The sequence below is a fragment of the Salminus brasiliensis genome, chromosome 12 (genome assembly GCF_030463535.1).
Source record: "Salminus brasiliensis chromosome 12, fSalBra1.hap2, whole genome shotgun sequence".
In the NCBI taxonomy this organism is placed as follows: Eukaryota; Metazoa; Chordata; class Actinopteri; order Characiformes; family Bryconidae; genus Salminus; species Salminus brasiliensis.
In genome coordinates, this window is record NC_132889.1 from 27,803,597 (window position 1) to 27,947,775 (window position 144,179).

Sequence of the window (144,179 nt, forward strand, 5' to 3'; positions counted from 1 at the left end):
GCTGGTATTTTGGTCCATTCCTCCATGCAGATCTCCTCTAGAGCAGTGATGTTTTGGGGCTGTTGCTGGGCAACACAGACTTTCAACTTCCTCCACAAATGTTCTATGGGGTTGAGGTCTGGAGACTGGCTAGGCCACTCCAGGACCTTGAAATGCTTTTTACAGAGCCACTCCTTCGTTGCCTGAGCGGTGTGTTTGGGATCATTGTCATGCTGGAAAACCCAGTCACGTTCGATCTTCAATGCTCTCACTGATGGAAGAGGTTTTGGCTTGAAATCTCACAATACATGGTCCTGTTCATTCTTCCCTTACTACGGATCAGTCGTCCTGTCCCCTTTGCAGAAAAACAGCCCCAAAGCATGATGTTTCCACCCCCATGCTTCACAGGTATGGTATTCTTGGGATGCAACTCATGCTGATGCTGAACTCATCTTCTTCCTCCAAACGTGACGAGTTGAGTTTTTACCAAAAAGTTCTATTTTGGTTTCATTGTACCACATAATATTCTCCCAATCCTCTTCTGGATCATCCATTTGCTCTCTGGCAAACTTCAGATGGGCCTGAACATGTACTGGCTTAAGCAGGGGGACACGCCTGGCACTGCAGGATTGAGTCCCTCTTGGTGTAGTTTGTTACTGAAAGTGTGTTACTCCTCCCAGCCTGGTGCAGGTCTACAATTTTCTTCCTGGTGTCCTTCAACAGCTCTTTGGTCTTGGTCATGGTTAAGTTTGGAGTCTGACTGTTTGAGGCTGTGGACAGGTGTCTTTTATACAGGTAACGAGTGGAGGACAGAAGAGCTTCTTAAAGAAGAAGTTACAGGTCTGTGAGAGCCAGAAATCTTGCTTGTTTGTGGGTGACCAAATACTTATTTTTCACCATAATTTACAAATAAATACTTTAAAAATCCTACAATGTGATTTCCTGGATTTTGTCTCATAGTTGCAGTGTACCTATGATGAGAATTACAGACCTTTCTCATCTTTCTAAGCAGGGGAACTTGCACAATCAGTGGCTGACTAAATACTTTTTTATGCCCCTCTCTCTCTCTCTCTCTCTCTCTCTCTCACTATATATATAAAATACACAGCACCCTCCACAATTATTGGCACCCCTGGTTAAGATGTATTAATTGCTGTTTTTATTGCAGAAACATAATCTCACACTGAAAATTGTAGAAAAATGTAACCTTTAACTTAAATGAAAAGAAAAATTAATAATTTGACTTAGAAGTAATTCTTTTTGCATAAAATCACCTGTTCCATAATTATTAGCACCCCTAACAATTCTTAGAAATTAAATGTAATTGAAGCATTTTCTGTCATTTCTGCTGTAGTTTATAAAGTTGATCAGAGTATCTAGGGACCGTTAATTAGTAATGCATTACTTCCTAGGGATATAAATATGACAAAACAAACTGGAACAGTGTCAAACAAGGAATATGGCACATATAAATCTGACTAGAGCAGGCCGCCCTCACAAACTGAGTGACCGTGGCCACTTTTGTGGCCGAGACCACAAAAACACCTGTGACTACTCAGAATGAGTTTTAATTAATGCTTCATTGTGGGGATGGTGTGTTTGTGGTGATGTGCAGTGTTTGGTGTCTTCCACGTGCCTTTTGGCAAACTGTAGTCGAAATTTAATTCTCTTTGCCACTGTCCTATAAAGGTTTGACTGGTAAAGAACCTAGACAGAAGTCAATGTATGCTTAGTCTCTCCCATCTCAACTGCTGAAGCTTTTAACTCCTTCAGAGTAGTCTTGGTGGCCTTTCTCTCTAGTCTCCTTCTTGCGTGGTACTGCTATATTTTTATTTCATTGACATTACTTTGTAGGAATCTGTTTTCATTTTGACATAATTGACATAGTTTGTGTTGTAAATTTTTGTTTAAAAAAAAAGCCAGAGTATATTAACAATAATTTCATTTCTAAAAGCAATTTAAGTGGAAAAAACAACAGCTCTTCGCATGTGCAGAGGAAGTAGAGAACAATTTCTTCTGAGGTTGTTGTTATTATTATCATTATTATTATTATTATTGGTATTATTATTATTATTACTATTATTATTAGTAGTAGTAGTATGACAATAATAATAGCAACAGTATTTATTAGTGTAAATGGGATATAGAAGCTGACAGTTTTTTTTTATTATGCTATTATGCTATTTAAGTGACCCTTGAATTGCATATAATAGACTGATAAGAAAGTACAATATTATGAATTTATATGCTTTTTTCATTTGTAAAAAAGTGATGGGTTTGGTCTTTTTTATTTAGTGTTTGTGTTTCTATATGTCATATTTGCATGTCATACACTAATCTTGCAATTTTGGTTTTGAAAGTTTGTTTTTCTTTTGTTAGTTTGAAGGGATCTCCTCTGGTACCATAAAAGAGAATTATTTATTTGAATTCTACTGAGAACTATGTTAAATGTATAAAGAATAAAAAAGCACTGTAGGTTGTCTGTGGGCGGCAGTAAGGAGTGTGTGGATAGTTCCTGTGGATCATTAAAAAATGTATGAAAAGTATGACAAAGCAGTGGACATTAATGCTAGAGGAGGACATACAAAATGCTGATGAATATGATGTGTCTTGTGTATTCATATTTATTTTCTTGAAAGGATAAACAATTGATATAAAAACCATATAAGCTGTTTTTTTAGCTGCTATATGTTTCTCTTTTTACCAGCAATAAATTAAACAAAGCTCTTAGGAGTGAGAGCTGCTGACCTGGCATCATCAATGTGCAAAAAATAACAGAACCATACACATTGTATTGTGTATCAACATTTTGGCTTGGTCAGGATAAACGCACATTACTAATTAATTAGAGTTACTTGCCCTGACAGCCCTGTTTTGTTTCAATGAAATTAAGTTTTTTATTTATTTACATACATTTGTTTTTGACAACATTTGAGCTTTTGTCCAACACACACAGTTCCCTTTGTGTCTTACAGATATGCTGCCCATTTGTTTCTTTTTGTTAGCTTTCATTTGGTTTGGAAAGTGGTAAAAAGCTTTCATAATTCTCTTGGGTAATTTAATTTGCTCTAATGACAGCTTTGCAGTATATGATCCCTTGTAAATGCTTCCAGCATAGTTTGGGACTAGCATTACAACATTACAGACATCTGTGTACTGCTATTATCATAGCAGAGCTTATACTCAGTCTGTAGCACTTGTATAACATCTTCCCCCTCCACTCTTTTCTGCCTGTGCCTTAAGACTATGCAGCAGCTGTTGTCCAGACTGTGACTTGCTTGAGAGACGATATGAGACTAGTAGCCCTGCAGTCTCCAAGAATCCTCTATGCGTGTTAATTCTGCATGGTTCACCACAAATTCAAGAGTACACAAAGAAGCTGCAGATAATTTGACTATGATGGACACCAGTACAGCATACTGTCAGATGGAGCAGACACTGCTTAGGCACCCACATGACATCAATACAGACCAGTATTAAAGTCCAAGCATAATCTGCTGCAGTCTCTGATAACAGCAACAAAGACAAACCTGTTACGTAGGGTCGTGAAACACTCTTCCATCAGCATTGGAACTGTACTTACTGGTTCCAGCCAAACTCTACATGCCATGGGTTCGTTCCACACTAGAAAGTACATATCATATTCAAGATCTTAGTTACAAAATAATTTTGAAGAAGATAACTTTCTTGTTATTCAATTCATGAAACGAAGTAAAGACAGCTGTCAAGCCAAGTTATACATGGAACATGTCCAAGAAAAGACGCCATTCCAAATTAAATACTATAGGTTACGTAGGACTTTTCTAAATGTGGGGCAGCTACTGAAATATGCCCTTTTTAAAAATGCCTTTTTGGAAGATTTTCTCCTCAAATCTTTTGGGGAGTATTCAACATGGTTTAGGAAATGGTCTCCTGAAGGACATGGAGCACAATTAGCACTTGCTGTCATACCATCATGTCCATCTCTTTAGTCTCTCAGGGCCATGGCTGCATTGGCAGCAGGATGTTGTAAATATCACACTGTGGTGCTCTCTAGACAAAAGGAATCCTTTACTCTGTGCTCCTTCAGCTTCTCACTTCTGCCAGGAGCAAGACCTTTTTTTTATAGTCAGTCCCAATTAGCCACAATTCTCACAATTAGAACGGATAAGCCAGTTCTTTTTACTGTCAGTTTCCACATATTTACTGTTTAACTGCAGACATCACCTGTTGAGTTATTGTCCATCCCGGATCAGCATGGTTCTGATTAGGGCTGTTGTCAACTACTTATTACTCCAGGCAAACAAAATGGAGCAGCTCTCTGTTTTTATGGTTCTATAGTTATACATAAAACAAAAAGTGATTTTTATATTGCATTGATTAAAGAACCCTTTATAGCACTTATTTTTAGTGTACATTTATTTACTATAATTGACCTACACACATAAAGTATTTCTAACACATTTAGCCTTGTAAAACAAGGCCATCTTATTTTGTTAACATGTTCCTTGAACATCAGCACACACACATTGTAAATAATGAATCGCTTGTTGCAGATGAATGAGAATGTGCTTTGTCATGACATGCATAAATCCACAGCACTGTGCTGTATCTGGCAGATTTAGTATTGAATTAAATCTACAGTCTGTATTAAGTTTTTTTTTAACTCATTCCTCACTAACTCACTGCCTAATTATATTGTAACACAAGGCATTAACATCTGAAATCTAAAATTTTATATCTATTTTTGAGATTTACCTTGAGCATCATATTTAATGGCATATTGTCAGTTTGGTATCCGTCTTCTTAGCTGGCCACAAATGAATGCTACCATTTTACCTAAAATAATACTTTGTCTTCAAGTAAAAGATGTTAATGTTCATGACCAATGAACTTGTACTAGGTAGCTTACCCCCTAAGCCCTGAAAAGCAGCAGAAATTTGTGTCTTTTAAGGGCCATGATCTCAAGGTGAGAATTAGCAATGCACACCACCGAACTAAAATGAAAGAGGTTCATTTTAGCTTAGCAAAAGATGAAGTAGACCCTCTACATTTTAAATCACCTGCGACAGGTGCGGCTCAAGTAAGCTAACACACCTGGATAACAGCAGGTGCCCTAATCCATACAACCTTGCTGTGACGCGTCAGTAGTTTTGAATTAATGCTCTCTGCATCACTACATCTGCCACAACACCAGTGCTACCAGAATGTATACTTGGAGTCATCCTACTGATGGCTATAGTCTACTTATTGGGACTGAGAGCACATCTGAGAACAGTTATGAATTCAAGTAGACTTTTCAGTAAGCAATACAGTGTGTGCTTTTGGCTCATCATTAGATAAAGCACTGAACCTGTCTTTAGTGATTAGTGGTCTCAGACAACACTGTCCACCTCCTGTTGTTTTGTCTGGCTGGACTCTGTTTTAAAGCACATTGGACCAATGCTTCAGTGGGTTATGTCTAGTGTGGGCTATAATGACAGGATTAGTGTGGTGTAGTATCTGTAATTTTGAAAAGTGTCTCTTAGTTTAGCCACTGTCTGAGTTGACAGTCCGGAATGAAAGACACCTTAACAGGTGCAGAAGATTTAATATCACTATAGAGATTTATGTGAGTTAGTCGATTCAATTTTTCTACCTGTCACTGATATTAAATATAATAATCAAATGTGACATTTATTACATGTATGTATGTATAAAATACAGAAATACTGTAAACAGAATGTTTTCATAAATATTTTAATAGACATGTTTGTCATAGAGCTTTTTTAAGCAAATATATACACAAGTTACTTTTACAGTGTTCAGGAGCAGCATTCTTTGTAAATGACAAGCAGATTACAAAATATATAGGCTATAAAACATTTATCTTTAAAACATTTCAGCAAATATGAAACTAACATGGCATTACCATAATCTAGCTCTGATTGTGCCATTGCATTATGCTTCTGTATAAGTGGACATAGACAAGTTACCTCCATCACTTCTGAAGAGGATTTACTCCAGTACTACTGACACATCTTGTGCATTAAAAGACTTTGAATATTATCAGTTGTGTTCAACATCAATTTGATTTCCCCTAAACTCCATACTAAGACAAGAAGAGAGTTGGTGACATACAAAGATGTTTAACCTTAAATAACTTTAAATAAGGCACTGCCTTCACTGAGCCAAAGGTACTTCTTCTCTGCATTCTAATAGTGCGGTGGGTTTTGGGCTGCTAGTCAGACTTAACCCAAGACTGGGTCCACCTCTGGCCTTGAGCAGTTGGTCTGGTCCCCAGTGTAGGCAGTAGGGGCAAGGACAGGCTGGAGGATGTTGCATTGTGTGCACTGAGGGATAAAGTGGAAGGGCCCCAAACCTGGGGTAAGGAGAGTGTGGAAGGCGCAGACTGTCGAGTGGTCTCACTGAGGCAGAGCTGTAGGGACTGGACAGACCAGAGAGGGGGGGCATGCTTCCTATACCAAGGTGAGAGTAAAGCTGGAGGGGTATATGAGGCAGCAGGGGATATGGGAGTCCTGCGGCTGCCTGGCTTACCATGAAGGCACACAGATTCGGGTCCAGTGGGTGTGGCCAGCTCAGACTGTGGCGCTGACGCTTATCCTTCATCCGTCTGTTCTGGAACCACACCTGCAATTACATGCAGGAAACAGGGTCCCAGTGAGACAAGTGGAGAAGTGCCAATACAGTTTGAGTGTTGCTAATTTTATGCTCTGGTTAATTTGTAAATGTCAGATCTTAAATTCAGCAGTTACAGGACACTTTATTCAGATGTTACACTGAAAACTGTTAATCCATGTTGTATGAGAGTAAGAAATTGACTTCTTTGACAACATACTGACCCTTGCTGTTTAGATAACATGAGTGTGTGTTTTAAGTGCCTCGTGTAAGGTTTAGAGTGTTGCTTTAATGACCTTTATGGTGGTCTCAGGGAGGTTGAGCGCCGCCGCAAGTTCACACCGTCTAGCTCGTGACACGTAGCTCTCCTTGCAGTACTCCTGCTCTAGACGGGACAGCTGCTCGCGCGTGAACGCGGTCCTATGCCGCCGGCTCTGCTCCACTCCAGCCAGCAAGGCCATGCGCGGGCACGAGTCCTCCTCCCCATTATCACTGTCAGCATGAGTAACAGTAGAGACTGGAGACTCCCTGCCCTCCGCTACTGTAAAGCAAACAAAGCTCAAATTTAGTGGTGAAGGTATTAAAATGGTATAGTCTAGCTATATCAGATGGCCTGAGGTGCTTTTTGGTACGCATGGTATGTTGGCGTTATAAACGCTGAGTGTAACGTTTATATGAACATACAGTAATCCAATATACAACACCATAGTATTATAATACACAAATCGCATATTAATTAACCATTTTTCAAAGATCTTTGGCATCCACCTTGGTTAGTTTTAAGTTTTACGGATAGAACGGAGAAGAAAATATCCACATAGTTTACTTACGCATCTTTCCTGGCAAACTCCCCAACTGAACTTTGACCTCTGAGCAGTACAAGAAATGATATCAGTCCTAGTATGTCCAAAACGGAGGCTTTAATATAAAAGTCCCTAAGCAAGCAGGCTCGTTGCTTTTTCCTCCGCTGAAAGCACCTTTGTAGACCCAAGCCAAGTTCGTTTATAGGGGAAACGATGAGTTGTTTTTGTAGCCTCTGCCCACCCCCACTCCACCCCCCTCCCTGTATGTGCTCTCTCTCGACTCGTCCCGTCTTCCACTAATGAGAGGCGCGCGCTATCCGCCGCGGCGCCGCCTGGGCGCGCGGACACAGGGAGGTGTTAAAGTGCCTTTGGTCTGCGACCCGCCTTTGTACTTTTTTGTTATGGAGAATTAGGATCGACCTCCCTTTTACTTACCGAGAGAGGGGGAGAAAGAAAGGACAGGCCTGGTAGCATCGAGCTGTTTGATGGTAGTATTTTTGGAAGTCGATCGTTAGGATCATTATGTGCGCAGGCCATTTCACAGTTTCAGGAAAAAGTTCTCCGAATCTGCACGACTTAAATGTGCGAATCGATTACACACGAATAAAAGTACATTCAGACCGCTATGTATTTCCAGTGTACCTCAGAGAAGTACAATTACCACGTGCCCCAGTGTTTTTGTTATTCAGCTTCGGTAGGATGCATAAAAGTGTGTGTCCATGAGAAAGAGGGTGGGAGAAAATAAAGAAGGAGAGGGGACGCGTGGGTTGGCTGTGTGTCCCCTCAGCTCTATTAGACTATCTGTGTTCCCCTTTTGAGTTCTGAGTTTATGCATTAGTGTTTTAGTTTGCATCTGGATTTTGGCCAAACATTTTAAAACGATATACTGCAGATAATTATTTTTTATTACAATGTTATTGAACGCTGTTTTCGGCACAGTGTGACTCGGATATGTATCCAGCAAACACTAGTTAAATTAACATAACCAAGTATATTTGATGTGCAGTTTGTAACTTGTAGTTTTTGGAAGTCATTGATGAAGGTGAAGTAGCATAACACGTTTAGTTACGCAAGTAAATGCCCAGTGAGTGCCTTCTGTCTACCTAGTGTTCATTTTGCTGAGTACTTGTCCATGGTACACCAATGTGACTGCCTTTTTATGCTCCATAATTACCTATTTCTATAAATCAAATAATTGTTTGTTTTGCTAGACATGATCATAAATAGAATTAGTGTGACATAATATTGATGTTAAATATTAATTAATATTTATAACCATTTAAATTGTCTCAATCTATATATGCAATTTGGAAATGTGCGTGATTGCGTATTCTTCTATCTATGATTTGATGAATTTAAGTGAATGCAACTGGTGGATAACATGTACATAAAATGATACATGTCACAAAGTTATTTTAATTAAGTTTACGAATAAAATGAACATGAACGCAAGCCAAACAATAGGTCAGATATGTTCAATAAACTAATTTTCCCACGAGATTTTTTTTCTCGTTTAACAAATGTCTGTAATTTTAGCGCATAGCTTGAGGATATCAAACCATTCACTGCTGAATATGAATTGCTTACTTAACGAAAAAAAAGTCCAAAAATAAGAATCAAAAATTGTTATTCGTTCAAACCACAACAACAAAACAAAACATTTTCTTTAAAAAACTTTTCATTTTGTAGATGTGTTTTGAAATTATATTATTAGAACCAAACTTTTTGAAATGAAAACGATTCTGTTTCTAGTATTATAGTGCATCATGCCATTAAATATTATTTCATTTGAACTTGTTCTTACTGTATTTATTCTGGTCGAGCAAAAAAGTGGGCTACTAAAATGGACAAAAAAAACTGCCTTCCGTCGCATAATGTCTGAATCTGCCCTGTCGTTTGTATTTCCGCTCTGAAGTGCGGTTGTTTTGTGGCTCCGCCAAGACTGGAACAGATATCACGCCTTGGTGGAAGAATGGCGCTTTATGTAGGCGAACAATAGGCGTGCACACACTTGGGTTCGTTTGATCGTGCAGTTCAGGTGTGTGGTTCCAGATATGTGATGGTCAATAGGCTACGTGTCCATACGGTCTGACGGGGTTTTAGAGATGAACTGGCCAATAATCAATTCTAGCTAAAATGAGTTTACCATTGTGCAATAGCATACATAGCATATGTAAACCGTAAGCATTTTATGTTTATACATTAGGAAAAATTCGTCAACTTTTTATTTTTTTATCTGAAGGAAGATGTCTGATTTGGTGGAAACTGGAAGCCGAAGCTTATCTCAGATAAGGCGCTGCTTTAAGGCGTGGCGTCAGGGCAGATGTTAATAAGCAAAATGACGTAGTTAGTCCAACTTGAACTGACAAAATGCACAAAGCTGCGTAATTCTACAATTAAAATGTGCATGATAATATACGTTATTGTATATAACAGTTATATGAAGTGGTGGGATAAAATAACCACTTTTGGAGCCACTCGATATGCAACGCGAGCCTCTATGGTGTACTTTTACCAGATTTTTTTTAACTATTTGGTAATATTTTCTGTTCGGTGCGTGTTTCGGTTCCGTTAAAACAGTCCGTTACTAATCGACTGCGCCTTTGTGTTCATTATCTCGTCTCCATCTCTATCATCGTCCCTCTGGGGCTGGGTATCACAGCAGAGGCAAATTTTTGAGCCTGTGCCAGTCCGTCTCTCTTGACTGAAAGTGAAGTTTGTTAATTTAATGACACTTGGCAAACGTCCATGTCCCTGGCGATTAGACATTAACAAAAACAATGTGTTAGATTGTTAGATGCTGTGCGCAGACCTGTATTTTTTATTTTTAGCAGGTTATAGGGAACGTGGCACATAGAATAAGCAGCAATTTAGAAATAGCCAAAAGTGAGAGAAAGCAATTTGAACTAATTTATGAATTCGAATTTAAATTATGATTTCGGAAGAAACAGTTTTTTATCCCCAACTCCCCAACACATCCCAAAAGTATTGGATGGCGCACCATCATTTCAGAGAACACTGTTTCACAGTTCAATGCTTGGGAGCTTTATCCCCCTCTAGCCCAACAGGCCTCCAACAGGTCCATGTTTGCTCCACAGAGTTCTATTCTGTTGGCAATACAGGGACTAGACAAGTGTGTGTGAGTGTGCGCGCGAATTTGCGCTGCACATCCACCCATCTATCAATTTGTGTCTGTCTGCCTATAGCCAAATGTATAGAATATAGTAAAAGTAAAGTTACAGTCGTTTTACAACTAAGTAGTAATAAGTCAATTGCACTGAACATCCATGAGTAGAAATAGCAAGATTGCAAGAATTTTTTGAATCCCTCACATCTGTCCAATGCACCCCCGTAATAATAATAATAATATCCTAGCCTGTGGAACATGTTAATATCAATTAATATCATAAAATGTCTTTAACATGATTCACTCTATAATAACGAATTATACGTTTCACGATATAAAATATGTACCTAACAATTAGCATTTACACTAAATAGGACCAAGAAAAAATGCGAAAAAAGTGATTTGATCTATATTCTTAACATTTAACTGGTTTGAGCTATGCTTTCAACTTGTGTAAGCAAGTTTGAACAAGACTATTTTGCTCAATTACTAAATAGCACTATATTTATGTATTCGCTACCGAAAGAAACATATTCAGATTACATTTAAATATATTCAAAACGAAATATGTCACCACCTATGTTTTGTTATCTATTTTAAATGATTCATTTACTTACAATGATGCATTTACTATTTCAAGCAAAAACAACTTTTGGAGCATTACGTTTGATGCAGATATTAAAAAAAACCTTTAGATGTAGGAACCAGAACTTTTAGTTTTATAATGACAGTTAATCATTTTGACCTTGTCCATACGTCGTGGATTAATTATTTTCTGCGTTTTACCTCCAAAACACACATATATAACAATACGTTAAGTAAATGGACGAATTTAGCATTTAACTTAATGTTAAAACAAACTACTTATGTAACCAAATAAATCGAGATACTATTATTTCTCATATTACAGCCCTCGATATTTGTCATACATCTGCTAATACTCTAAATATTAATGTCGGCTTTTGCTGCTTCATTATCGTACAAAAGAATGAACAAACAAGCAAGCAATAAAATAAGTCATTATTGTCTAAATAACAGATAGGATACAGTGTGGGGAAGGTGGGTGTGCAGATAATGGCACATCAGTAACCTCTGGTATGTAGATAGGTGTTGGTGTGGCTTAATAAAAACAATTAACGTTCATGATTATTTTGCGTTTAATCTGCAAATAGGTTAGTAAACCTATTTATCATTGCTTACCTTTTAAACGATATATACATCTAGGCTGAGCTCAATTTACTTTCATTAGGGCTATACCATTATGTCCTGTGGAACCTTAAGTTTCACAGCAAAATGTTTAATTCCTACATTTTGTCAACATAAACGCCCCCCTCCCTACTTTAAACCTCTTAACATCACATTCCCTCAATTTCATAAGCACCATGTTACGCATGGTCGACGATTAACAAAACCTTCTGTTACCTACTATCCATTGCTCAACAAACATTGGGACAGCACAGAAAAAGGATTTCATTGACAGGCATGTTTTTAGTTCACAGTTTTTGAAGGTACCGTCTGATTATGCTTAATGTCGATTTCCTTGTTATCGTGGAAAGAAGCTGGATTATAGCATAGCTCTCATTCAGACATTTAGCTTAATCATTTCCAAATGCTCGTGTGATTTTGTAAACCTTTATAATGACCAGCAGTGAAAACGAACACAGATCATTTTAAGTTATTGCTTGCCTTTACAGAGCCGGATGAAAGACAGTAAAATGTTTTTTTCTTCAGCGATTATGGTCGGATATGTCCTTCATCAATTCAACAATCATGTTGTTTTGACATCACTCAAAAGAAGTATTGAATTATTCTGTTACTATACACTAGTAAAATTCATATAATGCATATATTTGAAAAAAAAAAAACACTGAAATTCTTGACTATATCACACTTCTGAATTAATAATTTAAATTATTTATTGTTTTCATTATGTATATACAGGATTCGCATATGAATAATATTATGACATGAAGACATTAATTGCCTTTTATTAAAAACATTTTTTCTCTTTGGGTCTATGCCTCAGTTTTCTATTTTGGCTTTAGAAGGACTATGTACTGCCTGCAGCAACTTGCATTGAAAATGGATTTGTAATATTATGGAATTACCATTTTGTTAGCCTTGTCAAATTGGGTTTTCTTTTGTTTCTTGTTTATGGAATACATTTATGAGTGGCCTTCTCTTAACCAAAAACATTCAGCTCAACAATTTTTTTTTTGAACATTGATTACATGTGGCTTTGTATGATGAAGAGAGAAAGAAAGAATATATATATAATATACCTAAGTTCCAGTAAAGTTCCTGTAAATGATCCATTGGAATAAGTGTGAGGTATTGTATATAAAGAATATGAAATGAACACAAAAGGAGATGGATTTGTGTTTGATATATAGATTTGTTTGGAAGTTTACATATGCTCACATGAATGTCATGGCAATATTGGGCTTTTAAGGGTTTCTTTAAACTGTTGCATCTCTGGGGCAGAATGGGTGTACATGGGTGCATGGGTGATATTTTTTTAAATGTCCCATAGCAGGTTGCACCTTTTCCAGATGCTTTTGGCATCCACTAATTTTGGCAGAATTCTGGTGGATCATCCCTTTTGGCCCAATTGGTAGAGTATAACATAGCCGAGTACAACATTTGTTGATTTTCTTAGCACAGACTCAACTTTCCACATATTTTTTGATATGGTTGAGGTTGGTATAGTGCTAATACACTTGTTGAGTTCTTGGGGTTGAATGCCTCACCTTTATCAAACAGCTCTTTGTCAATCTTTGTCTCATCTGACCATAAGACCTTAATTCAGAAGACTTTTTCCCCCAGTCAACCTTGAAGGTGTTGATTTATGAATGGCTTCTTTCCATGAAATGTACAATGCATTTGACTGTAGACAGTGATACTGGTGTTCCAGCAGCTTCTAGTTTATGGCAGGCCTGTGCCTTAGTAGCCAATCTTGGGTTGTTCCTGACCATCCAAACCCATTTCATTCCAGCTAATGGTTACAGTTTGGGTCTTCTTTAGGCCAGGGCAAAATAGGTTATAAATGAAAGCTTGTGTGCCAAATTCTTGTTTTCTGTTCGCAGAAATCAAGTACATGTAAACGTTTGATCAGAGAGCATTTGTTGAAATTATTTATTAAGTATGTGGTCCTTCCTTGTGTCAGACAGTCTTTCCATCCATTAAAGTATTTTAGGGATCCTAAATTTGACATGTAAATGTTCCAAATTCACTATTAGCAACTGGTTTATAGTAGTGTGTAAGAAATTAATGTTGGAATAGCAAGTGGCTTATTAGGCATTCAAAGTGGAAAGTGGGGCTGATTAAAATATCATTACCCTGAATAGTTTTTAAACATGCAAGATAATAAAAAGAATAAAACCGTGATTTTCCTCTTTTAGTTTAATACCCCTAATCAGCACTCTACAAAATAGAATTACTTACTTACAAATTACATCCTTAAACTGTATGTCCCAATTAGTGACTAGCCATTTCATTGAACATTTTTACGTTTCTGGTTTTGGTAAATGTTTTCTGAAGATTCGGAACATCCGCATTCTCACTTTTTTGCATTTCCTTTTTTTTAACTTATTAAAATATGCTGCTTTATTTTAACTTATTAAAATAAGCTGCTTTATTATGTAAAGAAGCATATTTATAACAATATAACAAGTTTGCTGCTCACCTGCAAAATCAACATGGAACTGTAATTCACTGACATGGGTCTTACACTTGCTTACACAAGTTGAAATCATAGCTCAAACCAGTTAAATGTTAAGAATATAGATCAAATCACTTGTTTTGCTTGTCAAAACATCACATTTTTTCTTGGTCCTATTTAGTGTAAATGCTAATTGTTAGGTACATATTTTACAGTATGATCGTGAAATGTATAATTCGTTATTGTAGAGTGAATCATGTTAAACACATTTTATGATATTTAACACTTGGGGGTTATTCAATGGTTCCTTTATAAATGTAATGGTTCTGTATAGAACCATGACAGCTTAAGAAAATATTTTTGCCTGGTTAAAGCGGTCGTCACATCTACACAATGGTTAAAACCTATTTGTAGATGGATCTATATATATATAACCTTTCTAAAAATGTATCACCACTCAACTTGTCAAGAACCCTTTTTTGTAGAACTATACAGAACCCATTTTACTTCTTAATGTTATGATGATGATTTCGGGATCAAAGCACATTAGAGAAAAGCTATTTAACTATTCACATATTTTATTTTAAATATATGCATCATTACCATATTAATATAATATTTTATAACATAAACACAGCTTTTGTCAATAATTAAGCTATAAAGATATATTACAATTCTCTTTAATATTGCAGATGGAGAGTTTTAATTTTCTGTATGCTGAAGCTCTGTATGCTTTCTGTCACCCTATAATTGGATGGAAATATTGAGTGATGTGTTATATGGCACTGGTTGTCTGTTACCAAATATAAAGTCTTAATATTAAGTTGTAATATTACTGTCTATTGCTTCATGATTTAATGGCAGTACTACGACAATGCTGCCACAAAACACTGTAGCCACAGGCTTGAAATAACTTTACATGCTTGTTGTTTGTACCACATTCATTATTAGACTTTCTTAACCCTGCTTCGGGATGTCTGTGGTCCAACATTGCTTAGGTCAGACACTCATCTAGCATGCCTGATCAGGTGCAATCAAAATCTTCAGGAACTTCTAAATTGGTCATGTGTTTAAAAACCTTTCCTTTCCTTTCCTTACCTTTCCTCCATAGTACCAGTAACATCCAAACTTGTTTGTCTTAGAGTGGGACTTAGTCAGATAAAAACGTAGCACATATGTGGTTCAGCATGCTTGCATTATGGGTCAACACAATGGCTCCTCTGTACACCTATTTATTCATCTAACAGCAAAATAAATTGCCTGATGAGCAAGAGCTCTCCCCTCTGTCACATACATCCATACACTGCACCCCTAATGTCATCAGCATTGTGAAGGACCCCACTCATGCCTCACATGGATTTTTTTCACTGCCTTCTTGCAGAAGATACAGGAGCATCCGTGCTGTCACTGCACGGTTCTGCAATAGTTTTGTCCCACAAGCAGTCAGACTTTTAAACAATAAAGACTGAACTAAACGCCCCACACCCTGTCTGCATCCTATTTATCTTATTTATATAATCTATACTTTACTACCTCGGTACCTGCGGTGTTTTATGTTTCATGTGCATTATAAGCTGCCTAAATTTGCACCTTAGTATCAATACCTATCTGTTAAATATCTATGCACCTTACACTCAATACCTCTACTCAGAATTGAGTCGTATTTATTGTATTTATTGTACTGTCTTGCACGTTGCATTTTCCGAAGTCTGTCCTGTGGTGTATTGTTTTTGTTCTCGTTTTGTTCCATGTTGCACCCTTTTTCTGGAAAAAAAACGTAATTTCATTTCACTGTGCACTTGTACAGAGCTGAAATGACAATAAAAGCCTCTTGACTTGACTTGAAAAGCTGAAATGCTCTCGATTTACTTTTCTTACGTTTTCCAACAGACATAAGTTATTTTTTAAAATAACATACTTACGAGTTTCTGAAGTGATCGCATCTTAAGGCAACCTCATTTTCCCTCAGTTCATATTTCTTTTACTAATAAGGTTTTAACAATTAATGTCAGACCAATGAGTCTACGGGTTGGACTAGCATGTTGACCATTTGTCATTTAATTCTGGTTCATCTTAAAATTAAATAAATAGTGACGTCTCACAAATATACCTAGAAGTACATAATATGTATTATTATTATTACATTCATTCTTAAAAAAATAGTTTACTAAAGTAATAGCAGACAGCATTAGCAAAAGACGGTCTTAACAAAGACGATATGGCGACCAGGCAAGTGAAAATATTTATAATCGTTTAATGCACAGGCATTAAAGCGACAAGTATGTTTTCTAAGCCACCTCCCACATTCCAATAATGTAAAGTAATATTTTTCAGTGCAATGTTGAAAAACTATTAAATATTCTTTCTTTATCTAAAGACAGCATATTGAATTAACATGATTTAAATGTGGCACGTGGTCGCTAGGGTTAACCCTAACCATAGCTCTAAAACGGAACTGCATCCCCTCAGGGATTAAGTTGTGCTTCCAATTCATTTTCAGCGTTCAGAAATTGCAATCAAGGTTATAGCCAGTGTTCAATGTTGAATGACATCCCAGGTCGCACAATAGGTCATGTTTTATGATGCATGCACCTGGTGACGACTTGCCAAATATCAGTAGTCCTATGATATGCTGTATGACGTGATGCCACATTTAACGTTAGCCTACATGGCCAAATTATTATTCTTCGTAATTAGATATTTCAATCAGTTAACTTTACTTGTATAAGGAAAGAACGCATTACATTGTGCCGCCAAAGCGCGCCAAATGTATTTATGAGAAACAATTTGCAAGTGGACTATAGAACGTGCATTAACTCGTGCAATCAATTTTGGCATTGTACTAACACAGGTGCAGGATAATAAAATATATAGTATCCCTTTGACCATGTAGGCATTAGGGCTACATTTGTAGATAATGTAATCCACATTTGCGTCGATTCAACGTATTGTTAATGCTTACATATGACTGCACATTTATTGTAACCAGTTAATGTTTAAATTTTCATTCACTTGTATTTAAACCTAAACATAATTAGGCGTCTTACGAAGAATTCTTGAATACTAGAAACAATGAATACTCTAATACAAGTATTATGCAACTGAATGAATACATTCTTAATACTTTTTGACGTACAGATGTGCGTTATTTTCAATTAAAATTGAATCAGTTGTTCGCCTACAGCTGGTAGTGTTTACCCTGAAAGAATCGTTTAGTCCAGTTGCCAAATTCTGACGCTCAAGTTGTAGGTACAAAATAAAAATACTCTATAATTTCAAATAGCACGAGCACATTAGTTACTGTTGGTTCAGTTGTGCGCTACAGTTAGATACAGTAGATAACTTACCTCGACTTCCTGAAGTAGCCTACGACTAGAGCTGACGCAGTATGGTGATTATTTCATTCTTGAAAGGCGGGAAGCTAGTCAGATGTAACCTGCTTAGATTAACGTAGTCTCGTTATGGAGCTTTATAAGTGGGCAGAAAGTTTGACAGTAAGACCAGTAAGGCATTTCCTGGGTATAGTAACGCGCCCATGTGGGAATGGCTCTAGAAGACTAGGCTGTCGGGATTTAGCTGAAGCTTTATTTCAGAGTTTTGATCAAACACATGGTGTGTTGTGTTTATCGTTTGCCATTTGAATTCAGCAAGACCCAATGTATTTTTTGTAGACTGCTCGCTTTGGCTTCAAACCGTATTCCTGCGTGTGTGTAGGACTGTGACGACAGGCGCAGACCAGAGGCCTTGAACTTGGACGGTTTGTTTAAGGAGGGACAGCGTCTATTGCTCCCTCATGAACAAGCCCTTCAGGGAGGGCCAGGCCCGTCACTTTAAACTTGGCCTTGACCTTTAAGGCCCCGCCTGACCTGTAAAAGACGACTGTCTGGGTGTGTGTGTGTGAGTGAGTGAGTGAGAGAGAGAAAGAGAGAGAGTGGGGGCAGGGCTCTAGCTAATCCCCTTAAAATATCTCAAGCCAAAGGTAGAAAAATGCTTTAACACATACACAAACCCACCAACGAACAGGTCTCACGTGTAAAACATTTTGAATATGAACAGAATCCAATTCCATAGCCAATTGGTGTTGATCCTTATATTCCATACAGTGAATGTAATGGTTATTCTCATATGTAAGCAAACACACATACAGGTAATTGTTATTTATAGAACTTAAAAGCGTATATATTTAAGTAGTCCATATTGTCTATATTGTTTAAGTAGATTTTTTTGTGTCATCGGTCAAAAAACAATTTGGTATATTAGTATTCTAATAGTTAAAAAGTGTTTTGCATTTACCGCTTTCAGTGTAGTCGATTTTAACAGCGAGTGACCTAAGCACGTTTTGTCACGGTAGGAAATATTAAATAAATATGCTCATATCCAGTACAACCACCGAGATCGTGCCTGAACTAAAAACTTTTTCCTATATTAATAAATGTTCATATACAATGCAGAGCAGAGGAAATACGTGTATTTTGGGTCTAAATCTGATTCATGAAATATTTATGTGAAATAATATTTTAAACGCATCCCGTTGTGTTTAATTAACATTAAAAAGTTATTCTTAACCAGTTGCAAAATCCTGTATATCTTCATTCGAGCACGAAATATCTGAAAGTTACTGCGCGACCATTTCGTATAAGGCTTGATTGCTGCTACATGCCAGCCAGTGGGATTTTGTGATTTTAGTACATTTAAAGACTTTCAAACGGCATGCGCATATAGCACCGTCGGAAAATAATTTTGGAACATTTTTGAAAGAAGTGATTTCTATAAAGCTTCAATTTAAAACTTAATTTCAATGGTTTGTTTAAAGAGTGTTTGTTGTAAGTGGATGTAAAGTTATTAAAGCTTGAGTGTGTAAAATAGCAAGTTATTTACATGTTTTATAATGTTTTTATGGCGATAATGAATCCGCACTACCAATTATAGATTAAAGAAAAACAAACCGTAACATTTGTAAAGCATCCAGAATGGCTTTAATTTAATATATGTAACATATAAACTTTCATTAAACATTATTTACATTAATATTTAATATATTTGAATAAATATTTAATATGTTGCATTTGCATTCATATTAACTTACACACGTCACCCTGATCGATTAGTGTACCTGTGTAAATACTGGCTAAATACTAAAAAAGGTATACAGAAATTCCTAAATTTTACTTGCATATGTCCTATAGACCTGCAGGCTACATTGTGCTTATTAAATAGTATATTCCATTCATCCTATTCATATTAAACAAGTTTGGGTGGAGTACACCAATTTCAAAAATGCAACATATTTACCGAACTACTTACACGTCATGCCATTCTATACGTGAGGAGTCCACTACTTAGTGTTCTATTACTTATTGTTCGTACAATTACTGTCACGCAATATTAGATTTTATTGTAATGCTTTTTGAAATAATTAATCATTTGCATATTTGCGTATTTAAAATCTAAATACATGCAGGAAAATACTATTGTACAAACTGGACTACTAAAAGGGCACTATTCTGTAAACACTATTCTGTTTCAACGCCGTTACAGGCAACGTGGCGACGACACACCAAAAGTGTTGTAAACGTCTACTAATATGTAAACTTATAGGCATTGGAAGGAGGTAAGATGCAGATGCGCACCTCCACGTCCATTTTGCTGGAACCAAGCAGCAGGGCGACAAAAAAACTGTACTGAAGTTCCTTCATCAGGGTTAGTTTTGAGCATCACGTGACACATGTTTCGTCCAATGACTGCTCGTCGATCCACACTTTACTCCATTGCGTCAATGCAGCTGTGTAGATGTAACCGTGTGTCCTGCTCCTTGCTCAGGTCTTTGCAAGATAATTCTCCGTCCGAATGGTAGGCGTGCTATGACCACCTCCCTGCTGCTGAATCCTCGCTGGGCGGACACGGTAATGTTTGTGTATGAAAACAACTTGGATGAACTGAACAAGAACATGGAAGGTCTGGTTGGTAGCGGTAATTTCGCGGCCAACCAGTGCAGGAATCTGATGGCCCACTCGGCTTTGAGCGCTCACCCTTCCAGCCTTGTGCATGGCTCCAGTTATTCCACCGTGGACGTATCGACTTCGAGTTCGGCCGAAGCAAGCAAACAGTGCACTCCATGCCCTACGGTTCCTCAAGCTTCGTCCACCGGGCCTATTCCTTATGGCTACTTTGGCAACAGCTACTATCCCTGCAGAATGGGGCGGGGTTCGCTCAAGTCCTGCACTCAACCGAGCGCGCTCAGCTACACTGCAGAAAAATACATGGACACCCCGGTAACGTCTGAAGAGTATCCCAGCAGGGCCAAGGAGTTCGCATTCTACCACGGCTATCCCAGTCCGTACCAGTCCATGGCCAGTTATTTGGACGTGTCGGTGGTCCAGACCCTAGGGACAGGGGAGCCTCGGCACGACAGTCTCCTGCCTATGGACAGTTACCAGCCCTGGGCTTTAGCTAATGGATGGGGAGGTCAGATGTACTGCTCCAAGGACCAGAGCCAAGCGGGCCATCTATGGAAATCTGCGCTAGCAGGTATTGCCTATACATACCAAGTATTTTATTATTAATTTCATTTCGTATTGAGCGTTACAACAATATATAGTCACAATAATAATAGCAACAATAACATTATTATTATTATTATTATTATTAGTATTATTATTATCATTATACTTAATAATAATAATAATAATAATAATAATAGTAATAATACTAATAACAGTAATAACAATAACAATAATAATGACAAAAAATACGCAGCGAAAATCTTACCTAGCTCGTTGTGCATTTCACAATACCGCAAGGTAGTTCCCAGGCTTCTTTGAACCGTGCAGCTTCCACGAATTTCGTGTGGACTGTTAAGATATGGTTTGTGTAATTAATAGACAACCAGTCCGTCAATAATAACCCTGTTTGTTATTCGTTCCAGATGTTGTGGCCCACCAACATGACGGAGGCTCTTTCCGCCGAGGTAGAAAGAAAAGGATACCGTACACCAAAGTGCAGCTCAAGGAACTGGAGAAAGAGTACGCTGCCAACAAATTCATCACAAAAGACAAGAGGAGAAAGATTTCTGCGGTAACCAACTTATCCGAAAGGCAGATCACAATCTGGTTTCAAAACAGGAGGGTAAAGGAAAAGAAATTTATTGCCAAAGTTAAGACCAGCGCGCCATAGTGCGGATTTCAGCAGACTTTTCCACTATTACTTCAGATGGAAGAACAAAATGTCGACGTCATGTTTTATTTACTGGGCTTCTTTGTGCTTTCTTTGCTTGCGTATTTGCATCGCAAACGACTATATAAATGGACTTAAATAGGACACAGAACAGAACTAAAAGGACTATATTCTTGTAAATATGCCTACCTAAATGTAACGTTATGTGTGCTTCAAGCTTTTTAGTTGTGTTTTATATGGATTTTACATATAGACTAAATGTTAGGCATGCCAGTGTTGTTGCTGCAGGGCTATAGCTTATTATACTATACTCATCAATATTACTTAAAACTGTTATGTCTATTGTAATGCAGTAAGTAACAAAACATATCTATCTATCTACCTATATATATATATATGTATATTGGTAGATATATATCTACCTATATATATATATATATATATATATATATAGAGAGAGAGAGAGAGAGAGAGAGAGAGAGAGAGAGAGAAAGAGAGAGAGAGAGAGAGAGAGAAATGCTTAATAAATTGTATTTCTCACAACTTGTTTTTTGTATCAATTGCATGAGTAAATGTATATTCATTTCCCCCTTCTCGATCGCATGCAAAATAAAACTTTTTTGCAAGACAAATTTTGGTTCAGCAACCTGTATAAGGTGTTAACAAAATTAGGCGGCCCTGGATCAGGCATGTGTGTTGCTGAGTATACTGAAATCAGGTGAATGTTTGATAACCTGATGTAATATTAAAACGTGTAGAATTTACATGTATGTTCATTTTAACCACATTAGAACGTTTATGGTGCCTGTACAACCCTTCCAACTAAAACTTCTCATGGTGTTTTTTTTTATTTTACTTCAACTTTGTTGTCGTTCTTCTGACTGTCTTTGACAAGGGTCTAATTTTTTACATTTTTATTTTTGAATGTGTTGTCAACTTATTTGGACCACACGTAATTCCAGTGGAAATTATGTAAACGTACCCTGACTGCTTTTCAATGCATAAATAAAAAAGTGAGCTTTCATGCTCAAAACACAGGATCTGAAATGCACTGTTGGGGGTTGGGGCGCGAGGTAATCTCTTTTTGGCAGCGTGGGGGGAAGGAGCGCGCGACTTGTAGACAGACCCACTAAATCAGCCTTTAACCTTGACCTTGAAAGTCACGTGCTGTTCAGATAAGCAATAGCTTTGTAAGAATCCATGTAAGAATTCATGAATATCTAAGCATTGCTCTAACACAGAATCCTTTTTTGGCACACGCGTAAACTACGAGTTTCTACTCGACTTCTGCCGTCCAAAGTATGCCTGGGAGATGTTTTTTGTAGTGATACAAATACCCTTGATTTCTCTTTCGCCTAAAGAAATGCTGTTAATTCTCTGAAGGTGCCGCAGGTCCAAGCACCCTTCACTTCCTGCTTACCGAAAGCACTTTATAGTGCCTTAAACCTTGAGCTCAAAGACATAAATATCTTCATTTTGCGTATCTCATTCAGGTAAACAGATTTACGCACCCTGATCTACTTTATAATCTCCTCCAGGCGTAATTTACGTTGCTGTCCAAACAGTTTAACTGTGTGACCCTTGCAGCTCTACACTTCATGCCGGTGTGGATTAGAGGGGATGTAAAAGGGGCATCATTACTCATAATCACCGTCGTCACCGCGATCTGAGCATTATCTTTGCTCTGCTTGCTCTAACAACCCATCAGTTTATGTCCTTACGGGTTTCTTTAACTCGTACAAGCACCCCAGCCCGTAACTGGCCAGAAAACAATGTACACTAACGGTATTGAAGTGGACAGTAACTATGAACGGGTGTCAGGCCTGTTAACGCAGTCGGGCGACGTTGCAATGATTGGTATATGTTAGTCAGGACAACAAGACGAAGTGAAGACTATGCCTTTTGGGAAGAAACTCAACCAATATGCTAACGTAGTTGTGACATAATTTTAGTCTTCAGAATTCATCGCCAGGTTTATCAAATGCTGTGTATATGATTAGTCACTAAACACACGTATATAGTTTGTAGCCGCCATGAAATGTTTTATACCATTTATTTATGGCACATTCTCTACTTGTTTACCTTCCAGTCAAATAAACGAGAAACTGTGCAGACAGGCCAGGGGATCTTGGTAGAAGTTGTGAAATTAGCGTTTTTGTTTGTTTTTTGGAAGAAAATGTGTGTGTGTGTGTGTGTGGGGTGGGGGGGGGGGGTGTTGAGTAATAAGCTTATAGGTAAACTTTACAGTTAGTTTCCCAATATTCTTTAGTTTGCCTTGCCCTAGCAGCTCAGGGTTTTCACCAAACAAAGCCATAAATGTAGACGTGGTTTCACCCACACTACTACTACTACTACAGAATAGGCAATAAAGAATGCAGGCCCTTCCTTCCGCTTCGAGTTAACATTGAACTTGACAAAAGCATTCTAACAAACGGTGCGTCTACCTGGTGTTTACACTGTGATTTAACTGTGGTTCTTCACCTTCATTTGCAAATTAACGATCATATGGCAGGCACAGATTCCAGTGTATATCGGCACTAAAAACCTCTACTGAAACGTTACATTCCCCACGTTTATTTGTGCTGTATGACTTTGCTGAAATAGGATGCATAAACTAACATGATACATGAACTGTAGTAGGACCTGTTGTTGACGTTTGAAGTCTTCCTTTAGATAATAATACTACAAACACACACACACACACACACACACACACACACACACACGTTGTCTTATATATTGCAGAGAAAGTGAATAATAATTAAAATAAATATGTAGTCAATATTCCTGGTTATTTTGTTCATATGTACACCATATGTAGGTCTATTTTATCACTATTTGTTTCCCGAAGACTACCTTTCCTTTTTTGTTCTGGGCAGCGGCTTGAAATTGTTTTTAGAATTACTGTAAGTGAATTACAAACTGCCAATAAATTAAAACAAAAATACTACACAAATGAAAATGACCAGACTGTTCGAATTAATTGTTATTGTTCATTAAATGTCAATTTTGCTCTTTTTATTCACAACCGTGAGACAGTCTGTACTGGCACTTCAAATCTGTTGTTGTAGGAGCACTGTTCGCTTTAAAGAAATGCTGGACAAGTCTCCCTCAAGTTCAGGTCCAATCCCCCTCCCCCATCTAGCACCCCACCCCCGATCATCAACCCCTCCAGTCCTGTCTGCGTTTCGGACAGGCTTTTGTTACGCGGCGGACTTTGCAGTTGAACTTGAGACATCTTGTAAACAATAAGTTGTCTGGCCCCTGTCTGCTTCCCGGGCTCACTGACCACTGCTGTCCAAAGACTCAGGAAGAGAAACGACTTCACACGAAAGGCCCTAGCGACGCGCGGATAAATGTTTGTGCACGACCAAAACTGACCTTGGCGAAATATAATGCACCTTCTCGACAGTTACTTTTGGAAAAGCGGATTTCAGCTTGAAGTGTTTGATTTCTCCTACCTTTTCACCGTAAAAGAAAACGCAACACGCCCTTATTGAAAATGTCCAGTTCAGAGGTAAAAAGTGATACACACCGGCAGAAGTATATAATTTAAACCAGTATTTAACTTAACACTGAAATAAATACCTGACTGATTTGGACACATTCCAGCTCATGCATCGATCGACTATGGTGTGCAGTTGTATTCCCAAACACAATTTTACCTTTTATTCAGTGGTTTAATAATGTGCATACACGCACAGCTATGCAGTATGTGGTGCGCAGCCTTTATACTGGTGATGTAAACGTTAACTTTTCTATTTAGGATATGTGTATTTTTTCTTCCCTTAAAGTGATGTCAACCGAGAGCTATTTACAAGCTTCTCTTTATATTCCTTCTGCATTAATCTAGCTCGATGTACATTCGGTCAATTAAGGTTAAGAGCATTTTAAATATATTGCCTTTCTATTTAATCAAACTCTGCCTTTCTACAAATGTAGGTTAATTCGGGGCGTTTGTACTAAATTAATTTGAATCATTGTAGTTGCTTGAATACTATAAGAAGCGAAACTGTTCTTTTGTTACTCAACAAAAACTACCACAAAAGTTACAGTTAAGCATTTCAATACGGCGTTCCTTCTATTTACACAGTGTAGGACCATTGTTAGCGATGGCAAAGACTATTTAAGAGTGGTAAGTATTCAAACTTTTAGCCCCCTTTATCCCTGGATTAATTAAATAAACGTACCTGTGTCGAGTATTTCAACAAAATATGACTATTAACTGAAATATATACGGGTGCGACAATAAATACAACCTTTATAGTAATAAACTGCACAAAAACCTCAACTGCCTTTTGTTTCGGTCAATTACTGTACATATATAGACTATATATTTAACACTCATGCTGTTGATCACGCACTGTCAACGCTCAGTAAACTCTTTTCCCCTCTATTTTATGGCCACTGTAAAATGACAAGTATAAGAAACTGAACAGAAGTTTTCATTTTGGTTCAATTCTGGTGTTATTGTCCCTGGCAGGTATGAGCTAATGAGCTAGACTATGTATGCTCAGCACGCTTTATTCTGGCATGTAGAACAATTACAGTGGAACAGTGATTTGTGTTGACAAACAAAAAAACGTTTAGGTCGAGCTAATGAGCACCGGGCCACCCGTGAGTGGTGACATCACGCGATGGCTCTTGTCCCATTGCAACAAAATACCGTGCAGCTTCAAACACCATCAACATAACTTTAGGGCAATGCAATAAAATAACCAAATGTATTGGCATGCAGCACGCAACTCATGTGTAAAATTTTACAGGGCACTACAATTATGTTGACCTTATAAAGTCGAGTTATTTTTCGAATGAATTGGGTGTGGTATGATAACTCATTTGTTTCTTTATTTCCCGTGTCACCGAAATCATTTACGCGGCGAGATCAGTAATAATTGCAGCAACTAATAATGCGATTTAAGTGTTTATTAACAGTGGGTTGTGATTACTCTGCAGTGGGTTGTGATTACTCTTATTGAATAGCACCACTGAAGCGCAGCAGGCTTCACTCTGCAAAGTAATTTGCATTATGTCTGAGCAGGTCATTTTAAAACATCATTTGGTATGAGAAGTATGAAAGTAAAATACGCCGCAACGCACGTCACAAACATCTGCATGGATCCAAATGTGCGCCGCCCGAAAATGTTTAGGAGCAGCTGTTTTAACCCGCAGCGCTCTGTGGATGTGGTCCGGATGTGATATGTTAGATGCGTTAATGTACAGCATTACCCTACCTACCTCTGTCAAGGTAGAACACAATGATGAATTGACCTTACGAATATACCATAAAGGCATATCACAGACCACAAACGACAACAGAGTTCAGCTAAAGTCTAGGCAGATATAAACAATTGGAACCAGCATCAATTACTGGGTGATTATTTATCTTGTCGCGAGAAATGTAATGTTTATCTTGTCATGCAATATCGAAGCATGAAATCGAACAGCGACAGCAATATTCATTATTAGTGAATATTCATCAATTCATATTCTTGTGATTTTTGTTCTACTCCTTAGTATCTTTGTTATATACATACATGCCTACATACTATTACTACTACTACTACTATTACTACTAATAACTCATACTATTAAAAAAGTAATAATAAAACCAAATATACTTGTAGTCAGTTAGCCTAATGTTATCACATAGTTGCTATATATATATATATATATATATATATATATATACCGTGGGATGTATTACGATTTACTTTTAGGCTTGATACTTTAATATAATATCCAACCTCAGCATGTGTTCTGCAATTAGATATTATTGCTACCCTACTCTTAAACAACTGGAGGGTTTGGTGGGCTTGCTTAAAATATATCCACAGACAATTAATACTTCACTGGAGAATAGCTGCAAAATTAATATACATTTTTCATATTTGGAAAGATTATTGTGTTCATCGAGTTCAGTATAAAGATTTGGCCCACTATGAACTTGTGTAAAGCAACTTGTGTTTCTGAAAGTATTGTAAAATCAGGAGTGGCACCCTGCCACCAAATAACTCTAATATCTTTTTTGAACTTGTCACTGATATTGTATTTCTTGTTTTGGAAAAATGGTTAACTAAAAATTAAACATTGGTCTAATAAGGCTTTAACAAGCATTGCTGGCTCATATATATGAATCACTGTATTGCATAACATGTTTAAACTGGACTTAATTAAACATATGTAATTTCTCAATTTCAACCTGTTCAGTCTAATCTTGAACTGTTATTATTTGTATTTTGTATTTATTGTTTATCTCTTTGTATATATCAGTGCATGCTCTCTGTGGCATATGTTAGTTATCAAGCACATTAATGAATGCCACACATTAAACTTTGTAGCACTACAGAGTACTCAATTCAGAATATTAGAGTCCAATAGACCTTGTTTCACTCAGCTGCTGGTATACATACCATTATGGAATATATTTTTAATATTCTGTGCATAATCTGTGAATTATTCTGTGAATAATCAAATATCAAGTAAGTGAATTAAAGCATGTTTTAAGTGCTCTGTTAGTGGGACATGCTTGGCGATAGCAGTACTCTATCAGGCTGTGGAAGAAGCATTAATGCTGTGCATCCAACAGTCACACTATATCAGTCTGACAAATATGATAGTATGTTTCTCAAAATCCATAGATTATGATTCTTGTCTTGAGGATATTTGACTGGATTCAACCACATTCAGGATTTCTGTAAGTAGAAAATGACTAATCAGCACAGTAGCTTTAGACATTGATTTCAAAGCCAAGAAATGTCTGGATAGAGGTTTAATTCTGAGGAATTTAAAAGTTAAATATCTCTATAAAAATACTGAGGAGTGCATAAAATAATTGTAATCATCATAGAATATATTTTGCATGCAAGACTTATAAATTACGATTTTGTTGTGTTACTGTTCTTCCTCTTAATTCCAACCTATTCAAAACATCCATATACACATTTCTGTAGCAATCGTTACTTACTAAATGTTTATTTGTTATTAAATGAGTTGCATTACCTATTGTAAATGAAAACTGTTCTATCAAAGTTTTTTCAATTTTCAATTACATTTTATGCAATTAATTACACAACATAAAATGTTGTTTTACTTCAAAAACAAGATAAAAATAGAACAAAGAGGCCACTTCTCCAGCCCATTCTGGATAAATTACAATAGCTTAGTGAAACTCAGCACGTCTGATTTGTTTTAAAGCTTTGTTTGGAGAACTAAGTAAGTATCTTAATTTCATCATGGTTAATAATCAAACCAATTTACCCAATAAAACAAATTTTAAAGCTAAAACATAAATTAGAGTCTGTGTATTATAATCCAAATGTAAAAATTACCTTAGCATATACACATTTCTATACAAATGTAAAAATGACATTAGTTGGTTTCATACCACCTGTTAAGTATTTTGTGAATTATACGTTTTTTTTATACAAAACGATATGCTAGCAATTAAAAACTGTGTGCTTGACTAAATTTATGTCATCTTTATGTGTTCAATAAATTATGTTTGCTTTTTTTAATTTCCCCCTCCACTCCATGCTCCAGACCCATTGCAATCTTGACCAGGTCAATCAGATTAAATGAAATGAATTTTGCAAATATTTGCTGCTATTGTCTTGACTGGAAAACACTGTGCATGAGTTCTTAATTATCATGTTAACAAAATGTAATTTATCAATATATATATGTCATATTTATATTTATGTTATCACTTTGAAATCATTTTATGCATATAACAATGGACAGTGTTATTTATTATTGAGCATCCTCTATAACACTGTATTTGCAACAATGTCAGAATGACTTCTCTCTGATCCATAAATATATAAGTAGCTTAATGTTGTTAAATTAAGCAAAATATATACATAATTATACATTATAAATAATACATGCTATTCTCTGTCTAGCAGGGACACTGATTACAACAGTTTAATATCACCACTTTGTGCTATTGACACAACACATAAGACTAGGACTTTTATTCAGAAACAATATTTATTGACAATAAAAATATGCTGAGGCTAATATTTTAGCAGTTATTGTGATATAATCTGCAGTATATGAATGCTGAATTTTCAGCAGTACAATACTGGATATTTTAAATATTATACACTACTGTCAGTTGGTATGAGAAGAAATGGAAAAATGGGATGGAGCACTGAAAGTGCCTTTAATGATCAGTGAGGAATAGTCCACTTTAAATGGACTGCAGTTATTGCTGGTAATGGAAATCAGTCATGACTGCATGTTGTATTTTAAAGTTATTCTTCACTGACCATAAAAGATATTTGCAACACTCCATTTCAATTTTACATTTATTCTCATATTAACTGACCATATTGTTAACTTTTAAGATATGCTTTAAAGAAATACACACACAAAATAAATTTCTCTTTTTCTGTCTATCCAGAAGCTCTTCACTTAGTTCTGACAGTGAACAGTACTACATAAGTATGCTTCAACACTGTTCCAATACATCTGATTTATCTTATTGCACACATCACTTGGCCTGACAACATAAAGACATGGCTTGTAAACTAGTTGTTGCATTCAAATATGAATAATCTACATTGTGGGGAATGTATTCTGAGGTACATACATGATGTGATATAAACATCAACACTTCCACAGAGGATTAAAATCGGGATTTTAACAGCTGCTGCATGTCCACATCCATTGTGTCAATTGATTTATCTTATGCCCCCTTATGGTCAAACGCTGCAACGACAAGTCCCTTGAACCAGACGTGGGATGTCCTTTTTCTTTTGATAAGAGCGCTGAAGCGTTTTTGAAGTGCCCAGTGTTTCGTGATAAGAGGCATCAGTCAGCAGGAGTGACGAATTCTCTGGTGTTCGTCCTTCACAGTAAAACAAGGTCACATCGAATGTCTCTGAGAGGTTCTGATTTGAACACGACTTGGAGTTTTACGATTGTGAAAAAGGGAAAAAAACGGTTAGTCTCTCAATGACGACACTGACTGGAGGTTTTACAGGAAGTCTCTTTATTGAATTGTTCTCACTCTGATAGTCACCCGGGACATTGTGCGTGTGTTCTTTGACTTAATTGTCTGTTGGCGCCTGTAAAAAGTCACTGAAATCCACAACAATAAAATAATTCATCCATGTCCAGTAATAAATGCTGGCTGTTCAGTTCGCATAAAAGGAAATCTAGAATTCGAACCTCTTCTTAAATCCTTTATTATTATTATTATTATTATTACTTTATGAATGTATTATGTCTTATTTTCAAATGGTTTTCCATTATTCCATTGCATGCTGTGCTTTCCGTTGTGTGATTAGCAGCATGGATGGTTGTCACTCCAGATAAGAGCAAAGCGACCTCGATAGAAGGTTATTTAAATGTGCTGACATATCAGACTTGACTTTAGGGCTCTTTCTTTTCTTTTCCTTGTTTTCTGTCTTTCTTTAGGGGGTTCACTTCACTACAGACAGGCAATATCGACATCTAGTGGCAGTTGAAAAGAATAACAGTTCAGCATTTTGCTATTGACCATAAGGAACTCTGTTTGTAAAATGTGTGCATATGTAAACGTTAAAAGTATAAAAACACTCAGCAGTTCTTTGTCAAATAACTCTTTGTATAATCTGTATTGTTAAGAGTGTATGTGTTATATTAACAGGGGATGCCTAGAAAAAGTAATTCTGCTTATTTAAATAGAATAAGAATATTAAAAAGCAAAGGAAAAATATAACAGGAACACAATATTAATTCCAAAGTGAGTAAAGCAGAAGTTAATATCATAATATCATATAATATAAGTTAAATTAAAAAGTAGTAAATGCATTGAAAGAGGTCCTTCTTTCACTTGCTCATGGTACACTAATGGAACACATACCCATATATATGCACCACTTGAGTACCATTTAGAATTTAACACAGAGAAATTCTGAATTGTATTTGCAGAAGTAGTTCTATGACACATTTTCTTGTTTTTATTCGAGAAGCAGTAATCACAACCTTTTTAGCTAAGCACAAATAAAAGTATTTTCTAATGCACATTTACTTTTTCATAACAGTCAATAAATACAAAATAAAAAAAACTAAATCATTTGAGTCTTTTGTTTGTCATTTCACAAATTTTCTATGTTGTTTCTATGTAGGGTCATTCAAAGCACTGTGACAAGGTTAAAGTTGAGTTTTTCTCTTCATCAGTTTTCAATGAAGATTGTTTGTGTATACAGGGCTGCACAGTGGACCAGAGCACCATCCTCTTAACTCCTTTTCCTAGCAGCACTAACTAGCATGTGAACAGTTCTTTCAGATTTCACCTTGACCTCCCAGTTGTGTTATATTGGCTATATTCTAGAGGCCTTTCCCTGCTATGGGTTTTATGTTTTCAGATATTTAGACAGTTTCTTAGTTTAATAGGTTTATGATGGTTCTTAACGGAAGGGCCTTACTGATGACTTGTTTAATGTTATGAAACACAGAATAAGGGTGTGCTGAAAATATGTTATATGTCTTATTAGCTACAGAGGCTGTGTTTACTACTTCTCATTAGAAAACAACAAAATGTATAATTTGACCAAAAATACCAAACTGTTTGCATAAAACTACCTCTGCAAAAAATGTCAGGTTGAGTTATGAATGCTACCTGGGGCTTGTCTGCACTGGTTACAGCTGGTATATTTGTGGAGAAATGTTTAGCCATGCTTTGGCATGTGGCATATGGATGTCCTCTGTAGTGTCCTAAATTATGTATGTACAGATCCTGCAGAGAGAGAAACTTCACATGCATTTTTCCCAGTAGATGGAATGGTCTGGCCTGTCTGATAAAAGGATGATTCACACCGCTTTTTCACACATTTTATGGACACATAACACATTTAACAAACTATTAAATAAATAGATTACTATCTTAATCTATTTATTTTGCCTTCTATTATGCTTTAATGGAAACAAATGGAGCAAAAATGAATAACAGTTTGGCTATTTAAGTACAGGACCATGGAAAAGTATTCCCCTTCCTGATTCTCTCTGTTGTGTTTAGATCTTCAAAACAAATTGTAGTATTTTAATTTTTTCTTATGTTTATTTAGGGAGCAACATCATCAGACCTTCAACTCACCAAATGTCTGTGGACAACCCTTCAAAATAAATGCATTCAGCTGCTTAAGGTTGCACCCATTGCTAAAACAGATGTGAAAATGCACACAGCTTGTCTATTATTGGTGATAAAATATGACTCTGTGGATTAGATAAACATGAACCTATTGGCACCATGCCCAATGCCAGGAGAGGTATAAAGCTCCTCAAGGTTCATAAGCTTCACTGAACCACTGGTGGAAGCAATCTCTAAGTTGATAAACCTAGAAATGGTGGCAAATCTTTCCAGGAGCTGGCCAACATGGACCTGACGTCATCCAGGAAGGAACCAAAATCTGAAAAACTGCAGGTCTCTAGCTTCAGCTCAGCTCAGTTTTCATGACTAATGCCCAGACATGTACAGTAGATATAAAAAGGTGGAGAACACCTCTAACCAAAATTTTATCACATATTTCTGGAAATAAAATATAACACTTTTGTCTTTTGGAATAATAATTTGTGGACAGACCATTGTGATTTTTAACAGGCAATTCTGCCTAAAGCTATAATACAACAAAATATCCCAGGTATATTCTCTACCAGATCATTCTTATGCAGACTTATACAGACTGTATGTTCATCTGTCTATTAGCTGAACTGAAGGCATCATTGGGTTATGCAGCAGGACAATAATCCAAAACAGACTTAACATTTTGGAGTGACATACTCAAAGTCTGGAACCCAACAGATGCTGTGCCAGGGCCTTAAAGTAGCACTGTATGCCTAAAACCCCATGAGAATATTTGAAGTACAGCAGTTCTGCAAAGAAGAGGTAAAATTCTCCAACAAAATTTTGAAATTCAGATTATAGGAATATAAATTATAGGAAATGTTGGTTGTATAGGTTTGTTTGCAGTATATATAAATAAGAAAAGAAAATCAGATATTTTATAATGGAATTGTTGCTTGACAAGACACAAGCCACTACCCCACTACTCAAAAAATGAATCCACACACAATTCAAACATATAAATAAATAAATATATATATATTAATACTTACCTATGGAAGTATATACACATAGCACTTCTAGGTTGCCACCAGTAGGTTGAAAGAAAACTTCTGGTAAGGTTTTGAATGATAGCTATGTTTGGTTGCTATAGAATAAAATGTGCTATATCCATAAAATGAGTAATGTACATTCAAAGCAACATTTTGTTCAGTGTAAAGGTATAGCATACAACACATTTGAATGCATCCCTTTTTCATTTATTAAGTGGTAAAATATAAGGCAGATCTATTTGCTGACTCAATGGATTTTTATCACTTACATCTTCTGCATGTTTTTATCTAGTTTATACACAGACCAGGCTTCATGTGATTTCTTAATGCCCATATAGCTTCTTTGCTTCATGCATGAAACAAAAGTTGGTGATTTTTCATTTCTTTTCTTTTCTTGTATTTTATTTTACAGATCAATGTTTCAGAATTTAATTAAATACTCTTCAAACTAAAGCTTGCACTTAAAAGCATGTTTAGTATTAAAAGGTCTCGTTTTAATTCTTAGCAACCTAGTCCAAATGTAGAAACAACAGCAACTGCAGAAAATAATCCCATACTTTTTAACTGTTAACTACCTAACTATTAACAAGTGGTCCAGATGCGTTAAGTGCAATGAGCAGGGACGATTATAAACATGTAAGGCACAATTTGTATTATGTCTAATACTGACAAAACCGACTTATGCAGATAAATGGAGATAAATTTATGGAGATAAATTTGTCTGTTTGAAATTCCTTGTAGTTTAGTACACTAACTACACTAACTGCTGACATTTTTGCTTACAATTTCTACATTTGTCCTAATCTGTAATCCCACATAGGCTTAATCACAATGCATTACCAAAAGGTTTGATAGCACATTTAAGGTTAATTCATGAACAGAACACATGGCACATGTTCATGGCTACAAGGATAGTGACCACATATGCATGACGAAGTTCATTAACTTATTTGAGCCTCCAGCCTGAACATATCAGCCTGTGTTTGCTTCTTAAAGGAATTAGATGTTTTATCATTTCTGCATGAAAGCTCTTAGAAAATGGTGTGTCCGTTTAAAAGGAATAGTAGTTCACAGGTCTTGCGAGTAAAAAAAAAAACCCTAAATAACACTGATCTCTTCTCCTTTCCACACCAGACACATGCTGTTTAGTGTCTGGCAGTAAAACTTTACAGCAAATGGGGGGTTCAGTTGTCATGGTTACAGTTAGCCTGCATGAGTTTGGCCAAAGATCGTCTCGCCATTTGGGTGGGACTAGCGATTCTGTTTGTGATTAAAAACTGGAACGCAAGGAATGCAGTCATTGGGATTCGTTTGGTAGTTGTTTTTTTTGCCATGTTTTTAGTGAAGGAAGGTGTTATCTCGGAATTTGACGTTTGTCAGTCTGGAGTTGAATACAGCTGGCCAGACAAAAACTAAACAACGGCTACTCAACGTCCCAGTGTTGTCAACGTCAAAACTAAATTTTGGGTTCAGAAGCCTAAAAGTCTGGTTATGTTCTAAAGAACGGACTAGAATTGTAAAGACAGATGGAATTTGACGTTATTCACCTGCTGGCGAAAGAAACCCAGACGTTATTGGATTAGAATGTAAGTGTATTTTGTTTTTTGTTTCCTGAATATAACTATATTTGTTATGTATCGTTTTTTTACATTTAAGATAGCACAAATTGGTTGTTGGTTGACTGTTTAAAATGCCTTCGGTATAGGCATGATTTGTTCTTGGCGTCCACCAGCGTGATCTCTGTACCGTTTTAGCAAGCGATCAACCCAAGCCATGTCCTATGTAAAAGAAGAGTAGACACGTCTACAAAGTACAGTGCGAAACTAATTATGTGTACTACATCTTTAATGATTCGTTTTATGTTTTAATATTGACTTTGTTAACAAGCAATATAAATGTGAACTTCGAACCGAAATAAAAGTTAACTTGTGTTAGTTATGTTCATGAATGAACGCAGAACATTTAACGTGGACTTGTCTCCTGTCATTTCACTGATAGAGCGACCTCTGGGGGTAGTGATGTGTTAGCCATAGAGCACAATAGACTGATACTTTGTTAAGCATATTTTGTCATTTCAATTATTTTACAAACGATACCAAATAAAACAAAACATGCAATTGCGTTTATTCTAAATAATTTATCAAACAATTACTAAAAACCTGATTCATTTGAAAATTCCTCAAATTAAATGCAACTCATTGTATGACAGAATACAAAAATAAGACAGGATAAATTTGGATTTAACTTCAGCACACAACAATTCCAATAATATTGGAAATGATAATTGGTAAAGTATACAACACATAAACAAATAAATACATTATGGCTAGAATTAAACTTGATGGAAAATATGGAAATACATTTTGCTAGTAAGCATGCAGGTTCGTAAAAGGTTTTTGACATGATTATTATTAGTATTATTATTAGTAGTAGTTTGCTATTGTTTTTGTCGTTGTTAATAATAGTACAAATTATTGTTAGAAGAAGAAGAATGATAAAAAGAAAAAAAATAACACAGTGGCACTGCACATATCCCATATTGAACATGTGTTTATTAAAAACTAAGAAACAGTTTTGCCAATAATGTTTTTATGCCAAAATATATATCAGTGTATGACTATGTAATTAGTTGATTCTTACTACTAGTTACTACTAGGCTACGGATGACTAGATCAAAAGCATATTATTATTATTATTATTAGTAGTAGTAGTAGCAGTAGTAGTAGTAATAGTAGAAGTATCGTTGTTGTTGTTTGTAGGGTTAGGTAAGGATGAGGTTAAGGCATGTTTAAAACACAAAAATAAAAATCAATTCGAGACCTGTATGATTTGATCAAGTAATTGAATTAAACAGATTTGGAAGGGGAGGAGCTTGCCTGTAAACCACAGCCACTATTGGGCCACAGAGCGCCTGGTTGGCTGAAAAAGAACTCTTTCGCCTTGACAAGATATGCCGTGGAAATGTCATGCGCCGAAATGTCCTTTTTCGCGATTACTGAGGTGAACTTTATAGTTAGTCAATGTCCAAAGGGACTTTTGAGCGTAATACAAGACGACGTCCGCCCTAACACGGACTGTCAATTGCATAATAACTGGGCCCTCTGGCCATCGGTAGCACTTCAGACAATAAACCAGCATCATCCGTCACTAGCACAGGAAACTATGGCTCTTTCACAGTACCAAAACAACCATGGAGTTAGGACCTGGGATGATTCGCACTTGTGTCTTCTCCGAGCTCAACTAATCAGTGAATTAGGCCGAAAATACGAACATTTTCCTACCCAGGATTTGGAAGGAAACAACACACCAGCCTCCAGACCCTCCAGACATCCCAGTTTTCTGCGGTAGTAAAATCGGATATAAAACCTTCGATACGCACGACGTTGCCGACACTCCCCGGATAGCCCGTCCCACATATCACATTCACGCTTCCACAAATTGTACAACACTAGCTTCTCTGATCCACCTTGCTCGGACTCTGACAGCAAACATATTGCCCATACGTTAACATTCGACTGCACAGCATATCCAAAACAACGGAGGGAAAACTGCAGCAGCCGTAGGACCATGCGCACCTTATTACTCAAAAGTCAAAGCAGCGCAGACGCCACCGAGTCGCCTTGTTTACAGCCAGACAAACCCTTTACAGCTCTGACAGCAAGAGATAAGACTAGAGGAGATGACACACAAGGTGAGTATACAAACACTTTAAGAGATTATATGTATCAGCCAACTAAAGCAACTTTTATTTCTTTTCGCATAAGTTAAAAGTAATAGTTGAGATTGCCTGCTTATTTTTGGATAATAGATTTTATTTTACGAAACCACCCAGACAGAATAAATGACTATTTCACAGAACGCTTCAGAGAACATCAAAACAGCATAAGGCACCAAACTAGGAGTCAAAGCGCCAGGTGTGTTATTGCTTTAGAACATATATGTGGTGGCCAATTTTGGATGTGTTAGTTATTCGTGTTAGTTACATTTCTCAATTTAAATAGCAATGTATTCAGTCTGGGACAAAGGAACACAGAGTACAACTAATTTCTTGCCAGTTACAATCTGTGGTTAAACACTTGATTTATTTTTGTTCAGTAATTGTAGTTTTTAGAATCAGAATCAGAATCAGAATCAGAATCTCTTTATTTCACCAAGTATGTTACCCATACAAGGAATTTGTCTTGGTGAGAGCAACACGCATGACAAGTAACAAAGAAACACAGAACACAGTCTTAAACTAAAGGAAAATGACACTAAACACGCACTTTCATTTTCAAATTGGAAACAGCACATTCACACTATTTATTTTAGTTTAACTTGTATAATTATCACAAAACACTACATTGTGACACACACCTGTGATTGGATACGTACACGCAAATGGGTTTATTTTCTTTTCATTTTTTAGGTAGTTTTGAAAACCGCAGTTTGAAAACTGTCAATCAGTATAATTGAGTGCTTCTATTAAGGCAATGTTAATCTATTTTCTGAACCAGAAAGAAGGCCGTTTCAATGATTGAAGAGCTATATTATACTTATTTTTTGTTCTTGACCAGCTCTTGAATCACCGACTACACTAAATATCTGAATACGTAAAATCTGTTTTAAATCATATGAGAACAAAGTAATATTTACATTCAGAAATTAAACTGTATGGTTATTATCTTTATTATAGACAATGTGATTTGCACAGATCTAGCTACCTTTATCTAGAATAGAGCCCGAAGTGTCATTTGTTTCACAATAATGTCAAATGAATGTGTGAAGTTTCAAGGCTCTGTAGGCATATTTCTTTGAATCTATTTGGCAAGTAGTCAATAGTTCAAGGGAAATGAGTTTACTTATTGCTACTCAAGGTCGCTTGCCATAAAAATAGCCTGCTGGTGCTTATTATTTCATTTGCTACAAAACCTGAAACCTGGCAAATATTTTTTTCATTTCAGCTGAAGACGTGAGCTTGGAGAACGCTACAAGCAGCTGGTTGTCAGCGAAAACGGAGAGGAAGACGCGATGCCCATACACCAAACACCAAATTTAGGAACTGGAAAAATAATTCCTATTTAACATGTACCTGACTCGGGAGCGCCGCCTGGAGATAAGCCGCAGCGTCAATATCACAGACCGCCAAGTTAACATCTGGTTTCAAAACCGCAAGATGAAATGACAAAAAATGATGCAGGAACATAGGACCAGGGGCACGGGCGCTCATTTGCCCGTGTAATTTTATATTGCAACCAGCACAGCACCAACGTCCCCTGAACAAAAACACTTGTTTCATACAACGGATTAGACATTTGATAAAAAGGATAAAAAGTGTCACATGGATATTAGTTTCACCGCAAAGCTTTAAATATAATTTTCTGCAGTTTGTACTGTTGTCTTGACAATGTTCTTCATGGACTTAATGCACTTTATTGACTCCAATAAGCGCTTCTTTTTCAGAAAAGGTCCAAAGACTGTTCTTAATATTTCCTCCTCAAGGACTATTGCTTACAATAGATATTCTGTACATATACAGAAAAGGAAGACATTATTTATTGGTCTATTATTTACTGTGGATCACGCGATTGAAGTGGGATTCATTAAGAAAAGAGAGCACACGAAGTAACAAACATAAAGTATCAAATATGTACCAAATAATAAGACGTGAATTAGGCATCAAGGACAACCGATTAGTTTTAACATGCTTAAATTTTAGAATTACAACAGAGATACAGATTGTATTACACGGCTCGTGTTTTTTTGTCGTTGGTCAGTTATAATTTACCATAAGCAGGCGGTAAATTGTGTTGGGTAAATAAATCAGGTTTTTGAACAAATATGCTATTCTAGTTTTTTTTTTATCAAAGTAGCAAGCATGAGCTTATAGTACAATTACGTAACTTATAGGTTTTGTATCTTAAATTTGGTTAACAATCAATACCGTAGCATGCTCTGGACATACTTTGGTATTTTGACTGAACGAAAATAAGTAACTTTGGGCCCTTTTAAACTATATTTTATATAACACGCTTACAGAATGTATTTTAGATTCTTGTGTTGCTATTTGCAGTTTAATGAATTTCAATTGAAGGGAATGTGTTACTTACTTTAATGATAAAAAACACGTATGTGTACACTGTAGTCGCACAATGGCTGTAGACATTAAATATCACAACGGATATGTAATCCATGTATTGAAGATCCTTTTATGGAGAACATTTAAGTTTTTTCTTTTATTTACAAACGTTGTCCTTGAACATCGTTTAGGAGATATTCAATTACAATGTTTAAAACGTTACTGAAACAAATAGTAACATCTAATACTGATCTATTACAAGTCAAGTATTACACAGATTACTGATGCAGTGTTAAGATCGGTATTTGTATGGATTGTATTGTGTTGCATGACGTTTTTTGTCGACCCAAATCTTCTCGAGATTTGAGGAGACAGACCCACAAGACGCCAGCTTAAATGTAGTTTGGTCAAAACGTATAGGACATTTCAATAGTGTCTAATGCTGCTGATAAAATGGTGAAGATAATACTGGGGCGTGTTATTGGGCGTGTGTGTGCATAGCAGATGTTTCTGCTCTTTCTGGGATCGTTGTTGAACCCTGTCCCGTGATCAAAAGTCCAAAAGTCAATATACCAACAGGATGTTCAGAGATATATTAAATCGGCTTTAGAAGTCCACTCGGCTTGCTAGTCATTTAGCATGGCTTGATGAGAATCAGGGCTCACAAAAACGTTAAATTACTTGTCGGTTCATAACCGTTCCAGAAAGAGTCTGTGGTGAAAATATCAACAGAAAATGCATTTTGCATTTTTAAACTGAGATATGACCTTCATGTTATCGTACTGCTAGAGAGGTTATACCTTACATTCCTATCTGAAGCAAAGTTGAAATGTATCTCTTGTTGTCGTGTGTTTTTCATTTTTCCAAGCTGCCGAGCTCACTTTGAATGGTTTAAGGGGTTAAGAACTAATTTAGAACACATGCGGATACACCACACAAAATACAGCTGCTGCCCTTTTGTCTGCGCGAGAGAAAACTACGCCTTTGCCTTTGGGAGTCGCCATGTTTAGAGCCCACAGGTCCCAACGTCATTGGCCAGGCAAGACAAGGGGCAGCTCTTTTTCAAACCAGGGGCAATCGAGTCGCTTTTATTACTGGGCTAGGCTGTTGCAGTCAAAGGACCGGATGTGTTTGTGAACTTAAATTACTTTATACCGGGTAACTGCCTTGAACAATCGCCTGAAATGTCGACGTCATAAATTAATCGGAGATCACAACGCATGCATGTTAACATGCTACATCGTTTTGAGCTGTATCTTTTGTGTTTTATCTTTTGGCTTAACATATTAACATGTCTTGTGTTCGCTTTACTCTCTGAATGCACAATTTCTTGCCATTGTCCACCTACTAAAATCCGAGTGGTCGCTGCAGCACTCCAGCTCTCTCTTTCTCCCCATCTGTTGGCGTGTTTCCAGAGTTTTGGTCAAGCTGGTGTGTGATTTAGGTAGTTTCACGTTGTTGGGATGGACGTTTAATAACACAGGAACCTGAAACTGCCTGAATTACTCCAGTTCTTATACACCGAAGCACTGGCAAAACAAATTGGTTTTACATTGAAGGATGGACTTAAGTCAACGGATGCAACTTATGTTTGTAGTAGTTTTATCCCTCTTTCTAACCATGCTTGCTGATTAGCCAACCTGTTGCACACAGAACAGCGTGAAGACCTGATATGACGTTCCCGACCCGTTCCTTTGCGAGCATCAGTTCATTTACAAACATAATACTTTTTTATGAATGTTTATGCACGCAGAAGTTGTAAATCTGCCCACTCAGAACACGGCATTAGACTTCTTAATCTTCACACAAGCCAGTTTAACTCTTTGCCAGTGAGATGGCCGTTTAATAGCAGGTTATCATTTTATAGCTACAGTACAATATTTTAAATATAATTAAAACGTGGGTAATACCATGAACGTAGTATCTGATCATAATTTATCTGTCATTTATCTATCTATTGATATGTGTCTGTGTGTGTTTTTGGTGCTTGGATGAATAAGTGAATGGGTTCGCTTGCACATAAGTAAACGCATATAGGTAAGCGCCCACACACTAACCTGCAGGTTCTAGCAGTTCATCGTAAAGTTAGTGACGTCCTTGGCACATGCGTTGTGAAGAACTCCTGTATTGTTGTTAAACAATGTGTTTCTGTTAAACAATTTGAAAACTATAGAAGCTGAGAATTTAAAAACATGTAGTTACTTAATGAACATGATAATTTAATATAAATTTAGAAAGTAATACACTGAATTTTCTTGAGTAAAATATGTACATCTGTACCACGTTATTCTTCTCATTAATTACACAGTTGTGACGTAATACGCGTTCATGAAGAAATTACACGTTTATATTTTAAATGTATTACCTTTTTAAAAAGCTCTTACTATGGAAATCAACAGACGAGAATTATATGTGGAATCGTGCTTTCTGTAATCTCTTTATTCAGTAGTATGTAGCTTGGCCTAAAAATAGGTAATGTACTACAGGTGATGTAATGTGTTGTGGATGTCTCAAAAAAAAAAGAAGAAAAAAAATCACCTATAATATTACATTTCGAAACAGACTTCATTTAGAGTTGTAGTGCGGTCAGTTTAAATGTTGTTCACTCCTACACTGTATATTCCCCTAACGTAGATAATATCTCGATATTACACATATACGATTAGTACAACTCATGTATGTCTAGCAAACTAGCTAACAAGATAGATAGAACCCATTTTTGAATAATAGGTAAACATACTTCACTGTTTTTGTTGCTAGTAGTTTAACTACTCCATCTATTGTATATGGGAAATCACTGAAATGTCACTAGTACGTTATGCAAGCATGGTTAAAATAGACATACAGTCAACTTCAAGCGTAGAGGTTACGTTATGGTGTTTAGTATAAAGGTTTGCATATATGGCTGTGTTCATGTTCAAAGGGATTTAATTTGACACGACAAATCGACCGTGTGGGTAACATTAAGCGTCTATAGTCTTTGAAAATAAAATCTGTTTACATTGCAGGTAACACCCCCCCCCCCCCCCCCACCCACACACACACACACACACACATATTATGTTAAAACTTTATCTATGGTATTAGATTTCTCATTATGTTGTATTATATTTTATTATTAGTTCTAATATTTTCTTTAGCAACATATATGCTGCAAGATGCGCCCTAAATTGGGCAAGATACAGGCACAAACACAACTGAATGCGTTTAATTTCTAGGTCTAGTGCTAATATAACTCAAAAGGATATGGAAATAGTAGGACTTTAATTTAGTGTTTAGGTGTTTCACATTTTTGTGGTTTCCTAGCTTTCCCAGAGCGCATTGCACAAATGTGTTTCATTATGAAACTGGCCCTGTTTGCTCGTGGTTAAAGGGTGTGTATAAAATTAGATCAACGCCAAATGCTAAATTATGTCTAAAGTTGTGCTCCTTCCTAAAAAAAACCCACACATTTCAATAGTTAAATATTCGTAAAACCACGTTATTACATATGTAGACAGCTCAATCTTAAATTTCTGCCACAAATGTGTATTAAAACAATAATAATAATAATAATAATAATAATAATGAGAAGAAGAAGAAGAAGAAGAAGAAGAAGAAGAAGAAACAGAAGAAGAATAAAAACATTTTGCTTAGGTTTTTGCGCATATCTTTATTGTTTAGTCCCATGCTAAAATATTAACCTGGAAACACCCCATTATAGATGCATGTGGAAGTAAAATTGTAATATGCGGCATGTTGAGGAAAAAAAAGGCCAAAGCATTTTCCTGATGTTCCAAGCAATTCACAAAACAATAGATGCGATGCCATATTCCCATGTAGCGTTTTTTTGTAAAATAAGCACCCTCTTCTCAAACCAAGTGTTTCTGAACCCTGCTTTTTCTCATGAGCACGTGCACGGAATGCTACGGCAGCCTCGTTTACGGTCTTCGCCACAGGCAGTATATCAGGCCTATAAAATTCAAAGCTGCCTGATGTAGTATTTTATTATAGTATTAAACGACGAAAAAGTTCAAGTAGTTTCTTCCATAAATACAAGAGGATTGTCGTTAGGTACTGTTTAACACACTCGTTAAGAAAAATTACTGTTAATTTCCTAATTAAACCCAGTATTATCTCCACGCGCAATGAATAAGACCAGTCTACAGTTAAAGAGCACAGGCAAATGCTATAAAATGTTCCCAAAGAATATTACAATAGAGCAAACTCGTGTTCATGATGGATGAACTTGACAGACTCCTGATTTTGTCTTAATTGAAGCTCCTTAACGTCGTTTGAGACTTTTGGTAAGTTTTCCATACGCATGTGCAAAAATAAAATAAAAACGTTGTTAATATTTCCTTTAGCATTAGGAATGCTCTAAAAATACAAACATGCAGTCATTCAGCAATAATGATTAGAAAACAAACATAATTATCCAACTTCCTTTCGCACAGGCCTTTGCATGTTAGTCATATTGTCAAAACGTGGATAAAGTGGATATGTCACCGACAGGTTGTAGATATCTGGATATATGTACATACTCCCATTTTGCATATTACATAAACAAGACAGTTTATTTAGAGGGGAAAATATGGATAGTGCAAGAGGAGGAGAGCTCTGCGCAGCCCCTTGGCGGATTGATTTACGCCCCATTGACTCTTTATCAGGCTCGCGAAAAAGACTGACCAATCATTTCGCTTGAAGCGCACAACATAGCAGACCGGCTCTACTTTGTTGGCGAACGAGTAGCGCTAGCATTGTGAAGAGAGGGAAAGCCCAGATCTATGGTACGTTTTTCTTTCAATGAACCGTACAGTGTATAATGTCCGAGAATGTCCATTTCTGGAACTCTAAGCAACTACTATGTCGATTCCATCATAAGTCATGAGGGGGAAGATCCGAGCGCTGCCCGATTCTCTAATGTACAGTACTCCAATTCCAGGCAACCGGGAGCCGGGGAGCATCCCGAATTCCCCTCGTGCAGTTTTCAGCCTAAGCCTCCTGTGTTCAGCTCGTCATGGAGTCCTTTCAGTCCGCACACGTCCAACGGTTTACCGGCAGTCTACCATCCTTATATACCAACGCAGCCGGTGCCTTCAACGGACACCCGGTATCTCCGTTCATGGCTCGACTGCGCCCCGAGAGCCGAGCCGCTGCCTGGCCAGAGTCAGGTCAAGATGGAGCCACTGTTGGGACACCTCGGGGAGCCCCCAAAACTCGGAGGGCAACACGAATATGTTTTGGAATCCTCCTCGGCTCGAGAGATGAATTCTGGCCACGGCTCCGGATTTGAAGACAGTAAGGACATTTGCGAAGGTAGCGAGGACAAAGAAGGACCAGATCAAAGTAAGTTATAAAACGAGGAAGTGAACAGTCTGTAAAGCTTTTAATGCTGTCATAAAACGCGAACAAAGCAACTGAGACCCACAGCCTCCCCACCCTGCCAAGTTTGCTCATGTGGCAAACAGAGCTCGAGAGTCAGCATGTTTGTTTCTAGGCGACAGAAATATAGACCTTCAGCAAATTATGCATGCTTTTGATTTTAAATTTTCAGACTTTCCACTGTATGTTTTGACTGTATTTCTGGCACCCTTGAACCAGGTAAAACTACGAATATGGCAGTAATTTGGACTTTGCTCTTTTTCATTTACATAATACTTTTTGGATTGTGTGTATGTATCACCCCCCTCTCTCAGTACATGTGGGTGTGCGACAAAGCTTGTTGTTTGCGCTTCGATGCACCTTTGCTTTTTCTTTAATTTCCCCCAAATATTCTGTATCGTTCAGCCACAGGTTATACATTTGAATGCGGTAAAACACTCCGTAACTGCTATAATTGTTTGTTTCCCTACACGTAGATAGGTGTCTGGATGCGCATCCTTTGTTTTTTCTCGTTCTTACACTTTCTCAGTATCAGTGCACATGCGCGTAAGAGTGGGCTTAGGGAAGCCCAGAGAATGAGTTTTCTACCCCGGAACCAACGGAGAACTATAGCATGAATAACGATGATTTATCAAGATGTGCTGTACTGGCTCTCATTTATAGTTGCATTCCCACAAAAGGGATTGTGTAGAGAAATACGTAGCATGGGTTCTACTGCGTTACCAACACGCTAAAATATACTTTAACTCTTCAGCGTGTCTTGACAAATGGTCGTTTTCGATTTAATAGGAGTGACGTGGAACGGACATTGATTTTAATTCGCGAAGAAGGCTCGATCAACACAAACACTAATGGAATGGTGCGCAAAAGAAATCCCCATTGTGCTGCCATGGGCGCCGCTCCAGTATAAACGGCAAGAAAAAGCAATGAAGTTGGGAATTACATGGCCCACTTTGTGCTCGCGGCTGCCCACGAGAAGCAAAGAAAGTTATTGCCCCCCCAACTTTATTAAGTTACAAGAGGAGCCAACATATCCATTAATTGTTGTATGTGGGCTCTGTGGGACGTATAGTGTAAAAGGTCTACATGACAAACGATACAATCAAACCGTAAGGAAACACAATGGCACGCTTCCTAATATGAAAACTCCCATTTACTGCTAAAACAATATGATAGAATTGTCAAGAGGCGTTTCCATAAATGAAACTGTAAACTTTAATATGATGTTGAGTTTTTTTTCCCGAAGGATTGCATCATGTACCCTATTATGGTGTATTGTAAGTAAGAAAGTGGGAGATTACATATCTTTCACATGCATCCACAATGCCTAGCTGACTGACACATGCACGCCTCATTCTTGATAGGGTTTTTTCTATTCGTGATATAACTAGAATTGCATCACGAGATTTAGCACTTGATGTAGGACTAGAGTGCATGTTTTAAGGTGTTTCTACACAGTTTCCATGTATGAAGGAATTGCTGCAGTAAGGGAAGCTTACTGGGAGTCTCATTCATGCTAGGTCATGCTCGTGACCCTTAAGCGTCAGGGCCGAGTTATGTGTACAGCATTTGCTAGTTTGTCGCACGACTAAAAGACGTTCTCTGATTACAGGGGAAGCTCTTTGGCATGGCTCGTAATGCCATTCTACATCAGTGGGCATTTTTCAAGGGATATTGATATTAATATGTTTATGCCTAGAGTCGTAAAGACTAGTACCTAACACTGCTACCAACAGAGTACGCGATGCAGTCTGCTAATATGTTTCATCCCAAAGGCAACTTAGTGGAAACATTTTTGGACTCCCTCTACATTCCCGAGAAAGCCACCGAGGGAAAATAAGCCTCGTTAGAGAAGCTCTTCCGTCATAATTCTCTCCACATTTCTCCCTAAAAGGAGATAATATCATGTCACAAGCGACCGTGGTTTAGAACGCATTCCAGTATGGTTTAGCTGCTGTAAAGTGAGGCAAGAGGGGTGGCAAAGTCATGACTGACACAGCACAACAGAGAGGAAATTCATTGAATGATTCTTATATGAAGCTGTATTCCTTGTTTTAATTGCACAGGTTGTGGGCAGAACACCTAGTATATGATATATGAAGTAATTTGTGTAGGCTTATTTGAGGGCATGAGGGTATCTGAAAGATATTTTAAACGTTCAAGAGACAGAAAGGCAAAAAAGGCCCCTATGGAATTCCGCATGGTGTTATGTTAGCCTACAAGTGCATCTCAAATGTTATTTCCATATTTTTGCTATTATTGTATCATATATTCTGCAGTTTTCTCATTAGGAAACGCTGTTTGTGTTGTCATTTGCAGATGATCCGTCAGCCAACTGGTTACACGCTCGTTCGTCCAGGAAGAAGCGATGTCCATACACGAAATATCAAACCCTGGAGCTCGAGAAAGAATTTCTCTTCAACATGTACCTCACCCGAGACCGGCGACATGAGGTAGCGCGTTTGCTGAACTTGACGGAGCGGCAAGTTAAAATTTGGTTCCAAAACCGAAGGATGAAAATGAAGAAAATGAATAAAGATCAGTCCAAGGAATGATGGCAAAGGAATCTACGCCCAGCCTGTACTCACTCTCTTTTATCAAAAATATGCTTACATTTGGACAGTGATACAAGGAGTGTTTGTAGCCCATGTTCGTACCCTATATTTCAACCCCCACCCCTAAAAGGGATACAGATTTCTGGGATGCAGACCAACTGACGGAGCAAAGCAGGACAGTAGTCATTAACTGACTGGAAAAATTAAATCATGTAATGCGTACATACTCATTGTCTTTTGTTTTGAACTTCGTTTTCACCATTCCTTTTCACAGAAATTTAATTACAGCTACTTATATTTTTACTTAAAAAAATGAGTGTTATGTAGACGTTTAATTCTTTATTTGTAAATTTATTTTCGCATTTGCGCCTTTAACAAATCGGCGCCATTATTAATATTATTGTTAGATCAAGAAATACTCTTATTAGTGCCATTTTGGAACAAATATTCAGGTATTCTATCTTTATGTTTGGTTGGTTGTTTTATTTGAAGGTCTTAATACTGGAACAAAAATAGTGAGTACATTTTTGTTTGTTTACTACAGCTACAACATACTGTGTGAAATTCTCTAACCATATTTCTGCTCTTGCATTGTATTATTTATGTAAGTCTTTTTAAGTATGATATTCTCCATCGAACGTTGCTTTGCCTTGTGCATTTAAATGATACATAAAGCATTGTTAATTTAATGACGTCTTAATACTTGTAATCTAATAATATAGTGATACCATCAACGTCATGTAAAAGCAAAACCTTTAATTGTACAGGCCGTATACCTTTTTGTTTTAAATGTTGCCCTAGTTATGATGTCGAGGGACGAATTAACTTAACAATATCTGCTGGATGTGTTTATATGTGCGTAGCTAGCTTGTGCGTAACTAAATAATTCGGCCGTAAAAAAGTAAAACATGAACTCAGCTGAATACATGTTCAGTCACATTTATGTGTATAAATGTTTACATACATTATCGCATGTCTCGTAGATATGTTTACTTTCTCTCTTATGTGTTTTTAAAATGATATAGAATAAGTGGGTGTTGCTCCATGTGTAGTCTTAGTATGACAATTCTAATTTATTGTAAATACGATATGTTTTCGATGGAATGCGTTTTACATTGTGTTAAAAAGGATGAGCTTTAAAAAGATCTCATACTTGAATTAGCAGGTAGACGTGTTCTTTATACTTTCAGATATTGTTTACATGTTGTGGTCTATTTGTGTTGTCAGCGTTAACTATTATGTTCCAGTATTGTTCGCTCGACATTGTATTGGTTTGCTTGTGCAGAATTCATAGATATTATCTCATATGTTTGCATTTGTCTGTCTTCTGCCAACTAAATGCCTGGACTTTTCTGGAGTCGCGTGCACGTCTATCTGCAACTTCCCAAAGCATCATTGGAGTGTAAAGCACCATTGACCTACTCCTCTTTAACTGTATAACTATCACAGACAGACGCAGAACACACACGCACACACATACACACACACACGCACACACACACACGTTTCTTACGGCATGCGGCCTTAGCTACCTTTTTCTTTTCCTCTATTTGTTTGAGCATATCTTATAGAGAATAATAATTTTTCTGGATTTTGGGAACCTTAACGAAACGCTATTTCAGTCACATAATCCAAAGCTCTTTTTGTACACAACTGCTCCTTTTTCCTCTGTGCGATGGCACGACAAATGCTGGACTCATATTAAAAGTTTACACAGAACACTATCTGAGTTTTTGTGATTGATGTATCCATAACTAATGCGTTGTTTTTATGCTATCGTTATTTTGAAAATCGCTACAACTCTCGCACGTAACACTGTACTGAATAAACACAAGACTAGAATAGCATGTAGCCTGGCGCTTTCGCTTCTTGTGCCTTTTTGTCCAAGTACGTCCAGTACAGTATTCTAATGCATCTCATTCAATTTCTTCTTCCATAATATCTCTTTTTGGTGAACAAAAAGAAAACGTATTTATGAGCACGAAGAGTGTTTTCTGCAATGTGAATATAGAAGCCACCTTGTAACTCTTGGAAGTAAATCAGCGCTTATCCTCAAGTGCCCTCATCCGCTGCATGTCGAAGAGAAATGCTCTGTAGTTTTCAGTACCACATTCATTTTGTGCTATAACGAGGGGCATGTGTTGGAAATATGCTCTCGTGCGTTGGGGCATTTGTCTTGCATTGGAAAGAGAGAACGTGTGTCTCATATGTGGACAACCAAAGGGATTTTGGAAGAGTAGTTTCTGGATTGTCTTTTTGCTGAACATCAGGCTATATTTATTGATGATGTCAAACAAAGCAATCTTTGGTATTTCACACGCCGAATAATATATTTGTTGGAGATAGACTAGGTTACTCTTTTTATAAAAAATAAAACATTGTAATAAATGTAAATGAATTTATCAATATAAAAAGGCACTTGGCTTTGATAGTTTAACATGTACATTCGCTAGGATTGCAAAACAAACACTACAATCCACAGACTAAATGCATTGTCCATATCTGTTTTAAAAGCTAACATCTGCTGCATATGATGCTGAAACCTACCACAGACTGTAACAATTAAACTTCTGACAAAGCCGGTAGTCTCGGTCCACGTATGTGTTTCCGGGGCAATGTGCATTATCAGTTTACATATTCAATTCTGTTATTCTATTGTGGGCTTACACTTACGTTTTGATTACACATATGTTTCTTTTGGGTGTTTTGAAAGGAAACAAAATGCCAGAAAGGATGTGCACTCGCACTTTAAAGGAGAGAATGGGAAGTCCACCGTCATAAAAAACAGAAAGAAAATTCAATTCAGTGTGCCGCAATAAAAGAATATGACTGCAATAAAACTTTATAGGGTATACATTTCTGAAGGTTAAGAACTAAATGGCTGTAAAGCAAATACTGCAGAAGAAAAAAGAGAGAAAGCTTTCGAAACTTCAATAATGGTTAGGCAGGGCAATTTGACGGCGCATGGTCTCCGGACTGGGAAACCCGTTGACTTGTTTTATTTTGACCCCTTTCTTGCGTTCGTCGTTTTATTGTTCGCAGCGTTTGTTGTTTAGACCTCCAGATTCCTTGCAGAGTAGGGGGCCGCGAGCAGCGAGATCAGGACTTCCAGATGAGAGCTCGGAGTCCACTTCGCTCGACGCCCACCCTTTGTTCCATTTCCGAGCACACCACAGCCGCCTTATAGTGGGGGCCATAAAATGACACAAAAAGGATCTCTGGCGAGACGTCTAGGATGACCAACCTTAATTTGTTTATAGCCCAAGCTCGACTCCTCCATTTTGTGGTCTCACATCCGATTGGGTCGTGCTGGGAACTGATACAATGGACGGTTGCTAAAGAGCAGCTTTTCTCGCCTCCAAAATGCCGTAGTTCAGGTTTCAGCAGCAGCGGAAGAGACAAGTGACATTAAATCGTAGATTAAACAAATTTACATTTACGACTGGATTCAAATTACGCTGATATAATGGGTATTTACCTATGGATATATCACAACTTACTGAATTTAATATCAGTAGGTTCCCCACTAAAGACAAGAAAAGGAACAATATTAACCATTATTCAACTGTTTCAGTGGCTTTGTTTTAATTAAAGCGACCAGGAAGTAACGTCAAATTGGATGCTAGCTGTAAAATTAAACTATAAAACCAAATGTACAATTAAAAGGCTAATAATAATAACAACACATGTTATGCCCATACAAAGCCTAATGCTTTTGGTCAATCATTTTCAAAAACGCTTTATATTAAACACGATATAAAACCTCACGTTCTGTTTAGAATAATACCCATAAAAATTGATTATATATTTTTTTCAAGTACATTTTACTTTCTTTTTTGTTGTTTATACTAAGCATGCACACACACACACACACACACACACACACACACACACACACACACACACTAAGGTTATTCTAAGGTTATTTTATTAATGGAAAACCTTTAGTGAGTTCAAAGCAATAAGATACCATAGTTATCAATGATAATTGACGAGTGCGTAATAGCAGTCGCACAGTAATAAATGCATGCATATTTAAAATAGCATATAATGCCATGTAAAATGATTAAATATAATCTTATCTTTGATCATTTAAATTTGATAGCTCATGGGATAAGAACTAACATAATGTCAGTATTCTACGCTTTTCAAAAATCTATAACTGATTGTTCTTAAAACGACCTATGGACACAAGTTGGTACTCGTTATTATAGTGTTCCTTATGAATACAATAAAAGTTCATTTTAGCTTTAATAATTAAGTTATTTAAAATAGTACAAATATACAAAGTGGGCATACGAATGTACGAAGAGGGTACGAATTTGAATGGTACCCGGGAAAGGTACATTACACTCTATTCCTTGTTGTGGTGAATTAAATTACACAGTTTCTTACACTAGTGAATTTGCCTGTATTGGAGCTGGTAATACCCTCATTTCAGGTTTATGTCTGTTGTTTATAGAACCATTAGCTCTAGCACTTCCGTCCAGCCGATTCTACATTTCCTCTTGGTTTGACATAAAGTGGCCACATGATGGCAATGTTGCTCTACAAAAAAACCTGATTGCTGCTTTTTTTTTTAGAGCCGGACACCACTGAGGCCGTAGAGAGCCTGTTTCACACTTGATTAAAGTGAGGGCAGCAGCAACTCTGCGTTTCACCAGAGAAGACAAATGTTTCATTCTTATTTAGGACAGAAAGAAGGACACAAGTACCATTTTCGTAAACCGCTAATTTCATCAATTTAATATGTGGAACACTGTACTTGACAGAATTTCATGAATAGCATCATCCGGTCTCACTTCCTCTGTGGATATTAAAGAAAATACATACTACTTATGTTTCCATTAAGATGACGATGGTAATGTGGTTAAGTATCATATATGATAATCAAAGTATCGTAATGAAACAAAACATGATAACACATCATTTCAGGTGATATCTCTCATTGTTTTAATAATGTAATTTACAAAATTATTTTGTAGCAGTGGAGTTCAAGACAAGATGCGAAATATTGTTTGCCAGAATATTTTCTCAATGAAAATGATTTTAGCAATAACAACAACATTTTGGCAACCTTTACTAAATTATAGGCAAAACAAGCCCAATCTCCTAATAAGCTTTGGCATTCCTATCCAGACTTACAGTTTCAACACAAATGATTTTGCTTTTACAATCTAGCTCGTAATTTCTAATTTCAGTGGGACAAATCAACGTTTATAATTTAAACGAAGTTAATAATTTAAACATTTAACGTGAATAATGCATGTAGAAATGATTACATTGCATGAATAGTACATTTATTTCTGTTTTAATATATTTTATTTTAAATAAATGTTTTTTATCTAGGTGTTTCATAAAATAATAAATTGTTGTAAAACAATTCGTGACTTTCTCACTTCCGTGACTTTTTCACACCATCACTACAAACTGGAGTAATTAAATCTACAATGATTATTTTTCTCTCATAAAATTTAAGATTCTCGAAAATAATGTTTGACTTTTTGTTGGGTACTGTAGTTTTTTGTTTAATCTCTTCTCATGCAGTCATTAGCATTTAAATCAGTCCTGACTCAAGTTAGCCCCCATTAGTTTTCCAGGATAATACTGTTACTTAATTTCAGATTTTCATCTGCTACGCATAGTATGAACGTATGGAAAACCGAGCAAAAAGACGATTAAATACTTTAACATTTCTACTCTCCAGAAATTACACCGTGTGAGGCATTTACGGCTCTGGCCGTGGGATATCATAAAACCCTAACAGCTTTTTTGATGTACGATGTAAACAATAAACAGGCGAGGCGTTTATTGCGTTGTATAGTTTGTTCAAGCATTTACAGACAAGTTCTCCATTATGCCTGCTGTGCACTTAATTTCTGCCGTCTTAACATCTTTATAAATATCATATTTAAACAAAACAAGATTATCAAAACGTTACATCTGACTGCCTCGTTTATTTTCGAGACGCTCCCATCGAGGCTGTGGCAGAGGATGGTTTGACGAGTTGTTTAAGGGAGGCTGTTAGGTTTATAGTACTTGTTAAACTGATACCAATTAAATCGTGTACTTCACATCGACCCTGACATTTCCAAAGAAGGGGACATTATTTCGTTAGGGACTTGTGTATTAATGATTACATTTGCAGCCCTTCAGGTTGTGTGTGATCAACATACAAAAATCAATCTCTGAATGGGTGGTTTAGAGTGGGTTAGTTGGGCAGGGGAGGGTGGAAGCTTTGCATTTGATCTGATGCAAAGCGGCAGATTTCTCATTAACTTACCCGCTTGAATATATTAATGGGCATATTCTCCCCTCCTCTCTCCCATAGCCCCCCTTTCTCTCTCCCCTGCTCCCTCGCTCCCCACCGTACCCTCTCCCTTTCTCTTTTACTCTCTTTTTCATCCTCTCACTCCCTCCATATCAGAAGCGCGCCGAGCGGTGGCCGTGTGGGGACGCAAGAAGCCAATGGCACGAGGACTCGGTAATAGATGCAAATTATCGTGAAAGGACACCGCAAAATATGAAACAACTCATTTGCAACGGAGTAAATCACAGAAAACTGTTTGGGAACTGGCTCCCTGCACCGGGATTGTGATGCTGGATCTTCTGAGCGGCGCTTTATCAGTGGAAGCTGAACAGCCGTGGTTTTACAGAAGCTGTTAAAACAAGATATATAATCACAAGTGATCATTTGATTGGAAACCAACGCATATTGTGGTATTTATCTCTTTTATTGCTTCAGAACCATCGTGTCTGGCCACTCTGTCTCTGGCTAAAACATACAAACAATCAAAAACAGACCCCTTCTCAAATAAAAACAAAAACATCGACAGCAGAAAAAAGATGAGCTCCTATTTTGTCAACTCACTCTTCTCTAAATACAAAAGTGGAGAGTCGTTACGTCCCAATTATTACGAGTGCGGTTTTGCGCAGGATCTGGGAACTAGACCCACCGTCGTGTACGGTCCAGGCACCGGGGCAACCTTCCAGCATGCGCCACAAATCCAGGAGTTCTACCACCACGGCGCATCCACGCTCTCCGCTGCTCCTTACCAGCAAAGCCCGTGTGCGGTGACTTGTCACGGCGAGCCGGGCAACTTCTACGGTTACGATGCTCTGCAAAGGCAAACTCTCTTCGGCGCCCAGGACGCCGACCTGGTTCAGTACAGCGACTGTAAACTCGCTACGGGAGGCATCGGTGACGAGACAGACAACGCTGAGCAGAGTCCGTCCCCAACGCAGCTGTTCCCCTGGATGCGACCGCAAGGTGAGCTCTCGGCAGGCACTCAGTTGCCAACTCTCGTGTGTTTGTGTTGGTGGGAGTGGATGCAAGCTGGATGCGCACAAAATCGCGGAGCACTTTAGTCCGAGAAGCCGCATTTCCTGTGTGCGCGCGAAAGGGGGACAATGGTGGGTTTTTATTGTTTTATGGTGTCCAAAACATGTGAATCACTTTACAGTTTAATGACCCTGCAAGAAGAAAAAAAAGAAAGAGAGAGAGACCTTTTCTTACTATACTAATGTGTGAGACTCTGGCCTACAGCTGATCTTTCACTTCTCACCCCAGTCAAAGTTTTACTGCAGCTTTTTACGACTTACAGTGATGCTGAGGCTTATTTCACTACAGGGTGGCCGTTTCACACAGGTTCTGACTTTTATTAGACTGCACATGTGACGAGATTTGGGCTGCCTTATGACAGTTCTGGTACAGGGTAAGATGTCCTCATTGGTGGATAATCGTGTAAAAATATTAAAACGCTTGTGTATTTAATTGTGCAGCTATTCTATTTCATCACGGTGAAACTGGTTCGGAGGTCTCCTGGGGTGCACCATAAGTCTGCTAATAAACTGACAATGTGCTTGCCCTAATATGGCGGAATAGCAAAATATCAGAAACTATCTTAGCAATAGGCCTTATTGCTGCTAATCATGCAGAAACGTCATCTGCAGATTTACTAAACGTTTTTCCATGCGTCTCTAACGTGTTTGAACTTGTTTTTGCCAGTAGCTGCCGGACGCAGGCGAGGCCGCCAGACGTACAGCCGCTACCAGACACTTGAGTTAGAGAAGGAGTTCCTCTTCAACCCTTACCTGACGCGCAAGCGGCGCATCGAGGTCTCCCATGCCTTAGGACTGACCGAACGGCAGGTCAAAATCTGGTTCCAGAACCGCCGTATGAAATGGAAAAAGGAAAACAACAAGGACAAGTTCCCCAGCAGTAAGTCAGAGCAGGAGGCTATTGAGAAAGAGAAGCGGGAGAAGGAGCAGGCGACCGGAGCCCAGTCGGCAAGTGAGGACTGCGAGAAGACTAAACAAATATAAAAGGGACGTGGAGGGCAGACAGCAATCAGGAGCGCAAAAAAAAAAAAAAAAAAAAAAAAGATATATTTAAAAAAGGACATTGACAGAGCGGAGAGAAAATAGATTGTCAAATAGACACTTCAATCTGTGTTGGGTCTTTGCATATTTCAATCGAATAAAGAGAAAGATGAGCAATGGTGGCGAGAAAGGACCCTAAATCTAATGTGTGACCACCGAACTTTATGATGACGGACGACATGAAGCATTTCTACGTTTTTTCTCTAATGTCCAGAGAGTAGGCCTATTATAAACTAGCCTCCTTTCTTTGTGAAATAATTATTGTGAAAACTCTGTTTCTATTGTTAGAATTTTGACATTAACAATTATCTTGGCAGCTGTATAGTTCTTAAGTTAAATGGTGCACTTTTAACTGTTCTCACTTATATGTTATGATGACGTAGCGATTAATGACTTCCAACAACATGAAACTGCCTATTTATGCCGTAGAATATATTTTACACCCTTTTAGTTTTCTCTCAGATTGATGGTATTTTGTTGTCTTCCTTTCTTGCGTTAAGCATGCGCACAGTGGATAAAAATAAATAAAAAATGGAAATAAAAAAGGATGTCATGTGACCCATTGTTTACTGTGAAAAAGATTTTTGTACTGTATTCGTGAATTGGTTTTTGGAAACTTGCGATATGCTTTCATTGTTCTTCATCACTTTGTTCTCTTGTCTAAACCTGGAAGAAGACGAAAAAAGTGGGCACAATAAAGTTTACAAGCGAGAATCCATGACAAAACTTGTTTTCTCTGCTTCATTGACATTTGAGCTGTGCAAGTGAAGTACAGTGTCCTGTCATCATCAGGCCAACACTAGTACCTCTAGATCACAAGAGCACTGTCTTACTTTAAAACATGTAAATGCCATTAAACACTGAAGGCTGGGCTACAAAGTTAGAAAACGTTGATGCTACATGATAGATTGCCTTGAGCATGTGAGATACACATACTTGTCAAATAGTGTGGTTCAAATGTGGATTTACTGCGTTAGTTGTGTGTTAAGTAAAAGTGAGATGCCATGTTAAACCACAGTTCAAAAGACTCATAACTATCCAGACAGACCAAAATTGTAACTCGACACTTTATGCAGAATCATACTGGACTATGTTTCAACAAGGATTCTCATCGGTTTACACAAAATCCATGAATTCCTTTCTGCTAAGCATAAAAATGTATTTGATGAAGATGTGCTTGGTTATGTTAGGCAATGGCTTGGAGATATGCTGTCTTAAACATTAAAATAAGTTTTCCCAAACACTTCTGTTATTTACGCAAATTCTGGCAGACAAACAGCAGGCAGAACAGAAACACACTTTGAGAATCTAGACAACGGTGATAGCTGGTGAAAAATGTTTTGCAATGCGCTAATCCAATCCGTTGCTGTGGAAATGGTTTGCTGGTGGTGATTACTCCGGCTATAGGGATGCTCTGAAGCAGAAACGTCCTTTAAGTAAGGGCCTGGCCATTATACCATATAGGGGTTTCTAAACAGGCACACCCGAATGTACACACACAGCACAAACTTCAGTGATGACATCGTTGGGGTGCACACTGAGGTGAGATATTTACATTCTTTGGAATCGATATTGAAAAAAATAGTTTTTTGTTATGTGTGTGGTGTCCACTAAAATGTGGGACGCCTTCGTAAATCTGGGCAGCCTAGTCACATTAAAAATAAAAATGCACTTTTTGGGTGGTTTATCGCTGGACATGACGTCAGGTGATTACAGAAACGTAGGCTACTCAGTATTCCATCGATTTTTATATTCTACTGTGCCTTTCTTTTGACTGTGGTTGTCTCTGTCTGGAAGTGAATCATTTAACGTACTTCACGTGGATGGTTGGCTGTGTACAGTGTTTTTTTCTTTTGGTCCACATCAGACAGAGCTGCTAGAAGTCTGACACTCATTGGAGGGCTCGGCGTCACGTGCTAACAGTCACGTGGTCTGTTTGGAAACGGGTGATTTTTTGGTGTAAATCTAGTCTGTAATTCTATAATATATCACTGGACCTCGTAAAACAGACACTAAAACCCCCTCCCCCAAATTATGAGTTCACTGTATTATGCCAACGCTTTTTTCTCTCAATATCAAGCGGCAAGTTCGGTTTTCCCGACTGGAGTGTTTCCTGAGCAAACTTCTTGCGCTTTTGCGTCCAGTTCACAGCAGGCCAGCGCCTATGGCTCGGGTGCTACCGGTTCGCCGTTCTCTACCTCCACCCCCTCGCCCTCCGCCTCTCTGCCGAGTTTGTACACTAACAGTGGAAGCCTTTCCACCCGGAGCCAAGGCATGTACCCTGCAGCGTATGGGCTGGGCGCCGGCTCTTTGAACATGCACGGCTCGCCCTTTGAACACCCGAGTCTTTCCGTGATGTGCGCCACCGACCCTTCCAAGGCGGACAGCTGCGGCAAGGCAGAGCAACGGAGTTTTCATCAACACGATGAAGAGAACCTCCGGATATATCCGTGGATGAGAAGTACAGGTTTGTAGTAACGCATGTTTCTAAAGGGCAAGACGTATGTGTGTCGAAAGTGTGTGTAGGGGGTTGGTGGTTGAGTGCGGGGTGCATGGAGGAATTTAAGATTACAAAGAGCTCTCTTTAACTGTGACATGGCGAAGTGGCCAGGGAAACTTCCTGAACCCTGCCTGACGTTCTTTCCGACCGTTCGGTCTTTAATGTCTATACAACCTCAATAAAACCACAATTTAAGACTCCTGAATTTGCATGAGACATTTGTGCTGAGAAAATAAGATGGGTGGTATAGAGGGGGGCGGAGGGGAGGGGGAGACACTGCTGTTTTAACATCGGGAAATACCAAGGCTGAAGACTACCTAGTCGTTTTTGTTTTCAATTGCATGTCTGAGTGGGAGATAAACAGTTAAAGAGTTTTTAACTTTAATAAATTACATGAAATTACACGGGATGTGAGTGCATAGAGTAGGCCTGTACAGTTGTACAACCACATCAAGTGTGTGTGGTGGTGGAGTAGGGGCCATGCGTGTATTTGACAACGTAAGTTGTTTCTTGAATCGGTGCCACATAAACTGTTGTTCTCTTCACTTTTATCAAGTTCACATTTTTCCATGTGCCTGTTTTGAATAGCCAGTGCAGACTAATCCAACTAATTGTTTTAACAAAAGTTTTTGCCTAATTACTTTTGTAAGCATCGAAGTCTCCATGAGCAGCAACGATCGTATCTATCCATAATCACTCATAGTCTAGTTTGCCTCCAGGTGTTAAAATACAACAGCGTAAATTGTTTTAAAATAGATTAATTCTCATTAGCAGGTCTCGTGACATTTACGAACAGGTAAGCAAATGCCTGACTGCAAATGTTTGACTGAACAACATAAATCCACTTTGCCATTTTAACGTGTGTGAATGCATGACGTGCGTATCTCAAATTATATCCATGCCCTGTGGGCGCAATTTGGTGAACGCATTTCTCATAAAGCTTTGCGGCCAGGTTTATCTATTGCTAAGTCTTAGACTTCATGAATTACATTTTTATTTCAAGCATTATTTAGTGTAGAGTCGCTCTATAAAACGGAAGATCAGAAATGTTTAACTAAACCCCACAGTGAAATCAAGAAATAGCTGATGTTTTGTCTCTTCAACTCTTCTAATTAGATTATTCATGATGTGACAAATGTTGTTTATGCCGCAGTTGAATTGTATCTATACAGTAAACTAAACGCATCGGTAGACAGCTACACACTCTGGAAATAGAGAGAGAGGGAGGGAGAGAGGGATGTAGCATTCACATGATTTAGAATTCAATTTTATAATTTTAGAAAATGTAGATGTTGTAAGTGGTCAGTCTAAGGTTACACACAAGAACTATTCAAGAAACTTTTAAAATATCAAATTTCAAATGGAAAATCAGATATATGTTCACCTATAAAGAGCATATAGACTGTATAGAAGAACGGTAATATTTACAATTCTTCTATACAGTCCATATGCTCTTTATAGGGGAGCATATATCCGATTTTCCGTTCTCGAATAGCATTCTTTAGAACAACGCACTCCTTTGTTTTCAGTTGTCTGAAAGGGTGTTCTGCAGAGACACCAACACAGCAAATATGCCACTCCGTTTGAAGGGAAGTAGATGCCCCAATACAGTGAATGTAACTCATGAGAAGACCCTTATGCTGCTGTTTCTCTCTCTGTTTCCTCTTTCGATTTCTCTCCTCTTCTTCCGAACTTAATCAAGCTTGCTCTAAGCCAGTAGGCTAATCACACAGAAAGTGACACGTCGCCACAGAGGGAAATAAGAACCACACTGACCAAGACGAGCAATAAAAAAGTTCAAAAAGCACACAAACGTAAAGCAGACTCCATTTGTCGACGGTCTGCTTAAAACGGAAACGGGAGGAAAGCAGTCTGGTTCTCATCGGCGGGGGCGCTGATCCGCAGCAGGAAGATTTTTTCTCTCTTTTAATACTCTTACAGCTGAGCCTTACCAAGATGGATACAAGAACGCTTTAGCGCCTCTGTGTAAAGAAACTACCATATTGTTGACTTTGGTCGTGTTGAGGAGGAAATCCAAACGCCAACCTTTCCTCCAGAGTTTGTGCGAAACCACAGTGCATACTAAATTCATGGGTATTTGTAGACATTATTCGGTGTTCTTATTTTTCTCCCATCATTCACCTAGTTTTGTATTTAAGATATGAGTAACTAACTTACAAACTTTAGTAGATTTACAGCGACTGTTGTTTAATGATTTGTGTAATAAACTGAATCTCTCTCTCTCTGCACACACACACACACACACACACACACACACACACACACATATATATATATATATATATATATATATATATATATATAGAAAGAGAGGCTGGATAGATTGGATATAGACAGATTTTATTTTTGTTTTTCTGTGAAGTGAAAAAAATGTACACTTCACACGTCTGCGCACAACACTTATTTTTAGTTAAATTAAATTTCAAATTACAAATATTAAATATAATATAAAAAGTAATGAGATACTAAATAGGTTTTGGTTTATTTGTTTTCAATAAAAATAAATAGGAATTGTGCTCATATACTCAATGTGTATGTGTGTACTCAATGAGTCATTTGGTATATTCTTTTTGACAGCTTACGATATGGATCATGTAAACAATATATCAGAATGTTCCCTAAAAACCTAAAACCACTACTTTCACTTCTGTTCTCTGGTATTCGGTTGAATGTGTTCATGCTTACATCAATGTGAAAACAAAGATTAATAGTCTGGTACAAAGCCTAATTGAGAGTGTAGAATTAAGACACAAAAATATACGCACCTATTGAACAAACGCAGAGAGAAAGAGGTCAGCAAGAATCGTTGCATAAGAATTTTCATATGATGATCAACAATTCACTTTTTAAAGTTGTTATTTTAATCGGTTAGGTCACCAGCTTTTATATGCTAAATTAATATGTGCAGTGTTTGTACTATAAGGCGTAACTCTTCAAAATTTAAGAAAAAGAGCTCAACACTATGTTTAGGGACACGGTGCTTTTTATTTCGGACAATTCGTTGGCACACAGAACACAAATTACTGTAATGCGATTTTATATGCAATGAGAAAATCAAATGTGGTGTTGTAGTTCTGGAATTTGTATCGAATAGTATTTGCGATATTTTATCTCTTAATGTTTACTGACCACTTGTTTAAAATAGCAGGCTGTTTTATTATATTGCTGTGTCATATTACTTGATTCTAACTCTACACTGCGTGACATTTTGTTCAGTGGATATTTCTGCTCGTCACAAACATCTCGTTTTTCTTCACAGGTGCAGACAGAAAGCGAGGCCGCCAGACCTACAGCCGCTATCAGACATTGGAACTGGAAAAAGAGTTCCACTTTAACCGCTACCTGACCCGCAGAAGGCGCATAGAGATCGCTCACGCCCTCTGTCTGACCGAGCGCCAGATCAAAATATGGTTCCAAAATCGACGGATGAAGTGGAAAAAGGAGAACAAGACGGCACACCCCAGCTCTCCTGCTGATGAACCAACCGGAGGGGGCGAGGAAGAAGAGGACGAGGAGGAGTAGTGACAACGACGAGAAAGGGAACCTTACACTGACATTAAAATGAAACGAGTGACGCAGCCTCCTTAATCTGATGATACACTGAGTAAAACAAATAGTACTACCTATAAAATGACTGCCCTATAAATGTAAACATCCCTACCTACCTGTTTATTGTTTTACACTTGTAAACGTACTAAACAAGTAAGCATTCGTTTGTATATGCAACATTTCGTTGTTTGCAGTAAAATTAAGTATGCTACTGTATGTTCTCCCGTTGTTATTACTTGCAAAAGGGAGCCTTTGTGCAGCATTTTGATATTATCAGTATTTTTTATGCGATTTCCGTTCACTGTGTCCTATATTTAATGTATATTTGTTTTAATTGTTCTAAATTTGTCTCAAATACTTTATTTGTGTATAATTATCTAAATAATGTAAAGTGGACCATAAGACATTTGGTGTATGGATTGTGGTGTCACGTGGAATTGTGTCAATAAAACGAAAATGAATGCAAAGAATCTAAATGTCGGCTTTTGCCCTTACAAAAATTATATTTTGCCATCACTGATATAAACTGGAAATAATAATAATGATAATAATAATAATAATAATAATAATAATAATAATAATAATAATAAGAAGAAGAAGAAGAAGAAGAAGAATATGAAGAAGAAGAACAATACTATTACTACTTCTACTACTACTACTACTACTACTACTACTAATAATAATAATAATAATAAGAAGAAGAAGAAGAAGAAGAAGAATAGTGAATAATTATTTAATTAAGCTTTCGTTGTGTGTTCCACTAAACACGGGTTATAATGCGTCATATGATTATAAAGCAAAAAGTAATATATAATAATATGCATCAAAATTATTTTAGTCTATAGTTGACAGACTTTATTTCATGCTAAATATATATTTTTGTTTTTATTTTACTATATGTATGTGTAGGTGTAGGTGTTAATAGTGTAGCATTGCAGGTACACATGTACCATAGTTTATCTTACAAATGCATTCCACGTCCTTAATAGTCGACCATCATTTTCGCTCTTGCTGTAGACTAACCTTATGTCAGGAAGCGGCCAAAAGAGAGCACTTTCATTAGGGGCTGTAAACTAATGTGTTTAGTGCATCAATAAACAGGCCGGAAAACGTCATAAAAAGAACAAAAAAAGTAAACAGAATGGGAAGAAGATCTCTCTTTTTCTAGGATCAGTCCGTATGGCAGTATTGGCTTTTCAGTTTAAAAAATATGAGATTTTCCGTTTCAGAATGAAAATGAAGCTTTGGTGCAGTCGCATTCGTAAGTTTCGTATGTTTGCTCACAAAAAAAAAATCTACAAGAAATACGTGTTTAAGAACAGTAGGACTACTGTAGGACTACTGTTCTTAAACACGTATTTCTTGTAGAATTTAATTTTTTTGTAAGGTGTGGACGTTTATAAGGTTATAGCAGTGCGATTATTAAAATGTGTGAATTATCAAGCAAAACTAATAACAATTTTTTTATTTGTTTTATTTATTAAGTCACGGTGAGACATTTGTTATTATTTTTGCTTAATAATTCACACATTTCAATACTCTTTCAAGTGGTATTATCATACTGTGTATATTTCAATTGTACCACAATGTAGGAGGATACGTACTGTTTTATTTGGCGATAATGAGGTGCATTGCGCACTGCCTTAATCCTTATGTTGTTAGATTTCGATTCTGCTGTGCGTGGGTATTTGCGGCTATGTGGTGACACACAAACTATTTATGTATAGTCTAAAATTCGGCACAGTGTCGGAAAACGGCCTAGCTAACTATAAACAACAGATTTGCTCATGAAGTCATGTACCAAAGGTTTATAGGGTAGTGAAGTAAATGGAAAACAGGCCTAGTCTCATTTTGTATAATCATATTTATTTAAAAACATTAGTATAAAGAGTTTGTGATAAGGCATTATACCCCAGCATTTCTGATAAACAGAAGTGTATAAATTGATACATTGACGTGCATATACTCATCAAATGATGGCGAGTTTTTGGAGAAAAAATGCAGCAGATTCGTTCACTTTTAATCAATCGTCGAACAATCTATCTAATCACTGCAAATCCTTGTGTGTAAAACAAACAGAAAATGCCTTTGTGAAAGAAAAAGATGGCGACGGCGGGGGTCTGCTGCAAAAGCAGTCATGAAGAAATGCAATAAATTCCTTGTTGTTTTATGAAAATTTACAACTTTGTGATAGAACTTTATGAGTGCCTGGGTCCTGGGATTGGCCGAGGATGGTCATGTGGATGGGTAACCGTGAACATGAACTTTTTATGATTTCCCAAGTGGTTATATTGCAGCATTCTTTTGGCCACTGCACCTTATGAAGCTTCGCTGTGTTCTTTAAAGGTTCTTGTTTCATTAATTGTGTATTTTGGCATGCAAACTGCACATATGCAGTTCAAATCGGCTCCTCTGCCTCATTCTATTGAGAAGCGAAACCAGCCTCCTCTGTGCTATGCTAACGTAGCCGACTATGATTGGGATTTCCGTTGCGATGGAGAGTATGACTGAGATCTGGACACGCAGTATGGTCTCATCTAATTTTTCATACGGGGATCCGACTCCCGTTGACTAATGTGACCGAAACGGATTGAAGCTACGGCTCTGCTGTCATCGTCACTGCTTCGCGCTAATGGCGGGAGCGGGTAGGGCAGCTGGACTTCCCCAGCACGAGCAACGGCGAGAGGCTCTCTTCACTGTCCCGGCGCTGGGTGACGAATTATCAACAAAGGTAAGGCGCTCTGTAATCCCTTGCAAAAAAGCTATTTAAGCTAATTCAAACCCTTGCTATTTGTCCTTGTGTGCTTTAGGGTCCGCGTGGTTTCTTAGTAAACGTTTTCCTTTTTTTGTTTCCATTAAAATGCAACATACACATGCTTTTAAAGAGATACTTAACAATGAGTTAAGGCATTGTTACGGCTTTTGCATGCTTTGATATACAAATGAAAGCCTTGCTTGTATTTTGCTCTGTTGTTGTGGGATGAATAGAGCGGTCCGAGATGCTGTGATATGGTTTGATAGACCGGCTTTGTTACCAATCAGATTGTAGCTCTTTCCTGGATCACTTACTACGTGGAATGCTTAATCAAGTCACACGAGGCAATGCGCCATTCTTACGCAGTACTAAGCGTGGATACAATGCAAAACAGGTTACTAAGGTTAAAAATACATGTGGTATTAACTTAAGCCCCTTAATAGAATTCATGAGTTAATGCCTAATAAATAGACGTGTGTGGGTTCTTTTCTCAGTTCTACAGCCGGGCATATAATACACATTGAAGGTCCTTATGCTGCCACAAACACTTGTACGATTGGCATGTACCATTTATTTGTTCAGATTGCCTGTTTCAGACATTGTGGGGTGACAATTTCAACTAAACCCGAAAATATGACTATGGTGATAATTAGGGTACTCCAATTTCTATTGACAACATACCTGTTTTTCTTAAAACTGTGCACTTAGGGTGCACACAAAGATATCAGTGTTTTGAACAAAAAATACATAAACAGAGGAATACACACACATCCATCTGCAAATAAATAATACTGGATACATCGAAGTACCGTTAAAATATTTGAGCATAGCAGTGAATGGTCAAGATATTTGACTGCGTGGTCATTGAAGGTATCTGCCCGTGGCTGGTGAGAATTAGCCCTTGACGCAGCTTTCGTAGCTCGCCCTTTTTTCTCGTTGTTTGGTGCCATCTAGCGTCTGTTTTGCTCAGTGACAGCATGCTTTCTTATGCCTTGCAGTTCAGATAGCTTGTTATTGCGACGTGTATGCGCGAGCGCCGCTGTGTGTGCGAGGGAGAAAGAGCTATAGACATGGTTTATGGCAGTGTGCATTTGTTTGTCGCTCTGTGTGTGCGTGTGTTTCCTTGAGTGAGTGTGACCTGATATTTTATAGCAGGGTGTGTGAGTGTGTGTAGGAAAAGGAGGGTGAGGTTTACAACTGTGTGTGTGAGAAGGCAAGAGAGAGAGTCTTGGTTTATGGCAGTGTGCATTTGTTTGTCGCACTATGTGTGTGTGTATGTGTTTCCTTGCGTGAGTGTGACCTGACATTTTATAGCAGTGTGAGAATGTGCACCTCTCTCTCTCTCTCTCTCTCTCTCTCTCTCTCTCTCTCTCTTTCTCCGCGTCTTTGAGTGTGTTCTGTTTAATTAGCCTGTTTATTACACCAAGAACGCGTCTACGCTCGACTGTGCTTCCGTTTATCTAAATGTTATTTCTTTTTCTGTCTTGCCGCGTCGCCCACCACTCCTGCCACGCACACACGTAATATGCGAAAGTCGACACAACGTCTTTAAAATAAACGAATTAAAGCGCGCGCTGCACCGGAGGCGCAGATAACAGTTGAAGCTGGGAGGGGTACAGGCTTGCTCAGCCTGATGGCAGTGAAACGTAAAAGAATGCAGAGGCTGTAAATTCTCGAAGCTGTTGTTGCCGCCTTTGAAGTGTCTGCATTCGGGGGAGATTTGTGGCGCTCGCCCAGAAAACCCAAGCCTTAAGGTACGATATCCCTTCATGACACTTCTCCTCTTGAAACCTTTCTACACGTCAGCAGATGACCGTTCCAAGGTTATTGCATTCTGCGGCGAATGAAGCGCGTCGAGGCCCAAGTGCTACCCGACCTGCGTGCTCACTCACCGGAACTTTAACCCTATTTAATACACACAAAAATAGATACACACACACACACGCACACACACACACACACACACACACACACACACACACACACACACACATTAACTGTATTTTTACCCGTGTAGTGTCCATGTTTAAGCTGTGGCTCCCATATAGCTAGTTTTGCCATACTTAGAGCAAAAACAAGCAGAAATAGCCAGATAGAGTGGCAGGGGGAGGGTGCGCTCCGAGTGTGTGCGAGGCCCGCAGTCAATCTGGATAGTGTGCTGCTCTCGTCGAAGCACTTGGTGGGCTTACACACTTAAAGTAATCACTGGCAAACATTTAGCCGTTAGCCAAAGGAGAGGACTCTCTGTGACATTAAAAGTAGACAGTTTAACGTTAAAGTACTTGTTTTATTTACAGTAATAAATAAACAAAATACACGACATACAATGACATACCACATTAAAACCGTCTCCAAATTTGTCTGTGTGGTGCATTTTACAATACAATAGATATCATACAATTAATTATGATTAATTTTATGTAGGGCGCCTCCTGACAGAATATTGGCAAAGCGATATATACGCTTATTTAAACCAATGAAATTAAGAGAAATAAGTTTGCATGGCTAAAGCCAAAGACCTCTATTTTGTAAGATATTTTAAAATGTATATATTTTGTAAAGTTTGAGGCACGTAAATAACTATTTTTTCCAAATGTTTTCACAATATTGGGTTCTAAATGAAGTTGCCGTCTGTTCCACCACAGATTAAAAACAACTATTAATCTTATACAATACCTTTTTTTTCACATACATTTTGTAGTGTGAGTAGTTTGGCTCTTTTTATTTGTCAGTAACACTCTCATTAAATCATTTTCTTGCTTTGTAGCTCCTTTTGAATTTAGCACCACATACAATAAACACTAAGTGAAAGTGAATAAACTTTTTTTTACGGAATATTACATAGATTAAATAGTGTCTATTTTATAACGATGCTGTCGTCAGCACATTTATTTAAAATCAAAAGGACATCATAATGTTAAATCACTTTATTAGTCTTATATTAAAGTGGTATAAGATTTTGTCAAACGTAAGTACGATTTTCAAACATAAAATGTACATACAATATAAATGTAAACATGAAAGTTTCTTTCATACAAATCAACGTCTCGTCAATGGCCAGCGACCACACCAGGCGCGTGGAAGTATTATTTGATCAATTTTAATGTAGCATGTATTCATAACGGTGCTACATTTAAGCTGTATTCATTTTACGTTTATGAGCCTAGCCAACAGTCAAACAGACTCTCAAAATAACTTCTGAGTACAATAGTGACAAAAATGCCATCCAGCGCTATAGCATATATAGCGCTATAACATACCAGTTATAACATGAAAATCATGAACCACATTTTGTAATATCCCTTTCAAAAGCGACACACATTTTATAACAATGCAAAAGACGTCCACAATGAACAGACAAAATAACCAACAAAAAGAAGTAAATCGCTGAATATCAGATACCTATATTGGAAATAGTGTACAAAAAATCCCCAAAAATACATAGATAGGACATGAAGACATTCCATACTCACAACATATATTCAGTGCAACTGCAAAATCACAGGACTTTATAGGAAGTCACTTGACGGAAAGTAAATTATAACAAGTGTCGCTCCTTGTCCATGTCGGTGAGAAAAAATAAAACTTATTTTCCGCATTTTAAGTGACTTCACCCGTCCACAGCACAGACGTGATTTGTAGATCTGAAACAGCGTATTTCAGGGTTCCTTCCACTGCTGGCGCTCTGTGAATGTGTGATGAGATTGTGTCGGCTCGTTCACTCGTCGGCCCGAGTAAAATAAAGTCTGTAAGAAAAATTTTTAAATAAAAATAAATTACATTACTTTACATATACGTTATATTTACAGTAACATTAGTCGTGGTCTGTCACAGTACGTCAAGTGCTGTAAAGCGCGTAAAGTCGTTTTGGTAAAGAATGGTTAAAAAAATGGCTCAACAGCTATCACTCATTAATAATGAACAAAGCCTTTTGCCGAGCAGGGTTTCCCCTTGATTTATCTTACAAGTGAATACACAATAGATGCTTCCCGTTCACAAAAAGTCGAGCAATGCGAAAGGAAACGCAGCATCCTCGTCATACCAAAAGGAAACTGAAATGAAAGTAAGATGCACGCAACCCCCTCTCTAGAGCCATCTTTAAAAACATCCACTTGTTGGGGCACAAATGGTTTATTGGTCGTGGAGCGACAGGACACCAACCACTATAACTGTACTGCTTAATGCAAAACACACGCACGCCCGACATGCGTGCAAAAAAGTCTACAGACGCTGAGAAATAGGATTGACATTTGCTGGTGCTCACAGGTTATTCAATTTTTAATCTGTCATGTATAACAAAAGGCCAGAAAGCATGTTCAGTAACTATATGAGTCATTTTAATGTAGCACTGTAAGAGTCTAGATTGTAATTGGAACAATACCGTGTAAAATATATCTAGTTTGCAGTGTATGATTAAATGTCACATTACGATTACATATTGCGCATTTAGTACATTTATAAAATGTACTAAGCGAATCTTTGAAAATAAAAGAGGACTAGTACTTCTACAACCTGTTGCCAATAAGTGGACTTGTGAGAGTACTTAAGCTGCTCGCTGACTAGTGCACTATTTAGTTATATTACAGTTATTACAGGTATATTACAACACACAGTTGAAAAATAGGGCCAGAATAATTCTGAAACAATGGTGCTTGGAAATTTAACCGCTTTTATTTGTTGGCTTATTTGCTGGCCACCTTCTTCTATGAATCAGACCATAATCTACTGTATATGGGCACACCTCAGTCAAAACAGCGGAGGAGGGAACGTGTCGGTGTATTCAATTTAGCGTTTTGAAAGTCCTATGTGATTCGCATTAAGCAATCTCATTGGAAGGGAGAAGGGCTGACAAAAATACAGCTTTCTGCTTTGCTCTGGGGTCCCCCGGCGCATGCAATCACAGACCCCCCCCCCCCCCCCCCCCCCAAGGGTGCTATTTTGCAGGCATGGCCGCTTGCGATTGGTCAATGGCTGGTCAGATGGTATGGTTTCCCTCTGTCCCGCACTGGCACATAGCCACCCAGTAACCCCCCCCCCTCAACTAAAACCCAATCTCCGATAAACTACTAATAGCTAAACCACTTGGACTATAAAACACAACAAATCATAAACCAAGGAAAAGAGCCGTGCCCTCCCAATGAGTTCCTATTTTGTAAACTCAACTTTCCCTGTGACTCTGCCCGGAGGACAGGAGTCGTTCTTGGGACAGATACCCTTATACTCCTCCGGATACACAGACCCTTTACGACACTATCCCAGTGCTGGTTATGGAGCTAGCAGTGTCCAGGAGAAGGCGTACCCCTCTTCCTTTTACCAGAACGGTGCTTACGGCAGGGCGAGCGCCGCCGGTGCCTGCGATTACGCGACGGCCAGCTTCTACAGGGAAAAGGACCCCGCTTGTGCTCTTTCCAGCATAGAGGACCACTCCCTCGTTCTCAGTCAGGACCACCGTAAAACAGACTGCACAGGGCAGGCGGGGAAAAGCATCTACACCGAAGGTGACGAGCAAAAGCCGACAGCACCGGTTTACCCTTGGATGCAACGAATGAACTCGTGCAACGGTAAGCTTTACGCTGTCAGCGTCTGTCTCCCTTTCTGCTCTTTTTTATTTTTGGGCGCATTGTTGATACGCAGAACTCAGGCGTGTTAGGTGACTTACTGCCCGACTGTGCAATGCCGGAAGCTCATACAGTGTAAATACTCTCCCCACCGTGGTATCACCCTGAAACCAGAGAGCACACACACATGCCACCCGTGCTATCTATTGTATGATGGCATGTTTGTATTCACAACCCACTGTTGATAAGGAATAATGTAGTTTTAATGTTACTATACTTACATTTAAATTGCGGATTAACCACATGTCTTGCAATACCAAGGCAGATGTTTTTTCAGTCCGTGTCTCGTGCAATAAAAAATATTCCGAGCCATATTTAAAATTATGTTGCCAAAAGGAAGGCAAAGTAAAAATCCCGCTTACATGCTGTGGAATATTCTAAGCTATGTCTTGTCCGTTGCTTTGTAATTCTTACGGAGGATACGGTTTCCATGTTTTCCATTGCTGCCTTAAAAGTCTATTTGTTTTTTGCTACATGTCCAAATTTAAGGATTTCATCGACAGCCACATTCCTACTCAATAGCATAAAAATATCTAAAATATCTAAAATATCTAAAAACGGTGTATTTACATAAAGAACAGACGTTTTATTTGATAGGTTAAAATACACCAGCTTGCACAACTGTGCAGCAAAAAGAAAACATGGCACTCAGTTTTCCGCTAAGATTATGGTTTTCCATAGTTTTGAACTTTGAGTCAAATGTGAATAACGATGTCCAGTCTCCAAAGTTATGACGCAGAAAGCATTTTGGGTCAAAACTCACATGAGGCATACGCCTTGCAAGTTAGGCTGCTGCCCTCAAGCTATTTTCCTCGAATGCATTTGTCATTGTAATATACACGCTTTCCGTGTTAATGTTTGACTTTCTTTTCCACCCTTTTCCCTTTTTACGGACAGGGACCTTCGGAAACCCTGGACGGAGGGGTCGCCAGACGTACACCCGTTACCAGACGTTAGAGTTGGAGAAAGAGTTCCATTTTAACAGGTATCTTACCCGGAGGCGCCGTATTGAGATTGCACACGCATTGTGCCTGACAGAACGCCAGATCAAGATCTGGTTTCAAAATCGCCGCATGAAGTGGAAAAAAGAGAACAAACTGATCAACTCTTCACAAACCAGTGGGGAGGAAGAAGATGAGAAGAGGACTGAATAAAATTGTGAAAACAAGAAAAAGAAAAATGGCATAGAAGGCATAAGACACACCTCAAATTATCATCAGAAACGAACTCTCCTTATGTACATAGATTCGCGCCGGTGAAGTTGTGTTGATAAATTCGTTGTCGCATTCCACTTATTGTCATTTTATCATCATTATGTTTTCATTGTGTCTAATTAATGTGGTTGTGTGCGCGCATATCCTGTCTTAGTATTTGGTCTTACACTTGTGATGGCCATGTTTAACGAAGCTATTTGAAATGTTATATTCGTGTTCATATTTAAAGTATGTGAAAATAAAAAGGAAATGCTAATTGTACGAAAAACGCTTTTTATTTCCCAGAGTGATGTAGAAAATGTTTAAAGTGTTTAATGAAAAATGGAACTTGAGCTCTCATATATGCCCCAAACTAGCCAGGGAAATTAACGTTTATAACTATGAATTTTATACGTCGTTTGTATTTCATGTTAATTTTATCAAGTGGAAAAAAAACGCTGAATAAACTAATAACATATTCCACCTGCTATCCAGTTTTGTAATAAGGAGTGTTGTTTTATAAATACGCTACATTTGTAAGGCACTTACTTCTACTACAAGAGATGACAACGTAATTGCTTTAAGCCTATAGCATACTAGTAGTTTACTGGTCCAGGAATCCATCCACAACTTTAAATAGTAGATTGCATTGATTCTGCAAAAGGCGCCACTTCTCAAGAACACCACTTTACCATGTGTTCTCACTGCTTCAGCGCCAGACAGTGACTTGCAGGGGACAGATACCCCCACACACAAAAAAACAGGGAAATCAGGGAAATGGTTTGAGACTGAAAAGCAAAGTGACCAAAAGCTGGATTGCAAAATGCCCCTTAGAAAGTGAAAGGAAGGGGGCAGTGGTCTTAAGTAGATGACCAAAGGAGAAAGCTGACCTGTCCGCGGCGTGCACTCACCCAGAGCCGGTCAAAAGCCTTGAAGCTTGAGCCACTTAGTAATCTTCTCAGGTAAGGTGGCTAACTGAAAATGCAAAACCGCACCAGGTTTAGACACTAACATCACATAATGAAAAATAAATACGTTGTAGATTGTCAGCACCCACCGTAACACTTCACATCTTTAACACACTAAGTGCTAGCATCTAGATAAAACCCATGTGCTCAAACAAGTTTCGCAAGCTCTACAAACCCTGCAAAAAGTGCATTTTGAACATTGCCAGAACTGAATAGCAGGTTTCTAATTGTCCATTTTGTATCACTCTTTTCTATTTTTTTCCTCAATCCATAATGTTATGCTTCTGTGACCACTCTCGGGGATATTTTAACTGCACTTTTCAGGATTAGATGTAAACACAGATATATGGTACAACGGTGCATTGCATATCATGATGCAGATACATGAAATAATTTGTGTCTTTATGTCAACAAACCATATGTCAGGGCGAGCCATCTAGCACAGCCCCACATTCTTTATGGGTTCAGTCCATAAATGTTCCTATGCATACACGCGGAAAGGTACCGCGGTATAAACATATAACTGTTTTTTTAAATAATAAAAAAAAGTTTGAAAGAAACTGCTTATAGTATACTGGGGTAAATTTTTCTTCTTCTTCTTCTTCTTCTTCTTCTTCTTCTTTTTTCTTACAATATATATAAATATATATGATGAACAGGTGAGCAAAGTCATTTAAATTATGATTATATATATATGCATTTTGTTGACCAGTCGTAAATTCTCACTGATGACTTCAAGAGGTAATACATGTTCTATGGTTACAAATGATGACGAGACGAGTTTTTGTATATATATATATATATATATATATATATATATATATATATATATATATATATATATATATATACGGATTTAATTACAAAGAAAATTCATTGTTTCTAAACCGCATCATGTCCACAACGTCAGATATGCAGGATATTTACTCAAATGGGACTTTTTATTTTCGCCGTATAGAGAATAAAATGGGTAGAGGACTTCTAAAATGTCTTCCCTGTGCTATAAATTACTTCCCCAGTAGGTGACGCTGTCTGCTCACACGCAGCATATCCGTGCCATGGGAGGCACACGTTGACTCGAGCCTAACGACTCCCCGTCTCGTCATCATTTGTAACCATAGAGCATGAATTACCTCTTGAAGTCATCAGTGAGAATTTACGACTGGTCAACAAAAGCACGTGATTCCCAAACGCACCCCCACCCCCATATTTGGCCGCATACATAGCAAAAACGAAGTACAGTGCATTGCTATAATTCATTAATACATCATAAATCGTGAAGCACAGCGTTATAACGACCAAGATCTACAAATCAAGCCCTCTAAAACAACCTAAATGAGCTCTTACTTTGTAAACTCGTTCTCAGGGCGCTACCCAAATGGCCCCGACTATCAGTTACTAAATTATGGAACTAGCAGCAGCGCTATGAACGCCTCGTACAGGGACTCCGGCACCATGCATTCGGGCTCTTACGGCTACAACTACAATGGGATGGACCTAAGCGTCAATCGTTCAACCAACACGGGCCATTTTGGGGCGGTTGGGGACAACTCCCGGGGCTTCCAGTCTCCAGCCCCGGAGACGCGATTCCGGCAGCCGTCAAGCTGCTCTCTCGCGTCCCCGGAGTCGCTGCCTTGCACCAACAGTGAGAGCCTGGGACCCAAAGGCTCTTCGCCCCCCTCCGACCAAAGCGCCTCTGCCGCGAGTAGTAACCTCACCAACAGCACACATTTCACAGAAATCGACGAGGCCAGCGCTTCATCCGAGACCGAGGAAGGCTCCCACAGAGCGACCAACCCAGCTCCCCGGACGCAACAGAAGCAAGAGTCTACGGCAACCTCCACCACCTCGGCAACTACGGATGGCCAAGCACCACAGATATTCCCCTGGATGCGGAAACTACATATTAGCCATGGTATTCTTTACGCTTCTTTGCTGTTAGCGAAATTGCATTGTCTCATTTGAGTTTCTGTGCTGTTTGTAAAACTACACCGGAATTAGTCTTTATTTTAGATTTAAGTGCCATAAATCTTTGAAGTCCGGAGCCTCACAAACTGTAGGAGAGAAAGGTGGAAAAGAGGGCAGTAACGCATGAAGGCTTAGAAGTTGTTGTTTCTTTAAAAAAGTTCTGCTTTATGGCGTGTGGGAATGTTATTATTTAGGGGGGAGACGAGAGGCAATAAAAGTGAGAAAGGCGAGAAAGAGAAAAGGTGGGAAAAGTTAAGGAAGGAAAACGTTGGGGAAAGGGGGCATTAGTGAAAATCGAAAGAGAAGGTTAAGCGTTCTACATGAAATAAAATATATGTATTTATAATTAATGTTTAAAATTTGAAACTGATTAAGAACACAAGACTGATTGAGAGGCATATGTGCACTGTACCATTTGGCAACTGCACTGTACGCATTCAGTCATAAATCATCAGAAGACATTGGTATTTGTGTATTTGTTATTTTCCAAACTGCAAAAATGTGTTGGGAAACTGCTGTGTTAATGCTGTGTTGCGCAATTCTTGCTAATATTTTATTCACTTTTTCATTTCATTCATGCCATTCAGATATGACTGGACCAGACGGCAAAAGGGCCCGAACTGCCTATACCCGCTATCAGACGCTAGAGCTGGAAAAAGAGTTCCATTTCAATAGGTATCTCACCCGGAGGAGGAGGATAGAGATAGCACATGCTCTATGCCTCTCAGAACGACAGATTAAGATCTGGTTTCAAAATCGGCGGATGAAATGGAAAAAGGACAATAAGTTGAAGAGCATGAGCCTGGCTACCGCAGGTAGCGCTTTCCAGCCATAGTGGTACCGCAAATCATACTCTAAGTGTTGTGCAAATGAAATCAGCAGGAAAAAATAGATGAAAATAGATTTCCATACACTATACAGAGTACTGTAAAAAGCGGCACCTTTCGGCATGATGTTCGATGTTTTAGGCAACTTTAAATTATACTGTGGTACTGCTAAAAATTAAAAGGAGATTAGTGTGCATAGGCTGTTCTTTTAATACTATGGGTGTTACTCAGAGGGAAAAAATAAAACGGAAAAAATATACAAAATGCCGCCTGTTGTCCTTGTTATGAATATTGTTTGTGCCACGTGCTATGTTAATGCTTTCTTGAGAGTTAGCATGTAAGCTCTTAAATGTTATAACTTATTTACTACCTATAAACGTATATACCTTTGAGTTTACAGCTTAGAGAAGCCTCTGCCCAAATATGAAGTGAAGCTCTAGTTTAGTGGTGACTGCAGTAAGTTCAGCAGGAGCCTTAATGTGTTTCATGGTCCAATATGTTTAACGTCATTGTCTAGATTATCTCATCGGACTTTTGTCATGTTTTTTAAATTTTTCCATTTTTTTTTTATTTTGGAAAAAAAATAAATGTTGTAAATAGTCCTCACTAGATTTCAGTCATGCGTGTGTATAGTTATATTCGAAATATGTAATTGTATATTACTGGATCATGTTTATGTTCCCTTCAGAAACGTTGTACATATTGAACATTTTTATTGTGACCAGTTGGCTATTTGTAGTAGGCAGAGTGAATGGCAAACGTGTGTGGAAAGCGACAAATGCTAATGTCATGTCGAACTGCCTGTAAGCATTTTGCCAATGAGCTTTTTGTATTTGTTTGTAGCTTAACTTGAAGTAAAAAAAATAAAGTTCCTCATATTCAGATCAAACACTTCGGGAGTTGTGTTTCTGTTTACTATACCTGCCATTCTGTGGGTTTTAACGGATATATACAATTGCTTTACCTGAACATACTATACAGTAATCAACTACCGATCAATCATAACACATTCAAATAATATGTCTGAAACTCAATAGAATAGAAGGCCTTCTGCAGCCAAACATTAAGACAGTGACTTGGTACAGTGTATTGTTCTAAACTTTGCATGTCGTGCGAACTTACTCACCTTTAACGAATATAACATTCAACACAAAATACACGCAACACTTTAAACAAATCCCAGAGCTGCTTTAGATTTGATATACTCTCAATAAACAAGTACTAAACTTTTAAACTTACCACGAATGCCCAACCGTTTCGCTACCTCTAAGGCGACTTTTGAGTGGAGGTCCTAAAAGAGAACCAGCTGCCCGCAGTGCTGACCGGCTTGCCTTTTGCAATTTAGCTTTTGCCTTTGACCAAACTATACCAAAAGTAGCTATGACATTTACATGTCAAACGGATGAGCGTTTTATCTTGAAGTTAGATCGTAAAAATCGCACAGGCCACTGACAGATACCCCTTACTGGCTCTCAAAAGTCACGTGGGGTCCATAAAGTTAGTTTTATGGTTTTGGGGAGTTGACAATGTACTATATATTTCACATTGTAGAATGCAAGTGACGGTTTAACTGCTTCGAAGGGATTCTAAAGGGTCAGTAGTGAGGGGAAGAGCGCACTAGTAGGCCAGTACCCTGCCCGTGTCTGGTCCATTCACTGTCTCTCTGGTTCTACCCATTTGGAGGCGGATATAAGGATAGTGGACCGTGCGCACTCACAGTAAGTTTAAGCCTACATTGGTAGATGATCTGAGGAGAGGTGGGAAGTAGAGGAGGGGACCATCTCTTCTCGTTGTGTCAATCATTTTGTCTATTGTTGAAGAGTAGCAATTAGATATGAAATTATTTTTTTTCTGAATTCTTTCTATGGAAAATGTTGACGCACTTCGAAAGCATGCACTACTTGCGTGAAATTGAATGCCTTGTTGTTACAAACAATGTCAAAAACGACAATGCACTCTTCTATTCTAATTTTACGTTACTGAATATTAAATGTATGTTAGTAAGTGTTGGAAACATTTGCTTTGGCGTGATGGAAAGGGCTCCAAAATATTTAAAGTCCGTGTGGTCGCCGAATGACGAAAATCTACATTACCGAGTTATGGGTGTAAGTAAGAATTCACGATGTGTCTAATCAATTTTGTGATCAATTAAACCAATTACCTGCAATAGTCTTTATGTATTTATGTCACATGGCCTTGCTCACATTTTATCGTTTAAGACTTGGTATTAGTCTTCACAATCAAGAGTTGTGATGTGTGTGTGTTTCTCTCAGTCTCTCTCTCTTGTTTTCACACACACACACACACACACACAGACACACACACACACACACACACAGCATGACAATATAGCTCCCCCAGTTCTACAAGCAAATCTTTGTTCCTTCCCCGCCCATGTATTTTCCAAAAAGGAAACGCCTAAATAATACACAGTGGCAGCGACCTTTCAAGAAAAGACAAGTATAGTGATAGCAATAGTAATATTCTGAAATATTTGGTTATGTAAATAGTTTTTTGAAAAATACTAGACTTTTTCAGAAGAATTGAGTAGAAGAATTATCTTGTATATACTGTATATATACTAAAAGTGTATGTTTTCAGACAGCATATCGTTAAATTACACTCAGTGTGGTGCGAAAGGCTGCCATTTTTAAAACTATTCTCTCGGTAGCTATGGCAAAACTAAAAGGATACTACTGTCATCAATGGTCAAGAGCGCAAACTGCCTCCCAAGTCCAGCGTTATCTGATTGATCTCAAAGTAAAAAAAAAAGTAATTTACATAATGACTTCAACATAATATCCAAGGCTATTTAGCATGTTTAGTTTTCTGTTTAGGTCGTAAGCTATAGCAACCTATTTTTTTTGTGTCAGCACAACTAGATGAAGAAAACTGGCAAACATACTCTTATTAGATTATGTTGGAGTGTTAAAATTTAACACTGACAGTGCTAATTTAACATTAGCAGTGTTGATTTAATACTGGCAAATTTACTGTGTACACTAGGGAATTATTTTACATTTTCATATACATTTAAAGCATGCTTTAAATTGTTTAAATCTATCTAAATTGGGCTAAGTCGTTCTGTCAGTGATATGAAATGGACATGCTTTAGTCTCGTCAGTTGACGTATTTTCCGATACGCGCGAATATGTTTTATATATGTCTTAAATACATATATTATTGGACTTTTCCAAATAAACGAGCGAATGTTTTACATCCTGAGTTTTACAACCTAACACTCTGCTTTCAGTTTGTGCAAGTGGTTTTATTGCTCTCCGTTTGTCCTTTGGCGTGTGTGTGTGTGTGTGTGTGTGTTAGAGAGAGAGAGAGAGAGAGAGAGAGAGAGAGAGAGAGAGAGAGAGAGAAAGAGTGAGGAAGTCTCAGGCCGTAAACAGGAAGGCAAACTTCTGGTCGCATGTACAAGTCGAGGTTTTCCTTTTCGTTTTGATCCACCTTCTAAACGATATGTAAAACTTCAAAATTCCGCTAAACACCCCTAAATCCTTCATGTTAAAAAAACTGCATAGAGGAGACTTAGCAGTGTTGTTTGTATGAACTGGTAAGTAACCAGGCGACTGGGCCTTAGTTTTGGGGTCAGAGAAATTAGGCATGTGGAACACATTGTGACACAAACTTACAGGATCAAAAAGGACAGAGTAGGTTTGTGAATAGATTCAAGAAATGGAAAAACATGAATCTTGTTATGCTACGATTGAACGTTTCATGTGTATACACGTTTTAGGCAACAAACTAGCTTGTCTTGCTTCTATTATTTTTGTTGTTGTGTAGGATCCATTATGAATCTTTTGTATCCCTCGTGTAAATAAATAAACCAAATTTGAAGCCCAGACCTTCGATATTTTATAGTAAAAACACAGTTATACTAATTAGTAAACAATTGTATTGCTGTAAAGTTTTTCTTGTAGGTTTCAGGTCACCTCCTCACTACAAATGTTGTGTGTGGGTGCAAGGCTTAGCTATATCGACGCAGCGATTCTGAACGTTTAAATTGCCATTTTAACAGCCTAATGCGTTTTGCATATTGATAGGGGCAATCTACGAGCGTATCTCATCCATAATGCATGAGGACAGGATCATCCAGAGGTCAGCAGACAAGCGCTGCTGCGAGGGCGCAGGCGCGAAACAATACAGCTTGTCCATCATACACAATTACACCATGTTTATCCTCGAGAAGAGGGAAGGTTGATGGAATGTTTTTATTTACTTATGTTTTCCTCTTCCTCCTCCTTCACTGTATCCGACTTGTGATGGGATAAAGGAGTCGGGGAGCCTAATCAAAACATCCCAAAAATTAAATGAGATGGTTAGCTGCGTGTGGCTTTATTTGTTTTTGGTTGCTTGCTGTTGAGGCAATAAGTCACAATAAGATGTAAATTTGGTATTTTCGTAGTCACTACCGAATTAACTAGTTAATTATTTAATTAATTACTTTCCCCCATACAGTTCCACCGAGATAGAGCGAGAGAGAGAGAGAGAGAGAGAGGTAGAAGTATTAGTATACAATTCCCATGTTGTTCATTTTTGTTTAAATCCTGAATTTGGATGTGTTATTAAAGATAACATTTTACTTTCGTCTCCACGGGAAATGGACCTCCTGTTTGTTGTTTGAGCTGTGTACAGATTTTCTTTGGTGCAACGCTCCTCTATGGCCAGCAGAGCCCGCTTTAGACCAACTTCACAGCGATGGGACCTTATTTCAGTGCAGCCGATGATGGAATTGGGAAACAACCGTTTTAAATGATCAGTATTGTAACTATACCAGAATCTATAGTCTTTACACCTCGATGTCCGGTAGTAAATGCGATAAAACGAACATAAAAGATTGTAAATTAAGCGCTAGTTTAAAATGGCGACCGGAATTTCGCGCAACCTCTTGTGCAGCCCCTTGTTGAAAATCAGGAAGCAAGCAAAACGGCAGGCTACTTATATAAATCAGCTCTCTCCTCAAATAGGTTTAATCCTCTGGAGCGACTGAACGTGAATTTTGTATCTTGAGACTGAAAAGAGAGTGCGTGGGGTCAGAAAGTTGAGGGGTCAAAAGTTTACGCGGTGCGTGACTGGACTGTCGGCTTTCGGCTGTGCGCTAGACCAATTGCTGGATGTCAATGGCAAAATAGTAGAGGGAGAGAAGGAGAAAAAGGAGGAGGGAAAATGGGGGGGGGGGGTCGAGGTAGTGAGGGGTTGCAGACTGTCTCATGCGGAAAAATGAGAGAAATGATATTAAGAGCCGGTTAGCTTTGGGGGCCGTCCTTCAAGCAACCCCCCGCGAAAAAAGTGAGACGGGCGAAAGAAAGAAAAACCCAAGCTTGGGATAAACGGCACACTTACCATGTGGATCCCTTTTAAACTTTTGTTTTTTGGCTTTGTTACAGAAATGAAAAGGCCTCATTGTGAAAGGCGGTATCTGTGATATTAATTAGTCCTGATATTCATATTTCAACGGATTGCACATTATTATTATTATTATTATTAGTAGTAGTAGTAGTAAAAATAATAAAATAATAATAATAGTAGTAGTAGTAGTAATAGTAGTAGTAGTTATATTATTATTACTAACTTGGCAGTCAGCGTGAATGTTGTAGTAGTAAGCTTGAATGGTTTTGGACATAGGGGTATGATCCTGGTCGCTGCTTTTGTGGTTTGATGGTATCAGCAAAATAAAATTCATCCTCAATTTACTACAATATATAAATAATACCTTCCCAGAGAGTAGAGTCAGACTAACAATGTTTTCTCTCACAAAGGTTGAACGAATTAATATTATTTTTTATGATTATTTATGATTATATTATTTATTTATTTATGTAAATATAAATACATAAATAATACTTAAAATAATAAAATGATACTGTTTAAATACTAATATTGTACTAATACTAATACTATTTAAATACTAATAGTGCACTAATACTAATACTAATATTGTACTGGTTTTGTTTACGAATGTTAAACACGTCTGTGAATGTCATACCATGCAGGATGATATTATGACCGGGGTAATTTCGTTTACATGCGGTAAACAAAAAGACTTGAAAGGGACGCCAATTTCCCCTGGTGTGGGAAACACCATTAGCAATAGACTGATTTAATTGAAAGTAGAACACTGGAAATTGATAATTCGGTAAATAAATAATTGCGTTACAAGAATAAATATTAGAACAAATGGTAGTTTCTCGGGATGATAGAATTTCATCCGGATTGGTATTTTGAAAAACAAAGTGCATAAGTGGTGAATAATTGTATTAGAAAGCAGGTCCCCGTTGGAGTTCACGCAGAGTTCATCGAATTAATTCCATTCCATCGTAACATGCGCCGTTGCTTGGCAGGGATATGGCGTGCATCATATATTTTTTTGAGTTTACACATATACAGAAATGAGTAGTTACTGAGATGTGTTATGAAATATATAATAGGCATATAATATATATGATGTTAAGGGGTGTTAACATATTGCACTTGTGCTGAAATTATTAATTTTGTGAGACCGTTGAGTAGAGTACAAAGGATTAAGTTCAGTGTCTGAATTTTCCGTATTTTGACGTAGTGCATATACTTTATATCTTACATGTACTAGATTGTCGACCCACTGTGAATTCTAATGTTATATCTAATTACAATCAATGTTTTTCGTTTTGTGTTGCCAGAATAAGCTGTAAATATTATTTTTTATTATTATTTATGTCTTTCCACAAAAAAATACAGGTTTACTTTCAAGTATAGTGTGTTGTGGTTTCTATGAGACGCTCCTGTAGTTTTATAAACGCAACAAGAAAATAAAAAAAATGCTCTGTGGTTGAACTGATTTGTGGGTTTCAAAAGGCTTTTAGAATGACCCCCCTCTACAGCCCAAGCCATTTTTCTTCAAAGTAATGACCTGGGCACAATTCAATATGAGCGCGCAAACTGTGCATGCATTACTATAGAACTTGCGAGTGGGAGAGACCCGCAGAAGGGGTGAACCGCAGGTCAGCGCGTCTAACAAATATTAAAATGTACTGGGACTTGTGACACGCCTCGCTGTTTAACAAAGACTGCCAAAGTGCGAGATTAATACGAAAACTTGAGAGTCCACAACAAAATGCCTGAAAGCGTCCAATGGTATTGTAGTGTTCACAACGGCGCAAGACTAACGTGCATTTTATTTTTAGCTGTTTTACAAGGCAGTAGGCTGCATCATGCGGGGAATCCCCCTTCTTGTCGCCAAGAAGAGGGGTTAAAGAGACACTGGGGAACGGATAGGACTCGTTTAAGCGTACAAGGTTGCTATCTCAGTGGTTTATTTTAGAATTCACTTCTTTCGCTAGTGGTGCTTTTGAGATGTTATTTTGAGATGGTCTTGGATCGCTTTTAATGTCTGCCTGGCCATTGTCGCCGAGAAAAACTGGGAGAAGCTCGAGGGACCGCGGAAATGAGAGGGAGTTGCACGTACAAAGGTATCACGGCGAGGTCACGGGCTAAACCTGTGGCGTTAGAGAAAGGAGGAAAGGGGGGTTAGGCGGAGGGGCTTGCGGTATGGTCGTAACATCAAGAAAAGCTTTGGACTAGCGGTCCCGTTTGCGTCGGTGAACGGCGAAAGGCAAGCGAGAGGACTCGTAAGGAGAGAACTCGAGTTTCAACGCGCGAAGGCGAAAAGTAAGTAAAGAAATTGGCCATTCATTTACATATCGCCGAGCTCCCTTCTGCAGGTGCTTTGGTTGGGCGGACCACGTGCTTTTTGCGCACTGTTGAGTGGAAGTGCCCCCTCCTTTCATAACGGAGTTATGAGTTAGATTTCGAATTCTACGAAGTCGCACTGTTGCGTGTGTTTTTTTTATATGGTGAATATTTACCTTGGCTGTAGTGACCGAGCCAGGGTTTTGAATGCCTGTGGGTGTACACATTAACCCTATAATGAGGCAGATGGCTCGAGGTCCCTATGCTTTTCAGGGGAGATGGCTCATGGGGGTGAAGGCGAGGTCGGGGACTTCAGGGGGTGAAAGGGTTAGAGTGGACAGCGAGGATGAACTTTCTCCTTTTTATTCTATAAATATATACGGTTGTTATAGTACGGATTGCAATACGGTAGCTATGTACAATGTTCAGTGTTTACCACTAATATTTTTCCAGTGTACTGTTCACAAATATGCCATTAATGATAATACCATTGGTTCGTTATTTATCACTACAGAAATGCAATCAACGTGAATTAGAAAAGACGTGAAAAAAGTAGTAAAAAAACGAAGGGGCCTATATAAAAAAGATCAGTAATTACCAAACGCTAGGGGTGCTAAAGATTTCTCTTATTACGTTGCATGTTTTTACTTTTATTTAAATTTAGAATAATAAAATGAAATTTCGATTTTCGAGCAATTGTTTAAGATATATGTAGATATAAAGAGTTTCTAAGCCATTTTCTTAGCCCTTTTTTTCTTTTCCTTACTCTTTTATCTACCCTTTTCACCTAATTGTCCAACAAAGGAGGCTCAATAACTCAGAACAAAGACTCGTGCGCAGGCTTTTGTGATCACAGGGTGTCAACAAACGGGTCACGATAAAAATTATAAAAATATTAAAAAAACGAAATTAAGTATTTCTAGGAACGAAAATAGAACAGTTTTCAAATGAGTGATATTATAAAGACAACAACTGCAGCAAAAGGCGTACAAGTTACTAAAATATAAATCAAATAAATCTCTGACAGAAATTATAAGTATTAAAGTTTCAGAAGGATAAGAAATTAATATTAAGTTCATATCATTTTTTGTGAGCGCTTCAATATTTTGGAATAGTTACGCATAATCTGATAATTCCTAATAATCTAAGAAAATATGAGATATATTTTTTATTTATTTATTTTGTTTTTTGTTTAAAATGCACTTAATCACACTTGTAGTGTAGTGGCACCAAAATGCTCCTAACCTTTGCAACGACACTGATTTGAAATTTCAGATTCTGACATTTCTGATCTCGTAGCATCTGATAACATATATATATATATATATATATATATATATATATATATATATATATATATATACATAGTTTCAATTTTTTGTGTTTTGTTATTTAAATATGACGTTTATGTGTTTTTTTTTTTTATTTGAACTGTCGAATATTTTATGCGCTTTTTCGTGCTTAATATGCCATGCGTTTTTGTGTTCAATCGTTCAAATCGCGGTTTTAGAATAGTCTTACCTAATTTTGTGTTGTCCATAATAAAGCAGGGTTTTAAACTAGGGTTTAAAACGAAATAGTGGACTAAGTGCTAGATGCGAGGGAACATTTGTTAAAGAAGTCATAAAATGTTTGCATGGTGTTGATAAGTGTGAATGTGAGAGAAGCGAGTGTCGTTTTCATCTGTGCATATTTTATTGTTTTATACCCCTCATCACCCTTTGACTGCTGTTTGTAGTCTTTAAACAATGTTGACCTGCCATAAAACCCACGTTTTATTTTCAGTTGCTGCTTTCTTTGACCTTTCAGAAATCTCACACTCCTTCCTCACACTCAAAGTCCTTGCTTTCCCGTGATTTGTGTTAGGAGTTGTTAGTTTACTGTGAGGTGAAACATATAGATATGTGGAAACAACTTTATCTTGTTTTCAGTCTCAGCCATTTTCTGTTGTGTTATCTTCAAGAAATAAAGTTTCATTTGAATAGAAAAACTTTGTGTCTTGTTTAGGAATTAATTTCTTGACGTCTGTGTTTGGGAGTTTAAAGACTTATGAGACACAAGAGATTCGTGAGCGACCCCCATTTTAAGTGCAGTAAACGGAAATAAATGTGTAAGATTGTAAGAAAAAGTCGAATTTTTCTTATGCACATTTAGCAATATTTGCCAAAGAAAGAGCGATCCATATCGTTGCTAGACAGATTGCTAATACATTTGCTCCAGGTGTAACACCTTGACATAGAGGAGGAGCTGTCAAGGTGAACAACTCCATCAGTAGCTGTCAAGAGGATACCTGTCATCTATATATACCCTGTAGATCCGGATTTGTGTGAACAAACTCACAGTCACAAATTCGTATCTAGGGGAGTATGTAGTTGATGTATAGACCACACTCCAACTCCAATATTAACAGAAGATGAAGATGATACTTTTATTTTGTTTTAATTTTCTCATTAAATAATGACGTTTCATATATGTAGCACCAGTGTTCAACGAACGTTTTCGCTGTTGGTTCTTATTGTTTTCTGCTATTTACTGTGTACATATGAAGTGACTTTTCATTGTGCAACTCGTTGTGATGTCACTCGTATTTTAGCTACCATGTGACTTTCTTTGCGAGCACAAAACAATTACCAGTCTTAAGAGTAGCGTTAAGCACCAGTGGTTATTACTTTAGACCACTTGTGTCATTGGAAGAAGAAGAAGAATAAAGAACACAAAGACAATGTAAGACAATGTTAATGGTAATGTGCATTCCGATTACTATGCGTGGTGTGTAAATGGGAGGGCAGGATAAACGCACTGTTTAAAGGGGAATGACTGCAGACTGCGCTTAAATGCAAAAGGTCTCGGTTTTGATTTAGGAGGCTTTGTAACCTGAATTAGTTGATGAATTTTCTATCGATCCTAAACAAGCCCAGATTCATCTCTGACACGCAGATCACGCCACCTCCATTCTTTCCCCGTTATTAGCCAGCGCATAAGAGCTTGACCGGAGCTAGCTCATTGCAGCACTTTCCCCTCATTCGGCTTTTCATGACGACTGGTCCAAAACATTAAGAGTATTCAAATTTAAAACGCTTCATCTATATGCTTTTGAGTAGAGTGCTACTGTTCTCATTGCACTGAAGAGTTGAAGGGGACAGGGAGGGGTGGGGGGTGTCGCTTAGACTCGGAGGTCCACGCGTTCACAAAAGTCCGGAGTGCTTTTTTGCGGTCAACTTTGGATTTATTATTGTTTTTGTTATCTGACCTGCTTATTAGGTTAATGCCAAGATAAAAAAAAATGAAAATTTCGTCTGTTCTGAACTATGCGTTGATGCTGAGCGCAGTCTAAACTGCCCGTTTCCATTTCCTTATCCGGGAATCGGGAGGATCCACGCCATTGGCTGCCGCTGTCACATGGACTCTAACTTTGTTCACTTGACAGAAAGTAGGAGGGTTCTACGAAACAGGAAAACGAGTAAAGGGATAGATATAAATTTTAGTATATTTTGTGTGCAATTCAAAGAAATTAATGGCCATGAGTTCCTATTTGATCAACTCCAACTATGTGGATCCCAAGTTTCCACCCTGCGAGGAATACTCCCAAAGCGACTACCTACCCAGTCACTCTCCGGACTACTATAGCGCCCAGAGGCAAGAGCCATCGTTCCAACATGAGTCGATCTACCATCAGCGGTCGGGTTGTGCCGACCCACCCTACACGTCGTGTCAGGGTCCAGGGCAGTCCGCCGTGGTCATGTCTCCTCGGGGTCATGTACTTAGCCCAGCTGCACTCTCGACCCCTCTCCCAGAACCAAGCCATCACTGCGATTCGGTCACTCCGAGCCCTCCGCCTGCCTGCGGTCAGACTCCCATCAGCCAAAGCACTCCTTCGGTCACTTCACGAAAGGACCCCGTGGTTTACCCCTGGATGAAGAAAGTACACGTAAACATCGGTAAGTGCAACTAAACTTCAATTTTTCGTGCGTCGCCGTGCGCTAGAGACCCAAATGTCGGCTACTAAATATATTGCTCCTCTTGTGAAGTAGCCCTTGGTCGAGATTTACGATCGGCTGTTTGCAGGGCAATATAATTACACCCTCCATAAATTTTTATTGCGCTACTTCTCCAAGCACCTTTGAAGTCTATGCGACCTCCTCGTTCTAATTTCTTCGCAGGAAGGTTTTATGAGTACTCTAGTAACCCATAAGTTACGTTTTATGATTTGGTAATTTGATTTTAAGTGGTTGAATGAATAAACATATACTTTCCTCTGTCACTTTACTACTGTTCGTGAAAAGTTTTATGACACATAAAATATTCCCATTTATGAAGATAATAATAAAATAGTAATGGAGAAGCAAACAGAAGTCTGTTTAGGGGCCTATGCAATTATTCTAGAATAATTAGCAAGTTTTTGAAAGCAACCATGAAATGCGTTCAAATGAGGGCAAACGAGCCTCCTGTAAAGTCAGTGTTAAACACTATCCTCTAATAGACAAATATCTTTAATTGTTCCATTAGAGCGGTTGTGGTTACAACAGACTGGCGATGTGAACTTTAAACGTGTGTGAAACGTGGTGTGATTTTTTGAAAGACTTGTGCCTGCGTTTTGTTTAATGAAAACTTCCCAATCCGTATACACTCACGTCAACCATCATGTAATAGTATATTGCATAGATAATGCCTGCTCTTATTTTTATTTATTTTACAGCGAGTTCATTCTATATATTATACTAGAGTGTATCTAGCTTGCTCTGCACATGGGTGTTGGTTCCTTATGGTATATTCTTCATGTGTTTGCATTTAAGTAAGTTCATGTGTGACTTTTTTGTAACGTGTCGCTCTGTTTCTCCCACAGTGAGCCCGAACTATTCGGGGGGAGAGCCAAAGCGCTCGCGCACAGCTTACACGCGCCAGCAAGTACTCGAGCTGGAGAAAGAGTTTCACTACAACCGCTATCTTACTCGCAGGCGCAGGGTGGAGATCGCCCACACCCTTTGCCTTTCCGAGCGACAGATAAAGATCTGGTTCCAGAACCGGCGCATGAAGTGGAAGAAAGACCACAAGCTGCCCAACACGAAGATACGCTCCAGCCACTCTACCAACACGAATTTAAGTGGCGGTCCGTTGGGCAGTCAAAACCGGCCTAGCGGACCTCCACCGAGTCTATAGCTCCGTTGCACTTCTCCAAAAAGACGCACATTGTTTTTTTTTTTAAGAAAACCTCAGTTTCAGAAGTGAGGCGCAAGGATTTTAACCACATTGTCTAATACAATCTCCCTCCCAACGCTCCAAACCGACAGGGATATAACACGAGGTGAGGTGGGGTGTAAAAAAGAGCAAAGAAAACGTCTTTTAAACATCAATGGGGTGAAGACTCGAACTCAAAACACGTCCACAGATGGGCTCTCTCCCAGTCCAGTTCTCATTTTTATCCCGTGCCCCTCTCCGTCTTCTCAACAACAGAAGGCAGCAGATAGTTTTCAGATTTGGTGAAGATGGATCCGTGTTTCATCTTTAATCATGCCAAACGCAGCCCCATTTGTCATGTTTACTCTGTGGTACAAAGGATGAACCGTAGGCCTGCCCATTACCTCCAAGACTAGCGTTGTGCTTAATAAATGAGTCGCCTTGTTTTGTCAAGAGCCATTTTCTAACCCCCTTTTTTTGCTGGCTTATAGCCTAAAACCTAGCTGGACATTGTTCTCATGATATGAAGTTTTTCTCCACTAACGTTAATCTCTCATTTAATGTTTTCATTTGCCAATGGGACTGATAAAAGATTGTGTGAGGTCCAGTTGTCAATCAGACACATGAAGACTGGGCACGTTGTGATGTCTAATTGTTTAGCGCATTTCACACGAGAATAGAAAAAAATCTGACGTTTGGTAGTAAAATGTCTGATTTATGCGCCATTCAGATTAATTGGAAAGTAATATCAGTTGAATTAAGCTGGGCATATAAATAACCAAAACCGGTACAATGCAAAGCATTTTAAAATGAGCACTGCAAGATACTATTTGAATTACCTCAGTTGCAATTTTGTTGATGTCTTTGTTATCTAGTTTAATGAAGTGACGAGTGTTTTTTTCATTTGATTGAATTGCAAATATCTGCAAAAATCTGCATAAGTGAAAATGTAATTTAAATCTTTGTGTGGCCAGGGTTGTATAGAGAAAGTGCATATATTGCATGAATGAATACACTTTATTTTTTATTTCCCTGTTATTTTTGTCTTTAAACTTCTGTTTGCATTTACGTCAAATAAACATATGCACATGCCATATTTTTTGTTCATATTTCTTTGTTTGTTTTGTTCATATTCCCACCTGTGACATGTTTATTATTTTATATTTTATGAATTTTCATTTTACATTCCAAAGATCAAGCCTCCCAGTTAGAATGTATTTTCCCTCGTTCATGTTTGTATGTCGCCCCCTTTCTGCTTATGCTTTCCATTGTCTTCCTTTGTTATTTGTAAATAGCTATAGAAATTTAATAAATCAGACAAACGATCCTTATTCTTGTGTCTTTTCCTATTGTGGATTTTGAAGACATAGATCATGGACCTCCCAGAATGGTAACAAAACCAAGCAAACAAACAAACAAAAAACTCTTTAATTGGATTTGAAGCGGCTATAGCTGATTTTCGTTAGGCTTTTACAGTTGGTCTGTCTTAAATATCACTGCATGTGTCCTGCGTGATTTATATCGCCAGGCTTCGAGTAATCCTGGTACATTACGCCTTGTAATCTTGTTCTAAATCACAAAACCCTTCCTTTCAGTCTACTCTCTCCTCAATTTAACGGTGCACACCCGCTGCTCGTCGAAGCTGAGAAGCCTCCTCGGAATGTGCATTCCCTCTCAAAAATAAGGCAAAAAAGCGTTCTCGGCTCGTAGGTTTTAATGCTTTAATGAGTGTAATTTTTGCACAACGATTTTGAGTGTATTTGCCAGCGCGAGCTGTGTGTTTTTATATTACAAAGGAGAGGGCCAGTGCCATAGCTCAAACGCTGACAACCAAATAGATAATCAAGAAGACAAATGGCTTCTTTTGGATGGCGCAGCCCTTGTATTAATTTTCATTTTCTTTTCTAGGAGCAGGTATCGAAAATATAGAGCTAGAGAAAATAACATTCCGTTTGCCGGTGCTGAACTTTAAACAAAAGTATGGCCTTAAATTGGTCTGGTAGCATTCCGCGGCACCTAGATTTTTTTCTATTACTTACTCATTGATATCAGTGGATCTATTCGCTGCATATCCCAGTTGAGCCATTTGTCTCCCCTTTATTTATGAAAGACTGTCTTGAAATTAGAAACGTCACAAACCTCAAGCAGTACAAATGTATGTAGTCAATGAAAGCACTCCACAAATATTCACAATGTACATGCTTTAAAAATATATATATACGAAGAAGATACTAAGGATACAAACGATATATACCGTTTGCATTCTTAGTATTCGAGAGAGAGATAGATGATAGATCATGGTTGTTATATTTAGATATTTGTTATTTAAAGAATTATTGAATTTGCGTGTGACATCTGCTACAATGTGCACCTTGGAATTCTTTTCTTACTTAAACCACTGCCATATTTTGAATGAATAAAGAGACTTCTGCCGCGGAGGTCTGAATAGAGGCGAACAGATTTCTTTTAAGGGTTTCAAAAGTTCATCGCCATTATTTGCAGACAGAGGCCCTAAGAAAAATGTGGGAATTATACAGAAAAATCATTAATCACCGCTTCTCTTTAAACAAGTCTTCTCTCTATTGTCATTCAGCAGCACAACTGCAAGGACCTTCTGCTAGGAGGGCAGTGAAGTCTTGGAAGACACTTGAAGACACCCCCCTCCCTTTTTTACCATCTTCTATTCACCAAGTACTGCAACAAGAAAACTTTTTTGGTGAGGGATGTCCCATGAACTAGAATCGTAGAGAAATGCTTAGGCGAGTGAAACTCTCTACAGGACGAGGGATGTCAGCAATGAAGGTAAAGTAATTTGTTTCGTTTGAGTGTTTTATTGCTTTATGGCTTGTCCCCACAGTCAGATAGCATCTGCGCAAATGCGCAAACGCAAAAGTGAGCTGCGTATGTTTTCTGGGGGGTTTGATAGAAAATGTGACTTCTGGGGACCGTCTGTTTCTGTTCTGTGTTTGTGGTTACGTTTTAAGATGAAGGCTGGACATGAAAGTGCAACTGTTGTTATGTTGACATCAGTACCTCCTGCTAAGAGGTGGTGTGTTAAACGGAGTCTGGCTTGAGAAAAAAATGAGAGAGAATTAGTGTGTGTGTGCGCGCGCACGCTCACGTCCATGTGTGTATGGTGGAAGGCAATGTTAATATGCATCAATTCAAATCTAGAACATGCATGGAAAACAACAGTTGGCAAATACACTGCTGTTTCCATTCACTTCCAGTGCAACTGAACAATTTGTTGACGATCGGTAGCTCCAGTAATGCTTGTAGTTCATGGCTGTTTATTTATTTTGCAAGTCATATTGCTTTTTAGCACTACGTTGCAGTTGTGTTCTTTCAGAGCGCCTGGGTGGCATGCAGGTGCAACAACGGTTGGCTTCCAGGATGAATTGTTGAATGCCCTGTTGGTTAGAAAAGAATTAAAATGACGGAGGAGAATGTTTCGAAAGCAGAAACAATTTGCCTAAAACAAACGACATGTAGCAAATCGCTTCGATACCGTCGCATGTTGCTGTGTGCTTAGATGAGCACGACTGCTTCAGATACGCAGGTCACCGGCGTTTAACCCCTGTGAATCAATCTGTAGCGAGCACTAGAAAAGGCCGGCAGTTCTGGCTCACGGCATTCGCATCTCTCTGTGGCCCGTGTGGCATGAAGCGTGGTGAAGTAACAGAAACAAATTGTGAAAATATAGGTATTTCTATTGGGAGAAGTTGAGGGATGAGGGGAAAATCAATTCTTGGAGTGGGCAGCAGGACGGGCTGGGCTGAGTTCAACCAGGGGACACGTTGTTTCTGACCGATTAGGTCTGTTGCGAAGGCACAGACTGACCCTTTGGAACCCTTGACCCGACGCAGGCTGGACTACGCTCTGTGTTACATGGTCAACAAAGCCCCGGGGCGAGTTTGTCATAACAGCGCGGTCGGGGCACTGTAACCTGAGGGCAATGTGCTATCTCTTCCCTCAGACAGTCATGTAAACCAACAGGGCCCTTAAAACAACAGGAGTCGCGGCCTTTTGCCAAGACCTTTTCTTCCACACGTCTTCCTCGTTTAGGTTTTAAAGCCCGTAGATAGACTGTCCGTTGACCACATGTACCGCGGCTCGCGCCCACACTCATCTCAGTATTTCACCACAACGGTGTATGCCACGGTGTATTTCGGAAGTATAAGAGAAACCACGTGGGCCTTCTGCCTTGGAAATATGACGGCTATATTGTGTGAAGACTTGTATTGTATCATGTCCCCCCCCCTCCTCCTTGGCCTTCTTTTGCTCTCCACTCCCCTTTTAAAAGCCCTCCAAGCTTTGTTGGAAAGCTTGGTCACTTGGCCCTGCAGCAAGCCTGTGGTGGTGTGTTGCCTGTTTTAGCTCAAGCCGCTAATTGCGAAACAAATAGCCCTCGCGCATTGCAGAATTATTATTCTGAAAAGCCGCAGAGCGGAGGTCAGCGCCGCGTAGTCACAGAGATATATGGCCCGCGCACGCCAGCTTTGTGCTCCTGGACCGGGAGCTCGTGTGTGTGCGTGAGAGCGTGCGCGCGCGGGCGTGCGTGTGTGTTTAAAAAAGACACATATTAAGTACGGCAAAGCACCATTGTTAACAATGCCAGCAGAACGCCAGCCGTCTTCCCGGCTGCCTTAGTAATCTCCCATAGCATCAATATTACTGCAGTATTACTCCTCTATCTCTCCACAAATAGCGAGCACGAACTATTTAGTAAATATGTATATTCCTTTATTTCGAGAGACGCAATGCAATGCGTGCATTAATTTATTTTAGCCCGCTATTTTCCCAACTGGGTGCTCTTCATTTGATATTAATATTTAACTAACTCAGTGGCTGCTGTGATACAGATTCCATTATGGCCACGGGAAGAGAAGAGTAATGAGCGCGTTCACTAAAGACGAATATTCTGGATTCATAAGAACCTTTATTTTTACTCCAAAGCTTCCGAAAACGTGGCGGATAATTCAGTATGACACCACCAACTTGCATTTTTGGCAGCTACTGCTTACAATAACACATAATAATGCTAATAACAATACCAGGGATATTTCAGATCTATTATTTCGTTTGTGCTATTATTGGTAAACAATAATTTGTTTTAAAAGTAAATAACAATAATAATAATAATAATAATTTAATATTATAAGAATAAGAATTTTAAAGCCTGACCTCCATCAGCGCTGCTGGCACTGCATTGTATAGTCTATATTAACATAATTATTTGAGTCTTGTTTTCTGCTGATTTTAAAGTGCTGAAACAAATGCTAGATAAAAGCAGATTTCACCACGACGTGCTGCTTTCCCGCGGTGTCATACGCTCACAGGAACATATTTCAGAAAGCGCTGTGCGTTTCACTGCGTTTGACAGATTTACGGTCCACAATAAAAGGAGGGATGCTTGGCGCCGTAAATCAATCTGCGCTACTCTGTATAAACCTAGCCTTTAGCTAAATGTTTTGTTTACATACGTATTCGTAGCCTCGTGTTCTGGTTTTAATGTTTAAAACACACTTGAAAACACATTCGTATTGTTAGAACATTTTCATTGTATAATCACATATTGCATTATTGGGAGTGTGTGTGCCGTGATATGTTCTGCAGGCGTCGGGATTTTTAAATTTTGTTCATTTTTGCATTGCATTATTTACATCCTGTGGTCTCCGATTAAAACGCTTAAATAAAACTACAGCCCCTTTTATTTTACATCCAAATTATTTAATTTCTAAGTTCGTTGATGGTGTCTTTTAAACGTGTCTTTGATATGGCATTAATATAGATTCTAATAAAATAAAATAAGCCATCTTATATTCAGGTTATATCTCGGAAAAGTAACTTCTGGTATTATTACTATTAATTTGTCGTAATGTTGCTACTGTGATAATAATAATAATAATAATAATAATAATAATAATAATAATAATAATAACAATAATAATGTTATCGAATATTTATTATTATTTTATTTTATTTTTTTATATTTATTATTTTGTTATTTCTTTTTTCTGTTGTTAATTAATTTATTTTTTTCTTTCTATCTATTTTTTTCTTATCCGTTTTGTCTTTTTCATTAGATTTCTAGACACTGGTATATAGAATAACATGCACTACAATAAAGTGCAGTGTTGACGTTACAGTTTATGTAATTCGCGCACCTTTTATTGTTCTTGCTTTTCACGAGCATAAAGGTTTTTGCAGGAGCAGCATTGCGGTTTCCGTTGCAAATGAGGCACATGCTTGTCATTTACTTCTTTATCAAATTGTTTGGCCAATTAAGTGTGATGAAGATTACGTTTTTGCAAAAAATAAAAAACAGTAATGTTTTATTTCGTTCCCTGGGCTGTTGCTGTTCTGTTGGCAGACTTCTCTGCGTAGTCTTGCTATTGTTTGACCTTCAAGAATATCTGAATGACTCCTTTTGACTAAATCCCATGCCTATTGTTTCGGTTTTGTCTGAGCTCCGTGCAGAAGGGGATCGATGCTATTGTTACCAAGCGCTCAAAGGCAGGGTCTTCACAAGAGATTCTTTCTCTCTCTCTCTCTCTTCTGCATGTTACCTGTCTTTAATTTGCAAACTGCTTTTAAGAGCGGTTTAAACGTTGTGCTTATTCTAATCAAACACACTTCTGCACACTTCTGTAAATGTCTCTATAAAAGTTGATTACTGTTTGAAATTTGCTGGTGTTGAAATGCTGGGGAATGTGATATCAGTTACAATTTCAAAAGCTATTGGCCAAAGAGCTTGTTATCATGAACATTAACTTCAAAGAGAAAAGCTAACTAATTTTTTAGCAGTTTATTCCATGTATCGGGTATCGTTACAGTGTTACATACATTATTTTGGCAACAGGGATAGAGCACAACAAAGGCAAATCAAACTCTGTATTGTGACGACATCTCTGTTTATGTCGTCAAAAGGATATTAAACATGAACTTAAAATTATGGGACAGAATGCATTTTTTATGGAAAGAACGCGACAACAAAAGACAGTTGTGTACGATTAAAATTTACACACCATATTTCATTTAATATCGTGCTGTTTAGCTGTTTATCTTGTTCACTTACCAATTTCATCTAAAGGAATACAGTAAACTGAAAAAAAATGCATGCCATGTCTAGCATGAATTTTGTGCTGTACGAAAAAAGAAATTCAACTTAGAGAATAGCTGTGCAGTGTTGGGTCATAGTGGTCCCGCGAGCGTGCAAGCCGAGGTACCCCATCCCCCTCCTGGTCACGTGATTCATTAAATAATTAATGCAGTGGTTGCAGAATAGATATGTATTCGTCAGGAATATCGCAGACATGGTCTCCTAGTGTCTGACGTGAAATTCAACTGTCCTTTTAAAAACAAGCCCTATAGCAGAGCAAAAAAAACCAAGCCACAGACCCTCACGGAGGCTGCAATAAACCAAATTTGGACGGGGGAGCATCTCACCGTCTTGGAGCTTGTGAGTATAGCGGAAACCAGGGAAGCACGCGAGCACCACAGCCGCCACTGTGTCCGGGCTTGCCCGTCTCCCTGCATTTATTTGCTCTTTATGGCGTTGTGGTAAATATCGTCCGGAAATATCATCCGGAATCCATCCTCACTATTCCTTGTCATCCTGCATGTCTCACAAAGCCCATTCCATCGTTTGAATTCAAGTGGCAACAGTGATACAACGTCATTGCACTGCAGTGTACTCCATTCATACAAAATCATATTTTTTTCTAAAGTGGCTTCTTCTTCCTCTTCTTTTGCTCTCCGTCACCATTGCCCATCCTCCCTTCCTCGTGAATGTCTCCCTCTCTCTCTCTCCCTGTCTTTCTCATTCTTTTCATCCAACTACTTGGCTTGATTTATAGTGATATGTGTGTCAGCGGCAGCGGGGCTGCCATTGTGTATTTGTGAGGGAGTTGTGTTGTTTATGGCGGTCTTCACGATAAATCATTCCTCTTGTAAAATGATGGGCGAGCGATGATACGCGGGAATGAGGAAGCAATTCCTGGATGTGCGCGCTTAGCTCTCCGGCTTTTTCGCTGTGCAAAACGGCGCGGTGAAGCTCTATGCTTTTTCACTTCCTCCTTTTGCCCTAAAGTTGATTATCGCGAGCGATATATACGGCAATGGATCAGTGACTAATATGACGGCTAAGTAGCTGCGGGTCTTGAGTTACTGCATATGCGATTACCAATTAAGGGAAGATTTGTTTAAATTTGCCAAAACGGGAACGCCTCGTCGCTATGTAAATCTCATAAAAGTGCTCGCGCCCGCCTGCAAATTCATAGCCAGGGGTTCTTGCACTTGGGCTGCAGCCGTTTTTCGTCAGAGCATTATAAAACTTAATTGGAATACGAACTTAGTAGAAGGTGGTCTGCTCCGGCTTGGACGAAAGCTAGCCACGCGGCGGTGCTGGATGAGCCCCGAGCTAACTAGTTTCAGTATCAAACCAAAAAGATTTTTCTTCATATTGAAACATTTTTTTTATGAAACTATGCCCTAATATGCATGCAAAGAGAGAGAGAGAGAGAGAGAGAGAGAGAGAGAGAGAGAGAGAGAGAGAGAGAAAATCAGAGAGACGGACAGAATTTGTGTCCTTTTCAAAATACTTTTCCATTGATTCTACTGCTTTTGTTGAATTACAGTATGAGGGATAGCTTTCATAGTGGCTGACAAGCTGTAAGAGCTAGAGTAGTTCTTTAGGGTCTACACGAAGGGGAGGTTTGTTTGCCTCTCCTGTAAACCCCGTTTATGACGTGTTCTTCGTTGACATTGTAATAATTGAGCGATGCACATGCGCTGCTGAGGATGAGACTTCAAACAAAGGGGTCAATTTTGACTTTAATAAAAAAAAACAGCATTTTAATTATTGTTCATAAACAGAAATCAAAAGTCACATACATAATGGAAAATATGTTACTGACCAAATAAACAGTAACAGCAACATCAACCATATAATTAAACTACTACTAGTAATACTAATAACAATAATAATGAATGGAAATACGACAATGCCTGTACTATTGGTCGTGTTTATTACCCGTGCTCTTCTGCCACCCCTCATGGTCTTGGTAGCACAACCTTTTTTGTAGCAAAATTAGAACATCTCGGCGTCTGCTATAAAATATTAATGGGCGCAGCTGCATGAGGTGAACACTTTCAAAATGTGTAATTCCAGCGGCGCTCCCTGTTGCCAGGCGCAGTGTCAAAAACAATTTCTAAGCTCATTCAGGAGGATGCTTAAGGGCAAGAAGATGGGACGCTTCTCATACAGGACATATTTCATATCTGTGTGTGTTGGGTGACAATAGATTGGATGTTCAGTAAAGAATTGAAAGTTTGAGTCGACATTTAAAACGGCCATGTTTATGCGAAAATACAGGCACTGCGGACAATCATTAGTAATAGTGGGCTGCTTTACATCTATATTCTTCTTATTATTAATATTGTTATTATCTATAACAGCAGTAGAATTAGTAGTAATACCCTTGTTCACAGTGGTCTTTAAAGAAATGTAATTGCGGGTAAGATGTGTAGTCGTTTCTATAAATATAGCATGCCTTATAGAAAGCAACTAGGTGCCGAGATCTACGACTGTATAAGCAAATAAATGCATCTCACACGCCTGCATTTGGTTGCTTTACGATATGTGGGAAATGTGTGTTCGATTGTGGTAAGGGAGGGATATACTCAACTACTTATTTAATTGTTATCAAACAGCCTTGTGAGACACGTATGCTAGCAAGAAAGCCCACCTCTTAAAACAATACATCCATGTGTGGCGGCCATATTGTGCTCCAGATTCTGGGCGACCACCAATACAGGCACATTTAGTCTGGTTTAATTTACTTAGTTTTTTCTCAGTTGAGTCTAGTAAAACAAGTAGGTTGTTGTTTATGTTAGATGTGTTTAAGTTGTAGTAACTACAAAGATAAGACCGATATGTTTTAACCTTCATTTATTGTGCTAAAACTAGCACAGGGAGCGTGTCCTCTCTACACTGTCCAAAATGGAGGAGAACAATATATACAATCCAGCTCACAATATGAAAATATATGTTAGAGACACTGCAGTTCTCTACAAAAGTAGGCTTCTAAGTTGAAAAACATAAAAATCTGTTTATGTATGTGACCGTTTCAAAAGTACAACAAAAAACGACATAGAATAATGGTAAACTGGTTTATTTGTATTTTTATTTATTTACGTATTGTGTATTTGTATTTGTATTCACATACATGCACATACCTTTCAAAATACCTCCTCTTTAATTTAGAGTCGGAGTGATATATGTAATCTACGCATTTACAGGTTGACCGTTCTGTAATTTTACATTTACACTGAGTATTGTCGTTCTTAGAATGGAGTGATAGTGCGTTAGTGGGATAGCACGTGTAATAGGCCTGTGGAAAGAGTTTTACGCATAATCGTCTGCGTATTATCTCATTTTAGCTCAGTCAGGTGTTTCCCTGGCCTCATAATGCTGGAATGATTACCACTCAGAAATAAATCAATATCAAAGCTCGCGCTAATTCATAACGGCTCATACAGAGCAGCGATTGAGAGCGCATGAAAAATGAGCACAGAAACGATATCCAGAGGCAACGCGGAAGATGTTCAAGCGGTTGAGGATCATGTGGGAGAGCGATAAGAGAACCAAGCCGGAAATGTTCGGGGGTACGGCAACCTTTTTATGCAGCGTCTAAGAATAGCACGGATACTATCATCACACTTTTAAAACACTATAATCGAATTTCCCTCGCGCTCAGTCTGTTCCATATATATATATATATATATATATATATATATATATATATATATATATATGTGTGTGTGTGTGTGTGTGTGTGTGTGTGTGTGTGTGTGTGAGAGAGAGAGAGAGAGCGAGAGAGAGAGAGAGACATAAAACAAGTAACGAGAATAGCAGGGAGAAAGCTCGCGTGGGTGTTTTTTTCTCGCATCTGCGTGGGTAGAAGTACAACCCAGCACACAAAGGCTTCAAATAAACAAGGCCAAGTACATTTGCTTACGTTTAAAATGGTAGTCTAACAGCACATTTAAAAAGCAAGCAAGACAAGTTTCTCGCCAAACCATGTACAGCCTGCTCGAATTTTAATACCGCTGAAGAAACCTTTCCTTTTGCGTTTCCTTTTAGTCTTCACAAGCAGTTAAAACAGTTTCCCTTAGAGTGTCAAATTGGGAGAAAAGTGACTAGCTATCAGAATTAGTCTAGCCGTGGTTGCCCTTGCAGCAGCCCCCAGGTTGCAATGACCATATGGCCCATGTGTTGGCCACGGAGCCGTGCAGTTCCCTATTGGACAGAAGAACCCTGATGCCTTCTCCACCCTGTGTGTCCTGTCAGTCCACTGGTTCACTAGTTCACCGTGTCAATCCACGCTGCTTCGCGCAGGCAGCGAGAGGCGCAAAGATAGCTAGAGGGTAGAGGTGGAATCTTTCGCCTGTTGGTGACTGCTGCCCTGAGGAGTCACACGCCGAGATTTAGAGTCCGGAATTGTACAAAAGAAAAAAAACTGCGCTGGAGAGCGTTCGTTTGAGAACGCGCGTGTGTTACCAATCTCTTTTTTCCCATTTTTTTGTAATTTTCAATATGTTAACAATCGAATTGGCTTCCAAATAATTTACATGTTTAATACAATATAAAGGCTAATCTACCCCTCTGCGCCGCTTCAGACCTCCAAAAAATTAGAGCAAATCCATTCCTTGGCTTATCCATTTGTTCCATGGGGCGTCTTGAACAAATATTCCGAAACCCAGAGCCCTTTCCACATTGAAGAGATCGAAGGAATGCTGGAAGTCAGGTAAGATTTGCAAGCTCCAACTGACGCCGCATGCCAGGATTCTTCTTAGTGTCCCGAGCTCCTCTGCCGACAAGTCATTAATTATCCGTCTTGTGACCCAGGCTAGAGCCATCCCTGGGTGTGCCCAGGCTCGAAAACCTTTTGTTTTCAAACAGCTGAGGACAGATGCCTTCAAATAGGTAACTCAGTAGAGCGAAAGGTTGCTCGGCTCTGTTCTCTATAAAGTCTTTCTTTACCTCTTCCTTTTGCTATTCCTTGAATCTTAGTTTCTATCGTAACGCGCATCGCCTTATAAAGTTTTCTCATTAGGAAAGTGAGGAGCTCATCATAGCTTGGGTAAGTGTTTAGACTGGCCCAGAGAGACGAGAAATGAATGTTGAAGGTTAGGTGTAAAAAGAAGACGCGCGTGTGGGTGATTTATGACCTCGAAGAAAGGATTGCATACTCAAGCAGCTCCCAGTTTAGACCCGTTTTTCCTTTCCCCCATTTACTCCACAGGAATCCCAAAATGCACACATTATGATCACTATGGGCTCTCTATATTATTAGGGTTTTAGATTGCTAAGTGTAAAACAACTGTCTTTCCTGAAACTTACAGCAGGCGCGAACTGCCTGAGTGAACGGAGGGGCGGCTAATAATTCAAATGTGGCCTCAAGGTGGATGGTAATATTGAAAGTTAATGTGTCCTCTGAGTTTTCCCGGTCCTTAGGTGTGTAAACATAAGCTCTTTAAAGAAATAAAACAATGCTTTAAGACTTTAAGCTCACCACACAAGAGGTGCTCGTTAATAGGCTTTGTAAGGCTATACATTTAATGAATTTAAGGATTGTGAATGTTATGATAGCTCAGACATTCCGTTATTTCTGAGAAAAACGAGAGCCATGAATCTGGCATTGCTGAGCTTATACCATTCTGTGCAAATATGTCCGATCGATGATGTCATGTTAGTCATTGGTAACATGTTTCATAAACCGAATACCTTCTTGGAATAAGATTTAAAAATATCTGACATTTCCTAATCTGTTTTATAATTATTGTGCCGCATTCACCAATACCCTCTATGGCATCCTGCTCTACATGCCTAGGGCACCTTAACATATGCTCTACTAAAAATATGTTTTAGACATTCCGAAATCTTCCTTGTACTTTGTTATTCTGCACACAACCTTTAGACCAGAGGAAAAAAGGGGTATTGTAATCCAGTGGTGTATGCTTTGTAAATCTCGACTCCAGTTAAAACCACAGAACAGTAAGTGACTATGATTTAATTGATTTTAAATACATCACTGACAGTTGATAGAGCACCAGAGGCAGAGAGAGAATTAGAATACCATACAGTACCATGTCGTTACTGTCCTGCAATATTTTAGATATTCTCCTTTCTATATTGCAGCCAATTTGTCATAGGGTAATTATAACCTTCGGTACACACTTATGATTTTTTCCATTAAAGATTCTCACAAGAGTTGTTGCTATTTTCCTGTGGTAAATTCATGGTGGATACTGCTTGCACATATTATACAGCTGCCACTTGCAAGGGTTTAGTTTATTTAAATGCATGGGTTACAAATTCTTCCTTTAATATACAAAAGCGTTGCATTCTAATACTAAACGTAATATCTAAGGCGCAATCCAATAACTACAAGCGTCATTAAGTCAACTAACACATTGAAGTTGTGTTCTCCTGAGTCATTTGTCATATTTGGTGAGGTTGGCAGTTTTCAGACCCAGAGGCCATGGGGCTAGGTTGACCCAGATCACCCCCCCCCACACACACACACACACACACACTTGTCCTTAGTGTGCGTCTGCATTCAGACCAAGTTAAATATTACCCACTCTCAGCCTGGTTGCTCTTTAAAAATTAACTTTGACCACACAACAGCTAATGGTGTGATTTTGGGGTTTGTGTAAAGTAAGAAAGATATCTTGTTAGTAGAAGATCAAGCAATCTCCACTATTCCAGACAGTATGTCATTGCTAATCACTCAATTTCTATATCATACATTTAGAAATATATGCAAAACTAAATGAAAAAAACAAAAACAGAATCGTAAAGTAGTGCTGGATTATAAGAGAACACATTCCTCTTATATAGGAAAGGTAAGACAGAAGTTTTTTCTAAACACAGCTTCGAATTTCCTGACAGGTAGTTCTATGGGGCATCGACAAGAAGGCTCGAATAAGAGTTAACTGTGATCCCGGCATGTTTTCTATGGTGCTTTAAGCGTGGGTGTCTAAAACCAAGCCCACTGCTCACCACTCTCCCAGCAATGACAGAAAGCCCCTTTAACGGTCAAAGATTGGGCGCTTACAAGTCTGGGGTGTTGAAAGTTCTGTGTCATTCGAAAGAATGCAAACGAAAAGAAGATATATTGAGTCTTTCTTGACTTAAAACAATCTTGTGGCTTGCGTTTAGTTGAGGAATCCAACGAGCTGATTTGATGAAAGCACACCAAAGCCAAGGTTTGGAGGCAATATTGTTTATTTGGAGAAACTTGGTGGGTTCCAACAGCTGTGGATAATATATTAAAAATCACAGACATTCTTGGACGCTTCGGAGTACCATCGTGCATTTGGCGCATGCGTGTCACGTGAGCGGAGGAATCGGGACATTATTTTGGATTTGTAGACATGGCCTTTATGGTTTCTTTAACTCGGTAACTCTGCTGTTCACAGCTACCTGATAAGAATACCGCAAATGTGATGAGGTCGGCATTGCGCTGATTTCCAGAAAATGCCATACGGACTCCTCGCGAGCCGATGGACGTACACATCGGGGATTAATTCATATGTGTAAGACATTACAAGGGGATTCCAAAGTGCTTGATTGATCATTAATCTGGTGAGTTATCGCGCCTTCATTCAAAGGTCACGCTGGAAACCCAATGCCAATTTGTCAAAGACATATTGTGCCGCTGTTAGTTTCTCTCGTGTATTTTTCCAGCTTTTACGATCTTTAGGTGATGCACGTGTGTCATAATAAACTGGTTTGGACGTGACGAACTATATAAGCCATTGCTAACATCTTACAGAAGTGATGCAACATCAGGCAGAGAAAGAGAGAGAGATTGCCAGTAAAGTTGGGCGTCTGTGTTTGCTAAGTGAACTGGTCTGAGTGTGAGCTCTGTTGTGCTATGGGCTATGAGTATTGCATCGTTTTTTAATTGAAAATCTGCGTTCGGCAAACAGACCACAGCTCCCCAATGCCTATATATCCACTTAATATGCATTTTGATAAATTATGCAGTAGCCCTTTGTTGCAAAGCCTGCAGAAAGGAACCCCGGCAAATCCCGCTGTTTTTTCTTTCCGTTTCTTCCATAATCCTGAGCCATATTGGATGCTTTCGTTCTGTAGAATCGGCTCCGGTTCTGGTTCGACAAGAATTTCGTGGCTTCCTGGCTTCTTTCTTCCCCATTTCCCCCACAAAAAATTGGCTCATCAGCTCTTCTGGTTGGAAGCTGCCTCCTCCCTTTGTTCTGAGCGCAGCAGCGTTCCTGCTTGCGGGGGCAGGAGCACCCTTCACTTTGTAGGTAACTTTAGGTTAGTCCAGCAAGACTGCGGGTCGCTAGCGTGTTAGCAGGGACGAAAAACCCCCAAAAAACTGCCAGTTTAGTGCTTGAAAGTGGCCCAGGCGCCGGGGATGGACGCGAGCCAACGGCGTGCGTGAGTGCGGGGATGCAATAAATAACTTTATAGCGCTATAGGCCGCAGAGTCGGGGAGGTCGGGGGAATCCTCGTTTTGATTTATGTGTTTGGGGTAGCTGTCAGGAGCCGGCGAACGGGAGCGTCCAACGTTTTTATTCCACTTTTAATAAGCTCTACTATGCAGACCAGCAAGGCCATTTCATTCCATTTCTACTCAGACCCTCGTCTACTGTATATATCCATTTTCACTTCTCCAAGGCTTCCGTTTGGATTAAGAGCTGTGTTTACCAAGTTTATGGGCGGATTTTTGACCAGAATGGTGGGGCTTATATTTTATGGATTTTCCTCTGTGGTCGCCGCACTTCGCTTAATACTTTCTATTTTGTGTTGGTTTCGTTAAACTGCATTTTAGTTGTGCTTTTTGCATGTATGCGTTTATTATGATTATGATGACAATGATGATGATGATTATTATTATTAGTATTAGTATTATTACTAATAATAACAATAATACAATGTATTAAAATTATGCATTACCTTTTGTTTAAATTATCATATTAATTCTACTTGCCTACCGTAACAGAAAACAATGTTTGGTGCAGCTATAACACAGTAGCAATGCTTATTTTTTAAAATAACTATCGTAAAATATTTATTTGACTCTTTAATCTTAAAAGTAGTATTTGATTTATTCTTATTTGAACGCAAGTAAGCATTTGAGCATACCAGTAGAACACATTTATAAGCACCTTTTTAGGCATTTCAGTAGAACTGAGTAAAATACCAGGTTTTGAAACGACTTTTAAGAAATATTGTGCATAATTAAATAAATTACTGAAATGAAAAAATAGATGACTTGATAATGTATTTCATATATATTCTGATGGCCTATTTTTTTCCTGAATTCCTAAACATAATATAAAGCTGACGATATCCGTCACCGGTACACAACTCTTACTTTGCTTCCGAGGTCGATTTTTGTACATGAGGTCGTATGCTTGGTATTGGATTTTTGGTGACCCCTTTTTGATTGCATCTTTGTGTGTGTGTGCGTGTGTTTCTACTTTTAGTTCCTTCGGGTTATCAGGAAGCTGTATCCTTGCATAAAATCTAGAAGTGAAAGACGTTATCTCGGTAAGTGATCCAATCTCTTTTTTTACACTGATACTTGCGGCCATAATTTATATCTTCATTCTCTGTACTTGAGGAGGGGACAATGTTTTCCTTGCTTGTGCGTTTGTATTGAAAGCCTATCATGTATTTTATTGATTTGTATTCATTACCAATATGAAATAAGGCTGACCCATGATGTAGACATGAAAAACACGTGTTTTATTGAAACCAAAGTCAATAACAGAAATGTTTTAGTTATTTTATTGCACACGTGAAATGGAAATAACATTTTATAGTATTCATTTGTTAGCAAATACTGAATATATCGAACTAAATGAACTAAACACTTTCATATAAAAACATAAATAAATCACAATGCAGTTATTAACAAGACCCTTCGGTGTGCATGGAGCAATTAATCAATGCTGATCTTTTGTGTGCATGTCCTTGGCGTTCCTGCAATTGCCATATGTCCGATGACATTTACTTTTCTAATGCATAACTTGTATATTTCAATAACACGATACGGCATTCTAGTAATGCTGCAAAACTGACTTTGATGGGAAATCACACAAACATACCCATGAGTTACATCCCAATTCCACCATGTGAATTCGAGGAGGTAAACGACAAAAATAGCGCAGCAAAAGGTAAACACACACGCTGGAATAACATTCTCAATTTGTTTTCCCATGTAAGTAAACACAAGAACAACAGGAACAACAATAACAATAAATAAGCTCAGTGATTATTTCGCCATTGAGAGACTGGGGCTATTATAATGTTACCCTGACACAGAAGAAAAACTGTGAAATAGGGTTATTTTGCCCAAATTATATTATTATCGTTACCCTGTACTATAACACTGGTTACACAAAACTCAACGTGCTCTAAAAGGGTGCTTTCTTATCTAAAGGTACACAATATCAATGTTAACCTACTCTGAAACATAGGTATAAAGGATTTAGGTACAAAATAAATATTTAGAAAAAATAGGATAAGAAAAGGGTGCTTCGATTGATGTCGTATTCCATCGTTCCATCGTTTAACAAAAAAATATCCATCAGAAATAGTTTGTCCCGTTCATCTTTAAAGATGGACTATAGTTCCCATTCGTAAAAAAACGAGAATGATAAAATCCAGAGTACACAGTAGCAATCCTTGGCTTTTTCGTTGTATAGGGTGTATCAAAGTGGTCAGAGAAGTAGAAAAAACGCATTTTCTGCATTTCTTTTCTTCAACCCACGCATTAGTTAATGAGTAATCTGTTAAGTGCTTCTCGGTTTTACCCTTTTAGCAAGTTGCAAAACATGGAACAATGCTGTTTACGAAAAAAGCTGCAGACACCTACATTTTTACCTCCTGCCTTCCTCCCACGCCGCTGGTGATGTTTGCTATTCAGAAAAGTATCTATTTAAACTTGCCCATTTACTGCTGTCTGTGTGTGGTAGAAGTTCTACATCTTTCGTAGCCATGAAGGACGAGAGTAGTGGCCTGAATAATACAATATGGATAAAGAGAGAAAGAGAGAGACAGAGAGAGAGAGAGAGAGAGAGAGAGAGAGAGAGAGGTGAAAGAGATGACGAGAAGCGGGTAAAGTAATATATACATATAAACACCTTTAAGGTTTCGTTTCCAGTTTGCTCTCGAGTTGGCTTTCTTCCAAGTTTCTCTTTTGCATTTTTTCTTTCTTGTTTTTTTTTATTTTTTATCCCAGGTTGATGTTCTTGAAAAACAATTAGCATAAAAAGCGTTTTAACTCGTGCTCGCTAGTCAAGTTAGACTAATGTGAACGGGACACGTCGGTGCGGTTAAATATATAAAAAAAATATCGTTGCTTTTTTCTATTTGGTGATTTCTCCTCCCTCGTTTTCAAATCCGCCTGTTGTCTGTTCTCTCGCTCTGTCGCCCCCTCCCCACCTGTTTTCATGTTTTGCGCATAAGTTATACTAGTTGGGTGTGTTGGCAGAGATGTGATGTAACATTAACAATACAGGTTTAACGCTGCTTCTGCCTGGGGCTAACAGAAAGCCAGCGTCGAGAACGCATTTCCTAGTCATTTAATATGCATCAGTTAAATGAGCGAGGGAACTGAACGTGTTTAACTAAATAGCATTAGCATAGTCTGACACGTAAACTAGTGAAGTGGGTTGAAAACAGCTGCAAGGATGTCCTCTGGCAGGCCCTTAGCCTGTCCTGTGCGCCTGCAATTAGCATAATTTTCACTGGTGACGCTGTTTGATGGGGATTAACGCTTGCGACTGGCACATCCACAGCCAGCTCCGTTATTTTCAAATAGCTGGGAAGGCCTGTGTTGACAATACAACAAGCCGCCAAAAGAGGAGCAAAAGGGCAAAAATAACGCGAGCGAAACGACTGGGGCCCCGACATGCAATGGGAAGATGTGACGGCGGCAAGCCAGCAGCGCTGCTCGGATTATGATGTCCTGGTTTGTACCGTGAGCGAGAGAAGAGGGGAGAAAGGAGGCGAAATCTGAGGCCATTGTTATCAGCAAGCAGGGCGTACCAGTCGACAGGGCGGCCAGGAGCAGCGCTGCCTGTCCATTTGCAGCCCCCCTCGCATACTTTAGATCTTTCATGCTAGACCGTCTCCCCCCCTTTCGCGAAGCGAGGGGATCCGTCCAGGAGCGCCCGCACTCTGGCGCGGGGCAGCCGTGCTCGAGATACCCGGCGCCTGACGCTCACTGGTGGGCTGAAATATCGCAACGGCAACGAGCTCTTGGCTCCTTTATTGATTGCACGGTGGCCGAACGTGAAAAAATATGATGGCTGCTCGGACGCCGCTCATCAGAGGCTAAGGTAAGCTGCTTTGAAATGGGCTATCAGTTTGTGAATGGCGGTATGTATGTCCTAGTGATTTATGACCGTATGACTCCAAACGCGGTTCAAGAAGAGTTCACAAGGCTTTAAGCTTCCTTCCACGCAGCAGCCTTCTTTCTTCCTCTTCGGAGTGTTCCATAGTCTAATTCACGTATTAATTTCTCCCTGCTCTTATTTTTCTTCACGAATCGGTTTTTTCCTTTTTTTGGGGGTGGGGGGGTGGGGGGGATTTTGCCCCATCGCCTTTGATGCGAATGATGTGTTTTTTGATTCAGCATAATGAAGAAAGGATATTTAGGGACGACTGAATGCGGTAGCTAAGCGACTGTCTGAAAAAATCGCCTATTTCATATTTTCCTTCCCACCACGGTGCTATTTTATTTGAAATGTCCTGGGCCTTTGCCCCAGTGCAAGGGCTGTCTCAACTAACATTAGAGCTATGTGGCTATGCAGTGTACTCTTATATAGATTGTGTAAATACACAAATACACACACACACACACACTATATATATATATATATATATATATATATATATATATATATATATATATATATATATATATATATATATAGTGAATTAGATCAATATTTTGTCACCCTTGTTACCATTTGTCTCTTTCTTATATCCCCATGTCCGCGCCAAGGGGCGTCCAAGCAGAGTATTCCCCCCCTTGTTTGTTGATGTTGCACGGGTTGGTCTTTCCCCCCAACCACGTCTGTTCTGCACTCCATAATTGTGTTAAGGTTGAATCTACAGAAAAGTTGGTTATTGTGTTACCGTAACAAGAGGGCCAAGACATTTCGTGTTACATTTAATGGAACTACGATATGATTTGATATCTGTAATGTCCGTTGTTTTTTTCCCTCCCCCCTCTCTCTCTCTCTCCCGAACAATTCCTTGGAGTAAATGATTAGGATTCCGTCCGTCCTCTTCGAAGATAAATGAGCTACATTTGTGACGTGTTGAGAGTTGATGGGCAAAAGCTGTAGCTTCGGTTTTTAGTTTTATAAACAGGCACATGGAAACCATGCGTCGTTTTATTTGTAACATTTCATAACATTTCTGCACGTAAAAATTACATATAATTTTTTTTTCGAATTTGCTAAAATTCCATTGTGGTTAGTAAAATTCGTTTTGCTGATAGCAACATTTCTAGGCATTTCAAGCTTGCTTAGGGTTGGGTTTTGGGGGTTATTCTTCGTTTATATATATATATATATATATATATATATATATATATATATATATATATATATATATATATATATATATTAAATTTGCTAGGTTTTTCAGACAGCATGAATTATAATATCTCCTATTTGCTGTTTATAGTGGATAGGCTATAGCTACTCTGCCTATTTATCTAACGTAACATGAACTCTGGATTTATAGATTTCGTCGATATGGTATTTATATTCGTGTCAAAACATTATTGATAAAACTAGGTAAAATTATGCTCAATGATTTTTTGGTGAATTTCATTCGTCAGCATTACATCGAATCCTCCTGTGTTGTATCTGCTGCCTTTGTAACCTTTGTAAATATCTGGAAAACAGTTTTCATGTTTTTACGATTCTCCCCTGAATAGTAACAGTAAATGAATGCCAGGTGCCTGTAAGTGTTTGAGTGATTGCCTTCACCCTGTCCTTTCAACCACCCCAACACCAAGAGAGGAGGTCTTGGGTTCTTTCCGGGATTTGATTTGTCTATTTCGGTTCAGCGACCATCATGAATCATATGTAGCGAGGGCTTCCGGGGACCTCTTTCCACACCACAGTCCTAGGGTCCACTAATAAGTTCACCACATTGGTCTTGGAACACAAAGCCGATTTTTAATGTTGACCAAATACATTTGTATGTAACTGGAGAAAGCCCGCTGCATATGGCATCTGTGCATGAGGCATATTTATTGATTTGTCTGAGCTGCTAACCTATTTTGTAGAGCTGAGCTTGGGTAATTTATTAGACTATGACTTCTTTAGAACTGACAAAAAAAACAAAAACAAAAAAAAAAAAAACAATTGCAATGCATTGGTTAGCATGTATATGTTTTCTTCCATCAGCGTTATTTGCAAATTTTAAGTTAACATTAAACAACCTTTCAGGCGAGCTAGTGGTAAGGGCCGCTGTTAATTAATGACTAAATAAAGCTGAATACAATCAGTCTGTACTTTCATAGGAGACCACACACACACACACACACACACACACACACACACACACACACACACATTATATACATATTAGACCTTTTATTAGCACTGAGAACAGAGAAGAAATGACTTTATTTAATCCATCAAAATAGGGCTTTGGTGTGTACCTTAGATGCCGTAACAGCAGAAGTCAAGAGTTAGATTGCGAAAGTGAAAAGGGTAATATTTGAGACTTTTTGTGCAATTTTGTCATTTATGTGGAGTATGTGCGCGCTATAGACAAAAACACAGTCCACCGTTGCCTGACGTAGCATCTGCAAGCCGCGTTGTGGGAACGTGCTATTCATGTCATAGCGCCTTTCAGCGCAGTAAGATGGATTTACCTCGCGCCCCTCTTATTATGTGCCTTTTATAACCTTTCAGGTCAGCTTCCAAGAGGCCGTTGGAAAAAGACCGTCACGTGACATCTGGTGCCAATGTTCTTCCAGAAGGTCGTCAGGACCCTGGTAGCCGGTAACGCGACTTTTGGAAATGCAGAAAACGACCTACTACGACAACTCGACAATATTCGGAGGTTATTCGTACCAGGGGGCCAATGGTTTCGGCTATGAGGCCCAACCAGCAGCCTTCCAGAGCTCGGCGCACCTCGAAGGTGACTACCAGAGGTCTGCCTGCTCTCTGCAGTCCCTCGGCACCAGCGCACCCACACAGTCACAGCATGCCAAGACGAAAGAGCTAAACGGCAGCTGTATGCGGCCTAGTCTGCCATCTGAGCACCACCCACCTTCCCAAGTTTCCCCTCCTCAAAACCCTGTGAATCCAACTGGATCTAGCGCCCCCCAGCAGCCAGGTGGCAGCGGCAGTGGTGGGGCTGGCAGCGGAGGTACGACCAAATCTTCATCAAAGTCATCCACGCTTGCCCCGAACCCGACCATCAGCAAGCAGATATTCCCCTGGATGAAAGAGTCGCGTCAGAACACCAAGCAAAAAAACAGCTCCCCCAGCGCAAGCTCAGCTAACGGTGTGTGTGCCAACTCCCCCTTCCCCTTCCCCATCCCAACCTCACCTGCTCTTGTTTGCCTGGGACAGATGTTTGCCTGTATATAGGCCCATTTAAAACTAGGATTAAAACAGAAACTGCTTTTAATTTAATCAATTGCTAATTATACGAATGGCTTTTAATATTAAAAATATTATATTATAAATATTGGCCTTCCTTGCATTTTAAATATTTGTTGTGAGTGTGTTTGCAGGTGAAAAGGTTAGGTACCTGCAATATTTATATCATATAATTATACTAAGATATATTTACAGAATTGATTACATTCATTTAGTAAAAACAACATCTCCTTACGTGTTATAATCTCCAGTTTAGAAGGGAGTAATGTTTACTACATCTAAAAAAAGAGGTTCTTCAACAGTTCTATTATGTACTATATTATATATTAATAAAGCCCTTTTTGATAAGCATGTACAAGTTTTCAAACACAGGTTCACACAGGCAAACTGTAGTGATAGTCAGTGTGTGGAGAGCAAATACAATTGCGTGTTGCACAGTATGATTTTGGCCGTGGGCATTGGTCCTAATACAATTTACATATACCCGGTAAATGTTAGGGTGCATATCTCTTAATAAGTGCCAGTTATGATATGTTGACAACCAATATCAAGGGTGGGGGTGTGGGAGTTGGGTAAGGTTGTCTTTATGTGACCGGCTTTATTAAGGGGAACAATGCATTCAATTGCCACATGTAGTAATTATGTTTTATTTCATTCCCACACCAGCGGAGAGCAGTGGTGGCGAGAAAAGCCCTCCGGGTTCTGCGGCTTCCAAGAGAGCACGCACAGCCTACACGAGTGCTCAGCTTGTGGAGCTTGAGAAGGAGTTCCATTTTAATCGGTACCTGTGCAGGCCTCGACGTGTAGAGATGGCCAATCTTCTTAACCTTAGTGAAAGGCAGATCAAGATCTGGTTCCAAAACCGACGCATGAAGTACAAGAAGGATCAAAAGTCAAAAGGCATGGGTTCCTCTTCAGGAGGGCCATCTCCCACCGGAAGCCCTCCCCTCTCAATGCAGTCCTCTGCTGGTTTTATGAACTCCATGCACTCTATGGGCAGCTATGACGCACCGTCGCCGCCATCTTTCAACAAGCCTCATCAAAACGCTTATGCTATGTCCACAGCCTATCAAAATCCCATGAAAGGTTGCCCATCGCAACAGAAGTATGGAAACACGGCACCGGAATATGACCCACACGGGCTACAGGGTAACAGTGGCAACTACGGGACGCCTAACATGCAGGGTAGCCCCGTGTATGTGGGAGGCAACTATGTGGATGCCATGCCCACCACCGGGCCATCTATGTATGGCCTCAATCACTTACCACACCACCAGTCTGCCAGCATGGACTACAACGGTGCCACGCAGATGTCGGCCAACCAACACCATGGACCGTGCGATACACACCCGACATACACAGATCTGTCAGCGCACCATCCTTCTCAGGGTAGAATTCAAGAAGCACCCAAGTTGACTCATCTGTAGCAGGTTTGGACATAAACAATAAGGAAAAAGTAGAAACAAAAACAAAAACCCATGGGACGATGCAATGGGGTTGAAAAACATGATCCAGTGGTTTCTTACCATGTTTAGAACAGCGGTTGGTGTCGATGTTGTCCTTTCATTCACCTGTGAGCACATTTGTTTATTCAGAATATCTTCCGCTCAATCAACTACCCACAGCCCCTTAAGGCCCCTCTGAAGACCATACTTATTAATATTGGGTAACTGTGGCTATATGGCGTATGCCAAGGAATAGGTTATTTTACTGTATGGACCAGTGTGACCCCCTCTTTTAGGTCATCAATAGCATTTGTGCCACACATCACCAAGTTCTTCACACTTAAAACTGCTTGAGAGCAGAATGGTAGTGTACTTAAACTGGCACTAGGAAACCACTGGATTGTTTTTCGTTTGCTTCCCTTCTTTCATATACCTCTTTTAAAACAGTTCAATTCAATTTTAGTTTTTGTTTTATTTTTATTCTATCCGCCCGAAAAACATTAACAAAATATTCTGTGCAGTATCTTTGGCAAGACATGGTAGCGGTCTAGTCTTTCCTCACTTTGATAAGTTGAGGTCCGTTTTCAAACTATGCTACCTGGGGCCTTCTCTCATGAACTGTCTAGAATAAAATAATTGCTTTGACGTTGGTACAGGGTAAAGAAAGGTTTGAAAATGTAGTCATTAGGCCTTCATGGCCACCCCTACCTTTCTTAACTGGTTGGGCCCCTCCTTCACCCTCCTACTCCTGCTCTCCTGCCCCCCACCCCCCACCCCCGCCCTCTTCTCTCTGGGTTTGCTTACATTAGCCCACACTAATGCGGAAGGCCCACACTTTCTAATGTCTCGACTTTACGTGGAAACAGGGTATAATTGAACAAAATGTATGTCCGGGAAACCAGGCAGTGGTGCAGACGTTTCGGTTTACGCCTAATGCTTTCCCGTCTGGGCATCGTTGTTGCACTTAGAGTTTACATTTTGATGGGTAAGGAAAAAAATAAATTTTATTTTGAAGCGAAAGACCTTCAATCAGCGTCTTTCGGTATGTGTGTTCAAATGAACATTCATAAATATATATTTATTTGTTATAGCCAGTTTAAATACTTTCTTTTTGTATTATTTATCCCCCATGTATTTATATCGAGAAAGTGTACTTTTTTAGTATTTACCTGTTATAAAAAGAAGACATTGTGTTCTTGTCATTGTAACTAATTTTAGTTATTGTATTTTAGAGAAACGTAGGTTTATGTTACCCTTGTACATAAACAATAATTTGACTTGTACAGGGGGCATGAGAGCGGACTCGAACCGTTCCTGCATAGTCGGAAATTAGACAGTATAGCTAAACTTTCTTTTGGAAACTTAATTTGTTCTTTGTAGCTACTTTGATTTTCTTGTTAAGAGTTGGCTGTTGAACAATTCTTTAATAAAATGTTATGTTATTCATTTCCATTCTTGTCTTACATCGTTTTAACTTTTCATCCAACAGACACGCGCGCACACACAAACACACAAGTAGTATATCTTTCCTCACGGCTTCTAAACAAGTGCCCTCAAGACCGCGTCCGTAAAGCAGTGGTCACGTGAGATGAGGTCAATCCAGGCCTTACACTCAGTCTACTCTCCGAATTCTCCATTTGAAAAATGGCTGTATAAAGTGAACAGTGAAAAAACAGTACAATGAAAAGAAAACAAGGAATAGGGTTTTTTTTTATTTAGTGTAAACACTTTACTTTTGTTTAAGACTTGGAGTCCTAATTAGAGCTACATTAATCTTTTTCAATAAAATACATAAATATTGCACAACAGACAATTAGAATTGAATCAGATTTGAATCAGAACGATTTACTCTAAGAATTAAACATTACACAAAATATATTGTCTACCCTGTTGCCATATAAAAACAGTTTGCAGTGATAGCTTAGACACTGTAATAATTTCTTCGTACAAAGTAAAGGTGAATGAGCTTTTGCGGGGAATTGATGTGGAAATATTTAAAAACACTTTCTCGATAACGCAATTAAAACATATACAGAGGAATAGAACAGGACTGCAATTCAGAAAGAACAATAAAAACTAAAACATACACAGGTAAATCACGCATCAAGTATTAAATTTTCATTTATCAAGTTTCATGTTTTGCATACATTTTCACATCTAACTAACAAAAAACATCGATCGATCGATAGACAGACAGACAGATATGCAAGACCGAGAAAAAATTATACCCTTTAAAATTTATCGTCCCCAGATGACGTGGAAATCCTTTCGTTTTCCTAAATCAGCGTTTCTTTTATCCTGGTTAAAATAAAAGTGGGAAGAGAGATCGGTGTGTCCCAGTAACCCGCAGTAACGCCATTCTAGAAGTGGGCCTCTTCAATTGACCTCCTCTTTTTTCAATGTCCACTTCCCCCAGCTCGCGCTGAATGCCCTTCTAATACCCAAACACCCACACATTTTATCTTTCCCATGCTTCTTCCACCAACGAAATAGGCGACACGAGCTAGTGCGAGAAACACCGGGTATGAGAAGCCATCTGTGCTTCCATACAGGGCCACCCTTGCTTCTTCAGCGATTTTCTGCGTCATATTAGGTCACACGCAAATAACATCTTTGCGTAAAAAGCTTTAATTAATCGAGTAAAAATATCCAACACTGTGTGGGAATAATGGTTTTTTTCTTTGTTGTGATCCTGGAGGGTAGAAGGGAATTCTTGAGGGTGGTTCCTGTCAAGCGCTTTGCCGGAGAAAAGATTGATCACCGCTGCTACTTCACTAGTTAGTTTCTAAGAATATCTATCCTATATCTCTCTCACTTCTGGTTTGCTTAAAACGTCGATGTTCTCTTTTTATAAACAATTTCGCACTGCTTTGTTCTTTATTTAGTATGCAAATAAATGTATTTATTTGAAAAGTTTAGCTTTTGAAAGACGATCTCTCGGTGAACTTTCGCTAGCATGTACAGAAAAATGTGCTATTTAGACACAAAGGACGTTCATAGTGTTAGAAAATGACATACGTCCTCTCATGAAATTATAATATGTTTGGTACAAGCTTGTTATACAAAATCTGCATGTAAATTGGATTCAGTTTATTCTAGCCAAAATGTAGCTGCAAACTTACGCGAGAGCAGGTTCCGAATTGTCCAAAGGAGTTCCATGAACGATGGTAAAGTGTAAAGTATTCAGCCATGTCTACAAACACGATTCGCTTCGTCTGGCTGACATGAGAAATCCCCCTGTTCGACAAATAGGACTACCAATCTTAAAATTTCACAATGCACCTCTATTTATTAGGATATTTTTTTTATATACAAGCCATAAATCGCTAGCTTCCTCGTATGTTACTCTTGTCAAAACTTTTAAGATTAATGACTCACTAAATCGCGCAGTTAGCCATATTGTATATGTGCATTTAACAGTCGCTTAAGGCCTGCGGATTACATCACAGCAAACTGTGTATTCGTATGGCCATTGTCTCAATAGGACCTCACTTCACCACCCACGCCAACAAGCACTGGACAAACACATGGCAACCGTACACATTTTTTTAATTTATATATTAGCCCCCGCCAAAATCCAAATGTTATGATCTTGAATATTTGATCAATTCAGAAAAATAATGCTTTCTTTTTGCCACAAGGCCCCGCATTTTGATTGGTTGAGAGCAGTCATGTGATCAGGAATTGGCTGCAATTTTGCCCATAGTCTTCAGTTTAGTAGACCCAGGTCCCCATACGCTAGTAATATCACCAATATACACAATTATTAAAGCCCGCAAATGCAGCCATAGCGGGAGCGCAAAATAAAACGGCGCCTCTTGGATGTGATTTTTTGTGCGTTTTGGTGTCGCTGGTCGCCCTTCTTGCCTAGGCGAAGCGATGAATTTTGAATTTGAGAGGGAGATTGGGTTCATCAACAGCCAGCCTTCCCTTGCTGAGTGCCTGACGTCTTTCCCCGCTGTCCTGGAGTCATTTCAAACTTCATCAATCAAGGACTCGACAGTAATTCCACCTCCTTTCGAGAACACCATCCCCAGCCTGAGCCCTTGCACAGGCAACCAGGCGCGACCGAGGAGCCAAAAGCGAACAGCCTCCAATGGCCTCCAGCTCCGGACGCAGGCAACGCCGCCAACGCAGCAGCAGGGCCAGGCTGCACTGTCGGGCGGCGGCCCCCTGGCCCACGAGTTCCCATGGATGAAGGAAAAGAAATCCTCAAAGAAGTGCCCCAAGCCTGGAGCAGCAGCAGCGGCGGCAGCAGCCACTGCAACTGTCTCTCCCTCTCCAGCATCCGCTGGCTACGCCACAGCGGGTCTCGAGTCCCCGACAGGTCAGTATATTGAATGTATAATAATTTTTATTATTTCTCCTAAATATATGATTTCTGCATGCATATAAGGCAGTCTGATATGGTATTGCAGCTACATGACCGCATCAACTGGCGTCCATTCTGAGTGATGCAGAATATTGATGGAATGCTGTTTTTCAATCTTACGAGTGTTTTACCTTTAAACAGTCTGTCAGTGGAAATGTTCAGCGTATACTGCCCAGTTTACATGAAGCATTTTGACAACGTGCCTGACATGCTGATTTGTTGCTCAAGATTATTATTAAATGTACTATTCCCGTAATACTTTATCTGTTGTTAAATCAATGCCATCAACATTGTAAGCTATTACGAATGATCGTTTCAGTCACATAGCAAACCAAAACAAACGTGATTGAGGTGTCCTTATAAGATAACTATTATACCCCTACTCACATTTCTTAAAGTAATATTCGAATGCATGAGTATTCTGTCTGATAAAGTTTCAGTTCCTTTGATGCAGATACTAAATATTGTTCTGAAATAACGATTTAATCGCAGTTGATGTCTTAATGATATATTTTCATAACCATGTGTTATGGCTTGGGGTAGCCATTTTGAATGTCAGTATGCAATGTAAAGGCAGTTGAACAAAACAAAATATGGGGCTTGCTGCATACACCCTGCAAAGCTGTTCTGCAACCAGTGCCGCACAGCCCCTCAAACGCAGAACAATATGTTTCACACTTAGGTTTTAGTGGCGTTTGGAGAGCTTTTGGCGCAGTGTAGTCATTTCTCGATTGTTTTTTTTTTTTCAGAGGTACAAGGCGGGTTGGACAATGGCAGCGGTTCGCGGCGACTGAGGACTGCCTACACCAACACGCAGTTGCTCGAGCTGGAGAAGGAGTTCCATTTCAACAAATACCTCTGTCGGCCCAGGAGGGTGGAAATCGCGGCACTTTTGGATCTAACCGAGCGCCAAGTCAAAGTGTGGTTCCAGAACCGACGCATGAAGCACAAGCGACAGACGACGCACCACCGAGACGGCCAAGAGGGCGAACCCAGCGGCTTCGAGTCTCTCGAAGGCACCGACGCAGCCTCGCCTTACTCGAACCATCCACCAGAATCGTCCGGTCCGGGTTCCAGCTCAGGTTCGGCGGCAGAGAGCGAGACGTGCCCCCCCACCGCCTGCTACACGAACAGTGCTGACAATAGCCAGCCCACGCCCGAGGAAGGTCAGGCGATGCGGCCGAAGTGCGCATCTGTTCCTGACACAGCGGTGCACTCCCCCCAGTACCCAACGCCCACTGCAGAGAGCGCGGCCACAATGGGCAGCGAAGGCCGAGAGCACAGCGCGTTTCCAGAGCCACAGGACGCCAACTCACTGGCCGACTTGAATTTCTTTTCCACTGACTCCTGCCTACAGATTTCGGACGCTTTATCACCAAGTCTGCAGAGCTCACTGGACAGTCCCGTAGACTTTTCCGAGGAGGATTTTGACCTGTTTACGAGCACTCTTTGTACTATAGATTTACAACATTTACAGTTCTGATTCTGACTCTAAAGTCGAAAAAAGAACAATCCGGGTGCATCACATCACAGTATAATGTTTTTTTTTTCTGTTCGACTACAACATTCCTGAAAGAAAAAAAAAAAGAAAGAAAGAGAAAGCCCCCTCTGTGTTGAATGCAGACATATTTCTTTCCGTTACGACTTCGTCTCAGAACTAATTTATTGCTTTAACAATATTGCGGTGTTCTGTTCTAGCGAATGCACACTGGGATTGCCCCTGTCCAGTTTCAGGTATTTTTTTGCCTTTGTTTATTTGGCTTTTTGTTCGGGCTGACTTGCAGATAAATGTTGCGGTGACTTGATTTCAGTGGCGCTCAATCATTGAATTCTCAGGAAATGTGTCAGAAATAAGGCTAGCTGAACTGCTTTTAGGAAATTCTCCCGAGGCGGGCATGGCCCCGATGATGAATTTTAGAACTAGTTTATTTATTGAGATTCTTTAATAGTAAATTTCAAATTATTTATTGTACATTATTTTCATAGTTGAAAATAAAACATTTATATGCCGGAACAAAGTGTGGATGATTTACGGGGGTCAAACTGAGCTTCACCAGGAGTATGTGATTTCTGTGTCTATGATAATGAATGGAAAATGGCATAAGTTATTATAAAATATCACCTTCAGACAAATTTATGATATGGGATATGAACTAAAATGCATAATATTTATTCATAATGACCATACAACCATGATTATTATTAATATTATTAATATTATTATTAATATTATTATTATTATTAATATTATTATTATTATTATTATTATTAATAATAATAATAATAATAATAATAGTTGTTGTTGTACTAGTACATATGTTTGCAAAAGATACATTCTGATTGTTTCAGTCTGGTAGATTCAATTTAAGAACAAAAAGTATCACATTCTAATTACCTATCACAGATGCAAGTAACTGAGCAAAATGTACACCCCGTTATGCATATAACAGAAAATTTGAAACAGATAAATATGTTTACAAAATAAGGGTTCTGTGTAGCTCCCCTTTTTATGTATGACGCATAAATAGCCTATTGTTAGATGTAACGCGATTCTTCCTATTCTTATTGTTCTTTTAATATCTTCTCTTAATTACTATTAATTTCAGAGAGCTATTTTGGAGAATATGTGATGTGTAGAGAGTTCATTCACAAATGTATTTAGTCTCGCTGAGCTGGACGCATATGGCTGCATAGGCTGAGTTGTAGCCCAAAATGGCGGTGGGTACACAATGAAGGATATGAACAATAACGCGGCGGCCATTATCGAACGTGGTGGTTAAGGCTGAGACCTGGCTAGTCCTCAGTTGAATGTATCAATTTTAAATGAAACATTTTACCCAAACGAAGGCCATGTCAAATCATAATGATTCTTTTTGACATGATAATCAATATTTGAGGTAATATGTGATAGTTGGACCTGCCCCGATGCAGTCTGTTTTAGCAGTGGAACAATACTTTTTAGACTAAAGAAAATCATTCTTTCTATATTTTTATAAATCACTGAGTGGTATACAGATTCTACATATTTTATTAAGCCACACATAACCCTTAAAAAAAAAAAACTTGCATAAAAGATGTTCAGTGAAGGCACAACATTATGAAAGTTATGAAATATATAGATTTATAAATGTTTATATACACACATTTATACATCTTAGTACATGTATGTGTGTATATGTTTATGTATGTTAGTGGTCTGGTAAGAGGCTGGGCTAAGGGAACCAGTAGTATGATCACAGTCTAAAGTCAATATTTTAATACTATAAAATCAAAGCTCAGTGTGTGAGAGTCTCGATATACATTTCATACATTTGTCTAGTGAGACAAATGCAGGGATAAAATGTTGACAGGTCTGAATCAAATGGACATGAGGAGGAAAAAATGAAGAGACTAAATGAACTTCGATCTTCTGTGATATTTTGAATGATACAGTTGTGTCAAGGCAAGGTGAAGAGAAAGAGTCTGACATACACATTTACACATGAACTCCAGGTAATGCAGACCAAAACAGGCAGACAGAAAGGAAGACCTCACTCAGTTGCACATGAACTAAATGTTTAAAATGAACATTTTAAACACACAAGAAATGAGCTGATATTATGAATTGTGTTTTGTGTAAATGACTTCTACATTGAAACATTCAAAGCAACATAGCTTGCTAGCTAGCTAGCTAGACTTCTTTCTCTCTTTTTCTTCAGCTATTTCTCACCTGGGCTACCTGGGCAAGTCTCTAGCTAGCTACTCAAACTTTCTCTTTCCTTATACTAACATGAACAGGGCCTGTTCACTTTATTCTTCATTCCAAATGCCAACTCTACCTTTGCTTTGGTATCTGCTAGATTGCCAGACACATTGTCATTTCAAAATATGATCAACAATATCCATATTTGGCCTAAGGCTGTCTAGTAAACATGTATATGTCTACAAGGCATGTTTTTCCCACTAACATGATAATTTGAGCTATGGTGCCATGTCAACCTTCATCCCTCTTTCTCAGCTTTGCTTGGTGGACTGCCAACTCTCACAGGTCTATTAGTGACATGCCTTCTCAGTCCTGCTTTGCCACAATCAGGAGAATGTTTGTTTATTTTCTACTGTACATGTTTTGGCACAGCTTCCTCTTCATGGAAGGTGCAGTCTGAAATAAGCAAAGGTGCAGTGATATAGATATTTCTTCACAGGAGAAAAATGTTAATGTTTCCATCTTTGGGAATAGTTATAAATTTTGTTAGTTCCATTAGACAAGTATAAAAAGGTAAATATGGCACACAGATCTTATACTCTCAGAACAAGAGTCATGCTTCTACACACCTACTGTATCAGAGGTACTGTTACACATTATGCGTTGATTCTGGCTACATATACACATACATTTATGTAATCAGCCTAATACAGTTTGAATACAACACATTTATGTGTCTAAATCAGGGTGTTGAAACTAAGTGTGTTTCTCTTTAGAATTATAGTGCTAAATATATCATTTAAAAATCAATATTCTCCAAATACATCACAGTATCACAGTATTGAATATTATAAAGTTCATGTTAAGTATTGGTATGGTAAAAGAAAATGTTATACAGGAATAGGTTTTGTTCTATTTTCTAATCCTAAAATTCAGATTTTTATATAATAAATACATAATGAAAACTGCTCATTTTAAATCAAATGTTTAGTTAAAAGTATCTGTAAAATTGAAAAGTATGATCATTTGTAATCTCAGTTCATCAGTATAGACAACACATTGCTCAGCCCTAATTTATACATGTACTAAAGTCACAGCATAAGCACTTAGGCTATAGCCTTCCTTCAGCAGTATCTGTTCATCTATGTATATTGTTATGTGCAAAGAAAGTGACTTTATGCCAACAACAGCAATTTTCACTCTTATCAGCAATCATTGATGGCACAGTGCACTCACATTAGAGATAAGTCAGCATGTTGTCTTGGTCATAAAGGCTGCCAAAACAACATGCTGCACTTTCAGACACTCAGAAAGTATGGATACAGTGTACCAGCAAGCAATCTGAATTTGTCAGTTATAGCTACAATATATCGACATGTTGAAATATTAAGGCCAACTGAAAACAATTATTTTAAATCACTTCGAAACAAAAGGAATCAATTAAACTAAACTAAATATGGGCATGCCCACTGTCTTAATATGTCAACAGCATTATTGTTAAAGGTTTTTTGATAAAGGTTACACAGAGTAACAAGTATTAGACAAGTATTATGGAACCAAAATCGGGTCTTTTATGGCACTGAACAAAGAACCATTTGAAGCACCTTTATTTTTAAGAGTAAAGTTTAAAGGAGTGTTTCATGAGGGCTGTTAGAACCAGGCAGCCAGTTAGAACCAAATCATTTACAGATATCTGTTTTAAAGGCACAGTAACAAAACAGCAACTTTGATTCTAAAGGAAGAGTGAGTTCCAAGATTCTCAAACTTTCTGCAGCCTGCACCCCTATCTTAAAAAAATGGACCCAGATACATTTACTTTAATGCATATTTAATTACATTTCGGTCTACTGTTGCTGTTCTAGACTAGACTCAATGCAATTATCACTATACTAGAAATGTTATTGATTTTAGTTGAATTGCTGTGAATTGTTCTTAATGACATGTCAAAGTTTATATTGGCTCAAAAAAATTGGGGTCTTCTTGGTGGTATGTCATGGACCATGTCACGGACACCACTTTGAGAACCATGGTTCTCATGGGATACAGAGGTAAACAATTGTGTTAAAAATAAACCATGTTTACAGACATGGGACATAAAACATCATAAATTACATAAGTTGACCTTAGGGGAAAAACTAATTATTATATTTTTTTATAAATATACAAAGGTCTAGGTCTTGGTCTGAAAAGATTATTATACCTTAAGTTACCTAAGAAACAAATAAGACAATACAACTTATTACAAAATACAACTACAACTACAAATACAACTAAACAAAGAGCTATTTCCAATAAAATACCAATAATGGGAACACATCATGTTACATGTAAAGGTAAACAGAGAGCAACAACTACATGATTCTTAACAACACACATTTATTGACTATAACATCTCACAGCCACCTTTCAAACAGCACAATATTCACACAGAATTAAAAAGATTCCATAAAAAAAATCCAGTTTCAATGGGGTATAAATATGAGATGACATGCAGGCCAAACAGCTACTGTCTACAATATATTATTAGGATACATGGCTTTATAAATTAGGCAATAGCTACACCCAACAGCCAAACTGAAATAAGGGTACAAAATGTTTGTATGGTGTTGCAATGGCAGGTATATGATTGTGTAAAGAACCAGCAATAAAAACTGAGGATTGTACTGTTCTATTGTTCTATTGCTCTAATTGTGACTCCATAGCTCTGTCTATGCTTGCCTTTATGTTACAAAGTTTTGCCAATAGTGTTAATGCAATTGTCAACTCACTAAAATGGAGAATGGAGGATCATCTACTCAGAGAGAGCCTATCACATTCCACTTTCCTGTAAGACAGCCCCTGTATACTGTAATGCGGTAATACGGTATGCCATACAATGTATCATGTGACCTGCTGGAAGCTTGAAAGAGGGTCAGTTATAAGACCAATTACATAAAAATGTGTAAGACCAGTAAGATGCATCCCCAATTAAGGATGCTTGAATTGTATTGGTACTTTGGATTTACACACGTAATGCCGGAAATCTGAGTTTGTAAATCTGAGTAATCTGTAAAAACATTACAGTACATATATTACATTCTTGTTGTTAGATAGAGATACATCATCTTGATCAAAGGCATATTTACAGAAGTTATAATAACAACCTGTTAACTCATCTTTGGTCATCTAACAGCTTATACACAACCACAAAGTTTTGCAATGCAGTTAAAGCTTAAGCAAATTAGATGTATGTTGCAAAACATAGACCAACGTGAGAATGGGGTTCAGCAAATGTGACTTAATTTGCCCAGTAACCCAGATTTATTAAAATAAAGCATTCATTAATTTGGCTACAACAGTCTCACTTGCCAAAATAAAGACACCATGAAATGGCAACAGGTAAATAAGAACACAAATATCTGTAATATAAGAATGTCTCTTGCACCACAATTTTTGCAAGCTCACTTTTTAGGGAAGAACACCATACATCACCTTGTTTTTGACCTGCTTAAAAAAGCAAGTCAGAGCAAAATTGTAGAATGGCAGAACAGAGAGAAGGCACTTTCTAAGCAAAATTCTGTCTGGGTGCTTTATGTCTTTACTGTGATTTGTCCAAAAACAATGTAATGTTTGTAGAATATTATAATGGAATACTAACCCTTAAAACATAGTAATTAAGGAGGTTTTGACAAATACAAAGAGCAGGAAATGTTCTGGCAGCATGGTGTTTCTGGTTGATTGAGAAAGCTTTGCTTGTATGGAAATGTTGGTGTTCACATCTGGCTAAAGCACTCCAGATTCAGTCACGCATGGCCCACCACCACTTCGGTTTTCACCCACCTGAAACGACAACATCTCTGCACAGTGTTTGCATCTAGTTTGCATATAGGTGACTGGGGGACAGCAATACTGTACAAGTGAACAGGTGAAATGAGGGCAAGACTGTTCAGTTTCCATATTGGTGTCCTTTAATCTGGAAAAGCTGGGGACATGCACCAAAAGTAACTACCACTTTCAGACAATAGATATCATTGTCACTATCTACCAATAGTTGATGAAGACAAAGACCATTTAGCTTGATGAGGGTTAAGTTTGTATTTTATATTGAGAAACATTGTACATATTGAGTTGAAATGTTAGCTAGTTAGCTACAGTACACCCGACGTTGAACATTACAGTGACTCAAACAGCATAGCACATGTAAAATGTATGTCTTTAATTCTTTTCCTTTGCATCTTTGAAGTTATGCCCATGAGTTTAAAATATATTTAATGACCACTGCGAGATCCGTCATTGATCAGTTTCAGTGAATGTAAGTAAATTTAGTGTTAGGAGTCTTGCCTATGGATTTATTGATGTAGCGTGGTGTGATTGCCTGGTCGTGAAACTGAACGCTGATCTGCCAACAGGAATAAAAGTGTTCTTATCCACCATGTTACACCAAAAAACAAATGTAAACATTGTAAACATGTAAATCATTGTAAGTAATTTGTAATATACTATGACATTCTAATCAGAAAATATTATATATCTGAATATATTTGCTATTATGTATCAACATTACCATATAACATCCCAGGATACATTTTGATGTCATGATACAGTCTATGTCTCAAGATTTTCCCAAATGCTGTATCCTGAAGCATTTACACATATTGTATTTAAATAAAATGTATTTTATTATTGACAGTAATGTAACTTACTGTTATATCTCAAGTATAAAGCCGGCAACAAAATACATTTGAATCATATTACAGAGGTACAGTGGGGCAAAAAAAGAATTTAGTCAGCCACTGATTGTGCAAGTTCTCCTACTTAGAAAGAGAGGTTTGTCATTTTTATCATAGGTACCCTTTAACTATGAAAGACAAAATGAGAAACAAAATCCAGGAAATCACATTGTAGGATTTATAAAGAATTTATTTGCAAATTATGGTGGAAAATAAGTATTTGGTCACCCACAAAGCAAGATTTCAGACCTGTAACTTCTTTAAGAAGCTCTTCTGTCCTCCACTCATTACCTGTATTAATGGCACCTGTTTAACCTTGTTTTCTGTATAAAAGACAAGGCCAAGACCAAAGAGCAGTCGAAGGACACCAGGAAGAAAATTGTAGACCTGCACCAGGCTGGGAAGAGTGAATCTACAATAGGCAAGCAGGTTGGTGTGAATAAATCAACTGGAAGACATACAAGACCATTAATAATCTCCCTCGATCTGGGGCTCCATGCAAGATCTCATCAAAATGATCATGAGAACGGTGAACAAAAATCCCAGAACTACACAGAGGGACCTGATGAATGACCTGCAGAGAGCTGGGACCAAAGTAACAAAGCCTACCAGCTGTAACACACTACGCCGAGAGTGCCAGGCGTATCCCCCTGCTTAAGCCAGTACATGTCCAGGCCCGTCTGAAGTTTGCCAGAGAGCATATGGATGATCCAGAAGAGGATTGGGAGAATATCATGTGGTACAATGAAACCAAAATAGAATTTTTTGGTCAAAATCTCAACTTGTCATGTTTGGTTGAAGAAGAATGCTGTGTTGCATCCCAAGAACACCATACCTACTGTAAAGCATGGGGGTGGAAGCTTCCTGCTTTGGGGCTGTTTTTCTGCAAAGGGGACAGGACGACTGACCCGTGTTAAGGGAAAAATTAACAGGGCCGCGTATCGTGAGATTTTAAGCAAAACCTCCTTCCATCAGTGCCCAATGACTCTAATTGGTACAGCTCAATGTACTTGCCAGACAGGAAATTAAACCCAGGTGTGCTATGGGAAGGGCAGTGTTGTTGGGCACTACAAAACATTAAATGCTACTATGGGTGTAGTAGTGTCAAAGAATATCTTGTTTCTTTCGAGGTGTGCAAACATCATGCTAGTCTAATGTTTAAACTTAGAGGAAGGTAGTGAGTGTCTAATGAATTACAGTTAATCTGCATGAGCATGATTGCTAATGATGTTAGTTAATCTATTAATAATTAATAATGTTAATAATGTTAATAATGTTAGTTCATCTAAAGAGGTCAGTATAATGTGGGTGATAACAGTAAGCTAATGTTTAATGACTAAGGACCAGGGCACACCAAGTCAACTGTCTGCCATTTCACTGTTAAGCCAGTCGTACCACAGCCATCCATGACCAAAAGACTAAGAGAACATCTCGCAATCTCTGTGGGTGGGTAAAAATACCTCCCATACCCCTCTCTATTACACTGTATGGTGCTAGCCAATATGGGTGTCTGTTACAGAACTGGTATTTAGCATTCTTAATTGGTAACATTTAGTATGTTCATTTATCTTATTCTTTTTAGACCGACTCTTCTTTGAGCCAACTCTGCTACTGTTTCAGCTTTTTTATTTTGTCATTGTCAACCCATGATATAACTATGTTTTGTATTATTGTCAAAAAGAATGCTGTTGCAGCTATTCTTAATTGTACATGCAGTCATATTAATTTGTTTAAATTGTCTGCTCATATGCCTATGCATATCGTCTGACTATGTTTTATCACTTCATTTGTCAAATGAATTCTGAACTTTTGGTCATGTGGAACTATTGATTGAAACCCATAGTTTTCTTGTGAATTAAAGAAAATGGATATTGTTTATGCAGGGTATAACATGGTAAACAATTGCATTCAGGTCAGTACGTTTTGCTGTACTTTACCACAATGCTGGACATGATTGGGTTAACATATTTAATCCAAAAAACATGCGGAATGTGTTTAAAAGACTGGACTAATTAAAGCTGCTTAGCAAATGTCCATGAAATCGCAAGGGTGCCTACAGGCCCTACTCTGAAACGGCTGCTTATTTTGTGCCTCCAAATGTTCACCACTAGGCGGATAAAAGCTAACACGTAGCAAGCCAATAGTTTGAAACCTAGCTACTGCTTGCTGAATAATAATTCTCGTTATGTTCGTATCATTCTGCTGAAAACGGTCTTTTTGTAACACACACCAATAAGCCGATCAATCCTTGCAATTTATGCTATACATGTGCATCACGATACATTTATGCGTTCATTGAAAAAATATAAAAATTTAGAATGAAGTAAGTTTGTCCAATTACCATTCATAGAAATATCCAAGATACCCATAACATCACCGGACGTCTAACACTACTCCAGCAAGAACACAAGTCTGTACCGCTAATGTTTAAATATGCTTTGCTTTTAATACATCCAACAGAGGACACCGATTACAGCGACAAAGTAATATATTTTGATGCTTAACTGATGCAAGCCCCACCCCTACTAGGGACAAAATGATCGTAACAAAAAAACGTATTTTAAGTTATTTTTTTTAGGTAATTTTGAGGTTTTCCGTAAAGACTGGCCGTCGGGCATTTATAAAAATTCAGAGAATATGTGTTTTATCTTCGACAATTAGCAAACATGCAAGTATGAGGTGTAGAAAGGAAAGCAGCAGGCTGCAGGGTAGGCTAAATGTCCATTAGTTATTCACCCTTTCACAAACGGAGCATGTTACAGTGGCAAGGAACATTTGAGGGGAGATGACTACAACCTTTCAGCACATTTGAGAGAGAAGATATCACCAGTTAAAATAGTCTGGCTAACAAGCTCTGAACTTTTGCCCGCACAACCATCCCTTCTCAAGAGATGTGAGACGGCAGTAAACATCCTGACAAGTAACAAATTGCTGTGGGCGTCATATTGTTAGTTGCTCTTGTCTTTCCATGTACCAGTGAGCAAATATATTCGAGATCCTTCAGCCCCCTCCTTTGAGCGTGGGTCTTTTTATGAACAGGGAGATTTGCTAGACTATTGTCACTCCCATTAATAATTAGCTGTAGCCCTTTCGTGCCTTCCGTGTCCCCCGCCAACGCCTGTTAGGTAATCTGAAGTGTGTACGCGCGTACTGGCTGGAAAGATGCCTGGGCTTGATGGGTTGGTGAAAATGCACAATATATCAGCGAGTGGTTTCAGTTGGCTACAAGTCTACTAAAAGAAATGGCTTTGTAGCCAATTCACATGACATCGCCAGCCATGCAGATGCAAAAATGAACTCTCCACATAGTTATGTGCTGAAGCAACGTGGGAGAAACTCGTTTTATGTTCTTTTCCTGTTGGGCCGGAGTCAACAGAAGGCTTGCTGTCGGACTAACCTCGTTTTGGTAACGGATCAGTTTAATGATTTAATTAGATTGGTCCAAAGCCTATCCGGGACACGGTCAGAAACGATGGCGTCACTTCCAATTCGAGTGTTAAATGGATTTCGAACCTGAATGCAGATATTGAACTCCGTATAAACCTTCTGTGAAGTCAGGACAAGAAATAAATGGCATTAATTGTACGTTGGCTTTCTACAGTAAACAGGAATGGGGAAAAAACAGCAAAATGATTAGAAGAGCATTTTTAAATAGCTTAGCTAAACGCATCTCCACTCTGGTAAGGATATTTAGGAGAAAAGAGGAGTAGAAGGTTTGAAATCTGAAAAGAACATTTGTAACTCCCTTTCTTCGTTTCTCATTCTTTCTTTCGACTGAGTCTTTCACGCGGAGTTTGACATATTCGTGCTGTTATCAGATTGATGGGCCAGTTTGATTGAAGTGCCTTTGTCATGCAAATGTCAAGCGCGTGATGGATGGTCGCCGTGCGCTGACAAACTTCTGGAGGTCCCCTCACCATTGGCGCCGTGACGGGTCACGTGACGAGCAGCTGAGGTAAAGATGTGTTATAGGGAAGCACTGGCAAATACTCTGGAGGTAAGCATTCCCCCGTTTCCTCATGACATACTGCTGCCAGGTCGCACGACAGGCAAATCCCAAATTCACAGGTCCCCCCACCGCAATTAGCTGCGCATGGACAATTCCAGAATGAACTCTTTCTTGGAGTACACAATTTGTAACCGTGGAACCAACGGCTACTCGTCTAAGTCTGGATACCATCACTTGGATCAGGCTTTCTCGAGCCCCTACCAGTCCGCTCAAGCAAATGACAGCTATAACGCTGATGGACGACTTTACGTAGGTGGAAGTGCGTCGCAGGCCACGGCACAACATCAGCACCATGGCGGAGGCTATGCGCATCACCAGCACCAATCGTCTCACAGCAGCATGGGCCTGTCCTACGGTGGCACCGGAACTTCGGGGTATGGAGCACAGGCCTCTGTCAACCAGGACTATGGTCACCATCAGTATTTCATGAACCATGACCAAGATGGAATGTATTATCAATCTACTGGCTTTGTAGCTCCAAACGTGGGGCCTAATTATGGAACATTGGCCGGGGCGTACTGCGGGACGCAGGGTGCAGTTCCGGCGGCGCCATACCAGCATCACGGCCTCGAGGGGCAAGACCACCAGCGACTCTACAGTCAGGGTACTTACGCCGACCTATCATCCTGCCAGGAAAAGGAGAGGGACTCGGATCAAATACCAGGGAAGACCTTCGACTGGATGAAAGTCAAAAGGAACCCTCCTAAAACTGGTGGGTTGGCTTTCGTTTTCTTCGGAGATCGCAATCATTAAAACGAATCACTTCGAGCTGCTGTGTAATCACTACTTTCCTTAACTCGACTTCTCTAAATCTTACCAGCTAGGGAAAAGGGTGCCCTAAACAAAAGGGCATGGATGAAACATGTAGAAAGCTATTTTTCTTTGATCTATAGACATATCTTAGCAAACATAGTTTGTCCAGAATACTTCCCTGCCATTTCTGCCCGTCTCCCCTCGCGCTAATGAATCCAACAGACCTGCTTTCTTACGCCCTAGGAAATGTCCAAACTTTGTTATCTTTAGCTTGTCCCCGGCTCTCGCTGTGCTCCATTCGTTTTTGTTGGCCTCTATTGTTTTCTTAGACTTTCCCCTTCAACCTTATCCACGGCTGTCTGACAACGATTTAAAATAGCACCTCTTACGCATAGGAACCTCCATTTTAACTAACTGTACAAATAGTGTAGTCGTAAAACGTATCTTTGGGGAATACTGAATTACACACACCATGCTCGTGGATGTGTCCTGCTGTGTATTCACTCAAAATTAATAGCAAACCTCAATTTTAGTGTTGCCTCTTAGACCATAACACATACACGCGTCGTTTCTTAACTTTTTGACACTCGATAAGATTTCTATGTTGAGAAATATCTACTGACTTTTATTGATAGATGAGTATTTAAGTGTTTAAGGTGCAAAACTATTTTAACCCTTTTCTGTCGCTTTTTACAGCGAAAGTGGCCGAGTTTGGACTGGGTCCACAAAACACAATCCGCACGAACTTCACCACGAAGCAGCTTACAGAGCTGGAGAAGGAGTTTCACTTCAGCAAATATCTCACGCGAGCGCGGCGCGTTGAAATCGCCGCCACGCTCGAGCTGAATGAGACCCAAGTGAAGATCTGGTTCCAGAACCGGCGAATGAAACAAAAGAAGCGTGAAAAGGAGGGACTTGCTCCGGCCTCATCCACCGCGTCAAAGGAATTCGAGGAGAACTCGGACCACTCCACATCCACATCCCCAGGCGCGTCTCCAAGTCCCGAGGCTTGATGAATGAAACAGGCAGACCTTAATGCACTAAATCTACTGACGAACTCTACATTTAAAGTATATCTTAAACATTCCAAATTGTGCCCAAACAAACTTTACAAGCAATAATCGCATTTGTATATTTTATGCGTTGGACTGTGGGAAAACACTGCGGAAGTGGAACCATTCTGACAGTGTGAAGCGGATTTTTAAGACCACTCCTCCAGTGCTGAGACTAATTAAAGTAATTCAGGGTTTCCTTTAAGGCAATGCACTTTTAGCATGTTTACAAATCTCGACATGGGTCTTTCGAATACAGGGATTTTGTTTTTGTTGTGATTATTTAGATGTATTTTGATATTTGATTGTGAATAGTAGGCCTAGATATGTTACAAAGGTTAATCTGACCGTTTGCACTACACGGTTATAGGGTAGGCCTCCACTCCAGTGATGCACCTCAGATTCCCTCTCCATGAATATGAATGTTTCAACTGTTTTCACTGAACTGCAACCAGAAGCAAAGTGTAATGTACTAAAGGGCTTTTGTAACTTGGGGGTCTGTGTTCAGTGGGCCGACTTCGACCAATTTATTTCGAGGAATGCAGTGTTCATTGATTTAGGGAAAACTACAGGGTCATGATGTATTTTTATGTTTTCAAAACCGTTTTAAAAATTGATACAGCTGTATCCAAAAGTCTGGGCAGCCTTGGTCAAATTACGTGTTGTTGATTTTCTAAGTGTAAATAAAAGAACAGACTTCTTCACATTCTAAAAATCTGTTTAGATTAACATATTGCAAAACAACTTAGAAAATATGTATAAAACGTGCAGGAAATGCCATATTTAAATTTGTTTCCTGCAGAGAATTAGTTCACTATTTCTACTTAGAAAATCAACAAAATGTGTCACTCGACTACAAATTCCCAAACGTTTGGATAAAACTGTATATATGTTATTTTATTATGTAAATACAGACTGACTAAGTTTTATTAGTTTATGTCTGTATGGTTTCATGAGTCGTATTCAAGTCGTATTTTAATTGTGGACCTACCTCAAATAATGAAATAAACGTCTTTTACATAGGCTATTTATATTTTGTGTATAGATATTTTAAAATATTTAATTTGTTCTGCTGCACCTTATTTTCTTACTGCTCTAGTTAAAATATTACACTAATTTGCCGTTTGAACTTTAAAAAGTAACTTTGCTTCCTAAAATATAATTTACTAAACTTCAGACAATACGGTAAAACTTTATTACCGATTATTAATCAGCTGACGTTCTACTTGATCGATAGATTTGAACATGTCAGACAGACACTGTAAAATGGTCTGTCAACTCAATCTAACATTAACGTCATGTAACAAGCAATTCAACTGTTTTTAACTTAAAGCAAAATAAAATACACAAGTAAGATTAACAAAAGCAACATGTTACATTGTTTCATTCTCATGAACACTTTAAGTCAACTTGTTCCACTTTTTGCAGCGCGAATTACTTTTAGAGATTTCCAGTATTTTGTGTTTAAAATGTTAATGTGGCAACTGGTTACCAATTCATCGAAGGTGTTGCAATACAGTTCTTGCCAAACCGGTAATCCATGTAAAACATTGAATTCATTTTCAACCACTTGCGAAATTTTCAATCATATAAATTAAAAGAGCCGTTTCTTCGGTGTATCATTCAAGTGCCAAAGTGCTCTGATGTGGTGAAGCATGGGCTCTTATGTAGGTTTGACTCTATTGGAACACAGTAAGAAAGCGACCACCAGTCAGTAATGTTGTTCTCAGCGAGGAATGTTGCTATACGTCCCAGGTGGCTTAAGATGACCTTTTTACCTCTGCGATTTCTAAACAAGTAAACAAACCCTGTCACATGAGTTGTTTCAGTGGCACTAACCGCAGTGAACCTGTTCTGATTTAAAGCCAACATATAAAGTGCTACACTGAGTAAATAATAAGAAAAGAGCACTAAGGAATTTACATGTATCTGGAATCGTAAATCTAGTGTGAAGTAGTCCTAATGCACAAAACCGTGTAACCTGTGACCTAGAGGCAAAACAAAATTTCTCAGGTATAACTATTGGACTGGACATTCTAACACAGAACACACCTTTTTACAACAAACAAGAATAGCCTCTTCAGAACAGGTTCAGACTTAATTCTGCTTAATTCTTGTATAACAGAAACCACGCCCCCAAGATGAAGATTACTGACCAGCTATTGGCTATTGGCAGGTTACAAAACAATTAACTTTATAGTCCAAACTAAGTAGTAAATTTGTACTACAATACTAAAACAGGAAAACACAGTGAATATATGTTTATTACTTTGAAGTACATTTCAATGGAAGTTTAAAGTTTAAGTTTAAAGAACCATTTTGTATCTAAGATTACAAAATACGAGTGTAAAGGAATATCTGTTACAAAGTAAAAATATCGGTACAATCTTCCCCCGCCCGGAAAAACAAAAAAAGTACAGTACATCAATACAAAGAGACATTTAATAACATCTTAAGAGTGTAGATTTATACATTTGAATGTAAGTGGGACAATAATTGTTCAAAACTTTGTTGCAGTTTTCATTTATTGCGCCTATGAATTCTCTAGCCGTCAGACTACAAAAGACAGATATTATGTGGTCTAGATATGCAATAATTCAAGATATCAATCAGTTGTATGGCATTTATCATTCAATATATTGAATTCATCATTCCATATATCATATTCTGAACACCAATATGAGAGGGCGTAGCATAGGTCTCTCCTAGTACAACTTCGGAGCCTGGTACAAAGTGTCTTAAATCATAACTCTATGCCTTCTCCTAAGATTCTCCTGGCCATCTGCTGGCGCAGTTGGTGTGGATTTCAGTCACGCTGTTCAGGGCGTTTGTCCTGTACCCCCCAAAACGGTCTTTGATCAAACCGCTGTTCCCCGCGGTCACCACGTCAAGCTTGCATTGAAACGCAAAGCATCCCAGTGCACACAGTGGCGGGTTTAACCAGAGGTCACTGTTAACTTCAGGTGAACTCTTTCACATTCTCTTCCCCTGATATACTAACATAGCATTTTGTTTGTTTAACCAACAATTAGCAATATGCATTGTGATGTTTTTGACAGTGGCTAAATCTAATTGCCTATTAATAGATCTTGCAGCTAATTGACCTGACACACACACACACCACACACACACACACACACACACACACACACACACACACACACACACCAGTGCTTATTAGCCTAGTTGTAACTAGGCAGAACAACACTCCCATATAATACTGTTGTAAAATACATTAGGTCTAAATACTTACATTGTTTTCAGATGCAGTTTTATGGACAATGGAACTCAATCAATGGAAAGCGATCATCATCATGCGGTGGGGTGAAAAATATATGCTTTTTTTTTTATTATTACTGAGGTCCATTAGGTAGGTGGTTGTACCATTAGCCCAACACATGTTTTAACAAAACCTCATGGTCAATTAAAAACGTTGTTACCTTTTCGATTTTTTTATTGTTAAAAAATAATATTGTTGGTACGTTGTTCTTCTCTCTAGTTTTCTAGTAGTCTTCTCTTTTAGTTTTGTCTAAAATAAAATGACACATCTCTAAAGTGACAATGGCAAACAGATGCTGTTACCAACGTATAATAATGGAAAAAAGACTAAATATTATGACTAAAATGTAACCATACTTCAAGGTACAACCCACCACTGCATTTTTATCTATTCAAGCAAAAAGCTCTTCAGTGTTTTAGTCTGCCGAATTCAAATGCGTACAATAAATTTGCGTGAATAAAGCAATTACATCAAATGACAAACGTAATTGCTGCTAAAACAGTACTCCGAAGGAGAATAATTTGGCTTAAGTTATACACTTTCTTCATGTGTAATCAATGTACTTATCACCTTATTATTGGATATACAGTTGAAACCAGAAGTTACATACACTGTATAGAAAACACATATGCATTTTACTCACTGTCTGACATGAATTTAGAATAAACTTTTCCCGTTTTAGGTTAATTAGGATTACCAAAAGTATTTCTATTTGCTAAATGCCAGAATAATGAGAGATTGATTTTTTCTATTTTTATTATTTTCTTCAAAGTCAAAACTTTAAATACATTTAAATTGCTATGCCTTTAAACAATTTTGGACAGCCCATATGATGATGTCATGTCTTTGGAAGCTTCTGATAGGTTTATTGGCAACATCTGAGTTAATTAGGGACACACCTGTGGATCTCAATCCTACTGAAAAATTATGGACAAAGCTGAAAAGGCATGTGTGAGCAATGCGACCTACAAACATGGCTCAGTTACTGTCTGGAGGAATGGGCCAAAATTCTTGCCAACTATTGTGAGAAGCTTGTGGAATGATATCCAAAACGTTTGACTCAAGTCATACAGTTTAAGGACAATGGTACCAAATACTAATTAAATGTATTTAAACTTTTGACTTTGAACAAAGTAATAAAAATTGCCTTAAAAAAATCTGGCGTTTAGCAAATAGAAATAATTTTGATAATCATAATGGACCTAAAACGTCAAAAAGTTTATTCTGATTTCATGTCAGACAGTGAAAAAAAATGCATATGTCTTTTTATATAGTGTATGTAAACGTCTGGTTTCAACGTCTGGTTTCAACTGCCATATGACACTTCAACTGCCCAAATCAAAAATCTTAATCAACCTCATCCTCATTGAGGGAGTGACTTACATGAAAGAAAAAAAGAAGTCAGGGGGGCTACGCGATGAGTTCAACCTGAAAGAGTAACCAAAGATGTAGCGCGGATTCATACTCCTCCCGAACCCCTCTAAAGGCAGGGGTGCTCCGGTGAAAGGTTTGAGAGGAACGACTCGAAGGGTGCTGACAAGAAGGTGTAGAGAAAGATGGGAAGAGTGTGAGTAGGTCGGAAAGGTTTGGACGTCTTTTTTTCACCAACATTTGAGGAAACGACTTTACCAAAGTTTTTTTTCTTTCTTGCTCCCTCTCGCTCTCTCTCGTGGCTTCACCTCTTCCCCAAAGTTTACTCGGACTTGACAGTTCCATTTCATCCCCGACCCTCTGACGGACTGCCTCAATATTTGCACAGGCGGATGGCTTTGCCCCAGGCCTCGGGCTCAAACAGCTCAGGCCTGCCACTCCCGCTCTCTGCAGCCTCGGTTCACCTAGAGTTCAGGCCCAAATTAATTCTGGAGAGACGTAGTGGGGCAGCCAGCGCAGGAGCTGCCGCGAGCTCCATCTCAGCGGGGTCAAACGCCGGTCTCTCCCCTCATCGCCACTCCGGGCCTTCACCTCACCCTGCTCACCTTTCTTATCTTCGCTTCTCTACAGCTCGCCCTGTCCACTCCATTCCATCCCGCTCTTAGACGTACTGTAAAAATGTCCATGTTTATTATGAATTATAAGTATAGACAAAACGTTTTAGTAAGTTTAAATATTTAAACACTACTTTTAATGCCACTTGAAATATGAACAAAAAAGCTGCCATGCCCACATTTATTTGGTTGTTCACAGATCAGAAAAAAGTTCATCAGGGTAAAGCAAAAGGTGTTTTTGAAAAATATCGTCGCGTCCACGTATAAATCTCCGTGGCAACTTTACAGGAGGAGGAAAACATTCTTAACTTTCAATGGAAGCCATGGCGAAAATATTCAACTTCCTTTGTGTCGTTTCCATTGGAACATTCATTATTCAATGTTGACACAATGTAAAAATCAAGATTAAAACTGTCAACAACAGAGGTAATTTAATTTATTGATATTACAATTTGTAAACATAGTTTAATCAATTCTATATCACGTTAACTTTTTCTCAAGTTTCTCAAAGAAAATTTGACGAGCAATTCTAATTAGAAATTAACAGTCTTATTAGTCGACATTTTTTAAAAGAGCGTTGAGAAATTTCTTAGACATAAATCAATTAGCTTATTCGATCATTAACACATTTGTAAATAACATTATATTAATAATATTGCTAATACCCATGTAAGAAAAATACAATTACAATTTTGGAAGACTATATTATAATATTCAGCATTATTTTAAGCAGCTTTTTTCTTACTAAGTAAAAAGCATAAACTTTGCAATACAATACTAAAGGTTTTTTTAATCACAAACAAATATTATAACAAACACATTATTATTATTATTATTATTTGCAGCAGTGACCTCACCATGATCCCGCACTGACCAGCCACAAAGACATCCCAGAATACAACGAGAAACAAAGTGGACAAGAGTCTGAGGACAGTGATATAAATGTACAACGTAAAAGCAGAATTATTTGAAACGACAATGTACATAAACTACGCAATTAATACATTAATTAACTGTGCGTAAATAGCACCCACATTTTTGGGATTAAGCTGTTTGATATTTAACACTTAAACGATGTACATGTAGACTATATTAACCATTGTTTCCTATTTTAAACAAGGAACCGAATTAAAAAATAACTTAGAAATTTTTATTAATTAAACGTGCGAAATGGTGGGAAGAACGATAAAACAGACTAACTTCTGCGTCTTCTCACATTCTTGGGTGAATTCAGAGCAAAAGGTTATCTGAGAAACATTCCTTCGTTCCTCAATGCATGAGGAAGACCAGAGGAAAAGTCAGTCAGCCGACTGGCACAAACAGGCTGAAATCCAGAGACATTTTGGATATTAAATAATACAGAGCTCTGTACTGGTGACATACAAGAAGTCCATTATTAATAGCTCAGTTTGGAAACAGCATATCACTAAAGTGCTTACAGCTTTGTTTATTGGAAATGTATTTGTTTCTTCTTTTCCTTTCACTATTTGAGCACCTAGTTCATAAAACCCAAATCAGGAATGGTATGTTGACTGACCTCCTTGTCTTGATTCCAGGTGGATTTAAAGAGGAGGAGTCCCACTCTATACACACACAAACACACAACAGTGCTGAGTAAGAGCTGCACAATGGTTTTATTTACCTGGCACAAACAAAGCACGTTGACACATGCTCTTTGTATTTCTGAAGGAAACTACAAGCCCAAGAAACTCTTTTTTGTGTGCATTAATGTTCTTGGTATGTATATCTGCTGTAACTAAACAAACACTACAAAAGAAGACACAAAAGCAGATACATTAACTGTAAATGTAAATGTTGTAAAAATGGACTTCATATAATTTGTTCTGTTAATTTACTTCAGTTTAGAAATTCAAGACAGACACGTTTAACAACTTTAGTTATTTTACAGTACACATTATGAAGAAATAAACTTAAACATTGAGGATAGAAAATAATCAAATTAAAATGTTTATTACTTGAAACTTAAATAAAACATAAAACAGAATTTGATTTATTGAGGTAACTGTTAAAGTTTTGAACAAGCAAAATGTCTGGATGGACATGCAGTGAGTCCATTACTGCCTATGTGTGCCCTGTGGGTGTGTATATATTAGGAGACAACAGTCTGACATGCATGGTGGGTTTGAGGGAGTAAACTCCATTAAAATGTTTCAAAGTCACTCAGAGTGAGAAAGTGAGCCAGTAAGTTACATAACAGCCTTGAAAGTTTTAACTGAACTTAACTGAACAATAATTAACATAATTATTTGAGTCTTACATTATGTTAAATTATCATATGTTTAATGAATCTCAATTTTAGGTAATAACTTTTATAACTTTTCTTTTAAATTGACTTTACTGAATTCAGTAATATCATCAAAGGGGGACACTCAGACAAGAAAGTCAAGAAATATAAAGAGAAAGGAGAACACATGGGCACAGTAAAATGTAGTGTGTATACATAAGGAGAGGGCTTAGAGAAATGTGGAGAAGAGAGAGGCCCAGTGGTTGAAAATGAGAAGTGTGATGCCGCAGGCGGACGATTGACTGACTGCCATGTTCCCCCTGCAGTGTGTTTGGTTGGTATCCGTGACGACCCCTCCTCCCTCTCTTCTTCCGCTCTTAGCTCTTGTCCTCCATTTCTTGCCAAGAAAAACACTCCAAGTCTTTCTCTGCTCTCCCCATCTTCAGTTTACTGTCTAACTGCCTGCACAGCTTACTCATCTTTAATGGCCAGGACATGCATAGAGAGCTTGACCCTGTGAGTGTGTGTGGGTTTGAAGGATTCAGCCTGATCAAAAACATCAACTGTATCTGTGCAAAATTCTACAGCGTTAGAACTACACACAAATAAAGGTTCCTCAACATTTCTTAGATCCAAGGCTTAGATATATGGTTCAAATAGAAAAAAAAACACGTTTGTTGGTATGGCAACTAGTGGTGTGACAATGCAAGATATCACAATGTGCATTGAGGAGATGTGACAATGACCTAACCTTAAAGTATTCTTCTTTTAAATTCTGCTTGCATATATTGTTTACAAAGCTGACTGCACAACCATCTACTGAAAAAAAGGTCTCAGGCAATTAAAGGTTTTTTCTGTGGTATCACTTCAAATAACCCCTTTGGCACACTTAAATACATTATGGTCATAGGTGGACAAAGATAGATGAAGAGCACTGGACAATTGTACACGTACTGCATAAACCAGAACTAGTTATATTTGAATCATGTTGCACAGGTAGGCAGATTTAGCATTCAATGTCTTCACCAAGGCCTCTTATTGGTGTGGCATGGTGTGCTTGCCTAGCTGGAGAATCAAACCCTAGTCTGCCACAAGGAAAGTGAGGTAAACAAAGGTACTGTCTACATGTTTATTGCATCTTTTGTTTTAATGTTTATATTTCTGTAATCGGTTATTTCAGTAGAGGAAAGTGACGTGTGTGTGGTGGCTGTATGTACATGGGGAAATTCCAGAACTGACACTCATCAGGATACCTTCACAGCGATGTGGGGTGTGCGTGACTCTTCAGAACTGTCAGGAACCCCAGTAGGGGGTTCAAGAGATAGGTGTATGAATGTAAGGATGCAGTATTTAGAGGTCCAGATGAGATGCTGACAGACTGGACAGGAGGGAAATTTAAGCACATCTAGAGGGAGATGATAAAGAGCGAGAGAGAGAGAGTGTGTGTGTGTGTGTGTGAGAACTGCAAGATGGAAATAAACTCTCTTTCAAATGTTGACAACCTAATTGGTTGTGTGTGTTCATATGTATGAATTCATACAGACTACCAAACAACTATAGTACAACTATACCCAACCATATGTCAGTGTAAAAGTGCCCACATATGTTTTTTTATAAATAAAATGTTCTAAATTATCCTTATCTTCATTAGTGAATGACTTTCTGTTTCAAGCCAAAAGCAGGAACATGCTGTATAACTACACTGTTAAAGGGCAGGACTAAACTGATATCCCATGAATGAAGATATGGTAATGTTACGCTTGTGTAACATTACACTAAAAAAATATTTAATATGGGCCACTTCTGCACAATAGTACATATTACTGTAAGGAATGAAGAGTGAACAGTGCCACCCTAAAACTATAATAATGTTTATATGCATCCATACTATTTTTTTCAGTGAGGAAATTACATGATATTGACCTTTTACTTCTGGCATTGCAGCTTGATTCTGAATATTTGTCTTTTTTTTGTAAAACAGCCATGGGAGTTGTATTTCGAGAACGTAACCGAGCACACTTCATCGCCTGTTCATCAACAAAGGTTATAGCCAGGTCATGCCTTCACCCTCTGACCTCTTGCACACACATGGACACCCACATACACATCATATATATGTCTTTCGTTCCTCTGTATTATGAACTTCTACTGAACTGCCATGAAGTTCATATGTAAGAGTTCAATCTGCCTTTTGCACATGCAAATGTCCATTCTGGACAGAGTAACAGTGATCATAACTGAATCAGCAGTGTTTGCAGAGCTGATCTGAAGCCAGTTTGCTGTTAAAAGGTAATTAGAGCCACAACGTTACATCGACACTTCCCTGACAACTTAAAAGGAGGTTCCATATGACACCAAAGGTCGTGCCCCCCCTCGCTCCTTCTGCCCAAAAAATGTTCTCCTCCTGTCTTCAACACCTCCATATTGAGGCATAGCATGATAGGAACCAAAGGGAGGTTTTTGTGTGTATGCGTATATGTGTGTGTGTAAGTGAGGACAGAAATGCAAGGTGGGCCCAAGACTATGGAGGTGTGAAGGGCCAGATCTGGAGGGCAGATGTTACTTTTCTTATCTGATCTCTCCTTCCCTGTCTGTATTATTTATTTATATCTCTCAAAAAGGTCCACCTGATACCTGGATGACCACTAACATATTACCGCTGCTCTTGTTTATTCAAGTTAGCTAAAAGTTGGTGGTTTGGCTGAAAATCTATTTTGCTCAAATCTCGTTGGCTAAGACATTTTTGGTGTCTGAAGGCACTGAAACTACTAGGCTAATGTAGTAAATAATTAATGATAACTTACAACCACCAGGGTATCACTATGCAAAGGACATATCAAAATAATAATACTTGTCTCAAAACATCTCTATAGACTTGCTTATGTGGTTTCTGACATTGTATGAAACATTGTTATCTAATGGGGTAACAAGACTAAACGTACATTTTAAATGATAAGATGAGGTGGTGTTTCCATAGAATAGCACTGAATTCATGTTAGCATGTTAAAGTTTGCACTACAAAGATATAAAGATCAATACTGGTCAAGTCTTTCAATATTAAAGTAATGCAACAAATGATTCTCCAGAACTCTCATTTTGTATTAAATATGCTTTAACTCAGGCAAAGTTCTCCAGTAAGTTCTCAAATATAACTTCTGGTGCAGCAGAAAAAAAATAAGCCCCTCATCATGGGTGCATGTATAACCTAAGGGCTCCTCCTCCCTGCCCACTTTACTTTGGCAAACTCTACCCAGATGCCCCGTTGACAGAGGTTTCCATGAGAGAAGATTCATGAGAGATATTCGGAACAAAGCTTTAAATATTTTAGATTAGTGTACAACTTTTAAACGATTGAATAACTGATTCATTTTACAGTATGCACTTCACTTTTATAATAATGTCTATCCTGAAGTCATGCTTATGGTCCCTCTCTTTATATACACCCTTCTCCTTACCTGTTCATATCTGATTTCCACTGCATCTACTCTCTCTTCCTTTCTCATTTTCTGAAGCCTGTAGCTCTTCTGCTCTGGTTGATTCTGCTGGTGAGATGAAGGAAGTGCAGCTCTGCAGCCTGAGGCTGAGAAGGGTGAGTTAATAGTGGGAGATCCACAGCCCCTACAGGCAGCTTCATATGAATCAAACCTAATGAGAACTCAGATCTGAACTCTCACAGAGAGAAAGAGAGAGAGAGAATATGCGTGTGTGTCTGTCCCCACTTTCTCTCCTTTTTCTTTCCCCTTCGTCTGTCATAAATGCCAACAGGCTGCAGAACATAACTGCTAATCAAATAGAATCCAATTTAAAGTCTCTAAATCGGGACATTAAAAATTTACACTGAAAGAGCGTGAAAAAAAGAGAGAGGAAGCTGAGGCAGGAAAGAAAAAGATAAAGAAGGGAGAGGTAATAGAATCAAACGGAATCAGTCATTCAGACCAGAAGGAGGAGAATTTGCATTGTAAAGCCATTGCTGTTTACTGTTGTAGCCATTGTGGAGTATGAGACTCAGGGACATAAGGCTAACTAAATCTGAGGTGCCATACAAACCATTGTATTACACATGACTAATGCTAATGAAGTGCCATAAGGTAGTACTGCATATTCATATTAATGAAACATCAATTGGTTTGTTGTTTTTTTTTTTCAAAGAATTCGCTCTCATTTCTCACCTTAAAAACTGCTAATAGCTAATGTTGTACTACTAAACACTAACCACTGTGTTAAAATTAGATTAACCTTCTTGACAATTTTTAAAACTCATTTTCTTCTTCATTTCCTACTCTCATTCATTTACTAGGTGTAGGCCATCAAATCAAAATCTGGAGATAGAAGGGCACTATGCAATATAAAGCTATTATCCAGTTAAAAAAAAATAGAATTCCCAAGCAGTTGTTCTTTGTTCCTTTTTCTCAATGTTGCAATTGTCTTCTTTTTTGGCAGCTTTGTGTTCAATTTTCTTTTACACTATTTAAATAATGGCAAACAAGGACACTCCACAATGTCCTGCAAACAATACTGTTAGTTTCTGTTTTTTTAGTATGTTCCTTGTGCAGTTCCTACTCCTTGTTTAACAAAGTCATAACCTAGCAGGTGTTAATTTGCAAAGCTGTGCGGTGTAAAAGCTAAGGTATTACATTTTTACATTTTTACAATTTACAAAGTTCATTTGCGCTCTGATTGGTGAGATGTCCCCCTAAAACCTAAGATCTACATCAGGGCTGCTCAATCCTGGTCCTGGAAATTTACCACCCTGAAGAGTTCAGATCCAACACAACTGAATCTAATGTTCAGTTGCTCCTAAAGACCTTAATTATCTGGATCAGGTGTGTTAGATTCAGGATGGAGCTAAACTCTGCAGGGTTGTAGATCTCCAGGACCAGGTTTAAGCAGCCCTGATCTACCGCTTTAGCGGACTCATAAACTGACCTATCACAATCAGCAAACTGTGGCTGTGCTATTTGAGGAGGGGCTGCCCTAAATTACTACAAATATAGAGTTTGAAACAGTTATAGGTTGTGTGGGTACATGTTAGCACAGTAACAGATTCAACATTACTGGCCCACCGAGAGTTCACAAAACTGGTCTACTGAATTTACTGGTGAATTAGGAAAAAATTATCTGTATTGATATATGCTTTCTGTACTGCTCACTCATTGTTTTTGCTATCCACTTGGCGCTGCGGAGACGTACTCTTGTGGGATGAGATTAAATTTATGGCACTCTGCTATTGACTCACAGAGTCCGGGACGTTCCGTAGGGTGAGTTTGGTTTACTTTAGTCTTCAGCTACACTTACTCTGGCTATGTATGACAGCTAACCTGCAGATGAACCCTTTATACACACATATGCACCCACATATAGGCTACCTCCAATACACACACACACCCACAGTTCAGTAGAAAGGCGCATCCCCAGACCCTCTCACTTTCTATAATACCTCCTGGCTTTTCTCCATTTCCCTTTTGACAGTTTCCTGCAATAACACAGAATTATGGCTTAATTTGAGGAAATGTATTGTACATTACCATCTGTCTCAGTGTGAGAAATGTAGCCTGGGAGATCACAGACGATTACAGCTCAGAGCTCACAGCATATGACAATGTGGCTAAACAAGTGCACAACATGAAAGTCACTTAATTTCAATAGACAATTATTTTCAACAATACCCTTCTGACCAGCCCAATATGAGCCTGCATGGCTCCATTCCACTTCTTCTCCTCTTTCTGTGGCCTAGCTCCATTTCCCTCCTGGGGCTCTGACACAGAGCTGCGTCCTGAAGCCCTCAGCAGCTCCTGGCTCAGCAGTGGCCAACCCACACAGCCCACACAGGTGAGCCCCACCATGCAGCTCTGCCCTGGGGACACTCTCATCACCATTAATCAACCAAATGGACATATTATAGC

At 38.6% G+C, this 144,179-nt stretch overlaps 12 protein-coding genes across 16 annotated transcripts; 11 read left to right on the forward strand and 1 right to left on the reverse strand.

Annotated features, from left to right (window-relative positions):
- Positions 1–6,120: 6,120 nt before the first annotated feature.
- Positions 6,121–7,410, reverse strand: eve1 (even-skipped-like1). The gene is made up of 3 exons (XM_072693013.1): positions 7,407–7,410; positions 6,873–7,117; positions 6,121–6,588 (listed from the first exon to the last, which is right to left on the reverse strand). The coding sequence occupies exons 1-3, from the start codon at positions 7,408–7,410 to the stop codon at positions 6,121–6,123; spliced, it is 717 nt and encodes a 238-aa protein (XP_072549114.1).
- A 12,618-nt stretch (positions 7,411–20,028) lies between these two features.
- hoxb13a (homeobox B13a) lies at positions 20,029–21,340 on the forward strand. Its single transcript, XM_072693664.1, has 2 exons — positions 20,029–20,695; positions 21,093–21,340. The coding sequence occupies exons 1-2, from the start codon at positions 20,029–20,031 to the stop codon at positions 21,338–21,340; spliced, it is 915 nt and encodes a 304-aa protein (XP_072549765.1).
- A 15,267-nt stretch (positions 21,341–36,607) lies between these two features.
- On the forward strand, positions 36,608–39,581 carry hoxb10a (homeobox B10a). Its single transcript, XM_072693014.1, is given in 3 exon segments — positions 36,608–36,789; positions 36,850–37,136; positions 38,389–39,581. Coding segments are annotated over 3 exon segments (747 nt in total). The 3' UTR covers positions 38,667–39,581.
- A 4,523-nt stretch (positions 39,582–44,104) lies between these two features.
- hoxb9a (homeobox B9a) lies at positions 44,105–47,800 on the forward strand. Its single transcript, XM_072693380.1, has 2 exons — positions 44,105–44,831; positions 47,187–47,800. The coding sequence occupies exons 1-2, from the start codon at positions 44,318–44,320 to the stop codon at positions 47,420–47,422; spliced, it is 750 nt and encodes a 249-aa protein (XP_072549481.1). The 5' UTR covers positions 44,105–44,317; the 3' UTR covers positions 47,423–47,800.
- A 6,055-nt stretch (positions 47,801–53,855) lies between these two features.
- hoxb8a (homeobox B8a) lies at positions 53,856–56,511 on the forward strand. 2 transcript variants are annotated; one of them, XM_072693252.1, is made up of 2 exons: positions 53,856–54,692; positions 55,431–56,511. In XM_072693252.1, the coding sequence occupies exons 1-2, from the start codon at positions 54,269–54,271 to the stop codon at positions 55,745–55,747; spliced, it is 741 nt and encodes a 246-aa protein (XP_072549353.1). In that variant the 5' UTR covers positions 53,856–54,268; the 3' UTR covers positions 55,748–56,511. The 2 variants fall into 2 exon arrangements, with proteins under 2 accessions (XP_072549353.1, XP_072549354.1); XM_072693253.1 differs by having other exon boundaries at positions 55,434–56,511.
- Positions 56,512–57,732: 1,221 nt separating this feature from the next.
- Positions 57,733–62,344, forward strand: hoxb7a (homeobox B7a). The gene is made up of 2 exons (XM_072693386.1): positions 57,733–58,271; positions 61,585–62,344. The coding sequence occupies exons 1-2, from the start codon at positions 57,839–57,841 to the stop codon at positions 61,845–61,847; spliced, it is 696 nt and encodes a 231-aa protein (XP_072549487.1). The 5' UTR covers positions 57,733–57,838; the 3' UTR covers positions 61,848–62,344.
- Positions 62,345–64,214: 1,870 nt separating this feature from the next.
- On the forward strand, positions 64,215–113,639 carry hoxb3a (homeobox B3a). 3 transcript variants are annotated; one of them, XM_072694159.1, is made up of 5 exons: positions 64,215–64,605; positions 90,649–90,857; positions 104,586–104,649; positions 110,049–110,646; positions 111,411–113,639. In XM_072694159.1, exons 4-5 carry the CDS (start codon positions 110,157–110,159, stop codon positions 112,169–112,171), a joined length of 1,251 nt encoding a protein of 416 aa, XP_072550260.1. In that variant the 5' UTR covers positions 64,215–64,605; positions 90,649–90,857; positions 104,586–104,649; positions 110,049–110,156; the 3' UTR covers positions 112,172–113,639. The 3 variants fall into 3 exon arrangements, with proteins under 3 accessions (XP_072550260.1, XP_072550261.1, XP_072550262.1); XM_072694160.1 differs by having other exon boundaries at positions 90,652–90,857; XM_072694161.1 differs by lacking the exon at positions 64,215–64,605 and adding an exon at positions 82,706–82,859.
- hoxb6a (homeobox B6a) lies at positions 67,471–73,830 on the forward strand. 2 transcript variants are annotated; one of them, XM_072694166.1, is made up of 3 exons: positions 67,471–70,190; positions 71,145–71,232; positions 73,775–73,830. In XM_072694166.1, the coding sequence occupies exons 1-3, from the start codon at positions 69,767–69,769 to the stop codon at positions 73,821–73,823; spliced, it is 561 nt and encodes a 186-aa protein (XP_072550267.1). In that variant the 5' UTR covers positions 67,471–69,766; the 3' UTR covers positions 73,824–73,830. The 2 variants fall into 2 exon arrangements, with proteins under 2 accessions (XP_072550267.1, XP_072550266.1); XM_072694165.1 differs by lacking the exon at positions 73,775–73,830 and having other exon boundaries at positions 67,502–70,190; positions 71,145–71,931.
- hoxb5a (homeobox B5a) lies at positions 73,599–76,086 on the forward strand. Its single transcript, XM_072694163.1, has 2 exons — positions 73,599–74,323; positions 74,964–76,086. Exons 1-2 carry the CDS (start codon positions 73,744–73,746, stop codon positions 75,209–75,211), a joined length of 828 nt encoding a protein of 275 aa, XP_072550264.1. The 5' UTR covers positions 73,599–73,743; the 3' UTR covers positions 75,212–76,086.
- Positions 86,283–89,365, forward strand: hoxb4a (homeobox B4a). Its single transcript, XM_072694164.1, has 2 exons — positions 86,283–86,818; positions 87,724–89,365. Exons 1-2 carry the CDS (start codon positions 86,395–86,397, stop codon positions 88,035–88,037), a joined length of 738 nt encoding a protein of 245 aa, XP_072550265.1. The 5' UTR covers positions 86,283–86,394; the 3' UTR covers positions 88,038–89,365.
- A 2,359-nt stretch (positions 113,640–115,998) lies between the features above and the next one.
- Positions 115,999–118,568, forward strand: hoxb2a (homeobox B2a). Its single transcript, XM_072693439.1, has 2 exons — positions 115,999–116,516; positions 117,311–118,568. The coding sequence occupies exons 1-2, from the start codon at positions 116,069–116,071 to the stop codon at positions 118,042–118,044; spliced, it is 1,182 nt and encodes a 393-aa protein (XP_072549540.1). The 5' UTR covers positions 115,999–116,068; the 3' UTR covers positions 118,045–118,568.
- A 10,477-nt stretch (positions 118,569–129,045) lies between these two features.
- On the forward strand, positions 129,046–131,078 carry hoxb1a (homeobox B1a). Its single transcript, XM_072693800.1, has 2 exons — positions 129,046–129,673; positions 130,411–131,078. Exons 1-2 carry the CDS (start codon positions 129,046–129,048, stop codon positions 130,725–130,727), a joined length of 945 nt encoding a protein of 314 aa, XP_072549901.1. The 3' UTR covers positions 130,728–131,078.
- The last annotated feature ends 13,101 nt before the right edge of the window (positions 131,079–144,179 follow it).

Bases quoted from the DNA above. Each gene is read 5' to 3' on its own strand.
- eve1 (XM_072693013.1), bottom strand. The intron at 6,589-6,872 runs GTCATTAAAGCA...ATGTAATTGCAG, and splicing joins TCCCTGAGACCACCATAAAG to GTGTGGTTCCAGAACAGACG.
- hoxb13a (XM_072693664.1), top strand. From the start codon at position 20,029: ATGACCACCTCCCTGCTGCTGAATCCTCGCTGGGCGGACACGGTAATG. The intron at 20,696-21,092 runs GTATTGCCTATA...TATTCGTTCCAG, and splicing joins ATGGAAATCTGCGCTAGCAG to ATGTTGTGGCCCACCAACAT.
- hoxb9a (XM_072693380.1), top strand. From the start codon at position 44,318: ATGTCCATTTCTGGAACTCTAAGCAACTACTATGTCGATTCCATCATA. The intron at 44,832-47,186 runs GTAAGTTATAAA...TGTCATTTGCAG, and splicing joins CAAAGAAGGACCAGATCAAA to ATGATCCGTCAGCCAACTGG.
- hoxb8a (XM_072693252.1), top strand. From the start codon at position 54,269: ATGAGCTCCTATTTTGTCAACTCACTCTTCTCTAAATACAAAAGTGGA. The intron at 54,693-55,430 runs GTGAGCTCTCGG...TGTTTTTGCCAG, and splicing joins CCCCTGGATGCGACCGCAAG to TAGCTGCCGGACGCAGGCGA.
- hoxb7a (XM_072693386.1), top strand. From the start codon at position 57,839: ATGAGTTCACTGTATTATGCCAACGCTTTTTTCTCTCAATATCAAGCG. The intron at 58,272-61,584 runs GTTTGTAGTAAC...TTTTCTTCACAG, and splicing joins TCCGTGGATGAGAAGTACAG to GTGCAGACAGAAAGCGAGGC.
- hoxb6a (XM_072694165.1), top strand. From the start codon at position 69,767: ATGAGTTCCTATTTTGTAAACTCAACTTTCCCTGTGACTCTGCCCGGA. The intron at 70,191-71,144 runs GTAAGCTTTACG...TTTTACGGACAG, and splicing joins ACGAATGAACTCGTGCAACG to GGACCTTCGGAAACCCTGGA.
- hoxb5a (XM_072694163.1), top strand. From the start codon at position 73,744: ATGAGCTCTTACTTTGTAAACTCGTTCTCAGGGCGCTACCCAAATGGC. The intron at 74,324-74,963 runs GTATTCTTTACG...CATGCCATTCAG, and splicing joins GAAACTACATATTAGCCATG to ATATGACTGGACCAGACGGC.
- hoxb4a (XM_072694164.1), top strand. From the start codon at position 86,395: ATGGCCATGAGTTCCTATTTGATCAACTCCAACTATGTGGATCCCAAG. The intron at 86,819-87,723 runs GTAAGTGCAACT...TTTCTCCCACAG, and splicing joins GAAAGTACACGTAAACATCG to TGAGCCCGAACTATTCGGGG.
- hoxb3a (XM_072694159.1), top strand. From the start codon at position 110,157: ATGCAGAAAACGACCTACTACGACAACTCGACAATATTCGGAGGTTAT. The intron at 110,647-111,410 runs GTGTGTGTGCCA...TTCCCACACCAG, and splicing joins CAGCGCAAGCTCAGCTAACG to CGGAGAGCAGTGGTGGCGAG.
- hoxb2a (XM_072693439.1), top strand. From the start codon at position 116,069: ATGAATTTTGAATTTGAGAGGGAGATTGGGTTCATCAACAGCCAGCCT. The intron at 116,517-117,310 runs GTCAGTATATTG...TTTTTTTTTCAG, and splicing joins GGGTCTCGAGTCCCCGACAG to AGGTACAAGGCGGGTTGGAC.
- hoxb1a (XM_072693800.1), top strand. From the start codon at position 129,046: ATGGACAATTCCAGAATGAACTCTTTCTTGGAGTACACAATTTGTAAC. The intron at 129,674-130,410 runs GTGGGTTGGCTT...CGCTTTTTACAG, and splicing joins AAGGAACCCTCCTAAAACTG to CGAAAGTGGCCGAGTTTGGA.